At 34.8% G+C, this 144,179-nt stretch overlaps 2 protein-coding genes across 2 annotated transcripts; one reads left to right on the top strand and one right to left on the bottom strand.

The window, feature by feature from the left end:
* Window positions 1-55,913: 55,913 nt before the first annotated feature.
* Window positions 55,914-84,548, top strand: LOC148955897 (succinate dehydrogenase [ubiquinone] iron-sulfur subunit, mitochondrial-like). Its single transcript, XM_089086111.1, has 7 exons — window positions 55,914-56,066; window positions 65,033-65,181; window positions 66,622-66,765; window positions 70,609-70,804; window positions 73,909-74,010; window positions 78,172-78,294; window positions 84,242-84,548. The coding sequence occupies exons 1-7, from the start codon at window positions 56,019-56,021 to the stop codon at window positions 84,350-84,352; spliced, it is 873 nt and encodes a 290-aa protein (XP_088942237.1). The 5' UTR covers window positions 55,914-56,018; the 3' UTR covers window positions 84,353-84,548.
* A 3,218-nt stretch (window positions 84,549-87,766) lies between these two features.
* Window positions 87,767-139,374, bottom strand: LOC148955896 (protein RER1). Its single transcript, XM_089093010.1, has 5 exons — window positions 139,242-139,374; window positions 109,714-109,818; window positions 105,747-105,846; window positions 90,763-90,989; window positions 87,767-88,115 (listed from the first exon to the last, which is right to left on the bottom strand). The coding sequence occupies exons 1-5, from the start codon at window positions 139,320-139,322 to the stop codon at window positions 88,038-88,040; spliced, it is 591 nt and encodes a 196-aa protein (XP_088949136.1). The 5' UTR covers window positions 139,323-139,374; the 3' UTR covers window positions 87,767-88,037.
* Between the last annotated feature and the right edge of the window lie 4,805 nt (window positions 139,375-144,179).

Raw genomic sequence — 144,179 nt, 5'->3', positions numbered from 1 at the left:
TGACTTTTAAAAAGGGCACTACAATTTTAAATTTCCAATTGAATGAGCGTCTTCAAAATTTATGCGACCACCCTTCCATATGAAGTGCCTCTGGTAAAACAGAGAAAAAAGAATGCCACATAGAAGCCTTATGACCGTTTATTATTGGCAGTGGCGCTCCCTCTTTTGCACCCGGCACAAAATCTTGATTAGCACACCTCCCCCTGTCTCCCAAAAACTTTCAGGCTAAATTTTAACAAAATTATCATTTATTATCGGAACTTTTTATTTATTTAAAGCTGACTTTTCTTATGGGAAAAGATGGAGAAAATGAAAATTTGATATTCCATGTGCTTATAGTTACTGCTAACTACGCCCTCCAATTTATTTTCATAAAAAAACCTCAAAAGTGATAAAATGACTATAAAGGTTAGATTATTTATTTGAATTTTTGTAAACCTAGAATTTCTTCGACCGGGGTAAGTGACCCTCTGTCTCTTCCCTAAAATCACCTCTGACTATCTGCAACGCCAGTGCGTATGCTCTGATAAAAGAGTTCCTATAATAGAAACTTTTAATTTCCTGTAAGTTTTTGGAGCCTCGCTCCTCATATTAGGTGGTCAGGGGAATAAACAAGAAATATAAATGAGCATGGGAGCCAAGAACGTATCCAGAATTTTATTTGGGGGGGGGTCCAAAAAGCTTTAAAAAACACGTCAAAATTTGTTTATATTCATTTTTGTTACGTTTTAACGATTCAGACAGACATTTCAGCGAGGGGGGGGGGGGTCAAAACACTTACCTCCCTTGATACGGCCTCGATGGGAGGCCAATGTTTATTTGTTATACCAAGGCAATGTTAGTGGGTTATAAAGTCTTTATTACTTATAGAGTTTTTGCTGATATCTAGGCTCTCCGCGAGTCTCCTTAAAGGTCTCTCGGCATCTTTTTTCGTCTTTGGTTTATATTTCTGTAGGATTTTCTTTCAGTAGTTGTAGACTAATTGTGCAGTAATCCGATTACCATCATGGTTACTCTAACTGAAAGCAGCAACGAATTAGCTTTTTGTTTAATGGAATTTTCATGGTGTCTAGGCTACAATTCTCAAACAATTTAGATTTACATCTGTTGCAACTGAGAAGTCTACAATTTCAGGAATGGTCATATATAAGCCATGAAATGCATGACTTGATTAGTTACTTATATGTTTTAGTGTTGTCCATGAAAAAAAGGAATTTGACTAGCGAAAATGCAGTATCTACAAATTTTATTGCTCGACGTCTATGTTTTTTCCTTTATGAGTGTGGTCTTTACTAATATTCTTTTTTTGTTCGCCCTAAGGAATACTAAACTGAGAAAGACAGTTATAAATGATATTATGAAGGGAACCTGTGCAGTAAATCTTTTTGTAATTATTGGAATGGTTTTTGTTTGTAGTTACTGCCTAGTATTTGATGTGAATGTGATACATTGTCATATTTTCACTATTTTTGGTTTAGTATTTATTTATATTCCTTTATTTTGCCATTCTCTTTGCCTTGTAACTCGATTTGCTCTCTTGAAATTTACGAAAAGGATCCAACAATGGTCAGATAAAAAACTAATATCAACTGCTATGTTTACTAACTTTTTGCTTTTACTTCCTTACTTATTTTCTTTGAAATTCTACAAAAGTTATAAAATTTTTGAGATGTGCGTATGTATTTTAAACGAGGAGCTTGCTGTTTCAGAAAATATTGATCCATTGATATTTTTCTACACACCTCAGCTGATTCTGCTATTCCTCGCCGTTTTTCTGGCCAGAATCGAAGTACAGGTGAAAAATCAAGTGAATGTTCATATTGGATTAAGGCAACAAAATATTGTTACAGCAAAGGTTCAAGTTTTAAATGGAATTTCTCTTATACTGGTGAGCATTTTGAGTGCTGTAGTGCGTCATCTTATATGTGAAAAAATTGAGAATAAAATACAGATGCAGTGTCTAGCCTTTGCTGCTTACATTCCCCAGTACTTTGGCTGTTTTTTACCTCCTCTTACGTACGTAATTTTCAGTAAGACCATCCGCCTGTATTACAAAAACAAATTCAAATCAGTTTTTGAAAGTGGATATGGTCTTTAAACGTTTAACTCTAGGATTGTACTGTTTGGAGGTAGAGTTTCCAATTTCCTTGATAAACCAGTGTAAAATTCAAGTTTAACTTAAGACACAATTGAGACAGTCATTCGTTCTGACTTTCTTTTAATATGTATATATTTTTTGTTTTAGAATGTATTTTCTTTTTTTAGGTTTCACTTCAAAATCTTAGTTGCTTTTCTTGTTTTGTTTTTTTTTTAGCAGAGAAGACGGATTGTTGGAGGTCCTTGTCGAAATATCTCTCTTTGTCCTTTAGCTTTTGTTTTATTCCACTGGTTGGAAAATACCCTATTTCTCTTAGTTTTATTGGAAAATTACATTTACATTTTTTTTTCTAATCAAACGTCTGAGAACATAAGAGCGGTCTTCGAAAATATTTAGGTTGAAGTTTATTTGGATGCAAGCTGAATTTTGTGAACTTATGGAAAATTCTTTTGTACTAATAAAATTGTTTTATTGACTGAATAACAGATAATTAAGGCTAGGTTTGTAGGGAGGATATAGTCAGAGCTGTTCCTAGGGTTTGTGGCACCAGGGAGCTGATTTTCTTAAATTTTTATTGTCAGATAAAAAAAAGGGAACCACTATTATTGTTTAAACTTCTAAAAAAAATTTCGCTGACACAAGATGTATATCCTCCATGTTTACTATTCCTTTGTAAGGCTGTTATTGGAATATCCATGTCCGATCTGATATTCACTACTTTCAATTGAACATAGCAACACAATTGAGACGGTCCAAAAACAATCGAGGATCATTGACAAAGCAAATTTCCATACTTCTTCCTCCTTTAAGCCAGACACGTTACCACCTTAAAAGAAAGGAGGGATACAATTTTCTTGAAGTTTACTAAATACGCCACTTCCAGTCCCCGCACTGAGAAGTGAGGATATTACCGCTGAATTTCACAACCCCACCTGTTCCGCTTAGCCTCCACAACAATCCCAACTATCTCTCCAATCCATGCTGCTACCGACAGTGTTTTGGAGCACATTAATAATTCCTGATACAGTTCCTTAGACAAAATAAATTCCCTCGTCTCTTTATTAGCTGATGGTGTATTGCAACAAAAACTATTCCTCCTTTTTCTATTTCAATTTTTTTTCCCGTTTGTGATACTTCTTTAACCCCAGTTTTTTTGTGCGCTTGTTTTCATTTTTGAGCTCTATTTTTAATCTATCCGTTTACACAGTCCTTTTTAATTGTCAACATTTCTTATTGTTTCTCTTACACTTAATGATTTTGACTTGTATTATGTTTTTGATTCCAAATATTTTGGGTTTTCAATTGTTTAACTTGGAATGCAAATTTAGCTAATTTTTTTTTTTAGCTTATGATAGTCTTTTGTCAATAAAGTATGATTTTATATGCATTATCTTGTCTCTTTCTCCCCCCACCTCTTTCAGTTTTTTTGTCATCGTAAAAAGTTAATTAATAGTTTCTGGACATGAAACTTTTGAATTGTATATTTTATTAATTTGTGTTTATTTTTTATTGACCATTTTTATGTTTCATCAATCTCTTGTTTGAAAAAATTTAATATACGTCTTGCTGTCATGGTTGTTTCTGTTTTGTTTTCTTTTACTTTGACATGTTAGAGAATTTGACTTTGTTAAAGCTTGCGATAGTCTTTAGAAAATAAATATAATTTGTCTCTCTCTCTCTCTCTTATATTGTATGCTTAGTCCAAATATATTCCTTGAAGGCAGGACCCCTTGACCCACCTGAAGAAACCCCTGGACCCCTTCCAGGACAGTGGGTTTGCAGATAAGGAGTAGTGTAAATAATATAATGACGCCTCAAATGGATCTACTCAGGGGAATGAAGCTTAAACACAATCATCCGTAATAACTATTAACTTTATATGAAACTACATATATATTAAGGGCGATTATGCAACTACTCAGCATTATGGTTTATGAAACTGGGAGACTATATAAATAGTATTCCGGCTGTTTTAAACTATTTAGGTATCTGAAAAATATAAGTGAGATGTATTTTAGCCCTATTTGGACCAAAATACTTATTTTCGGCACCAAAGATACATGTTGAAACTTAGTCTTGGCAATATCTTTAGTTAATCAAACAGCACGCTTTAATTTTCAATTTCTGCTTGAATAGGTTGTCTAAAAAAAAATTTTCAGTTTTGTTAATAAAAGATTCACCATTTTTTCTATTGTATACAAAAAACGACCCAAGAAAAATATTTGAGCGGAAACTATTTTGATAACAACTAATAAATCAAAAGAATTGAATTTTTATGTTGATTATGAATATACAAAATTCATCAAGTTTAATGTTGCCATTCTAAAGCTACAAAGCTGAGAAAATTTGCATGGTTTACAAAAAGGGAACGCCCCAACCAGAAAAAAGTAAGATGTTCCTAATTAAAATAATACCTTCAGATTCAGCATATCAGAGAATCCTACTGTAGACGTTTCAAATTTCTATCTACAAAAATGTAGAATTTGATTTTTTTTTTTCCAGAAGAAAGATCACCGATGCGTGCTTATATATTTGTTGTTTTTTTTTTTCCGAGAGGCAATTTGTCGAACCAAAGGCTCTAAAAGATAAACAGAGGGCTAAGTTGGCTGGAAACTAAAAGTTTTAGTTCCCTATTTAAGTGACCAAAAAGATCATGCCACTGGAAAGTGATGTTTTCGGCCACTGAGCAACCAACCCTTCTCTCTTGCTCCTTTCAGATTACTGATTGAATACTGATCGAAGTTTTGAAATATTCATTTTGTTCAAAAAAGTCTAAGATCGAACAAATATTTCTCCGGGGATACCAAACCCCCAGGACAAGAGTTGTAAATTATTCAGTTTTTCTTTTGTTTAAATATCGAATTTATCATCGGGAAAGGGGGAATGTAGGATCCTTGATGTATCCAAAAAGGCTAAGTTATTAAGGTAAAAGGTTAAAGGCATGTTGAGGGGATGTTGGAAAGGGATTGGATGTCAAAAATTCCCTTTCCCTCAAACTTTTTAGATTCTCTACTCAACACTCATCAAAATTTCGAAATTTTAAGCGATCTTCTCAGATTCTTCTAAAGGCCCAGTAAATATACCTATGGGTGGACTTCATCCCCCCCCCCCGACCCACTCAGCAAGTGTTGTAAATTATGTAATTTCTTATTATATATTATTTATTATATATTATTTGTATTATTGATTTATCAGAAGCAACGCTGTAGCGTTGCCTATAGTAAGGCCATACGGCTTTTTTTGTGGCTATTTTTGTTCCTGAATGAGATTAAAAAGGCTAAGGGTGTCAAGGTAAAAATTCAAGGAATGTTAAGAGGAATGTTGACTTTAATCAACAGACACTATGTGCACCTAGATTATCAAAATGGCGTATATGCATTATATAAAGCATTAATAAACAAAGCCAGCATCAATAAAGTTATACAGCTGTTAAAATATCGTTCAATCTCTAGTTTCTTACCCATTTTATTATCAATCACGGGAGTGTTTGTCTTTTGCTACCGTAAGCAAGTAGGCCACACTTTCTTGGGCTCTGTGGCGATATATTTTTCTTATATTTAATGACATTGATTTTTTAACTTAAACCAATTTAAAGAAACAAATCTCATTTTTACTGTCCTTGGTACTTTACGAAATTTACAAGTTTCTGAATTGTGGGTGAGGATAGCTGATTTTGGTTCTTCAGAAAATCAGTCAGGTAATGTAGATGTCATGATAGTACCCAATGTCGGATACAGGCACCAGCAGCAAAATTATTTGCTATTATCAGTGCTCACAAAGATTAATACAGTAATCTGGAGGGGTTTTTCTGCTACCCAAACAAAAACTGTTAGCTAACAATTTTCCCAACAATAGTGTTTCTGCCGTCTAACTATAAACTGCGAGCTAGCATTGTTAGAGAATATATTTAACAAATCAAATACTTGTTGGATAATTTAAAGTGAAATATTTCTGTTAGCTAACAATTCTGTTTCCGCCGTTCAAACTAATACCTGTTTCTAACATTGTTCGCAAACAATTGGACGGCGGAAATACCCCTTAGATGATACGATGCCTCTTTTGTGTTTAGATTGCAGAAAAAGTGTATGTCAGAAACGAGTCAGAAACAAAGTTAACCATAAGCGTCGCAGTGACAAAAAAGCATATTATGCTTCTGCTTTTGATAGTAAAAGTAGTGATGCAAAAGGAGCCTGGCAACTAATAAATGAGGTTTTAAAAGGGAAGACTAATGATAATGATGGAGTAAAGAGTCTGATGGTGAATGGAAGTGAAATCACTGATAAACAGGAAATGGCTGATGAATTCGGAAAATATTTCACGAGCATAGGCGCGAGTATTAAAGAAGACGTAGCCAAAAAGTCTAGAAGACATCTGGTGAAGTCCTTTATTGATAATCGAGGCGAAGGGCGCATTTTTTCGTTCGAGAAGTGCACAACAAAGGAGATCGAGAGCACAGTGAAAGGACTGAAGTCCAACTCGGCTGGAATAGATCGACTGAATCTTAGAGCTGTAAATGCTATCCTAGTTTATATATTACCTTGTCTAACTGATTTAATAAATCTATCACTCCAGACTGGCGAATTCCCTAGTGGTCTTAAACTTGCAAAGGTAATACCATTGTATAAAGGGGGGAAGAAACAAGAACTATCGAATTGGTGACCGATTTCGTTATTATCTATTTTTTCTAAAATCTATGAAAAGATAATTCACAGGAGACTTTATGAATATTTGGATAAACTAGGAATATTGTGTGACAGCCAATTTGGATTCCGCAGTAAACATTCTACTAGCCGTGCTGTTCATCATCTTCTGGATGTAATCAATGGAGCTCTAGAAAAAGGTCTTATTCCTTTAACGATCTTTGTTGACTTCAAAAAAGCCTTCGACACTGTGGATTTTGAGTTGCTGCTGTGTCGCCTATCTAGTCTGGGGATAAAAGATGTTTGCTCGGATTGGTTTAAATCATACTTATATGGAAGGTCAACTAAAGTAATGATAGATGACATCGTTAGCGGAGTCTATCCTGTAAAATATGGAGTTCCTCAGGGCTCAGTCCTTGGTCCATTACTCTTCCTCGTATACATAGATACTCTGAGGTTCTACATGCCTGAAGCAACTGTTACAGCATTTGCAGATGATACTGCTTTGACGATTTCTACACAGTCACTGGAAGAACTAGTGGATAAACCAAACCGAACGCTGAAAAACCTTTTGGTGTTTACCTCCTTGAGTTACCTTGCTGTTAATACTTCTAAGACAAATTATATGATTTTTAGTAGGGGTAGGAAAAATTGTAAATAGTGCTTCCGTAGTATTTGAAAATTTGTCGCTTTCACAGGTTTTTGAAAATAAATATTTAGGATTTTATGTTGATAATAATTTGAGTTGGAAGAAACACATAAATATGATTTCTTCTAAGCTTGCACGAGGTCTTGGAGTGATAAGGCGTTTGAAACACGTGTTACCCTTAAGTGTTTTAAGAAATTTATATTATACTGTTTTTCATCCTTTTATTGTTTATGGTTGCTGTACTTATGCATCTAATTTTACTTCAAATATTAAAAGACTGCAGATTCTTCAGAATAAGGCACTTCGAGTACTGGGTGAGTTTGTTCAGTATGAGCATACACGTGAATCTTTTATTAGTTTTAGAATTTTAAATATTCATCAGATCAGGGACCATCAGGCGGGAGTTTTTACTTACCAGATGCTTAATAGATTATCTCCAGAATATTTTAGAGATTTTTTTAAGTTTAATTCTGATTATCATCATCATAGGACTAGAGGTCGTGGAAGCTTAGTCTCAGAAGTAAGGAGTACGAGTCGATCTAGTTTTGTAATTAGAAATTATGCAGTTAATTTGTGGAATGGTTTCCCGGAGAGCATTAGGAGTCAGAAAACCAGTTTCAGTTTAAAATTAGATTAAAAAAGTTTTTGTTGGGTGGGAATTAAATTTTTTTTTTTTTTTAGATTTATTTATTTTAAAAAAATGTTAAATTGTAATTAAGTTGTAAAACAAAAAGTTAAAAAAATTTAAATTGAGTTAATTTGTATTGAATGGTATGAAAAGAGTAGAAAGAGTGAATGAGTTTTGGTTTATGATAAAAAATTGTGTGACGCTGCTCAAGTCACAATAGTGGCTTAATAAAACGTCACACGTTCTTACCATTTCTACGTTTGTTGATAATGTTATTAAAAAAAGTGTTGTAAGTGCCAGTTAAGTATGATGTATTAGTTGAAAATAAAAGTCAAGTCAAGTCAATTTATAGTCGTGTTTTCAGACTCCTGGATTGAAGCGTGTTCAACAAAAATCGTTTTAACGTTCTTCGTGCTCAGCCCAGCAAAACTTTAAAGCGTTTTCATCTTACGGGTTCTAAGCGTGTTGGACACTGGTTCGTCAAAATTGCATCGTGCCAGAATAGCATAGTTGAACACGGGTTCTGAGAAGACATTCTCCCGTTTTGAACACGGCACTCGAAACGGTAATCTCCACAACCCTTGTCAAACTCCGTGTTGGATATGGGGGGCCTGAAAACAAGGCTTATGTGTTGACACACTACCTCTACTCTTCCACCCAAGATTCAAAGCCTAAAGTCATATGAGCTGAAAACAAAGGGAATGAGGGAAGGTGAAGTGGGATTAAGGTATTTCGGGTGAGCATAAATCTTTAGTTTATCATTATCCTCTAGCTATTTAAAACACATAATCGGCACAGATAATAAATGCAAAATACAAATAAAAAAAATAATATTAGTAGCTTTTGACTTCAAACTTTTGCGCACAAAGGAAAACCGGATTATTATCTGATTCGATACTAAATTATAAAAATTTAGAATCAATAATCCTACTGCTGCTTATTATGCAGGGAGATGCAATCACACCATCTATTTTATTTAATTTTGTCTTCGGTACCAGAATTAGCACACTACTTTGGGCATCACATTTAGCAGTAATTTAACTGCTAAATTATACACTGCCTTAGGAAAACCTATACGATATTAGGAAAGCTTATTGGGCCATGCATTTATCATTTTATTTTTGTAATATAGCCGACTAGAACTAGGAAACTACTATCCTGACTTCAGAAGTCTTTAGTTTATGAAGCTGGTAATAATCAAATTTTAATTATACAAAAGGAGATACACTTTTTTTAGGTACTTGAATTAACAAGCTACTATTTCGACTTTTGATTCTCTGGGGGTCTTAGAATTTACAACGATTTATCATCTATTTTGTGCAAAGGGAGACGTCACCTGTTTTATTTTTTTAGTTTCCATGGGTAACGTGGTAAGCAAGCTACTACCCTGACTTAAGAAACAACTGTCCCGATTTTTAGATAAAGCGTTGCCTCTGATAGACCACCGATCCAGGTAACAGAGGCCCGATTTTAGTTAGAGCTATTTTCCTTTCTACACGCTTTGTAAGTTTAAGCGAATTAGGAGGTAAAATTTTGTCAGCCCTCTTTCAGATGTGATACATTGACAAACCGATCTTATTTTAGGAGAATTCGATACCTTAAACATCATTTTGTGAGCCTCAAAGTTGGCTGACTGTCTCAAAGACAAAGGTTCCATTAGCGAATACTCCCAGGGGACTAGTTATCACTGGAACAGAAAGATTGGTAGGCTTACGGTTACTTTTTGACATCATCTCCAAAAAGATTGAGACTTTTGTTGTATCTGTGGACAAGCTTTTCAATACCTTGTTAAGAAAATGCTGCCACCAATGAATTCAAATGATCCTAGACCTTGGTTTGAAGGTTCTTTTCGGCTTGAAAGGGCTTTTCTCTAAGGCATGACTTCAGTTTAGGAGAAAAGAGGAAAGTCGCTGGGTACTAAGTCAGGACTTTGCGGTGGATGATCAAAAATATCCCGTTAAAATTGCTCTAGCGGTCAGATTTCCTATTCGTTTGCTGTGACAGGCCGTAGGCAAAAGACTTAAAGTTAAACAGCTGCAGTGATTCTATTTCCGGGCTCCATGAACTCCACAAGCAACACACGTTATTGTTTCCAAAACACAGTAGCCATGATCTTTCTATTGTTGAAGGTTTGTTTGAATTTTTTTGGCTTGTTTGGCGAATTTGGATGCATCCCTTGTTGTGATTGTCATTTTGTTTTTGCTGCATCGTATTGAATCCAGGTTGTATCTCCAGTTAAGATTGATTTCAAAAAGTTCTGTTCTTAGTGGTGATATAAAGCTCAAGGAAATCCAAAGCTGACATCATTCAACGGGTTTTGTGGCCTCTGCAACATTTTTGGAACCCAACATACACAAAGTTTTTTGTAACCCAACCATTCTGTGACAACACAGTACAAAATATACCTTCATACTTCCGAAAGTTTCTTAGGCAAAGTAGTTATGGTGAATATGCAGTTTTCTTTAACCATTTCATCAACTCTTTCAGCCAGGTCATCTGAAAAAACAGAATATAAATAAAAAAACGATCAAAAATATTTTTTTTTTTTTTTAAGCCAAGCGAAAGTACTGAAAAAACAAAGCGAATATTTTGAAAGGACAACCTCCTCTCTTCTGTGCGAACAAAAAAAAATATTTAAGGAAAATGTCAAAAAATACAAAGGAAACCAAAAACAAATGCGGAGACTCAATGTGAAAAACTAACCAATTAAAACCATTGAAAACCCAAAATTAAAAGATGAATAAAGTTCAATAAAAGCCAAAATTAGAAGAATTAAACCCAAATACCTAACGAAATCCCATACTTGTTAGTTTTTCTTTATATTATGGTAGGCCAGTGTGGTTTAAGAAATTATCTTTGAAACAACAGAATTACGTCCTTGGTCTCCTTCATCATGCACATCGTTTCGGCCATCTTTAAATTTTCGACACCGTTCATGCACAACACTATCAATCAGGAAGATTTCCCTACACAACTACTCCTCCGATGGATTTGCGCAGCAGTATGGCCTTCTGCATGTAGAAAACGAATTAAACTTCGCAATTCACACTTGGTGGGAGAATCAATAATGGCGGACAGGTTCTATAGAAGGTTCTTCATCTTTCTCTTCCCGCGGCTACAGATTAATTGTTCAGTAACCCGATACACCTCATGGTTACCAAATACTCAAACAGTGACAAACAAATTTTTTGTTTCATATTATTGCCATGGTGTCTAGGCTAAAAATTAAAAAAATTTAAACTCTACTTACAAAATTTCGTTTGTTACTAGTGCAGTTTTGTTTATGTCCGTATGAAAAGGAATTGACTAGCAAAAATGCAATATCTATAAGTTTTATTTTTGTCCTATGTTTTAGTTTTTATTTTTGTCCTGCGTCTATTTTTGCCCTTTATGACCGTGATTTTCACAAACGTTCTTTTTTGTTTGCCCTACGGAATATTACATTGAGAAAAACAATTATAAATTGATTTTATGAAGGCAACTTGTGCACTAGATCTTTGAGCAATAACTGGAATGATTTTATTTGCAGCTACCGCCTAATATTTGCTGTAAATATGACACATTGCCGTGTTTTTCCCATTTCTGGTTTATTCTTCATTTACATTCCCTTATCTCTTTCTCTCATGACTCAATTTGCTCTTTTGAAATTTACTAAAAGGACACAACGATGGTCAGATAAAAACTAGTATCAACTGCTATATTTATCAGCTTTTTGCTTTTACTCCCTTACTTATTTTCTTTGAGATACCACAAGAATTCTAAAATTTTCAAGATATGTATTTAGATTTTAAACGAGGAGCTTTTCTTCGAAAAAAGCATTGATCGACTGATATTTTTTTTTGCTCCTCAGTTCATCCTACTTTTTCTTGCTATTTTTCTGGCAAGAATTGAAGTAAAACTAAAACATTAGGTGAATTTTCATATTGGATTAAGGCAACAAAATATTGTCACAGGAAAGGTTCAAGTTATCAATGGAATTTCTCTGTTACTGGTGAGTACCTCGAGTGCTGCAGTACGTCACCTTGTTTGTACCACTATCGAGAAAGAGATTCAAATACAGTTGTCTAGCCTTTGTTGCTTACATTCCACAATACTTCAGCTTTTTTTACCTCCTCTGACATATGTCAATTTCAGTCTGTATTACAAAAACAAGTTCAAATCATTCTTTGAAGTGTAAATGATCTTTAAAATTTTGAATCTTTGACACTGTAAGATAGATAAATATGCTGAAAGTTAAGGTTCTCATTAAAGTGAGCCCAAGGCTCACAAAGCTATCCTCTTCTTAGAATAGTGTTTTCGGGACAAACATTGCACACTGACTGTATACTAAACTGGACATGCGTAGCTCGACCCAAAATTGAAGCTTACTCTGGCAGTCTATTGAAAAAAGTTTTACACAATGCGCAGAATCCTAGTTGTTCGTGCCAGAGAATTGTAAGTCTCTTTTAAAAGGTCCATAGGATTAAAGGATTGAAAACAATCAGTGCCATTAACAGTGACCCAGTATCCAGCACAAGCAGAAAAATTATAAATGAGCCTGGATTTTAGTTAATTGAATCTAGTTAATTGATCTAAATTACATCACTCAGCTTATTTGGATCCAATCTGAAATTTTCTCAAAGTCGGGAAATTCTTTTGCTCTTAAAAAAACTATTTTGTTTTACACTACAAAATAGTTAAAGCCAAACTTGCATTCAGAACATAAGCCAGCTGAAGCTAAAATACGAACAATAAACGTCCTACTGGTGAAAGTTGTTGTTTTCTCTCTGGTCCAGTGTAAAGCAAAATAAAAACAAGTTATAAAAAATACTCGTTTTTATATTTCTGCATTAACTTATTTTCATGCATATGTTAAGGTAGCAAAATTATTTTCTATGCGTCAAACTTAAGGTTCCTTTTTTATAAGGGACCCTTATTTTTAGGTCCGCGGCATTAGAAGTTTATAATGGCAATGACTGAGGATTCATTTCATCCATACAAAGCATAATAAATCATAGGCAGCGCAATAGCGCTGCCTAAGTAAAGAACGATGTTGGCACAATGTATTATTTTTTTAGACCAGGGCCCTTCGTATCGAAGGAGTTGTCGCAAAAACTTCGAAAAGAGCTCATCCGATTGGAAATTGGAATGGCTAGTGCTCTTTTAATAGTCGAAAGTTATTGGAAGGCAACTAACATCCCTTCCACGCCCAACATTTCCCCAAACACATCCAATCAAAATTTTGAGATAACCATTTTGTTCATCGTAGTTGATTTACAAATGGAAATTATTTTTTTAAGGAGGATACTCCCCCCACAGCCCTCAGAGCAAGGGTTGTAAGTTATGCCCTGGGGCCATACAAGGTTTTTTTAGAAGGCTTTGTCGTAGAAACTTCAAAAAGGGCTAATTCAATTGAGAATTCAAAGGGCTATTGCCCTTTTTAATACTCGAAAGTGGTTGGACGGCAATTAACCCCCCTCTCACGCCCACCTTTTCCCCAAACACATACAATCAAAATTTTGAGATAGCCATTTGTTCAACGGAAGTTGAAAGTTCTGGAAGTGTGGTCTTTGAGGATGACAGTCCCCTCAGAGCCCTCAGGGCAGGGGTTTGTAAGTTATGCCCTGGGGGAATATAAGGTTTTTTATAGAAAGTGTTACCGTAGAAACTTCAGAAAGGGCTCATTTAATTGGAAATTGAAATGGCTAGTGCCCCTTTTAATAATAAAAAGTGATTGGAAGGCAACTAATGTCCCTTCCACGCCCACCATTTATCGCAACACATCCAATTCAAAATTTTGAGATAGCCATTTTGTTCAACGCAGTTGACAGTTCTGGAAATTATATCTTTGAGCAGGACATTCCCTCCACAGTCTTCAGGGCAAGGATTATAAGTTATGCCCTGTGGGCATATAAGGTTTTTATTAAAAGCTTTGTCGTAGAAACTTGAAAAAGGGGCTCATTCGATTGGAAATTCAAAGGGCTAGTGCCCTTTTTAATAGTTGAAAGTGATTGAAGGGCAGCTATTCCCCTCTCATTCCCAGCTTTTCCCCAAACACATCCAATCAAAATTTTTAAATAGTTCAAAGTTTTGGAAGTTAGGTCTTTAAGGATGACACCCCCGCCCCACAGTCTTCAGGGCAATGGTTGTAAGGTATCCCCTGGGGGCATATAAGGTGTTTATAGAAAGCGTTGTCATCAAAACTTCAAAAAGGGTTCATTCGATTGGAAATTGAAATGACTAGTGCCCTTTTTAGTTGTTGAAAATGATTGGAGGGCAACTAACCCCCTCTCACGCCCACCATTTCCCCAAACACATACTATCAAAATTTCGAGATTAGCAATTTTTTCAACGTAGTTGAAAGTTCTGGAAATTATGTCTTTGAGGATGACAACCCCGCCCCCACAGCCCTCAGGGCAAGGGTTGTCAGTTATGCCCTGGGGGTATGAAAGGCTTTTTATAGAAAGTGATGTTGTAGAAGCTTCAAAAAGGGCGCATTCGATTGGAAATTGAAAGGGCTAGTGCCCTTTTAAATAGTCAAAAGTGATTGAAGGGCATCTAGCCCCCCTCTCACGCCCACCATTTCCCCAAACATATTCATTTAAAATTTTGAGATATCCATTTTGTTCAACGCAGTTGAAAGTTTTGGAAATTAGGTCTTTGAGGATGATAACCCCGTCAGAGCCCTCAGGGCAAGGGCTGTAAGTTATGCCCTGGGGGCATATAAGGTTTTTATAAAAAGTTTTGTCGTAGAAACTTCAAAAAAGGGCTCATTTTATTGGAAATTGAAAAGGCTAGTGCCCTTTTTAATTGTCGAAAGTAAATGGAGAGCAACTAACCCCCCACTCATGCTTACCATTTCCCCAAACACATTCAATCAAAGTTTTGAGATTGCCCTTTTGCTCAATGTAGTTGAAAGTTCGGAAATTTATGTATTTGAGGATGACAAACCCTCCAGAGCCCCCAGGGAAAAGGTTGTAAGTTATGCCTTGGGGGCATATAATGTTCTTATAGATACTGTTGTCGTAGAAACTTGAAAATAGGGCTCATTCAATTGGAAATTGAGAGGGCTAGTGCCCTGTTTAATAGTCGAAAGTGATTGGAGAGTAATTAACCCCCCTCTCACGCTCACTATTTCCTCAAACACATCCAATCAAAATTTTGAGATAACCATTTTGTTGAGCGTAGTTGAAAGTACTGGAAATAAGGTCTTTCAGGATGACACTCCACCCAAAGCCCTGAGGGCTAAGGTTTTAAGTTATGCCCTGGGGGCATATAAGGTTTTTACTGAAAGCTTTGTTGTAGTAACTTGAAAAAAGGCACATTCGATTGTAAATCCCAAGGGCTATGGCCCAATATAATAGTCAAAAATGATTGGATGGTAACTAACCCCCCTCTCACGCCCACCTTTTCCCAAAACAAATTCAATCAAAATTTTAATATAGCCATTTTTTTCAATATAGTTGATAGTTCTGGGAATTAGGTCTTTGACGATGACGACCCCCCCCCCCAGCCCTCAGAGCAAAGGTTGTAAGTTGTGCTCTGGGGGAATATAAAGTTTTTATAGAAAGTGTTGTCGTAAAAACTTCAATAAGGGCTCATTCTATTGGAAATTGAAATGGCTAGTGCCCTTTTTAATAGTCGAAAGTGATTTAAAGGCTACTAACACCTCTTACAAGCCCATCGTTTCCTCAAACACATCCAATAAAAGTTTTGAGATAGCCATTTTGTTCAACATACTTGAAAGTTCTGGAAATTGTGTCTTTGAGCAGGACACTCCCGCCACAGTCTTCAGGGCAAGTGTTATAAGGTCTTTTAAATGTTTTCACTTTTCTAACTTTAAGACATCAAAATTCAATTAAGATTTTAAGGAATAAATAGCAGCATTTGTATATTAAACTGACAATGCAAATTTTCTTCAGTAAATTCATTTGAATTTTTTTGCAGTAAAGTACAAATTATATTCTGGCTTTTAGAAAGCTTGGGGCTTAGAACCCTGCTCATTTTAATTTTTGTTCATTTTGAATTTGACTCTTATTTATTTTCGTATCAGTTTCTTTTGGGTTTTATTTATTTATTGATACTGATTTGTGGTAGTTCTATTCTTGGTAGATTATTTGATTCTATTTTTGTTCATTTTGGTTTAATGGAGTTCTTTTTTTTTTAAAAACTTATTTTGTCGAAAAAGTTTTTTTTATTTAATCATGAAACATGATGGAAACAAAGGCTGCTGAATGACAAAGCAGAGACAACGGCATTAAATGGAAAATTTCTGTAAACTTAACTCAAGAAAGTGGGTAGAAAGTACTGCGGTAAGTGTGTAATAGTGTGGTAAGCAGGTAAGAATTAAGGCTGGCGGTTGAAAAGTACTACCAATACCATTAAGCTCTTTTTAGAGGCTTGGCGGTGCCATAACGATTTTCAGCTTGAAAACATTTTTAAGGCCATAATTTTTCCTCTGGATCCATTCGTGAAAGTTTCATTTCTTCAATCTTCCAAGATCGTAAAAAGCCAGTAATCTGGAATCTTATTTGAAATGGTTTTGAAGCCCCCCGCCCAAAATTTCAAAATTCCTAGACATATTAAGTTTCTTAAATAGTCTTTCTCTCTTTCGTCATTTCTATAATTTCCCATTACTTGTTAATTACTCTAGACTTGTATTTTCAAACAATTGGAAACGCGGAAGAGAGTTAAGAGGTTAGTAGTGAGAGGGTTCCAGTTTCAAACGCAGCCCTATCCCTTTTCCCATGACAGCCCTCTGACGTCACAACACCCCTATCAAAATTCCCATGACAACCCTGGCAAAAGTTCTATGGCATGTCCTCCTTTTTTCCAATGACATGCCCTCCATTTTTTCATGACATTCCCTCCCCTATTCCTGTGAAATGCCTCCCTTTTCCCATAAAATTTCTGTGAAATGCCTTCTGAGGTCACGCGACACACCCTCACACGTGTTTCTAGGCAAGATTTCTAGGAAACCCTCTGACGTCACGGCAGTCATAGGGAAGTAGTATTGGATTTCAAGCGCAGCCCTGTTAGGCACGGTACACACCCCTTTTCCGAGCACGCCTTGTTTCTAGGCATGATTTCAAGTGTTTGTTACACCATGCCACACACCCATGTGCCTTAAAGGTTAGATAAATGGAGCTACCAACCCCTCAAGCCGTCACACCTACGCAGGACTCCGTGACACACCCCTCTGGACTCCAATGACGTCGCGACACACCCCGTTTCAAACGGACAGTTCTAATATGCTTGAACATAATTGGGTCAGGAACCCATGGGGTATCTCCGATTGTAACATAACGACAGCCCACACCTAACGTAATGATTATGCAACGCTGTCACCTAATAATTTTTTTTCGCCCGATACCCCCAAAGCGTGTTTTTCATTAACTTTAATGGCAGAATACACTTTATGTAAGGTGGGCGCTTCTTACGCATGGACGGTGCATCCATCACTGCCAGATAATACCATTTTGACATTTTTTGCCCAAAAGCGTTAAAACATTTTCTTTTTTTGGATTTTCATTTTTCGCTCGAAACACCCTTTATATTTTTTTTTCTTTTTCTATAGTTCCTGACTCCACTAGGACCCGAAAGATCATTTCCCTCCAATGGCATTGTGTCTTAACTGTAAGGACTAAACTGTTATTCACAGTATTTTGTATCTGAAACCATATTCTAAATAACCATATTGCATGACAGCTAAGATTCCCCATTTCTGTCAAACGCTAGAATGGCGTATTACTCTCCCAAATTGTTACAATCCAGGAGACAACCGCTGTCAAAGTATCAAAAGCAAGACAGTCTACGGAGTGGTTTAATTAAGTAATCTCCTGAATCGTTCAAAATAATACATCTTAAAAACGCAAACATAGTAAATAAAATGTTTTATTATTTCAGACAAATTGACAAGCAATAAAACATAGAAAAAATACAGTTAAAAAAACACGACAAAAAATAAAAGGTGAAAACTCCATATCATAATATACGCAAAAAAAGCACCGTGTATTATAGGAAATCGGGGGTCCTAGCTTGCACCCCAGGGGGGTAGGAGGTAGGGGGAGTGACATTAGAGATGGATTTAAACTGTTTTAAGAGTTTTTAAAGATATACCCTTTTTTCATTTAGATAAATTTACGGATATTTAAAAATATCCTAACAATAGTTTCCACTTTGCACTTTAAAGAAGAAAATTTGAACTTTACTGAAAAAAATATAAACGTTTTTACTTTTATAACTTTAATAAATCAAATGATTTTAACATTTTGATTACTAATATCAGTATATATATATATATTAAACTGACAATGCACATTCATTTGTATTTTTTCAGTAAAGTGCAAATTTTGTTCTGGCCTTGGGAAGGCATAGGGTTGTTGCGCCCAACTTATGTTAATTTCTGCTCGTTTTGAGTTTGACTCGGGTATTTATTGTAATTTCTGTTCGTTTTTGGTTTCATTTGTTTATCGATGCTGATTTGTGGTAGTTTCTATCTTGGTAGATTATTTGATTTTATTTTTGCTCATTCTTTATTTAATGGAATTTCTTTACTTTTCTTTGAAAAACTTATTTTGTGGAAGTTTTTTTTAATTAATTTTTGTTCATTTTACATTGACATATCCTTTTCAGGGAAACAGAAAATAATGCTTTAAATCTTTTTGTTTTTTAAGACTTTATAGTTTTGCCTGCTATTTGTATGCTGGAGAAAAATTTTCAGCAATTTTTAACAGCATACGCCCTTATAAAAATCTGGACACAAATAGTACTTTTTAACTTAGTTTCAAACCTCCTCTAGTTGACCTGAAATGGAAAACTTGATACCATTGGCAAAAAAATCTGTTTACTTTCTTTGATAGCTTTGATGCACTTACACTATTTTGATTTGGTTAAATTTTAAGAGCAGAAGTAGCCTCGAAAGTTTGAACATAATACCCTCAGTCGTTCTTGGGCTACTGCTGAGATGCCTTATTGGGAATTAGCATTATCACAGTGCAATTTGATTTAATCTTAATGCAAAATTCAGTTTTTAAACATACTGGGCCTATGGGAGGCTGGGAGTGGAAAGGGTATTAGTTGCCCTCCAATCACTTTCGACTATTAAAAATGGCTTCAACCCTTTCTATTTTCAATCGAATGAGCCCCTTTCGAAGTTCCCACGACAACTCCTTCGATACGAAGTGCCCTGGTCACAAGCAACAACAAAAACAAAAAATATTGCTAATCACTCTCGACTGTTAAAAAGGGCACTATCCTTTGAATTTCCAATCTAATTAGCCTTTTTTGAAGTTTCTACGACAGCGCCTTCTATAAAAACCTTATATGCGCCCAGGGCATAACTGAAAATCCTTGCCCTGAGAGTTGTGGGGGAGTGTCCTTCTCAAAAACATATTTTATATCTGGAAATCAACTGGCCTACGCTAAACAAAATGGCTACTTTAAAATTTTGATTGGATGTGTTTGGGTGAATGATGGACGTAAGGGGGGGGGGCTACTTACCCTCCAATCAGTTTCTACTATCAAATAGGGAACTAGCCTTTTGAATTTCCAGTCAAATGAGCCCCTTTTGAAGTTTCTATGACAACGCCTCTTATAAAAACCTTATATAACCCAGGACATAACTTAAAACCCTTGCCCTTAAGGTTTTTGGGGAGTGTCCTCCTAAAAAACATATTTTCTACCTGGAAATCAACTATGCTGAACAAAATGGCTATCTCAAAATTTTAATTGGATGTGTTTGGGGGACTGATGGGCGTGGGGGAGGGGTTAGTTCCCCTCCAATCAGTTTCAACTATTAAGAAGGGAACTAGCCCTTTGAATTTCCAATCGAATGAGACTATTTTGAAGTTTCCACGACAACACCTTCTATAAAACCGTATATGCCCTCGGGGCATAACTTAAAACCCTTGCTCTGAGGGTTGTGGGGGAGTGTCCTCCAAAAAACAAATTTTCTATTTGAAAATCAACTACGCTAAACAAATGGTTATCTGAAAATTTTTATTGGATGTGTTTGGGGGAATGATGGACGTGGGGGGGGGGCTAGTTGCCCTCTAATCACTTTCGACTATTTTGCACTAGAACTCTTGATTTCTAATCGAATGAGCCCCTTTTGAAGTCTCTACAACGACCCCTTCTATATGAAGTGCCCTGCTTTAAAGAAGAAAAATAATAAACTGTACATTGTCAACATTGATCTTATATGCCATCAGGGCATAACTTAAAACACTTGCCCTGAGGGTTGTGGGGGAGTGTCCTCCTCAAAAAGATATTTTCTAACTGGAAATCAACTACGCTGAACAAAATGGCTATCTCAAAATTTTGATTGGATGTGTTTGGGGGAATGACGGGCGTGGGGGGGGCTAGTTGCCCTCCAATCACTTTCGACTATTAGAAAGGGCACTAGCCACTCCCATTTCCAATTGAACGAGCTGTTTTCAAAGTTTCTACGACAACTCCTTCAATACGAAGTGCCCGGTTATGGAGGAAAAAAAACAACACATTTTGACCACATCGTTCTTTACTTAGGCAGCGCTAGCGCGCTGCCTATGATTCACGCCACAGAACCACACTATTACTACCCGAACAACACCCCTCTGGCATCGCCCCATCTCCACCAAAACATTTTCAGAGATTTCTTGTTAAATGTATTACTTCAAGTAATTCATTCGGGTTTTCTTAAGCAATCCACGCCACAGTACCACGCTATAACTGCACTTAAAACACCCCTATGTCATCGCCCCGTCTCCCACAAAACACTTCTGAGACATTTCTTGTTAAAAGTTTTTCTTCAAGCCAATCATTCAAGTTTTCACAAACATTTCACGCCACTGTACCACAATATAGCTGCTCTATGACACCACTCTGTCATCGCCCCAACTCCTCAAAAACACTTTTCAGACATTTCTTGTTAAAAGTTTTACTTCAACTCGTTCATTCAGGTTTTCGCAAGCAATTCACGCTACAGTACAACACTGTAACTACTTTCTAGCACCCCTATGACGCCCATCATCATCATTGTAAGCGTCTTCAGACATTTGAAACACACAAACACACGCACAAAAACAAAAACACACACACACTTTCTTAGAAGTAACAATTTTTGGTTTATGATAACAAGCTTCATGTCAGAAGTAGCAAGTTTTCCTAAACACTAACAAAGTTTCTCATCGAAGTAACATCTGTTTCCTCAATATTAACAAACGTTTACTTAACACTATTAAATTTCTCTGAGAAGTAACAGGTTTTTCTTAACAGTAACAATTTTTTTCTAATTGCACCAATTTTCCCGTCAAAGATAGCAAATACCTCATAGAAGTAACAATTTTTGTCAACGATAACAATTTTTCCGTTAGAAATAGCAAGTTTTCTGTTAAAGATAACAAATTTTTCTTTGAAGTAACAATTTTTTGTTTATTATAACAAGTTTTCTGCCAGAACTAGCAAATTATCCTTAACGCTAACAAATCTTCTCATCGAAGTAAAAACTCTATTCCTTAATACTAACAAACTTTTACTTAACACTATTAAATTTGTCTTTGAAGTATCACGATTTTCTTAACAGTAACAAATTTTTTCTAATAGCACCATGTTTTCAGTCAAAAATAACAAATTTCTCATAGAAATAACAATTTTTGTCAATGATTACAATTTTTCCGTTAAAAATAGCAAGTTTTTTGTCAAAGATAACAAATTTTCTTAGAAGTAACATTTTTTCTGTCAGAGATGCTAAATTTCTCTTAAAAGTAATAGTTTTTCGTTATGATAACAAGATTTCTACCAGAAGTAGCAAGTTTTCCTTATGACTAACAAATTTTCTCTTCGAAGTAACAACTTTTTATCCTTAATACTAACAAACTTTTACCTAACACTATCAAATTTCTCTTAGAAGTAATAATTTTTCGCCAGTGATAACACAATTTCTGCTAGAACTAGCAAGCTGCTCAGCAAAGATAACAAATTTTGAAGTAACAATTTTTTCGTTTATTATAACAAGTTTTCTTCCAGAGCTAGTAAGTTTTCCTTAACATTAAATAATTTTCACATCGAAGTAACAACTTTTTCCTTAATACTAAAAAATTTTACCTAACACTATCAAATTTCTCTTAGAGGTAACATTTTTTGCCAGTGATAACACGATTTCTGCTAGAAATAGCAAGTTGCCCAGCAAAATTAACATACTTTTCTTTGAAGTAACAATTTTATCGTTTATGATAACAACTTTTCTGCCAGAAGTACCAACTTATTCTAACACTAAAAAATTTTCTCAACGAAGTAACAACTTTTTCCTTAATACTAACAAACTTCTACTTAACACACTCAAATTTCTCTTAGAAGAAACAGTTTTTTTTCTTAGCAGTAACAAATTTCTTCTAATAGCACCAAGTTTTCCGCCAAAGATAAGAAATTTCTCATAGAAGTAACAATTTTTCATCAGTGATAACAAGTTATCTGTTAGAAGTAACAATTTTTCTGTCAAATACACCAAATTTTTCTTAGAAGTAACAACTTTATCGTTATGATAACAAGATTTCTCCTAGAAGTAGAAAATTTTCCTTATCACTAACAAATTTTTCTCTTCGAAGTAGCAACTTTTTCCCTTAATAATAACAAACCTTTACCTAAAACTATCAAATTGCCCTTAGAAGTAACAATTTTTCGTTTATGATAACAAGTTTTCTGTCAGAAGTAGCAGGTTATCCTTAACACTATTAAATTTTTTCATCGAAGTAAAAACTTTTTATTAAAATTAACAAACTTTTACCGAACACTATCAAATTTCTATTAGAAGTAACAGGGTTTTTCCTAACAGTAACAAATTTTTTCTAATAACAGAAGCTTTTCCGTTAAAGATAACAAATTTCTCTTAGAAGTAACAATTTTTTGTCAATGAAAACAAGTTTTCTGTTAGAATTAGAAAGTTTTCTGTCGAAGTTAGATTTCTCTACGTTTAAGGTAGGTTCATCTAACTTAGGTTAACATGAGCACTCATATTACCCTAAGTTAGATTAACCTAACTTGAACGTAGAGAAATAGAACTTGATGCTATTAGAAAAAATTTGTTACTGCTAAGAAAAAACTGTTACTTCGTAGAGAAATTTGACTGTGTTAAGTAGAAATTTGTTAGTATGAGGGAAAAAGTTGTTACTTCGATGAGAAAACTTCGATGAGAGCCTTTTTTAGTGTAAAGGATAACTTGCTACTTCTGACAGAAAACTTGTTTTCATAAACGGCATACTATCATAACTTGTTATCATAACTAAAAATTGTTGCTTTTAAGAAAAATTTGGTATCTTTGCTGGACAACTTGCTAGTTCAAGCAGAAAACGTGTCATCACTGGTAAAAATATGTTAAAATCCATCTATATATCTCCCAAGATGAGCTATTTATCTTCAAACCTACCCCATTAGGTGTCATTGCTTAAGATGAGCACTGCCGTTATTACGCAGCACCCATTTGTGTGTACCGTACTCGGAGGAATCCCCCAAGGGGTCTTTTATTCTAGCTTGTGAGTTAAAATGGGGTCGTTCATATTAGACCTGGTCACAGAAATCCTGGGATTCTTCCAGAAAAAAATATGCCAAAAATGGATGGGAATCTTGGCAATACAGAAGAAATAATAGAACGCCTGGAATCCCGAGTGGGCTGCCAGGGGTGTGAATCTTGCCAGGTGAGTGCTAGAAAAAGGGATGATGTGATGTCAGAGGTGGGCTTGTCCTAGATATTATATGGTAATTTTCCTATTATTACTACTTTTTAATTTATGTCGAGCAAGACCGTTTTTTAACCTCCTTTATCACCTAGCCAAAGTCCAGATTCCGTCCCCGGAATGAGTGGACAGTGATAAAACTCCTCCGCAGTACGTATGATAGGTGGGAACAAGAATTTATCAAAATAGAATTTTCCCACCTTTGCGTGTTTTGCTATTTTTGTAGAAGAATGTCCCCTGGGTTGCATGAGGGCTGAAACAAAGGGAGGCTATGCAAAAATCGGAGATTCTGTTGAACATGGATTTAGTTAAACTGAATTCAGATAGACGGTTATAAAATTCTGTCTCATTTACATCTACATGAGAATGGTGGGGTTAAACAGAGGTTTAAGTGAATCGGGGTTAAGTTAAATGGGTTATGTTGTAGTAGAGTTGATACACTGGTGGGTATAAATGCGACATGCCTCTCCTTTGGATTTATTGCGAGTCCAAGCAAAAAGTTAAATATTCTTAGAATTTCTGAGAATCTAAGGGAACATTGGATCTCCTGTTTCAGAGGCGAGAATGGCGCATGAGGCACGTTCGTTTCTAAAGGGTACTGCTAATGCTATGAAATAAACTGAGAACATATAAATTTATTTTAGCCAAAAAGACTGTGTCTCTTCAGTACAGGGGTTTTCAAGCGAATCGTGACATAAGAGTATCATTCTAGCCAACGCAATGCCGAAAAGCTGAAAGTTAAATATTTTAGAATTACGATAAATCTATACAGACATTAAATCTCCTGTTTCAGAGATTGGAATGCCGTATGAGGCACGTTTGTTTCTAAAAGGTACAGCTAATGCTATGAAATATACTGAAAACATAGACATTTATTTTAGCAAAAACAAAATACTGTGTCTTTTCAGTACAGGGGTTTTCAAGTAAATCGTGACATAAAAGTATCATTCCAGCCCACAGAGTTCCGAACAGCTAAAATTTAAATTTTTTAGAACTAGCATCAATCTATACTGATATTGAATCTCCTGTTTCAGAGGTGGAAATGCAATCAATCAATAATCTATGCAAGTCCGGTGACGCTCCCCTTCTCCTGGAGTCTTTTCCCCTCGTCTTTCCTTAAATTACGCATGTTATTGCTTATATTTTATCCATTTATAAGCCACAATAATGCCTCAAAATTGCATTTATTATCAAGGTGCCCTCTAATAATGAATGCTAGGTGGGGGAGGGGATGGAACCTATTGTTAGGGTATTTTTAAATTTCCATAAATTTATCTCAATGAAAAAAAGGTATTTCCTTAACTCCCGATTTTCTATAATACATGGGTTTTTTTGCGTATATTATGATATGGCTTTATCACCTTTTATTTATTGTCGTGTTGTTTTAGCTGTCTTTTCTGTATGTTTTATTGCTTGTTAATTTGTTTGAAATAATAAAACCTTTTATTGACAATGTCAGTGTTTTTAAGATGTATTGTTTTGAACGATTAAGGAGATTACTTAATTAAACCACTCCTTAGTCTATATTCCTATATATACCTTGACGCCAATTGTCTTCTGGATTGTATCAAATTTGGAGAGTAATACGTCATTCTAGCGTTTGACAGAAATGGGGAATCTTAGCTGTCATGCAATAGGCTAATTTTAGAATAAGGTTCCAGATGCAAAATACTGTGAATAGCAGTTTAGTCCTTCCAGTTAAGGCACAATGCAAATGGAGGGGAATGATCTTTTTAGTCCTGGCGGGGTCAAGAACTATAGAAAAAGAAAAAAATGAAAGGTGTTTCGAGAAAAAAGAAACTGTCTTGAGGCTTTTGGGCAAAAATGTCAAAATGGTATTATCTGGCAATGATGGATGCGCCGTCAATGTGTAAGATGTGTTGACCTTACATAAAGTGTATTCCGTCATTAAGTTAATGAAAAAAACGCTTTGGGGGTTTCGGGAGAAAAAAAGTATTACGTGACAGTGTTGCATAATCATTACGTAAGGTGTGAGCTGTCTTTTACGTTACTAGTGGGGATTCCCCCATGGGTTCCTGACGCAGGGTTACATAAAATAACGTCAAGTATATTAGACCTGTCCGTTTGAAACGGGGTGTGTCATGACGTCATTGGAGTCCAGAGGGGTGTGTCAAGGAGTCATGCGTAGGTGTGACGGATTGAGGAGCTGGTAGCTCCACTTATCTAACCTTTAAAGCACATGGGTGTGTGGCGTGATGTAACTTGCGCTTTAAATCATGCCTAGAAACAAGGCGTACTCAGAAAAGGGGTGTTTACCGTGACGTAACAGGGCTTCGCTTGAAATTCAATATTATTTCTCTATGACTGCCGTTACGTCAGACCGTAATCCTAGAAATCGTGCATAGGAACACGTGTGGGTTGTGTCGCGTGACCTTAGAGGGCCTATCACAGAAATTCTATGGGAAAAGGGAGGGCATATCACAGGAATTGGGGAGGGTATGTCATAGGAAAAAGGTAGGGCCTGTCATGGGAATTTTGCCAGGGCTGTCATGGAAATTTTAATAGCGGTGTTGTGATGTCAGAGGGCTTTCATGGGAAAAGGGGTGGGGCTGCATTTGAAATTAGAGCCCCCTCACTACTGAACATCACATTCTGTATTCATCTCTAGGTAAAATTCGGTTAATCTACTCATCCTGACAAGATCTTCTCAAGTTCACCTAGGCTTATTTTTTGTACATTGAAATTTGAGTTAGAACAATTTAGAAAACGAAAGAGCTCCGATTGGATTGCAGATTCAAACTCTCAATTTTTCAATTCCCCTTTATCTATTTTGTTTCTGAACACGCAACAAGCTACAGCAAATTCGGCACTCTAACTGGCTAAGCGGTTGGCGTGCTGGGCAGGGTATCCTTTGTTCGAGGGGTATGGGTTTGACTCCTGGCGTTGCTGGTGATTTGGTTTGGGACAGGGGTTAGTGGCGTTACTTTGTAAGCTTGGCTAGAGTTGACCCAGTTCTAAATGGGCACCTGGAGAAATCTGCTGAAGGTAAGCAGGAAGGGTGTGCGAAAACACAGGATGGCTGGCCCCAGCCCCCCCCCCCCATTGCAGTTCCTGGTTTAAGGCCCACGAAACAAAGATAAACACCGCCAGTTTGGACCTTGGGGGTCTAGTGCCACCATACTTACTTACTTACTAAAAGTGGCATTCCTGTTTTTTTATTTTTCTGTTTAATTTTTTATTTTTTGGCTATCTTTTGCCTTTGTGTTTGTTCTTTTGTTTGGTTCCGTTGTTGAAAATATACCTCTCAGGAATACATATTATTTTTCCATTACGATACCCAAGAATTATGACATTAGATATTATTACAAATTACGAATTATGTACACAAATTACGTTCACACAATTAATCTGTTTATCCTTTTGCAAAACATTAGAACATTTACATTATGTGACTACAGATAGGCCTATGTATCAGCTGTAAATTTTTGTTGGTGATTAGTTTTGAAGCCCTGACCGAGTCTCAGAAACAAAATTGATTAACATGTTTGATAAAATTTGATGAAAGTTTAAAAACTTAACTTTTTTAGAGTGAAAAATTTAAAAACTGAAAATTTAATAGAAGTTTTGATTGTCTTGTCAAATTTATAATGCTTGTTTAATTTTTTTTCAAAAAATCAAATATGAGTTTAAATCCATGTTGAACCAAATTTATATTGAAGTTTAAATAATTCATGTCGTGGTTGTTGTAATTACAGAGTTAAAACATTGTCATAAATATTTTTAAACACTTTTAACTGTAGTTTCATTGTCCAATAATAATCGTCTACCTGAGATTACTGTTGCCGTCACTTGTCGTGCCTCACCTATCGTAGTCAAATCAATCAGTACCGGTAGTAGGTTGCCAAATCTAGTTGGTGTACCAATGTTATCTGTAGATTTTTTAGTCATTATACTATCATTGGGAACATGTGTTACTACTAGACCGATACTCTCATTACTGGAACTATGTCTTCAGATGACCGTGACCAGACAATCAAACTCTACAAATGTTGTTGTAACCATCTTGACGGAAGAACACCAGTAAAAAAGACCTTAAATACCCAGTTTAGTACGCTTAGCTAGTAAGAACACGCTTAAAGCCCCTAGAAAAATTTTGCAAGATCAAACAGTTCGTGCTATCCAACTGTAAGGAATAAGCTACTCGGTCCAATAGTAACCGAAAATTTACCTAATTTTCAAAAAAGGAGAAACACCCGTAAAAAGTCAAGTAAGCCTAGTCAAAATTAAACCATTAGATTCAGCATATCAGGGAACTCTTCAGTAGAGGTTTCAAGCTCCTATCTACACAAATATGGAGATTCGTATTTCCTGGCAGAAAAAAGATCACGGAAGTAGAGTAGTAAGTTATACTTCTATGGAAGCTATGGGAATTACCATGCTATTCTATAGAAGCTATAGGAAAACATTTCTATAGAAGCTCTACACCTTTTCACGTGCACATTGCAAAAAAGCATGCAAAACCTATAAAGTGATTAAACACGTTTTGAAACTATAGTCAATATTTTGCTATTGATATCAATTGCACAAGGAATTTCACAAGAATATACAGTGTGGCTACACGTGGACATTTCAAAAAGCTGGCAACCTATAGAGTGGATCAACACGTTTTGAGTGTATAGTCATGGTAGTAAAAGACAACCAGACTGGCTTTTTTTTATTGATATAAACTATACAAGAATGTGCAGCGTAGCTTCACGTGGACATTTAAAAAAAACACATTTTGAAACTACATGCTATTTGCTTGCCTTTCCTTGGTACCTTTACAAACGAGGGGGGATTCCCCACTGATTCCTACACATTGCAAAAAAGTGAGCAGTAAGAACGGGGATTCCCCACACAAGTTTGCTTCAACTCCAAGTTTTTCAACCAGACTGGTTTTTGAGACAACATCCGTTTTTTAGGGGCCAATCAGAGACAGCGGATGTTGCTCAATATACGATAACTTGATTGGTGATTGGTTACAAATAAGGGATTCGCGAATTGGAAAAAACATCAATCAATGAAAATGGCTAACGATGACAGAATGAAATTGTGAGTTGACCTAGCTTTACCTCTCAGATGTGGTCTGTATAATACAGAAGTGATGTTTGAACAGTGTTGTCAATTTAAAATAGGGTCTAACGTTTTAGTATACTAAAAAGTTGATACTAAGAGATATGTAGATGGTAAGAAAAGAATTTTAATAAAGAAATTCAGAACAAACCTTAGAAATCCTTGCAAATCAAGAAGTAAGGTGTATGTGAGTACAAACCATCAATGATCATAAGCACCACCGACCCTAACCAGCAAAGACATCAACTCCCCAAAGGTCCCTTATCCCCAAATTCGAAGGACACCCCCTTCCTCCAACTTTTTGGCCCCCTCCTACCATTTTTTTGGAATTTTTTTTCCATTTTTTTTAATTTTTTTTATTATTTTTTTTAACATTATATATTTTTTCAACTTTTTTTTTACATGTCTTCGAATGAGATGAAATATACTTAAAACAAAACAAAAAATCATAGTTACATTCTCTTGATTTTTCAAAGTTCATTTTGGATTTATTTCGTTGAAATGCAAGAGTTGGAATTTTTCAATAGTATTTTGTCGTGGCTTACCTTGTCACACTTACATTCTCATGATTTTTCAAAGTTCATTTTGGATTTCTTTCGTTGAAATGCAAGAGTTGGATATTTCAGTAGTGTTTTGTCGTGGTTTACCTTGTCACACTTAAATTCTCAAGATTTTTCAAAGTTCATTTCGGATTTCTATCGTTGAAATGCAAGAGTTGGAATATTTCAGTAATGTTTTGATATGGTTTACCTTGTCACAGTTACATTCTCTTCATTTTGCAAAGTTCATTTTGGATTTCTTTCATTGAAATGCAAGAGTTTGAATATTTCAGTAGTGTTTTGTTATGGTTTATATTGTCACAGTTACATTCTATTGATTTTTCAAAGTTCATTTTTGAATTTCTTTTCTTTCGTTGAAATGCAAGACTTGGAATATTTCAATAGTGTTTTGTTATGGTTTATCTTGTCACAGTTACATTCTCTTGATTTTTCAAAGTTCATTTTGGATTTCTTTCGTTGAAATGCAAGAGTTTGAATATTTCAGTAGTGTTTTGTTATGGTTTACATTGTCACAGAGGCTCATAGGTGAAACTTAAGTCCAGTTTTGGATCGAAAATTAAACTATTTCTGCAAAATCTGAGCTAATAAGGGTTATTGACCGTAAACTCTAGTTTTTTGTAGGAAAATTATGGAAAATACAATTTTCTGGTTCAAATGTGAAACTTAAGTCCATTTTTTGGATCGAAAAATAAACTATTTCCGTAAAATCTGAGTTAATAAGGCTTTTTGACCGTAAACTCTATTTTTTTTTGTAAGAAAATTATGGAAAATACAATTGGTTGGTTCATAGGTGAAACTTAAGTCCATTTTTGGATAGAAAAATAAAATTATTTGCGTAAAATCTGAGCTAATAAGGGGTTTTGACCGTAAACTCTAGTTTTTTGTAAGAAAATTAAGGAAAATACAATTCCCTGGTTCAAATGTGAAACTTAAGTCCATTTTTGGATCGAAAAAATAAAACAATTTCTGTAAAATCTGAGCTAACAACGGTTTTTGACCGTAAAATCTAGTTTTTTTGTAGGAAAATTATGGAAAATACAATTCGTTGGCTCATAGGTGAAACTTAAGTTCAGTCTTGGATCAAAAAATAAACTATTTCCGCAAAATTTGAGCTAATAAGGGTTTTTGACCGTAAACTCTAGTTTTTTGTCAGAAAATTGTGGAAAATACAATTCTCTGGTTCAAATGTGAAACTTTAGTCCAATTTTTGGATCGAAAAATAAAACTATTTCCGTAAAATCTGAGCTAATAAGGGTTTTTGACCATAAAATCTAGTTTTTTGTAAGAAAATTATTGAAAATACAATTCTCTGGTTCAAATGTGAAACTTAAGTCCATTTTTCGTTAAGTGTCAGATTGAATAAATTCATTATCAACATCCTTTGTCAGATATATCAAATAAAATTGAAAAAATCTAAATTTCAGAATGAATAAATGCTTTAACAATATCCTTTATCGGATATGTAGGATAAAATTGACAAAATCTAAGTATCAGAGTGACTAAATTATTTATCACCATCCTTTGCCAAATACATCGAATAAAATTGATAAAATATAAGTGTTAGAGTGATTACCTTTGTTTTATCAACATCCTTTGTCAGATACATCAAATAAAACTGACAAAATCTAAATTTCAGAAGGAATAAATTCATTATCAACATCCTCTGTCGGATATGTCGGATAAAATTGATAAAATATAAGTGTAAGAGTGAATAAATTTTTCTATCAACATCCTTTTGTCAGATACATCAAATAAAATTGACAAAATCTAAATTTCAGAATGAATAAATGCTTTAACAACATCCTTTATAGGATATGTCGGATAAAATTGACAAAATCTAAGTATCAGAGTGATTAAATTCTATATCAACATCCTTTTCTCGGATAGATAGGATAAAATTGACAGAATCTAAGTGTCAGTGTGAACAATTTTTTTTTATCAACATCCTTTGTCAGATACATCAAATAAAAATGACAAAAACTAAAGTTCAGAATGAATAAATTCATTATCAACATCCTTTTGTCGGATATGTCGGATAAAATTGACAAAATCTAAGTATCAGAGTGAATACTTTGTTTTATCAACATCCTTTGCCAGATACATCGAATAAAATTGATAAAATATAAGTGTCAGAGTAAATAAATTTTTTTTATCAACATCCTTTGTCAGATACATCAAATAAAATTGACAAAATCTAAATTTTAGAATGAATAAATTCATTATCAACATCTTTTGTCGGATATGTCGGATAAAATTGACAAAACCTAAGTATCAGAGTGAATGAATTCTATATCAACATCCTTTTCTATGATACATAGGATAAAATTGACAGAATCTAAGTGTCAGTGTGAACAAATTTTTTAGCAACATCCTTTGTCAGATACATCAAATAAAATTGACAAAATCAAAATTTCAGAATGAATAAATTCATTATCAACATCCTTTTGTCGGTTATGTCGGATAAAATTGACAAAATCTAAGTATCAGAGTGAATAATTTTTGTATCAACACTCTTTGCCAGATACATCGAATCAAATTGATAAAATATAAGTACCAGTGTGAATAAATTTTTTTTATCAACATTCATTCTCAGATACAGCAAATGAAATTTACAAAATCTAGTTTTCAGAGTGAATAAATTCATTATGAACATCCTTTAGTAGATATGTTGGATAAATTTAACAAAATCTAAGTGACAGAGTGAATAAAATCTTTATTATCAATATCCTTTTCTCAGATACATAGGATAAAATTGACAAATTCTAAGTGTCAGTGTGAATAACTTTTTTTATCAATATTCTTTGTCAGATACATCAAATAAAATTGACAAAATCTAAATTTCAGAATGAATAAATTCATTATCAACATCCTTTGTAGGATATGTCGGATAAAATTGACAAAATATAAGTTTCAGAGTGAATAATTTTTTTTATCAACATCCTTTGTCGGATATGTCGGATAAAATTGAAAGAATCTAAGTGTCAGTGTGAACAAATTTTTTTATAAACATCCTTTGTCAGATACATCAAATAAAATTAACAAAATCTAAATTTCAGAATAAATAAATTCACTATCAACATCCTTTTGTCGGATATGTCGGATAAAATTGACAAAATCTAAGTATCAGAGTGAATAATTTTTGTATCAACATTCTTGGCCAGATACATCGAGTGAAATTGACAAAATATAAGTGTCAGAGTGAACAAATTTTTTGTACCAACATCCTTTGTCAGATACATCAAATAAAATTGACAAAATCTAAATTTCAAAATGAATAAATTCATTATCAACATCGTTTGTCGGATATGTCAGATAAAATTGACAAAATCTAAGTATCAGAGTGAATAATTTTTTTATCAACATCCTTTGCCAGATACATCGAGTAAAATTGATAAAATATGTGTCAGAGTGAATAATTTTTTTTTATCAACATCCTTTGTCAGATACATCAAATAAAATTGACAAAATCTAAATTTCAGAATGAATAAATTCATTATCAACATCCTTTGTTGGATTTGTCGGATGAAATTGACAAAGTATAAGTGTCAGAGTGAATAATTCTTATATATCAACATCCTTTTCTCGGATACATAGGATAAAATTGACAAAATCTAAGCGTCAGTGTGAATAATTTTTTTATCAGCATCCTCTTTCAGATACATTCAAATAAAAATGACAAAATCTAAATTTGAGAATGAGTAAATTCATTGTCAACATCCTTTTGTCGGATTTTTCGGATAAAATTGACAAAATCTAAGTATCTGAGTGAATATTTTTTTTATCAACATCCTTTGCCAGATACATCGAATAAAATTGATAAAATATAATCGTCAGAGTGAATAATTTTTTTTTATCAACATTCTTTGTCAGATACATCAAATAAAATTGACAAAATCTAAATTTCAGAATGAAGAAATTCATTATCAACATCCTTTGTCGGATATGTCGGATAAAATTGACAAAATCTAAGTTTCAGAGTGAATAAATTTTTTATTATCAACATCCTTTTCTCGGATACATAAGATAAAATTGACAGAATCTAAATGTCAGTGTGAATAATTTTTTTTATCAACATTCTTTGTCAGATACATCAAATAAAATTGACAAGGTCTAAATTTCAGAATGAATAAATTCATTATCAACATCCTTTGTTGGATATGTCGGATAAAATTGACAAAATATAAGTTTCAGAGTGAATAATTTTTTTATCAACATCCTTTGTCGGATATGTCGGATAAAATTGACAGAATCTAAGTTTCAGTGTGAACAAATTTTTTTATCAACATCCTTTGTCAGATACATCAAATAAAATTGACAAAATCTAAATTTCAGAATGAATAAATTCATTATCAACATCCTTTTGTCGGATATGTCGGATAAAATTGACAAAATCTAAGTATCAGAGTGAATAATTTTTGTATCAACATTCTTTGCCAGCTTTATGGAGTAAATTGACAAAATATAAGTGTCAGAGTGAATAAATTAGAGTGACAAAATCTAAGTATCAGAGTGAATAATTTTTTTATCAACATTCTTGGCCAGATACATCGAGTGAAATTGAAAAAATATAAGTGTAAGAGTGAATAATTTTTGTTTTATCAACATCAATTTGTAAGATGCATCAAATAAAATTGACGAAATCTAAATTTCAGAATGAATAAATTCATTATCAATATCCTTTGTCGGATATGTCGGATAAAATTGACAAAATCTAAGTATCAGAGTGAATATTTTTTTTATCAACATCCTTTGCCAGATACATCGAATAAAATTGATAAAATATGTGTCAGAGTGAATAATTTTTTTTATCAACATCCTTTGTCAGATACATCAAATAAAATTGACAAAACCTAAATTTCAGAATGAATAAATTCATTATCAACATCTTTTGTCGGATATGTCGGATAAAAGTGACAAAATATAAGTGTCAGAGTGAATAATTTTTTTTTATCAACATCTTTTGTCGGATATGTCGATAAAATTGACAGAATCTAAGTGTCAGTGTGAACGAATTTTTTTTATCAACATCCTTTGTCAGATACATCAAATAAAATTGACAAAATCTAAATTTCAGAATGAATAAATTCATTATCAACATCCTTTTGTCGGATATGTCGGATAAAATTGACAAAAACTAAGTATCAGAGTGAATAATTTTTTTATCAGCATCCTTTGCCAGATACATCGAGTAAAATTGATAAAATATGTTTCAGAGTGAATATTTTTTTTTATCAACATCCTTTGTCAGATACATCAAATAAAATTGACAAAATCTGAATTTCAGAATGAATAAATTCATTATCAAAATCCTTTGTCTTATATGTCGGATAAAATTGACAAAATCTAAATTTCAGAATGAATAAATGCTATAACAATATACTTAATCGGATATGTCGGATAAAATTGACAAAATCTAAGTATCAGAGTGACTAAATTCTATATCAACATCCTTTTCTCGGATACATAGGATAAAATTAACAAATTCTAAGTGTTAGAGTGAATAAATTTTTTTATCAACATCCTTTGCCAGATACATCGGATAAAATTGACAAAATCTAAGTATCAGAGTGAATAAATTCATTATCAACTTCCTTTGTCGGATATGTCGGATAAAATTGACAAAATATAAGTATCAGAGCGAATAATTTTTTTTTATCAACATCCATTGCCAGACACATCGAAAAAAATTGACAGAATCTAAGTGTCAGAGTGAATAATTTTTTTTTATCAACATTCTTTGTCAGATACATCGAATAAAAATTTACAAAATCTAAGTATCAGAATGAATAAATGCTTTAACAACATCCTTTATCGGATATGTCGGATAAAATTGACAAAATCTAAGTATCAGAGTGACTAAATTCTATATCAACATCCTTTTCTCGGATAATAGGATAAAACTGACAGAATCTAAGTGTGAGAGTGAATAATTTTTTTTATCAACATCCTTTTCTCGGATACTTTTAATTTTTTAAGGTTAATTTAGACGAGGTTACGTGCGCGCACGTAACCTCGTCTAAATTAACCTTAAAAAATGAAATAAAGCTATGTCGACTTTGCATGTCTCTCTCACTATGTATGCGCCGTCGTGGTGTACACTCCGTGTCTTTCTTGTCAATTTTATCCGATATAGCCGACAAATGATGTTGATAATGCATTTAAAGGATGTTGATAAAGCATTTATTCACTCTGATACTTAGATTTTGTCAATTTTATTCCATGTATCCAAGAAAATGATGTTGATATGGAATTTAATCACTCTGATACTTAGATTTTGTCAATTTTATCCGACATATCTGACAAAGGATGTTGATAATGAATTTATTCACTCTGACACTTAGATTTTGTCAATTTTATCGGATGTAACTGGCATAGGATGTTGATAAAAAAAACATATTCACTCTAACACTTAGATTCTGTCAATTTTATCCTATGTATCCGAGAAAAGGATGTTGATGTAGAATTTAATCACTCTGATACTTAGATTATGCCAATTTTATCCGACAAACCCGATGAAGGATGTTGTTAAAGAATTTATTCATTGTGATATTTAAATGTGGTCAATTTTTATTCGATGTGTTTGACAAAAAATGTTGCTAAAAAAAATTTATACACTTTGAAACTTAGATTCTGTCAATTTTTTTCTATATAACTGTCAAAGGATGTTGATAAAAAAAAATTATTCACTCTGATACTTAGATTTTGTCAATTTTATCCAACATATCCGACAAAGGATGCTTATAATGAATTTATTCACTCTGGTACTTAGATTTTGTCAATTTTGTCTGATGTATCTGGCAAAGGATGTTGATAAAAAAAAATTATTAACTCTAACACTTAGACTTTGTCAATTTTATCCTATGTATCCGAGAAAAGGATGTTGATATAGAATTTGGTCACTCTGATACTTAGATTTTGTCAATTTAATCCGACATATCCGATTAAGGATATTGTTACAGCATTTATTCATTCTGAAATTTAGATTTTGTCAATTTTATCTGACATATCCGACAAAGGATGTTGATAATGAATTTATTCATCTGAAATTCAGATTTTGTCAATTTTATCCTATGTATCCGAGAAAAGGATGTTGATATAGAATTTAGTCACTCTGATACTTAGATTTTGTCAATTTTATCCGACATATCCTATAAATGATGCTGTTAAAGCATTTATTTATTCTGATATTTAAACTTTGTCAATTTTTATTCGATGCATCTGACAAAGGATGTTGATAAAAAAAAATATTCACTCTGACACTTAGATTCTGTCAATTTTATTCGATGTATCTGGCAAATGATGTTGATAAAAAAAAATATTCACTCTGATACTTATATTCTGTCAATTTCATCCGACATATCCGACAAAGGATGCTGATAATGAATTTATTCACTCTGGTACTTAGATTTTGTCAATTTTATCTGATTTATCTGGCAAAGGATGTTGATAAAGAAAAATTATTCACTCTAACACTTAGAATTTGTCAATTTTATCCTATGTATCCGAGAAAAGGACATTGATAGAGAATTTAGTCACTCTGATACTTAGATTTTGTCAATTTTATCCGATATATCCGATAAAGAATATTGTTATAGCATTTATTCATTCTGAAATTTAGATTTTGTCAATTTTATCCGACATATCCGACAAAGGATGTTGATAAAAAAATTTATTCACTCTGACACTTAGATTCTGTCAATTTTATCCGACATATCCGATAAAGGATGTTGATAGTGAATTTATTCACTTTGACACTTAACGAAAAATGGACCTAAGTTTCACATTTGAACCAGAGAATTGTATTTTCCATAATTTTCTTACAAAAAACTAGAGTTTACGGTCAAAAACCCTTATAAGCTCAGATTTTACGGAAATAGCTTTATTTTTCGATCCAAAAATTGGACTGAAGTTTCACCTATGAGCCAATGAATTGTATTTTCCATAATTTTCTTACAAAAAAAACTAGATTTTACGGTCAAAAACCCTTATTAACTCAGATTTTACGGAAATAGTTTATTTTTCGATCCAAAAAATGGACTTAAGTTTCACATTTGAACCAGAGAATTGTATTTTCAATAAATTTCGTACAAAAAACTAGAGTTTACGGTCAAAAACCCTTATTAGCTCAGATTTTACAGAAATAGTTTATTTTTCGATCCAAAACTGGACTTAAGTTTCACCTATGAGCCTCTGTGACAATATAAACCATAACAAAACACTACTGAAATATTCCACCTCTTATATTTCAACGACAGAAATCAAAAATGAACTTTGAAAAATCAAGAGAATGTAACTGTGACTAGGTAAAACATGACGAATCACTACTGAAGTATTCCAACTCTTGCATTTCAACGACAGAAACTCAAAAATGAACTTTGAAAAATCAAGAGAATGTATGTGTGAGAAGGTCAACCACGACAAAACATTACTGAAATATTCCAACTCTTCCATTTCAACGAAAAAATCCAAAATAAACTGTGAAAAATCAAGAGAATGTAACTGTGACAAGGTAAACCATAACAAAACACTACTGAAATATTCCAACTCTCGCCTTTCAACGAAAGAAATTCAAAAAATGAACTTTGAAAAATGAATAGAATGTAACTTTGACAATGTAAACCTTAACAAAACCCTACTGAAATATTCCAACTCTTGCATTTCAACAAAAGAAATACAAAATGAACTTTGAAAAATCAGGATAATCTAACTGTGACAAGTTAAACCATAACAAAACACTAGTGAAATATTCCAACGCTTGCATTTCAACGACAGAAATCCAAAATGAACTTTGAAAAATCAAAGAGAATGTAAGTGTGATAAGTTAAACTACGACAAAACACTACTGAAATATTCCAACTCTTGCATTTCAACGAAAGAAATCCAATATGAACTTTAAAAAATCAATAGAATGTAAATAAGATTTTTTTGTTTTGTTTTAAGTGTGTTTCATCTCTCTCGAAGACATGTAAAAAAAAGTTGAAAAAATATATAATGTTAAAAAAAATAATAAAAAAATAAATAAAAGAATTAAAAAAAATCCAAAAAAAATGGGGGGGGCCAAAAAGTTGGAGGGAGGGGGTGTCCTTAAATTTTGGGGATAAGGGACCTTTGGGGAGTTGATGTCTCTGCTGGTTAGGGTCGTTGGTGCTTATGATCCTTGATGGTTCATACTCACATACACCTTACTACTTGATTTGCAAGGATTTCTAAGGTTTGTTCTGAATTTCTTTATTAAAATTCTTTTCTTACCATCTACATATCTCTTAGTATCAACTTTTTAGTATACTAAAACGTTAGACCCTATTTTAAATTGACAACACTGTTCAAACATCACTTGTGTATTATGCATACCACATCGGAGAGGTAAAGCTAGGTCAACTCACAATGTCATTCTATCATCGTTAGCCATTTTCATAGATTGATGTTGTTTCAAATTTATAACAAATTACCTGAGGTAACCCCTTCGGGTGAGGTAACCCCTTCGGGGTTACCTTAACTGATAATCAGTTTAATCCTTTTTTTCTCCACCTTCATACAATCTAATTCGCAAATACTACCTAGCTCTGTTTTTTCTTCTCTCTATTATTCAATTAATATCGTTTGTATAGCCCAATTCGCGAATCCCTTATTTGTAACCAATCACCAATCAAGTTATCGTATATTGAGCAACCACCGCTGTCTCTGATTGGCCCCTAAAAACGGATGTTGTCTCAAAAACCAGTCTGGTTTAAAAACTTGGAGTTGAAACAAACATGTGTGGGGAATCCCCGTTCGTACTGTTCACTTTTTTGCAATGTGTAGGAACCAGTGGGGAATCCCCGCTCGTTTGGAAAGGTACCAAGGAAAGGCAAGCAAATAGCATGTAGTTTCAAAACATGTTTTTTTAAAATGTCCAAAGTGAAGCTACGCTGCACATTCTTGTATAGTTGATATCAATAACATAAAAAGCCAGTCTGGTTGTGTTATACTACCTTGACTATACTCTCAAAACGGGTTTGGCCACTCTATAAGTTGCCAGCTTTTTAAAATGTCCGCGTGTAACCACACTGTATATTCTTGTGAAATTCCTTGTGCAATTGATATCAATAGCAAAAAAAAACAGTCTAATTCTCTTATACAACCGTGACTATAGTTTCAAAACGTGTTTAATCACTTTATAGGTTTTGTATGCTTTTTTGTAATCTTCACGTGAAAAGGTGTAGAGCTTCTATAGAAATGTTTTCCTATAGCTTCTATAGAATAGCATGGTAATTCCTATAGCTTCTATAGAAGTATAACTTACTACTCTACTCACGGATGGGTGTTTATTTGTTTGTTTTTTGTGGGGGGGGGGGTCGTATAAAACTAATGGTCCTAAGAGATCAGTGGCGAACTCTCCTCTGTCTCTAATTGCAAAAGAAATGTTGAATTTATAGGTGTAAATTTGATTAGTCTCATCCACAGTTTTTATAATTATCCAGTATGATCTTTCCCTATCTCACCCATTATAAAAACCCGGACCGAGGTGCGAGTGCTCCAGAGAACGTTTTTGCAGATATAAACATAAGCGGCATTAGATCTTTTCACAGGTAGACAAAGAATAATCACCTACAGAACAAGTACTGACAAAACCACCTGGCCGGCTCAACCAACAAGTGGACAATAAGTGCAGAAATAAGTGGGAGGAGCTTTTTGTTCGCACCGAGAATGAAAAGCCAGAAATCATCTGCGGTAAATTTACTGGTATATTATATAAACTGTGGTCTCATCTCTCCATATATACGATGCATTTTTGACATAATACCTTAAACTAAGTATCCTTTCCCTAGACCACCTTGTCTTTCTATAAAGAACAAATAAACATTCAAAGGGGGATAAGTTAAATTCTTTAGACAGTAAAAACAGGTACAAAACTTTAAATATTTCGATCACATACATAGCGATCGTCATCAATGGAAATACCGAAGTATCAAAAAATAAATACTAAATTGGAAATTCATTTTACATTTAGGCAAGATTAAAGAAGAAAATTTATATCTCAAGACTTAGAATGAACCCTATTTATTGAACCCTCTCAGAAAAAAATCTAGTGAATGAACCGGAAGTTATTATTTTGTTTTGTATAAATATGTTAGTTTTAATGTTAATAGTTCAGTTTTTCTACTGATGATGATCGCTGTATATGTGATCGTAGTAACTAGACTATTGTACCTATTTTCACTGCCTAAATAAATGGACTTATCCCCATTTGAACGCTTGTTTGTTCGTCATAGATAGGCAGTGAGGTCTAGGAAAAGGTTTTAGATCAGTGAGGAAAACTTAGTTTTAGATCAGTGGGACTTCATTCGAACAGAAGTCAAAAGTTTTAGTGCCCTTCTTAAGTAACCCAAAAGATTGAAGGGCAACTACCCCCTCTCTCATGCCCGTTTATTCCCAAAGACACCCAATCAAAATTTTAAGATATTAATTCAGCACAGTTGAGTGGTCCAATAACAAATTGTTTTGTGATGACATGAGCATCCATAGTCCCCGGGGAAAAGGTTGTAACGCAATTTGTCCATGTTATTCACATATAGTATTTGTTATTGGGAAATATGTGGACATTTTTTGGGGGGGAACTTTCTGCAAGGGATTTTCCATGAGTAAAATTGTCAGTAGAGAGAAAAGGTTCCGCGTCAAATTTTTAGTGAAATTTTACTCGGAGGGGGGGGGGGGGAAGTTCCTGGTATGATTCAGGTAACCATCAGAAATTAAATAAATAAGAAACAAGTTTTTGCAACTGAAAATAAAGGGCAACATTAAAACTTAAAACAAACTGAAATTATTCTATATATGAAGAGGGCTACCCCTTCCTCAACCGTCGGTCTTTACGCTAAAGTTTTGCTTTTGTCCCGATTCTTGAGGAAAGGCTACACAAGGGTCGTTGATTTTAAACCAGAAGTATTTTAAAAGGGCTTTAAGACTTTGGCGTAAACAGCGAGGGTTGAGAAAGGGGTACTTTCAGTTGATTTTTTTTCAACTGATTTAAAACATAAGTCCGCTATATATCTGTCTATTCTATTTAAGTGAGCAATAATTGTATATGCGAGAATTTTTTCTTATGGCTCAATAATTTTTTCTGAAAATTGGCACACTAACATTTTCTGGCCTGAAAATACAACATACTACTACAACTACTACTAACAGCTCACTGCAGCACAAAGCCACGTGAGGCCAACATAGCTACCCAAGCTCCTCTTCCATCCCAATCTTTTTAAAGCCTCCCTCTTTACAACCTCCCAGGAAGGTACTATTTGAAAGAACTTAAGCCGAACTGGCCAGCCATGACAAAAAAAAACAACAGAGAGAAAAATCTCAATAGAAAAAAAAAACAAACGAGACTGCGGTCAGTGGAGAGAAAAGACGAAAAATGTAAAACAACGCGAATGTTTCGCCCGTATCAAAACAAGGTGTCTTCAGCACGAGAGAAATACAAGAAGAGCAAGATAAAAAAAAAACTAAAACTAAAAACAAATAAAACCACCACCGAAAAAAATATGCAATTGGTGCAAACCACGTAGGGAAAAAAAATGCTATTAGAGTTACTTCAGTGAGAACACCAGAGTAACTGAGGTAAAATAAAAATAATTAGAAATTACGTTAGTTATTCTATTGCGAAATACTTCTCTTGTTGGCTATTACTGAAGAAAATCGTTTTGGTCTAGTAGGTAAAACAGTCCCCTTGTAATTATTTAAGATCTTAATTCCCTTATTGACTGTTGATTCACTTTTAGAAGATTATCATAAATTGAGTCAATATTTAAATTACCTCTGTCCCTATTTATCGAAAGGTTAGCAAACATATGTTATTGAATTTCTATGGCTTCTCTCGTCCATTGAGTGTACCCCTTATCACTTGAAATAGCTAAGCCTTCATCAAATTTTACAAAGTGATCGGTTTGAAACCAAATGTGTTCTGCTAAGGCTGAAGCAAAAGTTTCCGGAGACTTTCTTAATTGTAGGGTTTTGTCTATTGAATTTCGTTGTTCAATAAATCTTTTCAACAAATTGTTGGTGCGTCCTACCCAGGGGCGGATCCAGGATATTTTTTAGGGGGAGGGGGCAAAATAGGCTGATCCGAAAAAAATAACTATAGGAGGGGCCGCAAAATAGGTTGATCCGATAAACTTGCTTTATCAGCAAGTTTAATTAGCGCAAACTTGAGTTAATTAAGTAAATTACACTACTTTAGACTACGCTAGGGGGGCAAACCCCTCGCCCCCCGCCTCTGGATCCGCCACTGGTCCTACCAATATAGAACTTCCCACAAGAACACGGAATCTTATACACCCACTTACTAAATTTCCCAAGGTCAAATCCTTTCCAGAACTAAAGAAACTACCCATTGGCCTCAACGATTGGAAACATGTATCGATGTTAAATTTACGCAAAATCCGTGAAAGCTTCTCCCCCAAACCAAGTACATGTGGCAATGAAGTGAAACTTTTTGATACATTTAAATCTGAAGACTGAGAAACCCCAATAACCCTATTATCTTGTTTAACACGTCTATTTCCAATTGTTTTGTCAATGAACTTAATTGGGTAATTATTACAAAACAAAATATCCCTCAAGTATAACAATTCCAAATCCAGAAATTCCCGGGAACAAATTCTAAAGGCTCTATTCACTAGTGAAATCACAACCCCCCGTTTCACCGACATAGGCTGGCACGAATGAAAATTCAAATACCTATCATTTTGCGTAGGTTTTCTATAATTCGAGAAAAGTAAGTGGAGATCCCTTTTAATTAATAAAATATCCAGAAAAGTTATTTTTTATTTTCCTCAAACTCAACTGTAAATTTAATATTATTATCACAACTATTTAAATGCTTACAAAATAGGTCTAAGGAGTCCAACCCATGTGTCCAAACGCAAACCGCATCATCCATGAGCCTACCCCAGAAGCAAGGGGAGATTCTAAAACTGTGTATAGCGGAGGTTTTAATAGAATCAATGAAAAGGCTTGCCAATAAAGGAGAGAGAAACCCCCATAGGTTACCCAAAAACCTGTCTATAAAACTCCCTTCTAAAACCGAAATAAAAGGAAAATTCATTTACTAGGATGATTAGTTTCATAATGACTTCAACATCCAAACTGGCTAAAGTCAAGTCTTCTATTAAATCAAAGTGTTTTTCTAATTTACTCTTTAAAATGTCCCTCGTACCTTTTTAAATCACAATTTGAATACATGGACACAACGTCAAAACTACAAAGAACTTAACTCTCCTCCAACTTGAAATTTCTCAATTTATTGGTAAGATCAATCGAATTTTTTACATATGATCTTTGTGTTCCCAAAAGAGGACGCAGTGCTCCCGACAACAATTTTCCTAATTTTGAAACCGGTGACGGAAAGGTTAACACAATGGGACGGAGGGGGGCTCCAGTCTTATGAATCTTAGGTAGAACATAGATAGTGGGTGCCGAACAACCCCTAGTATAATATTTGTTATAAAACTGTGGGGTAATTTGAAAATTGTTTTTTAATGAATCATATTCCTTTCTTGTAGATTATACAAATTTATCTGTAGGATCAAAATCAAGTTTTTGTGTGTAATAGTGTCAGAAATAATGGTTTTCATTTGCTTATTATAGTCATCAGTGTTCATTATTACAATCATGTTTCCTTTATCGACTCTGGTGATAGTAAGGAATCTAATCATTTTCAGATCTGAAAGTATTTCAATTTCATTTTTATGTAATTTTTTTGTGAGATGTCTTTTTCGGTTATGCTCATATTAAAGGTGTTTATTTTTCTTGCGATCTCGGCACTAAGTTCTTGAGGAGTTTCAACTTCATCTATAGAAGCCATAATTCCTGACTCCACCTTTGAAATTATTTTTGAATAGGAGATTGGAATTGGAAAACAGAACATAGAATCCTTCGACAAAACCACTTACTGTTGACTATTAAGTGGTTTACAAGACAAATTCTTAATTGGTGGACCTAGACAAAATCCAGGAAAAAAAAACATAATTCATTAAAAGGGTTTCAACAGAATTGAAGTCCTTGGACAATGTAAAACGTCTCTGTTTTTGTTCAGAAACTACGTGATTTAAAGCCATTAGGCTTAATTTGGTTTTTAATTTTGACTCATTTTCAATTCCAAAATGGGTATATTTTTAAAAGATTTCGGAATTACTGATTCGTTCTTGCAATTTTCCAAGAAAATTTGTTGATTTAACAAATTTGCATGTTTTTTAACCAAAGAAAATTAATAATTGACAGAAGCGGCTAATTGCTGCCCGTAAAATTGACGAATTAAAGATCTTAAGCCGAACTGGCCAGCCATGACAAAAAACCAACAGAGAGAAAAATGTCAATAGAAAAAAAAAAAAAAAAACGAGACTGCGGCCAGTGGAGAGAAAAGACGAAGAATGTAAAACAACGCGGATATTTTGCCTGTATCAAAACAAGGCGACTTCACCACGAGAGAAATACACGAAGAACAAGATAAAAACCCAAACTAAAAATAAATAAAACCACCACCAAAAAAAATATACAATTTGCACAAACTAATCCACGTAGGAAAAGATACTATTAGTGTTACTTCAGTGAAAACACCAGAGCAACTGAGGAAAAATAAAAAAATAAACTGGAAATTACGGTAATTATTATGTTGCGAAATAATCCTCTTGTTGGCTATTACTGAAGCAAATCGTTTTGGTCTAGCAGGTTAAATAGTCCCTTGGTAATTATTTAAGAATTTAAACTAATTATACAATGTTAAAACTCCAAATTTTTCTTAGCAACTAAAGTTTTAGTTATTGGAGTCAGTATTCCTTTCGTCAATATAACCTAGATTATGGGCTATTGAGAAGGAAACAGTGTTAAAAAAAAAAGTACTCTATGATATGCAGAATAATTGTAGGTGAAACATTCTGACTGTAGCTCAGCTAAACTTTACCCCCAACCTCCCTCCCCCCAAATATGCTAATATATTGCCCAAACTATATATTTCCCATACGTTTCTCCGTTTATTGATTTCGTTACAGTTGACTCAATTTATGGGTACACGGTTTGAAACAAGAGGACTGTTCTTGTTTAGATTTTGTGGCATGGCAAAATATATGAGAAATATATCATTTTGGGGCTATATATATTTGTAAATTGCGCAAGGAAGGGGGGCCCATGGGTGCCCATAGGCTGAATTTTAGTGGGGTGGGGGCTTACCTGGTCTGATCAGCAATTTCAATGCTGTATAGTTGAAAGCTCAATACAAAATATCATAGGCAGCGTGATAGCGCTGCCTATGATAGCGCTCTCTAAGTAAAGAACAATGTGGGCACAATATATTGTCTTGTTTTTTTTTTAGACCAGGGCACTTCTTATAGAAAGAAATGTCATAGGAACTTCAAGGAGAGCTGATGGAGGGCAACCGAATCCCCTCCCCTCCCCCCCCCCCCCCCCGTCAATCACTTCCCCAAACACATCCGATCAAAATTTTGAGATAGCCATTTTTTTCAGCGTAGTTTAAAGGTCCAAAAATTATAATTTTGAGAAAGACAACACAACGCCCCTCCCCACAACCCTCAGAGCAAGGGTTTTAAGCTATAAAGCCCACAGAGCGGGGAGTAAAAGGTTTTTATAGAAAGTGTGGTCATATAAACTTCAGAGGGGGCTCATTTGATTGGTAATCAGAAGTTCTACTGGCCTTTTTAACAAAAAGGCCAGCTCCAATCATTTTTGACTCCAATCATTTCTCCAAACACATTTAATCATAAATATTAGATAGCCATAACTCCCAACCCCTCCCCCCACATTGCCCTCAGGACAAGGGTTGAAAGTTACGCCCTGGCGGCACATAAGGTTTTTATAGAAATGGTGGTCACATAAACTTCAAAGAGAGGTCATTGGATTGGTAATCAGAAGTTATAGTGCTCTTTCTAAGAGTCAAAGTGACTCTCAAGAGTCAGAAGGCAAATACCCCTCCACACACACACACACACACACACGTCGTATTTTCCCGAAATGTATCTGATAGAAATTTTAAGATGACCATTTGTTGTCGTAGAAACTTTGGAAAGGGCTCGGTCAGTTATTAATTGAAAGGACCAGTGCCCTCTTTAATAGTCAAAAGTAATCGGAGGGCAACAAGATTTCTAGACAGTTATTTTGTTTGACGTAGTTTAAAAGTCAAGAAATTATGTCTTTGAGGATAAGAGCCCCCTCACAGTCCTCAGGGCAAGGGTTGTAAGGTATGCCCCGAGGGCATTTAAGGTTTTATGGAAACGGTGTATCATATACACTTTTGAGGGGCTCATTCGACCAAAAATCAGAAGTTGACGAGCCATTTTGAAGAATCAAAGTTATCGGAGGGCAGCTATACCCTTCCACGTCATATATTCCCCAATGCATCCAAGAGAAATTTTTAGTTAGTCATTTTTTCGAAAATACTCAAAAGATCTCATAACATTGCTTTTGGGGGTGACACAACCCCCCGGAGTATGGGAGTAAGGGTTTTAAGTTATGTCCCAGGGGGATGTAAGGTTTTCATGAAGAGATGGTCTTGTGAGCTTTAGAGAAGGCTCATTTGATTGGAAAATGCATAGTTCTAGTTCCATTTTAAGAGTCAAGCTTGATGGAGAGAAAATAGCCCCCTCCCTGATATCCTCTTTTCCCCAAACACGGTCGATCGTAATTGTGAGATAGTCATTTTGTAACCAATAGTCCAGAGAGAATATAACAATGACTTCAGTAATCAAATATTATAAATTTTTGGGCGTACGTTGAACTAAGTCAAAACAAACTATGAGCATGTGGACTTTTAAAAAGGTGACAAAGCAATATCTCAAGAACAACTTATATTATTAAGTTAGATCTTTATGAGTTAGTTGTGGGGGATTTTTAACTAGCCAGAAAGCACTATGTGTATACTTTTAGTTCTACAACTACAGTTACTGTGCATCTAATGACGCTAAGAGTATTAAGGTGAAACGTCTCGGAAGTGTTTAGGGGGCGTTCCAATTAAACGAAAAAACTGTATAGACGCAGATTTTCAAAAAGGCATATAAGCAATATCATGGGCAGCACCACTCATGTAATAGCTAGAAATATCATTGAAACATTTAAAGAAGCTAATTCGATTCAAAATTAGAAGTTCTAGGGTCCTTTCTAAGAGTTAAAAGAGATTGGAGGGCAATCAGCCCGTCCCTCAAGTCGATTTATTTCCAAAACACATCTAGTCAAAATTTTTAGACAACTATTTTGTTCAGCATAGAATTTACCATCAAATATACTCAGTAGACTACAGGACAGGAAAACAGACTCCAAAAAAATCCTATAGTCAAGAAGAAGTGACTGACTTACCTCCACTAAAGAAACGAAAGGGACCGTTTCACTAAGAGTGGAGCTGCAAGGGAAGCTGCCCTTGAAGAAGAGCTTCGTTGCTAGGTCAACAGTGAAGAACCTGTACCTCCGACGATCTTTTTAAGAAAGATGGCTCATATTCTCTCTGGAACTGACTGTGATAGTTTGGTCTACAGCTTTCGTCTTGCCAAGGATTTACTAGTCAGTGGTTATGATGAACGAGCGGTTGTGTCGAATTCAAACGCAGATCGAAGCGAATGACATTGAAAAATATGTTTTCAGGAAGGAAAAAGCTGCAAATATGGCTGAGAAGCTATCCGTGGTAATATGGTCAACCCAGATCTAATCTTCCAACGTCTAGTCGTAGTAGCTAGCACCAGTGGTTCTGACTTGAACAAGGCTCTGTCTTTGGAGCTCTGTTCTTCTCCACCATGGCCCTTTAGTTAGTTTAAGGTGATTAGGACAGCTGATAAAGCCATCTCTAACAAATTCACTGATGAAATTTGAGGGGATCGATTGTCCAGTGACATTGCCAACCTCCAAAAGAGTTTTGGACGGTGGATTGTGATTTCACAAAATCCCTTGGACAACTAGATCCGTGTGCCCAAAGGTGAACATCTTCTTCCGTCTAACAAAGACTCCGCTAATGCCTCCCTCACTAGCCTATGCTTTTCCATACTTACCCCTCTTTCTCAATATTTCACCATTTTTGACAGCCTCCTACTTCTGAACGACATAATTCCCGAATCACCTTTGATAACTAAGCTATTAAACCTCTCTATAACTAAGCTATTAAACTTAGCATCCTTTTATAATATTTTCACTGTAATCTTTCTAATATATCACCCTTATGAAAACCCCCAAATTTCTGCTCCTTTCTCCAATAACGACCTTATCTCAAACACCCGCTTCTATAACTTAATATCCTCAAGACCTACTGACCTGAAGAGACCTGACTTAAACTATTCCTATTACTCTATTCTCCTTTTTTCAGATAATTCGGCATGCTTTCCCCACTTACCCTCCTTTTTTAACCTACAACCTAAGTTAATAAACTCATCCACAACAGTTAAACTTTCCGTTACAAGCCTAATATTCTCTTTCTCTCCCTTTTCACCTCCCCATAAAACCAAAATCGTTGGTAAATTTTCCGTTACAATCTCCTCTTTCTCTCCCCTTTTCACCTCCCCATAAAACCAAAATCATTGATTTACTAATATTAAATACTAACTTTTCTCTCGTGGATATCCCTCTAAAATGTCCAAAAGCCCCTGCAGGTTTCTGCTGAGTCAGCCAACAGGACAACGTCATCAGCAAACATTAGAGCAAAAAGCCACGCCAAATTTAGCTGTACCACTGGCACCTGGTTTTGCTCAAACTAATACTTTAAATCATTCAGATACAGTAAAAACAATCTTGAAGAAACCAGTCAGCCTTGCTTTACTCTAAATCTACTTACCACAATTCTAGGGACAGATCTCCCAACTCTTAACTACCATGTTAACTAACAAGCAAAAATGAACTAGTATTTCTACAAAACCTGTTGGTAGGCTTATATCAAATAGACATCCCTTCTTAATAGATCCCTTCTAATCTCATCAAATGCTCCCATAAGATGTAAAAACACAGACCATAATATGCCACCATTACTTCTAGTGTACTTTCCTTCGATGGAACCTTCCCTTCATTATTTGTGAGTCTAACTACTTGTTTTGCAACATTTTCAGTCTAATAAATATGCTCTGAAGACAGACCAAACTGCCACACTGGACAAGCATACTCCAGTGTTGGTTGGATAAAAGAACAATAAAGTTGGAGAGGATCCTTAAGTGGGCAAGAAAATTTAATTAGTAGTTTTAACAGGGAAACCTAAGGGGATGCTAGTTTGAAGATGATTACAACATGGGCATCCCACTTCAAATCAGCAGTAATTGTTGCCCCAAGTAGTTTAATGCATATGACAGAAATTTTGGATGAAATGGGGCTTATGAAAGAAGGGGGTAAATTTAAAAATTTAACTCTCATTACATGACGATTTATTAGCGGTAATTTTCATCTTCGACAAAGATGCTGCATGTGTGACATCATCAAGTAATGTCATAATTGATTTTCTAATATTTCGTCGACAAACCTCAAGTGCAGACAGGTAGTCCACTTACTTCCATTGATTTGTGTGGTCAGTCATGAGGCAGGGGCGTCATTTGAGAGGGGCAAGGGGGGACAGTTGCCACTCCCAGTAATGTGGAAAAAGTTATTATATCGCCCTTCTCCTTAAATATCCGAAAGTAGAACCCTCTTGCCCCCCCCCCCCCAATGAAAATGTTGTAGATTCGCCCCTGTCATGAGGCTATTAATTGTTATAAGGAATAATTTGGGACCCATCAGAGTTCACCGGGGGACCCCACAAAAGATAGGAAGAGGATCGGAATGAACCTTTTTAAGTTTAAGCAATTGAGAACAATTTGTTAAAAAAAGAGGCAACAATTTTAACTTAAAAAGGACTCACTTGAAACTCCGTCAGCAGTTTATTTACATGGATTAATTAAAAAACTTTTTCCACGAAATAAGTTTTTCAAAGAAAAGTAAAGAACTCCATTAAACCAAAAACAAGCGGAAATAAAATCAAATAATCTACCAAGCGTGAAACTACCACAAAATCAGCATCGATAAATAAATGCAACCCAAAACGAACAGAAATTACAATAAATAACCGAGTCTCACTCAGAACGAGCAGGAATTAACATGAGTAGGGCTCATAAATTATTTTACTTTTATAACTTTAATAAATAAAATAATATTAACATTTGGATTACTAAATATCAGTATCTGTATATTAAACTGACAATACACACTCAGTTGTTTGGGGAGATGGTGGGCGTGAGAGGGGCGTTAGTTGCTCTCCAATCACTTTCAACTATTAAAAAAGACACAAGCCCTTTCAATTTCAAATCGAATGAGCCATTTTGAATTTTCTACGACAACACTTTCAATAAAAACCTTACATACCCCCAGGGCATAACTTACAACCCTTGCCCGGGGGGGGTGTCATACTCAAAGACCTAATTTCCGGTACTTTCAACCAGGTTGAAGAAAACTGCTATCTCAAAATTTTAATTGGATATGTTTGGGGAAATGGTGGGCGTGACACGGGGGTTAGTAGCCCTCCAATCACTTCCGACTATGTAAAAGAGCACTAGTCCTTTCAATTTCCAATCGAATGAGCCCTTTTTGAAGTTTCTACTACAACGTTTTCTATATAAACTTATATGCCTCAGGGCATAACTTACAACCCTTGACGTGAGGGCTCTGAGGGGGTTGTCATCCACAAATACATAATTTCCGCACCTTCACACTACGTTGAACAAAATGCCTATCTAAAAATTTTGATTGGATGTGTTTGGGGAAATGGTTTGCTTGAGAGGGGGATTACTTGCCATCCAATCACTGTCGACTATTAAAAAGGGCACTAGCCGTTTCAATTTCCAATCCAATGATTCCTTTTTGAAGTTTCTACCGACGGATCAACACTTTCGATAGAATTATGCATCAAGTCATAAAAGATACCTATTGAATTTTTTTATCGTCATGGAAAGCGTGGTCTCCGGGGCATAAATTATAACCCTTGCCATGAGGGCTGTGGGGGGGAGTGTCATCCTCAAAAACATAATTTCCAGAATTTTTAACTACGTCGAACAAAATGGCCATCTCAACATTTTTATTGGATGTGTTTGGGGAAATGGTGGGTGTGAGAAGGATGTTAGTTATCCCCCAATCACTTTCGACTATTAAAAAGGGCACAAGCCCTAGTGGTTTCCAATCGAATGAGCCCTGTTTGAAGTTTCTATAACATTGCTATCTATAAAAACTTTATATGCCCCAAGGGTATAACTTACAACCCTTGTCTTGAGAGCTCTGAGGGGATTATTATCCTCAAAAACCTAGTTTCTAAAACTTATAACTACGTTGAACAAAATGGCTATCTAAAAATTTTGATTGGATTTGTTTGGGGAAAAGTTGGGCGTGAGAGGGAGGTTAGTTGCCCTCATATTACTTTTGACTATTAAAAAGGGGTACTGGCCCTTTGAATTTCCAATCGAATGAGCCCTTTTTCAAGTTTCTACGACAAAGCTTTCAATAAAAACCTTATATGCCCCTAGGGTATAACTTATAACCTTTGCCCTGAAAGCTGTGGGAGAATTTCCCCCTCAAAAACATAATTTCTATTTGGAAATTAACTGCGATGAACAAAATGGCTATCTCAAAATTTTGATTGGAAGTGTTTGGGGAAATTGTGGGCGTGGAAGGGATGTTAGTTGCCTTCCAATCACTTTCTACTATTAAAAAGGGCACAAGGTCGAAAAGGGCACTTTCGACTATCCAATTTCCAATCGAAGGAGCCCTTTTCGAAGTTTCTACGACAACTCCTTTGATACGAAGTGCCCTGGTCTAAGACCAAGAAAAAAAAATACATTTTGCCAACATTGTTCTTTACTTAGGCAGCACTATTGTGCTGCCTATGATATTGTGGTCAATGAGGTTAAACGCTTTCTGGAGATCAATTAATAAACGACTCAACCATGTATCTGAGTTTTCATGGTTTCTAAGAATGGTGTCAAGAAGACAAACAAGGTAATGTGAAGTAGATGGCAACTGGCTACTACTACTTAAGGTTTCCAAACTGTTTTATGTCAGTAGGTTCAATAATCTCTGCCTTTAACCAATTAGGTAACAAACCCTCGTACATTTTCGAAAAACTGAGGTCAAGGTGATTGGTTTTACTCCACTAAAATTGTTGAGGCATCCCTTCTTTAGGATTAGGGTAATATAGCCAAGCCTCCAGCATGATGGGCAAAATCGAGAATTACAAATATCATTAAAAATACTGATAAGGGGTGTTGATAGTTCATCAGGGATTACTTTTATTAGATCGATTGGAATATCAATGGGACATAAACCATTTTTTTTTTCAGTTTCTGTATTTGTTTCATTATTTCCTTTGCTGAAATTTTCGGAATTTTATCTTTCGGAGTTTCGGGTATTGGGAGGTTTTCTGAGAGAGGGGGGAATGTTAAAACCATATTAGCGAGATGTTTATTAAGCTCATTGGCTGTCAGTTTAGGTGGTTCATCCAGTAGAAAATCAAGGTTCTTACGCGAACGACCCCCTATTTCATTCAATTTCTTAAACCATTGGTGTGGTTTGCTCTACTTTAAGCAATTTAATTTTTTCTTACCAAAACAAGAAACAGCACAACGTGTTTCTTTCTTTATTTGTTTACAGAGGGCTAGGGCATCATCATTATTTCCAAGGTGGAAAAGTTTTAGTCTCAAATTGATTAGCCAGCATTTGGGTATTTTGTCGTCTGAAAATGAGGACTTGCTTGTAGCCTATCACGAAAATTACGACAGGAACAAGCATTTTGTCTGGGTGAATAATAAAATGAGCAAATGATTAAGTTTTTACAAGACCGATGCAGGCGTTTGGGCTTAATAGATATCCAGATGATTTCATTGTAATCACCTAGTCCTAGCACATGAAAAAGAGTAGGAGATAGAAAATCCTTTGCCAAAATCATTACTTTTCCTCCTTTTTTTCCCAGTTGGTAGTCAGCTGGGTGTAGCTTTAAAAAAATCCTGAAACCCAGTCATTTTAAGGAGATCTGGATTTTGTGCTTCGATTTCAGTAACTACAATTACATTCATACGGTTCACTTTTGCTGTAGCTTCTAAATCAACTAACTTTTCAAAATTCAAACTTCCAGCGTTCGTAAGGAGGAAAAGGGGGAAATGATAGCATTTTTAGAACAAACTTTTTAACAACAGATTTCTTCAAAAAAGCTTTATTTTGAGGAAATTTTGGCGGGGTGTAAGCATAAAGGTTAGTGTTGGAAGTAGGGAGAACATCACCTAAAATTGAAAAAAAAAACATTCGAAGCAGGGGCTTAGCTTCATCGTTTTTATTGAGGGGGAAGGGGTCCAGCTCCAGATCGTCAATGAGCATGGGTTATCCTTCAGGGGAAAGCAGTGGCGGTTCTAGCCACTTCAATTTGCTTATGCTCACAGTAAGTATTATTATATAAGTATTACAGTAAGTAACTAACTTGCTACCAACTACGGCCTTTACTTTACCTTAATAAAGAAAAATCTTACGAACTACAAAATGATTATAAATTTTAGATTATTTATTTAAAATTATTGCCCCTAAAATTTCTGTGCCTGGGGCAAGTTCTCCCTCAACCCTTTTCCTCTAAAATCACCTGTGGGGAAAGGCGTGTAAAAAAATTGCGAAAAATACAAGCCTAAATGTGCTTTAAAGACATCCACAAATTCTGATGATTCTCTTCCGAAATTTCACCCGTTAGTCCAAGGGAAAATCAAGTCTCTTTGTTGAGAGGGCCATCACAAATATGTGCCAAAGCTGGGGGTAGACAATTAATTGGATCCTGTTTCTTAATTAATTGAGTGAAAGTTGAGCAGCTTTCACTGTTAGGATTGTTTTCACTTTCTGTTCTTTTGTTACTATAAGAAGGCGCAAATGGGAATCAAATCCGTTTTCAATACCTTCTTCTTTTTGTTCCACTTTCCGTTGCTTTTTTAAAGTTGGTTTTGAGCCAAAGAAAGAAAGTGAGGAGCTATATTCCATGGTGATTTCACTAGTCTGTTATAACCAATTGAAATATTTAATATTTTTATAACGTTATAAAACACATCAAAATTGAGAGCTGGACAAAGCCGGCTTTTATGGAACTGGTTACGGAGCCGAAAGTTTGGTTATCTTGCATTGCTGAAGCTAAGGATATGTTTATTCTGAATTTACATTTTGCAGAATATTTAGTAGCCTAGCTATCCCGATCCTGGTACCACATGAGAACTCTTCCACCTAATGGGGGGGGGGTGTACCAAGTGGTTAAAAAATAAAAAAAGCCCGTTCCTTCATTAAGTCTTTAATAGAACATTTTTCTTCAAGCAATAACAAAGAAAAGTTACTATTTAGGAAAGACGATACTCGGTTAAATTCAAAAATATTACAGAATACAAACAATCCACACAAATCAAACAAACATAAATAAAGTAATAGACTTAGCTTTTACTAATGCTGCACTCTTCGGAAACTTGGTATCATCATTCGGTACTTTACAAGGATCATGCTTGCAGCTCGTTATTCCCTCATAACTTTAAATGAAGAAGAGAAAATCTTAGCTGCCAGAAAGACCATTCCTCTGATCCAAAACAGTCCAACGACGCTTAGAGATTGTTTACGATTTACCTTAGGCGAATTACCTTAGGGAACATAAAAAAAAGATTGATTTAGCACCAGACATTGAGTCAATAACCACCTTGGAATATAATGCGACCATGAGACATCACTTATTTCCACAGTCTATCGTTTTTCGGAAGCTCGGTACCATCATTCGGTACTTTACAAAGATATTGCTTGTAGCTCGTTATTCTCTTAAAACTTCAAATGAAGAAGAGAAAATCCTAGCTGCCAGAAAGACTATTCCTCTGACTCACAACAGTCCCATCACAATAAAGAGAAGATCCACAGAAGGCTAATTTAGCTACAGATTTTCAGTCAATAGCCTCCTTGGTTATACCCAGAGAAAGAGAGAGAGTATGTATTCATTGACAGATCTAGAGTATACTGGAACCCTGGGATATTGGCTAATATCCCAATGGGCCTTTTAGGCCCGTTTTTTAGCACTAATATCTTACATCTTTCTGCAAATATTATCGTTTTTTAACTCATTTTTGTTTTAGGATCTTACAGCTCACTGATGTCAGCAAAAAGTGCAAAGACCGCCACTGTTCTGCCACATAAAAAAGTTATGAGAGAACTTTAATTATGTACTCATCATTGTTCTCAGATCGCTGATCAGAGCAGAATGATGAAAGACGTTTGCATAAACGACAAAAGATGTAAGATCTTAGTTCAAATATTTCACTTTTAAGCGTTTTCTGACAAAAGATGTAAGGTCTTAGCACACTGATGAGTGAAAAAACGGCTCTAAAGTGAGATACTGAAAGAATATCCATAGGACAATAAAGTTTGAAGAAGAAGAGCTCGTGCACTATGGAATAGGAAAATTCTAATGAATAGACTTCAAGATACTTCTCTTAGAATGTATATTTTGTGATTTAACTTAATTATAGAAAAACCTATAGTCTTTACACAAATGAGAAGCTAAATAGTCAAATCATAACCGTACATGACAGGATCACTCTTCGTTATGATTTTTCAAAATAGATGGCAATCTTCAAAAAAATTATTGTTATGTAAAAGAATCTAAGAGAATTTTATTTCACATTTTGGGTTTTAATACATAATTGTCTTTGGTGAGAGAAACAATGAGTAGCAAAGCAATCTCTTCAATCCCAAAATTAGTTCAATCCACAGTAAGTTGAATCCCACTTTTATTATTAACATTAGAAGAATCCAGCTTGGTGCTTTTAATTGAATTAGCCTAGGCTATTTTGTACAGGCTTAGGCTAGTCCAAGTTTGAGTTGATTGTTTAAAAGATGAGAACAACCAGCCCAACGTGATATTGCGGGCATATTCTCAGCCTAGGTATTGAACATCATAATTTCTGCCAGATTAAGCATTGGATAGCCCATACCTATAGGCTAATGTGTTATGTAACAATTGGATGTAATAAGTAGGCCTAGGCTACCTTTGCTATCAGAATTTGGCAAGTTCTTGTGACAAGGTCTAGCACATAGAGTAACAAATAGGCCTATGCTAATGTTATATTTGGGGTGTCTACTAAGCCAAGGTGTTTAAACTTCACATTTTAAATAGCCTAGAATCAGCAGTATCAATTAGGGCAGGGTGATGTCCCGTAGATCCCCCCATGGATTTTGACAATGCCAGTTTAGAGGGGAGGGGGTAAGTGCCTGTTGCATCCAAAAATCCCTCTTTGGTATTTCCATAAAAAAGGTTACCCTCTTGTTCCTATAAAAGATATCTTAGTCCCTCTCCTAAACTCCTGAATTGGCATTACTGATTAGAATATGCACATGTTTGGATTGTCAGGGGAAACAGATATGGAGATGGGACACCCCACCTCCTGCCAATGTTTTTATCTAGGCTAGGCTAGTTAATTAAAAAGTTGAGTTGGTGAAATAGTGATATAAAGGGCTGATATTTTAATTGCTTAATTTTTTATTTGGTAAATGGGTGGTAGAAATATATTCTACAAAATTCACAAAAGATGATAAGTCTTTGTCAGTAAAAAAAGAAGAAAAAAACAGCCTAATTCAATAGCCTAGCAATTTTACCCCAAATTAGTTAGTAAAAATGACCATCCATTTTGTTAAGTCCATCCCCCCCCAATCATTTGGCTTGCTGCCTGTAAGACTAGCCTGTTACTTCTAAGGGTAATCTGTTATGTAACATTTAGAGTATGATCAACCTGCTTTAAAAAAAATTATCATCCAATAGTTAGCTAACAGTTTTGTTCAGAAATAGAATTGTTAGCTAGCAGTTTTATGAAACATAGGCTAATAATAAAAGAAGTAAACAAATACTTGGAATTCTCTGGTCCAAGAGAGAATACTACTGAAGTGGCTGATTACTTCTAAAAGAAACAAGGCTAGTAAAATAAAATTAGTCTCATTATATTCCTTATTTTATGCTCTTTCCAAATATCATGGTTTCTTTTCTGGCAATGTCCCTCTCCCCTCTCAATAGTCTTAGATATACTCCTATGATCAGTGGCACGATCCAGGGGGGCAAGGCCCCCCACCCCAGCATAGTCTAAAGTAGTGTAATTTACTTAATTAGCTCAATTTTGCATCAATTACACTTGCTCCCAATGCAAGTTTATTGGATCAGCCTATTTTGTGCCCCCCCACCCTAATTTTTTTTATCAGATCAACCTATATTGCCCCCCCCCAACAAAAAAAATGCTGGATCCACCACTGCCCATCATATGCAAAAAGTGAAAAACTGGACAATGAAACCTTAGCTTTTTAATATACAGAAGTCTCTATCAATCAGATATTGTGGTCATTTTCATTGCTATCCATATTAGCAATAGAAATCAAACATTATCAATTCACTGTATTTTAAATACCATAGTTAACTTAAATAACCCATAACTCTTAAAAATTCAGTCAGATCAAAACAAGAAGTGCGTTATTAGAACTGCCTTGTCCAGAACCCCTATATAGGAAACTTACCATCCCTTGGCTTGAACAACAACAAAAATATATTGGATTGAAAATGGGAAAATCTTTTTCATTCAAATAAATATAACTTTCAATATATGCTGAATATTGGTCTAATGACAATTAAGATAGGAAAACAGAAATAACTGGAAGTATTTTTGACCTGACATTTGAACAACCAGGACATTCTAAGGTACTAAAAATAAATAAAATATATATATGATAAATGGTACTCTATGCTTTTATCTTTAAGCAAGAAAAAGAGAAAGTAAGCTATGCACAAATGAGGGTAAGAGGTTGGATTTTTAGCCTTAAGAGGCTCATGATCCCTCCAACAAAATTGGATTTCATTGATTCAACATTGCTTGTTGTTTTGCTTTGTTGGAAAAGTGGTAATGATATTTTAAAAGAGTATAAAGTCACAAATCTAATGAGATAGCTTTTATTTCATTGGCATCTTTCCTTTGGAAGCGGTCAACTATTAAAGTAGTACCCAAGAGAGACCTAATATGTTAAAAAAAAATTTTTATGTTAGGTGAACAAACCCCACCAAAAATGAACTGAAATATTTCTTATTTTGGCTTGATGCTTTTTTCCATAATTCACTAGCCAAAGAGGTCTAAATGCAGCCAATTGAAACCATTAGCTGTCTTCAAACGTTTTTTCAATTGTTACAACATATTTTGTGAGAATCATTCACAAAATTAGTAACAAGCTTTCCCAAAGTCTTGAAAGATCAAATGCTGCAGGAAACTTTTTAACACTTTTACTTGTTCATCCTCTAAAAACAAAAATCTGTGCTACCCTACTTGGAAAATTTTTTCATTAGAATCATGGATTACTCTTAGGGTAGTTTTAAGAATTCAAACTTTTGGAGGATGGCTATGTTATTGTTTGAATTTCCTCAATTTATTCCCAGGGCTGGATTAAATAAGTGCAGGGCCTGATTGAAATTTTTTGTTGGGCCCCTCTGTATATTAAATTTTTAAATAAAATACAAATCCATCAAACATATATATATATTTCTTATGACATCACGTAAGCATTTTTTTGTATGATGTCATGCATGGCATAAATAAGATTGTTGATTTTCCAACACATAAACTATTTATATAATATAATGTCTGTTGGAAGGCCCAAAAAACGAAAATTTGCAGTTACAGTTACTATAATTCACTTCAATGGTTTTATTTACAAAGACAAAAAGAAAATGCACATAATACAAAATACTCAGTCAATTTCTGGACACCATGAACCACTCTTACTCCCAGAGGCAACATTATCTCTCATTAATTAAAAAAACAAATAACCATTACCTTCCTCCTCCTTTCCCCAGGGGAAGCCACCCCATCATAAATAATAGAAAAAAAATCATACTTTAGATGTTTATATTTTATTCTTAAACTTTTTATTTATCATACTTTACATTATTTATTGCACTCTACTTTAATTTTTTCTTTTGCAATGCCAATAAGTGATTTTTTACTCTTTTTTTTAAATGACCCAAGGGAGCTCCTACTTCTCAGCTCTTCCAGGATCAGATTCCGCATCTTTGCACATGTTATATTTGGAGCAAAATCTGATTGTATAGTTGGGGTGAAGGGTATGTGCAAGTGTGATGATGATCGAGTAGGCAACTTATGATGGTCCAAGATAGGCCAGAATAATGTTTTAAATGAAAATGGCAGCTCACCAGCCAGAAACTCAAACACAAAGGTCAAATATGACAGTTGATGTAGTGACTCTAGTGACAAGTACTCTTAATTTTTTCCAATGAATATGAGACATTGTCCATGAATAGAATTCAGTTTTTGCAGATGAGATTTGAAATCTGACTGCCAGATCTTTGCACAGTACTGTAAATGGGGCTTTGTGAGAGCATTGTACAGAGGAACAAGTGTGTTCTGTGGCAAGCTGTGCTTCAATTATTTTAATATTCCAAGATTCCAGGATAACTTCAGCTCTACTGCTTGGATGTGATACAGAAACGACAGATTCTCATCAAGTAGGATTTCCAGGAATTTTGTGAAGCGCTTTTCTGGCCAGCTAATCAGACCTCTGGAAGTTTGGATACCACATATCTCCAGATGGATACCTCTGACCCAGGGAAAAAAATAAAACGCAAGATTGATCAATGTTAATGAATAGTCAGTTAGCACCCATTCAGAGATATCTCTCCTCCAGAACATCCCTCAGCTTATATATGAGCATTGTCTTATCCTTTTCACAATGACCAAGCGTCAAATCATTGGCAAAGGCCACAAGCTCATTGTAATCATCTTTGGACTGAAAATAATCTCCATCATGGCATAGGTTACAGCAGAAAGATTAGTGCATGCAGGGTTCAGCACTCGACTTAGATCGTTAACGTGGATCAGGAATAGTAACGGGCCTAATATTGAAACATGGGGGGGGCACCACAGTTGATGAGTACAGTGTTCCTTGGATCTTCTCCCATATAAATCCTGCGGTCCCTAAGATAAGATCCGAACCAATCCAGAGCTTCGCCTCGTATTCCTACGTGTTCCAGTTTCCCGAGGAGAATTGAGTGGTACATACTATCAAATTCTTTTCTGATAGAACCAACACCAGAACTATCAAGCATAATAAGATGTGAAAATTGACAACCTGGACCATCAATGGCAACAACATCAATACGGGCAGCTAAAGCAAAGACGATTGCTAAATTGTCTGAAGTAGCCAAAATCCAAAAACATGTCAAAAATGAAGAGCAAAGATATGGGCAGTCACACTTGTTACACTTCTGTGGAAAAATTGAAGATTTTCATGGACAGAAAAGTTTATATTAAATTGCTTAAAGAGCAAAAAAGCTGCAAAATTATTTCTATGTTTTCATCTATGGGAGAAGTCAATATTAAATTGCTTAAAGAGCAAAAAACTGGTAATTGCAAAAATATTTGCATATATTTTGACAAGGGATTACAACAGTTCAAAAGCCTTAATAAAGAAAACCAAAAGTTTGATCAATTATATCATTCCCTCCCCCCACCACAAGAGTAAATGTTAAGCTCAGTTCAGAATTTCTGAAGTTATTATGTAAACTGCAAAAAAATTGGTGTCTGAGCAATAATTTTAATGTTTTAATTCGAAATAGTAAAATACCTGACAATTTTGAAATTAGTTTGTTGTTTTGTTTGATTAAAACAACTTGATATATGAATAGGGCATACAGGTTTGAACGTAACCAGGTATATAATGCCTTTAGGAAGGCCTAAAAAACGAAAATTTGCACCATCAATTGCAACAACAGCTTTTACGGAATGCTAAAGCAAAGGCCCTTGCTAAATTTTCTGAAGTAATCAAAATCCAAAATGTGTCAAAAATGAAAAGCAAAGACATGGGTGGTTAGAAAATATGCGAAAACGGCAATTATAGCGTGTCAAAAATGAAAATGAAGAGCAAATACACATGTGGCGGCAGCTTGCCAAAAAGTAAAATAAAGAGCAAAGACGGATGCGGTTAGAAGACATGCAACACCAGGCATGTGAGTAAGTCATAAATGAAAATGAAGAGCAAAGACTCACCCAGTTAGAAGACATGTAACACAGAGCATGTGAGCAATTTAAAACTGAAAACAAAGACCAACTTGGACAACAAGAATCAAAACATGACAAAATTGAAAATGATAGCAATGATGATTGGGTTTGTCATTTTGAAATGGATAATGTTATCAATGCCTCCTATACCTTTGTTTAAAGAAAAACAAAGGTTTTGTGATATGTATTTCATAATGACGAAAGACAAGCGGAGGTCAAAGGAACCAAACAAATTGAAAATGAAGAACAATTAAAAGAAACAAAGGTCTGGCAATAAAAGACAAGGGTCCATTTGAATGGCATGTCATCAAGAAAAGGCTCAAATTGTCTGTTTTTTAGAAGACAAGCAACAATGAGCTTCCATATATAGAAGCCTGCCAAGTGCCAAGATATATATATATATATATATATATATATATACATATAAGGTGTGGCGGCGGCTTGCCAAAAAGTAAAATGAAGAGCAGACACACGTGGTTAGAAGACATGCAACACTGAGCATGTGACCAATTCAAAAAATGAAAATGAAGACCAACCTGGACAACAAAAATCAAAACGTGAAAAAATGGAAAATGATAGCGATGATGATTGGGTTTGGGATTTTGACATGGATAAGGTCATCAATGGCTACCAACCTTTGTTTAAAAAAAAAAACGAAGGTACAGTGATATGTGTTTCGTAATGACGAAAGACAAGCAGAGGTCAAAAGGAACCAAACAAATTGAAAATGATGAACAATTAAAAAAAAAAACAAGGTCTGGCAATAAAAGACAAGGCTTCATTTGGACAGCATGTCATCAAGTAAAGGCTCAAATTGTCATCCATATATAGAAGTCTGCCAAGTGCCAAGGCCCAGGAAGCTGCCGGGAGCACTGGCCGACGCGTGACGTTCCAATCACCACCTGAGCACTCAATAGGTAGTATTGGTGATTGGGGTCTTGCCAAAGCATCGCACCCCATGGCAGTCACTTCTGGACAGTGAGAGAGTGAGGATCGATAGTTTTGCAAAGTGTGTTTTTTCATTTTAGTCATGGGGTAAAAATTAAAAAATGGAGCTGACAACAGAGTGGCACTACGCCATCAAATTCTGCTTTCTCTTGGGCAAAACGGCTTCAGAGACCCTTGCCTTGATTGAGCAGGCTTATGGAGACCATGCCATGTCAAAAGCCCAGGTTTTGTGCTGGCACAAGGACTTAAAAAATGGGCGGGAGACAGTTCAGGACAATGATCGTTCTCTTTGACTCTTTGACTCCAACCGTTGCTTGAGTCTGTAATTCGTAGCGGAAGAACTTAAAATGTTCAAGTTGATGGTACCCAACATTGTAACCAAGAATCTCAAACTGAGAAAAGTTTGTGTAAAATTGGGGCCAAAAGTGCTGAGTGATGAACAGAAACAACGGCGAGTTGACCTGTGCTGTGAAATAGTGGAAGGTGAAGCAGACTTAGATGCCGTATTAACAGGCGACGAAACATGGGCTTTCCAATACGACCCTGAGACCAAATGCCAGAGTTCCGAGTGGCACACAAAGGGGTCTCCGCGCCCCAAGAAGGCAAGAATGGCGAAGTCAAAGGTAAAGACCATGTTCATTGTCTTTTTGACATCTGTGGAGTGGTACACAGCGAGTTGGTGCCTCAAAGACAAACTGTCAACGCTGCTTTCTACAAAGACATCCTTGCGTGACTGCACTGAAATATAAAGAGGAGACGACCAGAGATTGCCGATTGACGGAAGCTCCACCACGACAACGCTCCAAGCCACACCGCCTTCCATGTGACATCGTACCTGGCCCGCATAAGGGTTTCAAATTTACCACAGCCTCCGTATAGCCCTGATTTACGCCCGGCAGACATTTGCACCGACAGACGGTACCACCATCCAGAAGGCTGTAACCAACTCTTCAAATTGGATTTCGGAAGCTTGCTTTGAGGGAGCCTATGAATTGTGGAAATCGCGCTGGCAACAGTGCATCGACGCCCAAGGGTACTATTTTGATGAATTTTGAGGTGTTATTAAAATCGGAAGAATAAATTCCTCTTTATAGAGTAAGTCTCATTACTTTTTGGACGCACCCTATATATATATATATATATATATATATATATATATATATATATATATATATATATATATATATATATATATATATATATATCTATATATATATATATATACATATATATATATATATATTATATATATATATATATATATATATATATATATATATATATATATATATATATATATATATATATATATATATATATATATATCTATATATATATCTATATATATATATATATATATATATATATATATATATATATATATATATATATATATATATATATATATGCACTGCATTTTCTTGCAACCTTTAGCATAGCTGTGTGTGTTTGACAATATCTTTTCCAAGAGATCTGTTGGGTCACAACTGATCTAATAATTTAAAAGATGTGAAAGGTGTTCTTTAACATCTCCATTGGGGTCTCTTAAGTACATTTGATCATATGACTATTGTTCAAAATTACCTTCAGGCGTGTATGGTGGGCGTGTTGTTAAATTAATTTTGTGATAAATTTGTCCAGTTGTTTTGAAGCTTTAAACATGAAGTTTTTAACAGCACAGTTTTTTGACACGTTCTTATTCTTACTGTTGCTTGTAATTCTTGCTGCTGATTATCTTCTAACGGCAAATTACTTTGTTCTTGTGGTTGTATATTTTCTAACTATACATTCCTCTGTTCTTCATTTTAATTTGTCCTGATCCTCATTGTCATATGTCTTGTAACCACCTATTTTTGCTGCCATTTATCTTTCAACTGCATGTTTCTATGATCTTCAATTTCGTTTTTGACTTGTTCTAATTGTCGGTTTCGCTAACATTCTAAATATATATATCTCTTTGATCTTTATTTTTGTTTATCATTCTTTTGGACATTTTTCAGTGTCTTTTGCCTCAGCTGCTTGGATTGGTCTTGTCACTTTTGATAGTCTAGGTTGTTTATTATCACCCATTGTACATTTAAATTTGTCAGGCTGTTCTCTGGATCTTGTCTCAATTGATGGTCCAGTTTCCTCATTTTAAGCTTACAGTTTTGTCCTCTATTCTTCTTTTTTGTGTTTACCTTAATTTATGTTTCTGTCCCCTAGATATTAAGAAATTGCTTTTGAAATGTACATAACTGAATATGGGCACGTGAATGTACATATTTCTAAATTTTTGCTCTGCAAATGCTTCTAAAGTAGTTTTAAAATTTATTTTCGTTGCATCTTCACTTTTAATCAACATAATTGCTTAACTATTTAGTCTATCCTGATTTTTGTTGACATCAGGTAGTTTTTTTTATTGGTTTTAGCCTGGAAAATGCTCTCTCCAGAAGCAACGCTTACTGGAATTGTTAAGAATATTTCACAATTCCGGAAATTGATTGTTCATTTTGATGGCAAAATGAAGCGTGGGGCCTGATTGGGCCCAATCACACTTTATCCAGCCTTGTTTATTGCATGGTTTGTTCTTAAATTAGCATCTAAATTGTCATGACAAGTGAATATCAATTCGGTTTTAAACTAGAATTAGTTGATTATTTTTCTTCAGTTATTTATTTATTAATTTATATAGCTTTTTTCTTCAGGCAAAGTATGCAGCTGCAGCAGCTCTACCAAAAGCTGATGCCCCACCTAAAAAGGAAGCAAAAATCAAGAAGTTCAACATTTACAGGTGGGACCCTGATAAGAACGGTGATAAGCCACACTTGCAAACATATGAAGTTGATCTCAACACGTAAGTTTTCTGTATTTGTTTACAATTTATTTTAGTGAGTAAGTGCAATCTGCGTTTTAGCTTTTTACCAAGTCTAATGTTACTTTCATGTACCTTTGCAAAAATGATCTTAAAAAGCCAGGACAAAATACAGGGACTTGTGCATGGGACAAAAAGGCTAAGTACTTCTCATGGAATTCTAGATTTTCTTGAATCTCTGGGCACTTTCTATTGAAAATGTATATATTTTGTATATTGGCTCCCATCCTCACTTCCCCCCCCCACCCAAAAAAAAGTTGCTACACATGTCTGATGAAATACAAAAATCACAAGAAATGGATTTATTCGTCAAATATTTGGTTTGTAATTATAAACCTTTAGAACCACATTCATTCTGAGATGTTTTTTTTTTTATTCCTATATTCTTGGCGCCAGGTACTTAAAGGTATGCCGCTACTGAAATACCTCATTCCAAAACATTGAGGTTTTAAATGTATGTTGAACCTTCTCTTGAAGGAACCAACAGAAGCATTTGCAGGAAGGATATCCGCAGGAAGTTTGTTCAACCTTGACACTGTAAGATCAACAGAAACACCAGAAACCCTTTTTTCATCAATTAGTTAAACTGGTCTTAAAATGGTTTAGTTTTTCCAATTTTGCTTATAGTTTGTCTTTGCAGTCCATTGTTAATTCCTGGCCATTAACAATGGCTCATGTTAGCCATATTTTGACTTATTTATTTGAAATCAAAATTATACTGCTCTCTCCCTTCGCCCAAGAGATATCTAAGTATGCTACATTGTTTCACTAGATTGTTTCTATTGTTTTTTATCATTGTTCACCCTCGCCTATAAAACGTTTGTAAACTACTTCTTCCATTGGAAATAATGGACTTTTCAGTCAAGACTATTTAGCCCCCATCCCTTTTCTCCATCTATATGAATGGTCTTTAACTTTTACAGGTTGCTGCGACTTAACGTGCTGTAGTAGCTCCTTCGATTCCAGGAACTAGATAATCCCCTCAATTATTCGAACTAATTTGAGTTACATTTAACTATCTATTCCCCATCCTTAATAAAACAATTTGACAAGTGTTGTATGCAAATAAGGAAAAGCAGTTGATGCAATTTAAAATTTCTTCAAAAATTTCAGTCTTTACTGAATACCCCCAAGCATTAGGTATAAGTTGTTAATATAAATGAAAAATAAACCAAGTCTTAGGGAGGATCCCTGAAGAATTATGAAATTGACTCAGGTAAATTTTGATGTTGAATTCTCAGTTTCATCATTCATATGTGAAAATTTTCGATAGTTTGAAGCTTCTATGGGGGGGGGGGGAGATGTCCTCTTTTCTTGCAGCCTCTTTGTACCATAGTGGACAAGTTTGTTTTAATTTCTGTTTATCTTAATTTTATTTATCTTTTGTTATGCTCTTTTTTAATTTCTTTTTTTCTCGTGAAGGTGCGGTCCTATGGTCCTTGACGCCCTAATCAAGATCAAGAATGACCTCGATTCAACTCTAACCTTCCGTCGATCTTGCCGCGAAGGTATTTGTGGCTCATGTGCTATGAACATCAATGGCGTGAATACTTTAGCTTGCATCAGGTGAGTCTATTAAAGTAAACTTTTTTCTTGTGAGGTACTGATTTCCTGACTCTTTTCCTTTGGTTTGGAGTGCAGTGCGTGGTTGAGCGAAATCATTTGATATCAGGAATCAGCTTGCATCAGGTGAGTCTATTAAAGTAAACTTTTTTCTTGTGAGGTACTGATTTCCTGACTCTTTTCCTTTGGTTTGGAGTGCAGTGCGTGGTTGAGCGAAATCATTTGATATCAGGAATCAGCTTGCATCAGGTGAGTCTATTAAAGCAAACTTTTTTCTTGTGAGGTACTGATTTCCTGACTCTTTTCCTTTGGTTTGGAGTGCAGTGCGTGGTTGAGCGAAATCATTTGATACTTCATGTGTTTTTCCCCAGGTATTTGCAGGTACTTGTGGAGCTGGATCGACTCTTGTGGAGCTTACAGAATCACACTGCGGACCCCTATCTCAAACCAAATAATCACCAACACCAGGACTTCATTACCTGCCCCAAAGAATACAGATTTCATTCAACCATTTGGCTAGGAAGGCTCGTCCTAGCCACTCTTATCGGCTTGGCTAGGATGAGAGTCTACGTACAGAATGCTTTCCACCTGTCTGTTTTTATTAAAAAAAAAACTAGCAACCCTGTCTGGTTTCTCTATATCTTCTTCTTAAGAAAAACACCTGGAATCCTAAACACGCTCCTTTTGGCTTCTAACCATACTTTTCACATTGATAATTCATTGCAAAAAATGTATAATTCAAATACAATTCAAGACATAATACACAGAATTTGACTGACTTATGGAAAGTGCAAGTACTCGAGCTACCTATTCCCCGCAGTTTAAGGCCTATAGGACGGCTCTTCCTGCTTGCTCAAGCTCTCTTCTGCACAAGTTTATAATAGACACAATAAACAAAAATTAAATCCCTAAAAACACATCTAAATTTGTTAACATATCAAATGCCTGTAAAACATCTTTTCAATGGAAGCTGGTAAAGAAATATCCATAATCAGGTTAATATATAGTGAAAGTTACAATAGAACTTGTGGTTTAAAAATGTACCTCTTTATATTTATAATGTCTTTCTCCCAGGAAAGTCTTGAACTTCATCCCATAATAGTCTGACACGTATGGTTAAAATAAACAATAATGCTCTATTTTCTGCCCCTATTTTCTTCCAAAAGAGGTTCCATTCGGCCAATAATACTTGTAATAAAGAAGAACAACTACTTAGGGTAACTCATAAGGGTGTTTGGATTTTCTGACATTTCTTAACTCAAACTCAGCATACCTAACTGCAAGTAGAAAAAGATAATAGGTTTGACTGCAGATTTAACTGCTATTTTTCTACCCTACTCTCCCTTCTTTCAAAACATGGCATAAAGATGTGAGGAAATTCGTGTACAATATTGCAACTAAGAATCTACAAAAAGACGAATTATATAGCCTTGTTACACAGCAGATGCTGGCAAAGTTCTTCCTTACTGTTTGAGTGTGTAGCTTATAGGGTAATTTTACGGAACATCTTTTGAGCATATATCACCTCTTGAGCATATAATTGCTAAATAAAACCTGTGTTTTGCTTAATCAGCATACCCAGAAACTCTACTGTCATTTATACCATTGTTTACCCTGTCTTCGATATGTAAGTGTTCCCTATCGCTGCGTTGTGCTTCACCGTAGTTTATCTTACCTAAACATCCATTGATTGCTGCACTAAAATCTAATGAACGCTCAACGCTATGTTATTCTTCAACAATACGTTATGTCTCGACTCTACGCTATTCTTCACGGCAGTTTATCTTACATAAGAGTTCATTGATGGCCGCACAGAAATCCAATAAAGACTCAACGCTATATTGTTCCTCAACTAATTCTCGACGATACGTTATTCTTCACGGATGTTTATCTTACGTAAACGTTCATTGATGGCCATACAAGAATCTAATCAACGTTCAGCACTATATTATTCCTCAACATTAGGTAATTAATCGATTCTGTGTTATTCTTGACGGCAGTTTATCTTACGTAAACGTTCATCGATGGTCAAACAAAAATATTATCAACGTTCAACGCTAAGTTATTCCTCAAAGACAAGTAATTAATAAATCGACTCTACGTTACTCTTGATGGCACTTTATCTTACGTAAACATTCATTGATGCCACACAAAAATATTACCAATGTTCAACGCTAAGTTATTCCTCAAAGACAGGTAATTAATCGACTATACGTTATTCTTGACGGCAGTTTATCTTACGTAAACGTTCATAGATGGCCACACAAAAATACCATCAACGCTATGTTATTCCTCCACAATATGTGATTAATCGTCTCTACGTTATTCTTGACGGCAATTTATCATACGTAAACGTTCATTGATGGCCGCATAAAAATATTATTTTTTTTGTTTTTATCACTTAGGAATTTTATCCCAGTTTATGATCCTTTTCCTCTTTCTTTGAAACTGTATTTGGAAGTCATCTTTACTTTAAACTATTGTAAAAAAATTTCTATGATTTTCTATGACCGAAGTTTCGGTCTTTTCTGTTTTCTCAAATTTTTTCTTCTCTTCTCTTTATTAGTGTTTTATTATTCTCTTCTTCACTTTATTCATTTTCTTCTCTTCCTTTTATTGGGTAGTGCCTCAGGAGACTGGTATATCTGAAGGAAACACTATAATGACAAAATAAGAGCCCCATTTGATTCTCAATTTAATGCTCTTTCCAAATATCGTATTCGTTGTCCTGATCAAAGCCATCCCCCCCTCCATGGACATAGACATGGCCCTAGGTTATATAGAAAACTGAAAGAAAACATTTGCTAATGAAATTCTCACTTGTCATGTAAGAATTTTCATCCATTTTTAAAACCACTGTTTAATAATATAATTTTGTTTCAATTTACAAGGGGCTTGTTGATAATATATCAAAAATTACGGAACATACGATACTTTCTCTAGCTATATTTACTTTAATTATTATTTTTTCAGCCGATGCGCAAAGGATTTTGCATTTTGGAACGATGGTAAATATAAATATTAAACATATTGCATATTCCACCTATATCGATATATTAATATCGATATATGCATATCGATATTAATAATTAATGTTAAAAATTTGTCAATGAGATATTTATGAATTCGAATAAAATTTTATTATCAAAAAATGATTTAAAAATAGGAAGTAATATGAAAATATGATTCATGTAAACTTTACATATCATCAAGTAAAATTTTCATTATTAGTGTTTTGTATCGTATATTGCTTAGGGCCATCTTTGGAACCACTAGGGTTGGGGGAGGGGGTGTATTGTCAGAGCGATGGATAGTAAAATTGAAAAGAGTATCAATTTGAGAATAGAGGCAAAATTGGAAACTGAAATTTTTTCCAGTATGAATAAATGATTTGTGATAAACTGATAGACCAATATTGTATTTTCGTGAATTGGGACTTCAAATCTTCAGTAAGATCTCTAAGTTGAATTTGACATTGCAGTTATCGTCAGGGTTCAGCCCTACTTAGATGAAGAACACCCCTGCGAGGTGTAGGTTCACCCCTTCATCTAAGTAGGGTTCACCCTTACTTAGATGAAGAACACCCCTACGAGGTGTTCTTCATCTTGTTTAAAAATTTTATTTTGAACAAGAAGTATTCAATGGTTGAAAGTATTCAAGGGTTGTTAGTCAACCTCTTTTTTTTACCAAGTAATTCAAAGTTTATTGTGTGACCTTTTGTTTCTGGTATTAAAATACATCCAAGTCGTTCTTATTTGATTCGTTAGGATGCTCCTTAATTTATTTTCTTGAAATTTGTTTTATTTGTTTAGTTTTCAATCTAGACTCCTCATTTCTATATTATAGCAAAATTGATTCGACTTCAAGCAAGGCAACAAAGATTTACCCATTGCCTCACATGTACGTAATCAAAGACCTTGTTCCCGATATGAACAACTTTTATGAGCAATATAGATCCATCCAGCCTTGGCTTCAAAGGGAGGATGAAGCTCAAATGGGCAAACAGCAATTGCTGCAATCTGTTGAAGATAGAAAGAAACTGGTTGGTACAACAGCTTTTCTTTACATTTGTAGCATAAGTGAGAACCCGATTGTTCTTAATTACATGTCATAGCCTGCCCAAAGTCATGAATTTCGAGAATTTGTTATCAATTCGTTTTATGGTTGCATAGGGGGATACCCGTTTTATTTTTTTATAAAAAGTAAAGAAATGAAGAGCGTGAATAGGGTTTTATTAGACCAACGAAAGGGCTGGACGAATATATTTTTTTTGGGGGGGGGGCAGCCGCGTCCAATCTTCAGTCCTATAAGGTAAATTAGAAGCAAATGCAAAATTTTGAATGAAACAGCTAGGATACTGATAAAACCATAACAACGCAGGAAATTAGTTGAAAAAGCAAAACAAATATAAACAAAAATTGAAAGAATTAAAAATCTAAAAACCAAGCAACACGGAGAAAAAAAGAAGAAAAACTAAAAAAAGAAACAGAATTAGCAAAATTAAAAATTCTAAAGCCAAAAATCTAACCTCAGAGGGAGCTTTTTATCAAAATCTACGATTAGTAAAATCCAAGGCTACTCCCCAGTTCTAGCAAGTGACTACAATTGGTGAAAACCCTTTCATTAGCCATAGCGCGCATTCCATTCATTTTGCCATAGTATTTTTTTAAAGCGCTAAAAAAGGAAGTTGGTTGTCCTCCTGAAATATTCGCTTTGCTCGTCCAATATTGCCGCTAGCCTTAAAAACTCCATTCTTGATCTTTATTTTTTAAATTTTGGTTTTGTTATTGCATGCCAATCCGGCTTGAGAAATGATCTAAGTTTCATTCTTCTTTCTTATAAGAATGGAAGGACTAAAGGTGGCTATACGGACTGTGTATGGGACCATACTTGAGACTTCGGAAGGATCCTAACGACAAATAGTTAATGATCATAAATTTCAAACGACTTCGAGACCCATCCTAAACCATGTCGCATCCATGCATGGAGGGGTTGGTCCAAAGGTCCTCCTTTAGAAAACAAATTTAAATGCAGAGGTCCAAAGTGTAATTCAGGAGCTTTTCATTGTCATACCCTCTCTAAAAAAAATCTTTTCCACTTCTTAAGGTTTAGATGCCTTTGCACTTAAGTAGTTAATTGAATCATAGGCATTCTAGTTGCCCACAATTATTATAACAACGATAATTATTGTAACGAATCTCCTTGCTTGATGGAAATTGTTTTTCCATATGCACAAACACCAATAACTTCAAAGACCCTGCTCAAGAAGTTACTGACCAGGTAATGCCTGTTAAATAAAACCTGCTTTAGGGAACCATAGTTACAATTGTCAGCGTTATTATTCAAAATGTACTTGTAAATAAAGAGGAAAGGGTATGCCATGCTGCCTTTCAAGAAATCCTTTCCTTTTAAAATCCTCTGATACCCCTCCCCCACCACAGACTTTGACCTGTTTGGACCTACAGCTTGCATGAAATAAAAGCTTCTCGCACTATCTATAATTGATGTTACTAAAACGATTGTTATCACTAGTATTACATATGTTACTACAGTGGATTATAGGAATACCAGCGAGCAGTCACGTACTCCTCCCTGAGAAAGCCTTTAAACAAAGCAAATTCAAATATTTTTGCTAATTCCACACTTCAAAACTCAAGGCCGTCCTCACATGAACGAATCAGATCTTCTGGGCGATGCGTACTGACTGGTGTGTGAAAAACGCATACGAAATCACTGAAATAATGAATGAATAAAAATTGATTAACTGACCAACATTCTCCTGAAAATGCTAAATTTCGTATTCTGATGTATGGGGTCATTCAGTGTACAGCTCTTGGATAAGGTTTTTAACATAAGACTAGGCTTTCAAACCTCTTAAATTTGATAATTCGGGGACAGTTTTCGGAATATTACCGTCCAGAAATGTATGTGTCCTTAGAAAGAAGCCTTAGAATTAGAAAAGTCTTAGAATAGCCTTAGAAAGAAGAAAATTGCAAGATATTTCCAAAGCCTTATCTAATAAAAGTGTTTTAAGCCTTTGTCCAAAATATTTAATGTTAAAAGACATAATTTGATCTACTATTTTTGCAGCAGCCCTGACAATAGTTATCATATCAGGGTAATTTATCAAGAAAACAAAAACTATTGTCATGACTGATACCAGACTAAATTCAATCGTTTTTGACAAGGAAAAGAAGAATCGAACAATAAAATGAAAACTTTGACAAGCTGTCATGAAAATTTATTCTGCATTTGGGGGGGGGGGCACTAGTTGATTTCAGGCAAAGAGCTCGCGGTAGCTAAATGTTTCAGTCACTGTCGTCATGTTAGGAGTAATACAAATTGAGCTTTGAATGCTATCTGGTGGCTCATGAGTTTAAATTTCCTCTTTTTTAAGAACGTAGATGGCACTAATGTAAAGTATAATTAATTTAGATCATATTACAGCTTTCTTGTTCTCTATTGTTATGTTAAGGAGCATGCGAAAACGTGGACAGTTCAATTTTGATAACTTACATCATCGTAGTAGAGAAAAATTTCTAAAATCACAAATAAAGCCAAATAGGAATGAAGCTCTTTGGCAGCTATTGTGGCGATGACTGTGCCTTCCCTAATCCCTTGATGTGAAACTATGATCAACAAGATCTAATGGACAACTTGTAAGAAAAAAAAATTGTGACTTAATAATTCTTCAATAATGGAACTAGCTAAAAAATATCACATTGGTATGGATCAGTTTTAGAAGGCCAGACAATTAGTTCTATTCTAGGATTAAAACAGATAGCTAATAGTTTTCTTGTCTGATATGCATTCCATAATTGGTTCAGATGCTCGGATCTTTTTAATTATTGGAATTTTCCCTCTTATTTAGTGTTTTTTGAACAATTCGTCTTGTGATTTAAAGTTTTCTTCGGCCGGTAATGATCTTAAAGAATATAATACATAATTCCTTGGATTGTCCATACCAGGCATATTAGCTGTTCTACAGACAACCCTTACGAGGTGAAAGGACCTACAAGATGATATGTATACCTTGCTTCATGGGAGAACAAGCATATCGTAGAAAAAATAGTCAAATGTGATAGTCACAACACCTATATGTGACTATAATGAGCCTTAATTTTACCTCTTGTTTCTCTTTTTTAGGACGGTCTTTATGAATGCATTTTATGTGCTTGTTGCAGTACAGCGTGCCCATCCTACTGGTGGAACGGAGATAAGTATCTTGGACCAGCAGTTTTGATGCAGGTAATATTTAATTATTATTTTATCATAATAATCAGCAAATTTGGCTGAACAGTATAGAGGGATAGCCTAGTTTTTCATCGTACAAGTTAAGATTTTTCTTGGTAAAATACTAAGTTTAACTTATTTGAAAAATCCTCAAACACTTTGCTTAAATAACTCTTGCTGGGAGTCAGACGATGTACTTTCATGTCTAAAACTAAAGGGCCATTGTAACTTATAGAGGGGGGGAATAACTGGATCGAAGTTCAGATCTTAAAAACCCTTTGTTTCTTCATCCCGGGTGGATGAGCTTACAGTCACGCCACTGATCCCTACGCCAAAGTCAGGACTTGGGTCTTGGGATACTGGGATTTGAACCCGTATCCCGAGGATTGCTAGTCTTGTGTGCCATCTACATAGCTAGGGTGTGTCTAAAGAACATTGGAATGACTCTTGACGACTATTTTGTTTGATCAGCTGCATCTTCTCCAGTGATCTTTGTCCAGTATTTGTTCCATCTTCAACCATGTCCCCGGAATCTCTTTCCTGGCTGTAGATCTTTTTATCCTCCAGAATATTTCCTTCGTAAATATATCCATGATTATCCTAAGAATTGTTTTCTTATCCAGTCAAGTTCAATCTTTTATTCATCATCATTCAATGAATAATTATAATAAAACCAAACAGAAGGGAGATGCAGAATGGGGTGTGTGAATGGGTGTGAAACAAGCTTCTCTGAAAGCACTTTCACAATGTCATTTCAAAAAATTTGGAGGCATAAAAATGAAAATTGCAGCGCTTCATGGCTTACTGAAAACTCTTCATTTTAAAGTACATACGATTAAGTGAGTACTTCATTAGTATATTTAAAATGATATTGATATATTAGAAAATTTATTTATTTATATATAAGCAAATTTGTACATTAATATATAAACAAATTTTCATGTTAATAATAAATTTTAATATATTTAATTGGTTTTTTACTTTTGTATTTTATTTAGTTATTCATTTAATACAAGTTTAGATATAAATATTTTTTAAAGCAGATAAGATTAAATGATTACTTCATTAGTATATATTCAAAATCAAAATTATAATTAGTATATACATTTGATTTGACAAATTAGGGGGAGAATTTTTTAGTATCTTTCTTCAATTGTACATTCTATTGATGACTCAAGTTGAAGAATTGCCAACTAAACATTATGAATCCTAAATGCTTTCTGTTGATGCGTTCATTAAAATGATCATAAGACGATTGTGTGTTTTCCTGAAATGCCCTATTCACGTTTTGGAGAGCCGTTGAAGGGTCAATCTACCGGTGTTTACGAAATCGACAAAGAGTCAAGAATTGTTACAGGGATAGAAAAGGGAGTACATACAAGTTATTCTTACGCTAACAAAATAATGTATCCCAAAGAGACTTGCCATTCATATGTAGAAAGAATAATAATTAATATTTCATAATTATTAAATATTTACTCAAACGAAATTTCAGATTCATTAAGAGGTTCCTGAATTCTGATCCTCTTCCTATGCCCAACGTATTTAAAAGAGTTTGATTTCATTGGCTAAGATATTAATTTTACTTTGTAATTGACAATGTTGGAAACATGAACAATAGGATTAGCAGCAAGGTTGATAAAGCGTGAAAACAAGAGTTTAAAAAGGAACGAAGGTTATGAAAAGAAATGAAATTAAACATTAAAGTGGACTGCAGATTAAAAAGTCCTATGACTGATTTATTTTCCAAAAAAATGATTATCGTGAGAGATATGGAAAGTAGGAATGGCTGACGAATCGACGATTCATTTTTTTTTTGGGGGGGGGGGGAAGGGGCGGGGCAAAGCTTTGAAATCGCATCAAAAATGTGTGTATATGCATTTTTTTTACGTTTTTTAAGTCCGACAAAAAATTCGGGACCTGGTTTAACTAGGTCCCGAATTTAGAAATTCGGGACTATATATCTTACCTATATTAATTCCAATCATTGCTTACTCATGTTAATCTTAATCAGAATAATTGCAATCATTAATAGTTGCAATAGTTAATCTTAAATCATCCCAAAATTGCCCTAAGCGAAGTTTATCTTTAGGATGAGTGGGGTGGGGAGGCATAAAATATACTTATTGACAATCTAATGACAACTATCATTCTCGGTTTTATTTGATATACTTAAATATATTCTGTATATACTTTGTTCTCATTTCCCATTACGCTATTTCGCATTATTTCATTTAATAATATACTATGTTTTCGTTTCCTAGTATGCAAATGAAATTAATGATTATAAGACGGTTCTAAAGTAGGTATGGTGTGCATCCAAATCTTTCCCGTCTCACTTAAATAAAGTACTGCTAATGATGACAAGCGTGATTCAATGAGAGCCGGGCAGCCTTTAGAATACTAACGTCGTCCTTGAACAGTTATAATTTGTACCGTAACTGAATAAATTTATTTTTATGATTTGCTATGCGCTTACAAAAAATGCTATATACTATACGTATTCTTGTACTATATACTTTCATTTTAGAACTGTTTTCTACATTTTTGTGCATTTGAAAATAGATCGATTTTGTTTCAGCTTTAAATTCATTTTTTTAAGATCCAGGTTTTAAAATAGGAGACCTAACTCCTTGCCATTATTATGAGAGCAGCATATATATATATATATATATATATATATATATATATATATATATATATACGTGTGTATATATATGTAATATACTCAAACACTTCCGTCCAGTAAGTTAATTTTATGCATTATTGCTGGTTTTTTAAGTTATTTTTAGCATTAGTGTTAAATTAAATAATAATTAACCTTAATTCTCTTCAGTACCATCATAATGATTGAAGTTATAATACTCTTCTTCAATTGTATTCTTCACGATATTAAGGGTAAATTTTGTATGTAAAAACTATTCATTCATTTTTTTTTTCATCAAAATTATTTTTCTTCCTGCAATTTGTTAGTTTTTTCAAATTTAGTTTCACGAAATTCTACAATTCTGGATGATGAAAGTCAACTACTCCTTTCGGTGACCAAACTTGTAATAGATTCCTCCCTTGTCCCTTTAAGTTTACAAATAAAATTTAATTTTTTTAAACAAATTTTGAGCTTACTATGGATATTCTTTTCATGCTTAGGGCCATATAGGTAATGTTGCCTAAGTTTTCTAAATAGATGGCAAGAAAATAGAAATTAATTTATGGTCTAATAATCGCCCAGATATTTTATTTATATATATATATATATATATATATATATATATATATATATATATATATATATATATATATATATATTTTTGTACACTAGATTACTCTTGTTGAAGGAACTTGGGCCTCTAAGTTTCAAATTGATGAAGAATAAAAAGTTTGTTGGTTCATATATATATATATATATATATATATATATATATATATATATATATATATATATATATATTATTGTTATTAAATTATATATTTGGAATATGTAAATTACATATGTTATATAATGTATATAAAAATTATTTCTTGGACTGTGTATATTTTCTGGTAATATATGCCCAAAAAAGCTGGAGTTTGAATAGAAGGGTTGAAAGGTTTGAAGGCTAGAGTTTGAACAAAATCTTGGACGCTTTAACATGGACGTAATAGAACTATTTTAGCCAGCGATTGTGCAGCATAGCGTTGTAGAAATAGACAACTAAAAAAATCTGTTAATTTTGTATCCTTTAAGTTTTGTTAAAATGCTTTTAAAGTAGATGCAAAATTTCTGTGTATCTATCTAGAATTTTTCTGTAAAAATTGTCTTCCTTTATTTCTGGATTTTAAAATTGGATTGCTACATGAAAAAAAAAAAGAAAAAAAACGTACACTCAAGACCGATTTTGTCAGTGGTAACACTTGATCTTGTATATTTAATGTAGTTTAAAGCATAGTTTAAAAAGATTAATAAATTAGAAAAAAACTCATACTTTGTTTATGAGTTTTTAGGTAATGTTAGATGACGTTATTTTAGTTTTTATTTATTGGAGGCGACTGATTTGTCTTACAAATTTCCAATGTAATGGTGCCCTTGTAATAAACTAATAATATATTATGTATATTAGTTTTATTTATTATGTGTATTTGTATTATTAGTTTATATATTAGTTTTAGTATTCTTGAACGGAAAGTTTGCAATTACAGGCTTATAGATGGATTATTGACTCCCGTGACGAAAAATCTGCCGAACGTCTTGAGAGACTCCGAGACCCCTTCTCAGTCTACAGATGTCACACCATTATGAACTGCACAAAAACGTGCCCCAAAGTAAGTCCATATCCCAAAATTAAGTCCAGAATAAGTCCTTTTTATGAACTGCAAAAAAAAACGCACCCCAAAGTAAGTCCATATCCGAGAAACGGAGTTGATATTTTGTATGGAGGTGTTTATCAGAATCAATAACCGTTTTTTTTTTTTTTAGAACTGATGGAATTTACAGACTTCCCGATTCTTTAAACAATTCTATATTAAGGCTCTGTTTACAATAAAAGTGATATTATGAAGTACAAAAGGCAGTGTTTGAAATCCATCATTGAAATCAATTCATCAATTGAAATCAAATCATTGAATCAATCCATCATGAAATCCATCATTGAAATCAATCATTGAAATCATCAATTGAAATCTATTGTGTAAACTGATCAAGTGGTAGCTTTCAAATCTATATGCTTTTTGTCTGAAAAACTTCTCATATTATGTGTGTAAAAAATTATGGAAAATAGGGGATCCGATTTTTGATGAAAAAAAATCAATATGTAGTTGTGATGTTTTTGGTAATAGTGGGTGTCAAATAACAAAACATTTGTGAAAAATTAGGCTTACTGACTTACTAAAAATCTTTTGGTCATATCTTGACTGCCAAAAAAATTTGGACTATATATTTGCCCATTAGGAGGGGGGTGGAGGTAAAGTATAGCGGGTCTGCATGCCTAATGTGTTAGATGCAATTTTTGTCCATAATATGTAGTAAGAGTTGTTTTCAAGCTTCACACTGTCCAAATACTTTACCCTCCCCCATCCCATGCGCAAATACATAGCCCAAATTATATATTTTCCATCTATTCTGTCGCTTCACTTTGTCCTGTCATACGCTAAGCTGAAAAAGAATAACGAAAAAAAACGGTTGTATAATGCGTCAATGAATGAACAACTTGAGCGGTAGGGCGTTTATCATATAAGTACCAAATCCTACTTTGGGCAAACACATAATCCTTAGCAACAGTGAAAAAACGAAAACATCTATAGGTCCTTTTCTGGTCTTCTACAAAATTAACACAATGTAATGTAAGGTCTTTTGAGCTCCCACACAGGGTTGCCAAGTGGCGACGTCTAAAAAGAGCGCAAATCAAGGCCAAAAAAGTGATTAGCTAAAAACCTAAAAATGCATTGAACGAAAAATTTAATTTTTGTTTTCCTTTGAAGGTTTAGTTGTCTTTGGAAATCAACGAACTGGTAATATCTGAAATTTTTCGGACAAAAAGTATTTTCAAGTTTAACTAATTTGTTTTACTTATTTATTTTACTCTTCACCGTGACAACACTGCTAAATAGTGACACTTCCCTAAAAACTTCATAACATAAAAAGAACCAAAGGAGAAATTTTAAAAAAGTTTTTGTTTTGTTATCCTCGGTACTTAAACATTGTAACATGGGCTCTCAACTAACAGTAATTTTAAGAATACTTTGCAACACTCAGTAAAGAAACATTAGCAACCTTCATTTTTTGCGGGTTGGCGAAGACATGCGCATAGCACAGAGGGTGCAGGCTGTTTTGTATTTTATATTTTTCTTTTCTATTGTTCAACATTTTTTCAACTTGGCATTAGCAATGCTGAGAACATCATCAAAAGCTCCCCCGGACCCTACCCCGGTAACTCCGAAAATAATACAACAGTCCACAGTCAAATTATTCAGTAAGTACACTTGAAAAATCAACATTATTGGAAGTCACCATGATTGACTGGCCGGTTTGTAAAATTTACACACCCGCAAAATGTAAAATTTAATGTGACTATCAATGACAAAAACGACTTTCAAGAATCCCTTTCAAGGTGCTCCAAAAAAGAAAAAAAAATCTTTTCAATCAAAAATAACTTCACCCACCAATACCTCTCAACGGTTCTTTCTTTTTTCTTAAGAACATCGATGTACAATTCTGATCATCTTTACTATTTCTGTGATGACATATAAATTAAAGCACCAAGAACAGTGCAAAAAAAAATCTGCTTCCAAATTAAACAAAAAAATGTGGATAAAAAATCAGCAAAAAAATAAGGTAAAAACTTACGGCGCAAAATAGCTTAAGGTGTATCTCTCCTTTAAAGGTGTAGATGTCTCTGGAACCAATATAATTCTTTGTTGAATAGACCTTAGCAGGGATAGACCTAAGTGGAATAAGTTGGAAGAGACCTAAGCAGGGTTTATGTACTTCGTACTTTAAGAATGTATTTTTCTAAAGAAAATATACCCAATATTTGGATTTTTTGCTTTTTTTCAACTGAAGATAAATCAAGTGTATGTTACAATATTAATAATTGTCTCCTCTTGACGGAGGTCAACACTGTTTAAATTGTTGTAGTTTTGTTATTGTTTAAATTGTTATTGTTTATTGTTTTGTTATTTGTTTATTGTTTTGTTATTGTTTGTTATTGTTTTGTTTTTTGTTATTGTTCAAAATTGTTATTGCATTATTACATTTTTTGTCTGTATTTAATATAATATTACTATAATAATTTTATACAATTCTTAAACTTTTGCATTGAAAATAATTATTTATTGTGTATTTCATTTAATCTGGAATGTGAAATTTATGATTTCTGTTAACATTGAAGACTAAATTAATATTCTAGTCGGCAATTTTTTTGCAGTTTTTTTTTAAATAGTAAAGAACATAGAATAATAATTAATTGATTTATTTAATATTCATTAAATAATAATTAATTATTTTTTTTAAACATTTCGAAATTCATTTTTAAAAATGTTCTTTCAGGCATGAACAGTAGACAATTTTCAAAGGATCTTAACTCTTTTTTGTTTAGTATGCTGCTGGTTCAAAAATATGCATGATGGCTAACTTGATGCATTTATTGATGTACTTTGATAGATTGATATAATTAATATATTTATTTTTAGGATTCCAAAGTTCACTAGCTTTTTATAACTGTGGGTTTTCCACTTTTCCTGTCTTTTTTGTTATCTTACTCTAAGGTCAACTTCTATGCCTTTAAATTTGACTGTTGTGTGTTCTTTCTCACTTTGAAAATCTATTTCTGCAAATGTGTTCTTTTTATGTTTTTTTTTTTCTAGTCTTTTGATTTCTTTTTCACTGTTATATCTGATTGTTGTCTCTTTGTTAGTTTTTTTTACTCCATTGCTATCTTTTTTAATTCTGTATCTTTCTTCTATATCTCTCTTTCTTGTAATTTCTGTATTTGGTTCTGACATTTGAATTACGCTTCGCCAGTTGGAGTTGCCTCTTGGGAAAAGAGGAATCGTGGCTTTATCAAGTATTGCGTCACTTCTGTTTCAATTCAGAATTAGTCGATTCAGAATTTCCGGTTGCAGTAGCATTAAATGATATATTATGACTTACCTAAACACAAGGAGAGGAAAAAGCGTTAGAATTTTGATTTATCTTCTTCAGGTAAAGTTTGAAAAAGATTTTATATTTGGGCCTAACAATAAAATTCTTGAAGTATGTTGAATCACGCTTCGCCAGTTGGAGTTGCCTCTTGGGAAGAGGAATCGTGGCTTTATCAAGTATTGCGTCACTTCTGTTTCGATTTAGAATTGATCGATTCAGAATTTCGGGTTGCAGTAGCATTAAATGATATATTATGGCTTACCTAAGCACAAGGAGAGGAAAAGCGATAGAATTTTGATTTATCTTCTTCAGGTAAAGTTTGAAAAAGATTTTATATTTGGGCCTAACAATAAAATTCTTGAAGTATGTTGAATCACGCTTCGCCAGTTGGAGTTGCCTCTTGGGAAAAGAGGAATCGTGGCTTTATCAAGTATTGCGTCACTTCTGTTTCGATTCAGAATTGATCGGTTCAGAATTTCGGGTTGCAGTAGCATTAAATGATATATTATGGCTTACCTAAGCACAAGGAGAGGAAAAGCGATAGAATTCTGATTTATCTTCTTCAGGTAAAGTTTGAAAAAGACTTTATATTTGGGCCTTACAATAAAATTCTTGAAGTATGTTGAATCACGCTTCGCCAGTTGGAGTTGCCTCTTGGGAAAAGAGGAATCGTGGCTTTATCAAGTATTGCGTCACTTCTGTATCGATTCAGAATTGATCGATTCAGAATTTCGGGTTGCAGTAGCATTAAATGATACATTATGACTTACCTAAACACGAGGAGAGGAAAAAGCGATAGAATTTTGATTTATCTTCTTCCAGTAAAATTTGAAAAACTTTATATTTGGGCCTAACAATAAAATTCTTGAAGTATGTTGAATCACGCTTCACCAGTTGGAGTTGCCTCTTGAGAAAAGAGGGGTCGTGGCTTTATCAAGTATTGCGTCAATTCTGTGTTCTATGAATACAAAACCTGGATTTTTTTCTCATTCCGATTTTTTCTTTCACATGGGCATCCTTTACAGTTATGTACACCACTTTTCTTTCTTTTATTTCTGAATTGAATAATTTAAAGTGATTACTGTTTTCGTTCATTTGTTATAGCAATAAATTTTTACCGTTAAGATTAATGCCGACTATGACTCTACCTTTATGCCGTTATGTATTCTTCTTTTTATGTTTTATTTCTAGTCTTTTGATTCTTTTTTCCTGTTATACCTGATCGCTGTCTCTTTGTTGGTTTTATTTTTGTTGTTACTCCATTACTATCTTTTTTTAATTCTGTATCTTTCTTCTATATCTCTTTCTTGTAATTTCCATATTTGCTTAAAGTTTGGTTCTGACAGATGAATTACACTTCGCCAGTCGGAGGTGCCTCTTGGGAAAAGAGGTAGTGGCTTTATCAAGTACTGCGTCACTTCTGTTTTCGATTGAGAATTGAAAATTTCTGTCTTGAAATAACAGTAACTTCTTTTTAAAGCTAATTTCTCAAATTTGAAAAAGTTTTCAATTCTTCGTGAAGAAATTTTTTAGAAATGTTTGGTTTTCATTGACAAAATGACCTTTTGAAGTGGCTGAGTAATAATGAAAAAGCCCTTATATAAATGTTTTCTAACACAAAAGCTCATCACAATTCTTTTAACAGATGTTGTTTGTAACCCCTATCCCAAAGAAAATGTATGATTAATTTTTCACAAGTGAACATATACTTTGCTCGACCTTCTGTTAGGTTCCTAATCTTATTCGCTAAATGTCCTGCTTTATGCTTATTACATTGAGAAGATTATATTAAATCCATTATTGCAAAAAATGGACTTTTTTTTATGACGCTGCAACCATGATTAGACAGTATATGCAGAACTGGCTTCCTCCTCCTAGGAGTTAGGTTTATTTTTAACCAATAATGTACGGAATATAACAACTTTTTTTCAAAATTTCAGTACAGTGAAAATTTGTCACTTTTTAAAAAAGGTTCAAATACATCCAAATATTAATGTAATGCCATTTCATCATAATGTCGTATTTCCAGTTTATGAAAAAGAATTAATTTGCATAGCCTAATTTGCATTCTCGCTTTTCCAAAAACAATCTGCAAAATTTTCACGCTTCTAGCTTGAATATTTTAGTCCCAAATCATTGGAAAGACATGAAGATACATAGACCAACAGAAACACACTGATTTTATATACCGTGTATATAGACTAGCTCAACTCCGCACAGATATACTGACTCTATTTTTTGAGAAGACTCGCGAATTTCACTTTGAATCAGATTTACGAGTCAGTGTTTTGCTTTTGACCAAACATACAAGCCGAAATTTCGCCTTTAATTGTTCATACTAGGAAGGATTTCACTTTTAGTCAGATTTTATAGCCAACATTACGCTTTTAGTTAGATCTACGAGCCAGAATTTTGTATGAACGTCGCTTGATCGTTCTCAAATTGATTCACCGCTTTCTATCAGAATCTATAGTTACCATTTTAAGGGTTCGACTGACCAGCTGGGTATGAAGACAAATTTACCGCCTTCTTTCTGAACTTTGCTATCCAAAAGTCTATAGGCTCAGTGTTCATCATTTTAAAGTTGGAAATTCAATATTACTATTACTGATTTTTTTTTTTCTTAATTAGGGTTTGAACCCAGGAAAAGCTATAGCCGAAGTGAAGAAGCTTCTTGCTGGTTTCGCAACAAAGAACAAATCCGAAATGGAATCCGATGCTCTCCAAAAAGCCGCCGCTTAAGAATATTTACTTTTCACAAGTGTTCGGATAGGCACAGTAGGCCTAAACTAGACGTTGAAATATTACTTTCTTATTCTTTAACCAGTCCAGTAGTAGTGACTTTTGTCTTTGAAATTTGATGTTAATAAAAAAAAACGGAGAGAGGGTATACAAATATTTTTGTTATCCATTAAAACGAATAAAAGTCTGTTTTAAATTCCCAGTCTTTGAGAAAACGAGGGTTTAATAAAATTTTTAAGGTATATCCTGGTCTAAAAGCATGTTCACATTTGGCGTTTTCAGGAAAAGTGGGCAGAATATCTTGGAATATCAACCAATCAAGATGCATCCGAGAAGGGTCGTTTACATCATACCCCATCAAGGAACGAATTGGTCCAGATTTCCGGTCAAATTTTTAGAAAACGCCAAATGTAGACAACTTCTAAGGATCCTATAGTCAGGAAGACAGGAATATGATAGATATTGTGAGGTTGTTGAAAGTAGTCTTATAGGGGCCGTAGGTGACCCAAGCCCATTAGGCCGTAGCCCTAAATTATAAGTCAAAATACTACAAAAGTTATTTCTTAATGGTCAGAAGAGACTTCAAGGGTAATGGCCAAAGAGTATGGTCCATTTACAAGAGTGTAAACTAGCGCCAGTGTCATTGAACATCCCCAGCGCCATCCGGCATTTGTTGTTTCTCGGTATTTTTTCAGTATAATAATAAAACAAAATTAGAGTAATTGGTAAAATTAGTTTAAGAAGCATTTCATCTCAATTTTACAATTTCATATACAAGCAGATGGCGAGGTGATTGATCTCATAGTACCGAGAATGGTAACTGACAGACATTGAGTTCTAATCCTGTCATTTGAGTTACTCGTAATAACTCATGCCATGAGCCTATATTTCGAAATTTATTTTCTGTGGATTTGGCCTATTTCAACATTCTGATTAGTGACCGTAGTTGTAGTTTGGTGTTCCATTGACAACATATTTTTTTCGTATCTGCTTTCTAGTACAACCATTGAATGATTGACCACTAGTGAATATAAAGTAGCGGTGAATAGACCGGAACACGATTATCAAATTTCTACCTCCTAGAAAATCTACGAAAGGAGTACAGCATCCTTGCAGTTGAAATAGGAAGTTTCCCCTAATTCCAAGGATCAGAGCACCTTTGGAGCCAGTCAAAATTTCAACTTCTTGGTCTTCTTCTTCGTTGGTACCTCATGCCCCATAATGCCAAGCAGAGATGAATCCACTGCACTACCCCCACCGTTAGAACTCTAGATTATTTCCGGGAGCTTAGTAGCTGGAATATGTTCTGTTTGGGCTAGAGACTGTTGGCCCAAACACTGTTGGATTTGTGCTTATTTGTGAATGCAGTGTATAATTTACAATGTTTCTGTTATTTTACAACAGGTTTCAGTTTGTTTTTCAATTCATTTCTAAGTGAAGCCCTTTTTATTAAGGATAAAAGTCGTTTCATACATGAATTTTCCATCAAAGTCCTATTCCAAGGAAGCGTAGACTTCGCTGATAAATATTGCCAACCATACTGAGAACGGAGTTTTTAAAATAAACAATCTTTTGGTCATATCTTGACTGCCAAAAAATTTTGGGCTATATATTTGCACATTAGGAGGGGGTGGAGGTAAAGTATAGCGGGTCTGCATGCCGAATATGTTAGATGCAATTTTTTTCCATAATATGTAGTAAGAATTGTTTTCAAGCTTCACACTGTCCAAATACTTTACCCCCCCCCCCCTCCCATGCGCAAATACATAGCCCAAATTATATATTTTCCATCTATTCTGTCACTTCTCATTGTCCTGTCATACGCTAAGCTGAAAAAGAATAAGGAAAAAAACGGTTGCATAATGCGTCAATGAATGAACAACTTGAGCGGTAGGGCGTTTATCATATAAGTACCAAATCCTACTTTGGGCAAACACATAATCCTTAGTAACAGTGAAAAAACGAAAACATCTATAGGTCCTTTTCTGGTCTTCTAAAAATTAACACAATGTAATATAAGGTCTTTTGAGCTCCCACACAGGGTTGCCAAGTGGCGACGTCTAAAAAGAGCGCAAATCAAGGCCAAAAAAGTGATTTTTGCTCAAAAAGAGTGCAATTTTCCCCTTCTGGCTCAGAAAAAGAGTGATTCAGAAGTGTGGCAACCCTGTTCCTTGGGTTAAATGCACTTTGACGAATATGTCAACTACTGACGTTTCAAGCAAATGAAAACTGACACTTCAAAAGTGTGATTTTCACTTTTCCGTATCCCCTCTGAGGTAAAAAAAGAGTACATTTCACATGAAAAGTGTTCAATTTGGCAACCCTGATCCCACAATCAAACTGTGGGGTTCTTTTTTTCTTATACGTGGTAGTCCTTTCCGAAAAATAAGAACAAATTATTAATAGTGAACCAACAAAAAATCATGAACGCCATCTAGCTTAGACTAGTGTTTCCTCTTATTTTCAGGCTTCTTAATTGTGTTTTTCTTATAAAGTGAGAACAGGCACTGGTACTTGTTAATTATTCAGAACACACCCAATAAGTGAAGCAAGGTTAATCTAAATGAACTTTACCAAAATATGATGAAAATACAATACTTTATTAACAAAATTATGGGAACTAAAGCAGAAAATGATGGAAAGCGGGCCACCCAAAACACATTATACTAAATACCTAATCTAATTAAAATATACCTACAACGTATTTTCCACTGAGCCTGAGCTAATTGTCTCCAAATACAGTATAGCGAAAACGCTTTTTGACCAGTACTGGTCATAAGGAGACATTTTAAGAAAACAATTCTTACTTCATCAAATATGTTTATTTTTCACAATATTGTTAAAAATAATGGTATTTTTTGCGTTATATGGGCCTTTACAAGGAAACTAGTCATGAAAAACCCGCCCGACGGGTTAACCGCTCTAGAGTAAAGCAATGCAAAGCATGGTTTTCATTGCGTTTACGATATTTAAACTGTTGTTTTTTGTAGTTTGGGGGGGAAAGGTACCTAGGTTATGTTAGGTTACGTATTTAATATATGCTATGATTCCCCCCCCCCCCTAATGTACAAATATATAGCCCAAATTTGTTTATAAACTATTACACATTCATCCGATCTTATTTTATTTCATTAGCATTAACCAAACTTGACTTTTTAGAAAGGCCCATATAATGCAACAGTACAAAAATAATTATACAACAGTGAAAATAGTGATGATAAAGGTGCTTCCCCTGGAAAATATGTTAACTAGGATCATTATGCATATTATGAAGCAAGAATTGTTTTCTTAACATGTCTCCTTATGACCAGTACTGTTCCTAAATTTACACCTATCATTGCACTGAAAAATACCAAGAAACCGCCATATACTAGATGGCACGTAGAAAAACTCGTCTTAAAAGTGCTGAAAAAATTGAGAATCAAATTTCATTTATTTCCTTATTCACAAAGAGGAACAATGTAAAAACACACCTTAAAATAACTTAAAGCACAATAAACTCCAATTTTCATACTCTTAGAGACTAAGGTAGGATGGGACGTTCACTCTGCAAAGTCAAACCAAATAAGTATCTATTGAATTCCTCCAACAGGACTAGAATCCTGAACCACATCCATCCTCTTTTCTCAAAAGCTATATTAATGTCTATACAATTAAAAAAATAGGTCTAAATTTCGGATTACACTTATTTCAACCCCCCAGAGGGTACGGTATACTTTGGCTTGCCAGTTGTGAACGGGATGTATCTGTACTTGATCATGTGCTGGAAGGAAAATAAAAATTATTTACTTATTATTAGCTATCATATTAAACACAGTAATTATAGTAAATAATAACAATAATTCATAGTAAATATAATTATATACAAGCAAAAATAGTAAATACTGTATATTTACCATTGTATAATTTATATAAAAACATAAAATTGTAAATATGATCAAAATAATACTAATAAATACTAGCTTTTCTAAACAGGAGTATTATAAGATACGACAACAGACGTTATTATTATTTTTGGAAAGCCCAGCTAATGTACACAATAGCGAGATATATCTGCTTAACAAAGGACTTGTTCTAAAAGCATGAATGTTCGTCAATTAGCTCTTTTATTATTGTTATTTTTTCTCAACATAATTTGTCTCCCGAATTGCTTTAAATGTTCACTTCTCAGTGACTGAAAAGAATGACTCTCAGATGAAGAGGCTCAATTTCAGCGGGTAACATCGTAGTGATTTGGCTGAGTAAGTCCCTATCTTCTGGGGAAAACTGAATAGGCTAAAATAGGCTCATATCCTATTTTTAAATAGGCTCATGGGCCTCTATTTTAAAGAAGAAGAAATCTCACAAGAAGATACCAAACTAGACAATGAGCCTATCCTGCGATAAGCATAAACACAAACCAGAGCTTGCGATCTTTTTTCTTGGGGGGGGGGGGAGTTTCACTGTTGCCCTCTGGAAATTTTTGATGCAACGCTGCAATAAACGCCTCAATGGTAATAAAAACTCTAAAAAAAAGAATTTTGATAACAATTATTACATCAAAAGATTGTTTTTTCTTATGCTGATTCTAAAAATATAAACTAACGAGCCTATGAAAACTTGCCTGGCTTTTAAAAGAGAGGAAACACCCCAAAAAGTCAAGCGAACCTAAATAAAAATAGCACATATCAAAATCAGCATACCAGATAACTCTACTGTAGCGATATAAGGCTCTTATCCACAACAATGTGGAATTTTGTTGTTTGTTTTTTGCTAGAAGAATGATAATCAATGTGTGTTTATTTGTTGTTTTTTCCCCCAGGGGGTGATCGTGTCGAACCAATGGTTGTGGAAGACCCAGAGGCGGTTCATTCGAAAGAAAATTGGAAGATCAAGTGCCCTTTTTAAGTGATCCGAAAGATTGGAAGGCAACTAGCCACCCTGTTACGCCTCCTTTTTTTCTCAGAGATATCCAATCAAGAGTTTGAGATAACCATTTGGCTCAGCACAGTTAAAAGGTCCAATAACTATACCTCTGGGAATGGCATGACCCCCTTTAGCCCCTGGGGATAGGGCTGTAAGTTGTGCAATTTGCCCATTTTTTACATGTAGTATTTGCTATTGGAAAATATACAGAAATTTTTCGGGTGGGAATTTTCTACGAAGGGGATTTTCACTGGGAAGGTAAGATTCCAGAGGAAGTTTTCCAAGAAAAATTATAAGGGGGGGTCCTCGCATCATTTGAAAAACGCTCCGAAATTAGATAACCAAAAAACAGGCATTTTCAACTGAAAGTAAGGAGCAACATTAAAACGAACAGAAATTTTTTTGTATATGAGGGGGGCTGCCCTTTCCTCATCCCTCGCTCTTTACGTTAAAGTTTAAATTTTTGACCTAATTCCTTAAAAACGACTCCTGAAACACAAGGACCGTTGAATTTTAATCAAAAGTATTTTAAAGAAATTTAAGACCTTAGTGTAAAGCGAGTGGCTTGAGGAAGGGGCAGTCTCCCATGATTTCTGTTCGTTATAAGTTTTAATGTTTCTCCTTACTTTCAGTTAAATTTTCAAAGAAAGTAATAAACGGATAAGCATGCAGTCTGGGTGATATATAGAATATCATGAGATTCTCAAATTGCAATATAATGATAAAAACATAATGTAAGTGTGTAAAACACAGCGACAGTGTCAAAAAAATGTTCAATTTTTAATAAAAACTATAGAAATAAAAATCACAATTTCAACTAGATTTCATAATCTGTGCATAATACTGATTTTCAGTTTCTTGTATAATTGGCTGGTAATTTTTCAACTCGTGTATTAGTTACTAATTGCTGATATAGCAGCTCCTTAGAATTGTCAGAAATGGGCAAATACCCGACTGATAGTTTGAGCCCGTTTATCCACCATCTTGAATATAAGCAGATTAATATATGTCTGTCTCTTCATTGTAAAACCAAGGGGCGATGTGACTATTACTAGCCTCTGAAAATGTAGCTCATAATGATCTTAATATAGTATTGAGGGCACAGACAAGTTTAAGGTGGGCTGCCAACCCTTTTAACAGTAATTCTCGAGATCGATATCCCCCCCCCCCCCAGAAAACAGAAAGTTGTACATGCTGAATATAAAAAAAAAAAACGTTAATTTCCAAAAACAAATTTTTGGTCACAATGTTCAAATTTATAATAGAAGGTTCTTTGGGCAAATTTTGAAGATCAAGGAATATTTCCTGAGGGGAGCGAAAAACCCAGAGATGAACTTCACGACCCAAATTGCCTAATGTTTTAGAAATATACCATCATCTGTCAGAACTAGGCTTTACACTTGCCTTTGAGAATTTTCACCTGAGGGGGGGGGGGGGTAGGACCATAACCTAATCTTAAAATACATATTTTAACTTTGTACATTTTAACAGATTTAGCATCTTACCTTTATCTGTCTCTTCATTGTTAACCCAAAAAGGGTTACAAAATACATCACTAGTATTGGCCAAAACACTGGGATGTTCAAAGCGTCGAAAAATGTACAAAAAATACCGATTAGAGTCGATCTCATGACGCCTAGCCAAAATTTAAACTCGGGCAGTCTTCGCATAAATGGTCTGAATTCATCCCGTCTTACATCTCTGGATGTACTTGGCAACCCAGGTGAATCATCTAAAAACATATATTGCTAATCACTATGCGTGAAGGCCCTATTCAGGCCAGAGGCCCTCCTACACCCACACCAACTTTTTAGCACAAAGGTTAGCCTAGTGTACCTATTTTGTACCTAGTTTGAACTGGAATCATGCAATAGCATTTCGTCTGCATGGAGGGCCAAAGTGGGTCCATGACTTCTCGCAAGGGCATAAACAGATGAAAAGAAACTAGAGAAGATACATTAAATATGGGTGAATAGCCATGGACTAAAATATACTTAGCTTCTATAATTATCTACAAGGTAGGTATAAATTGTTCTCAAACGGATATATAGTTATACATTTTCATTATTTAAGATTTTTTTTCCAATCTTAGGATTTTCCCAAGTAAACCTTGAGATATTGTTGAATTCCCAGTGACAGTTCTAATTATAGGTAATGACGTATAAAGGATGGGAGGAGAGTGGAATCTAATGGAAGTTAATCTGGAGGAGATGAAACAAATAATAGGATTGATGGTCGAATTCGTCTGGGAGCGATGGTCTGAATCTGCAAACATTTAAATTAGTAATGGTATATTTGTTGCTCTGACTTCTATATTTTATTAACTTATCACTGAAAAAGGGTGAGTTTCCTTCGCCATTAAAATAAGTCACGGCTACCTCTTTGCACAAAGGAGGATTGAAAACAGACCCTTCTAATTGGAGATTCATTTCGATGTTGTGTTTGTTTTCAAAACTATATGAAAAGGTTATGCATTGAAGATTGTACAATCACCCGAACTTATGTGGATTTCTTGTGGAAACACAGTTTGCATTCAGGAAAGATCATTCTACAATACATGCGGTGTCCACCCTCTCGCGTATTTTGTTAACTCTGCGCTTGAACGTGGTGATTTGGTGCTTTCAACTTTCATAGATTTTAGTAAAGCTTTTGATACTGTTGTTTTTAATATTTTATTCAACAGGCTACGTTGTTTAGGTGTTCACGATATATTTTAGTCTCATCTTACAGGGAGATAACTTAGAATGAATATTAGTGGTAGCAAATCAAGAAGTTATAGTATCCTTTGCGGAGTCCCACAGGGTTCGGTGCTTGGGCCCCTATTGTACCTTATTTACGTAGATATCATGCGACTTTATATACCAGGGAAATTAATCATGCTATTTGCAGATGACACTGTGTTTACATGAAAATTATATTGCGTGAATCTTTTCATTGAGAAGGCTAATCAGGCCCTAAATGAATTGATCTTCATGACATTTAGTAGAGTTGGTACTCCCACTCAGCAATGTGATGCAGTAGCACCAAAAGTGGCAAGAGGTTTGGGTCTTATAAGAAGGCTAGGGAATGGACTTCCACCAAAAATTCTAATGGTCCTCTATCATTCTCTTGATAACCCGTATCTGTCTTATGGTTATTTGCTATTGACTAGTTCTTTTGAGTCAAGTTTTAAGGGTTCAAATTTACAAAATAAAATTGTTCGAGCCTTAGGAGACTAAATAAAAAAACTTTTTTTTTTAAACTAAAAGTAAGGAGCAAGGTTAAAACTCAAAGCTAATAGAAATTATTATGTATATGAAAGGGTTGCCCCCTCCTCAATGCCTTAATCTTTACGCTAAAGCTTTTAGCACTTTTAAGACAGCTTCCTGTTCTAATTAAGCAGCCCATGTGTTTCAGGAGCCGTTTTTAAAAAATTGGGACAAACAATTAAACTTAAACAACAGGTAGAACAATAGGGAAATTTTTTACATAAGGCAAAGGAATGCAACTTTAAACGAATATTTCGACCCTATATCCAAGAGGCCGTCTTCAGCAAAACAAATGAAAAGAAAAAACGAAGAATATAGAGTCAACATTAAAATACAATCTTTAAAACTAAAACATTTTCTCAAAACAGTCCTAGCATCATTACTTGAGGACAGTGGAATTTTTTGACCCTTGGATATAGGATTTAAATATTTATTTAAATTTGCATTTTACTGTCTTATATAAAAATTTCCCTATTGTTCTACTTGTTGTTTATGATGGAAAGGCAGTGTGGTCTTCGTCGGTATTAACAGTTAAACTTCAGCGTAAAGAGCAAAATATTGAGGAGAAGCAACCTTTTCATATATGGAATAATTCCTGCTTATTTTGAGTTTTAACGCTGGTCTTTACTTTCAGTTGAAAAATTTATTTTTTATTTTATAGCTTTTCTTATTTAATTTCTGGTCGTTTTTCAAATAATGCCTGGTAAATCGGGCTCAACCTCCATGATAAATACACCCTCATGGGAAATTCCTCCGTGAAAATTTCCTCCCATGTGAAATACACCCCTCGTAAAATTCCCTCCAGACAGTTCCTTTCTTGCTGAAAATCCCCTCAAAAAACCAACAGAGATCAAAATCTCGATGAAAAAAAAAAAGAGACTGCGGCCAGTGGAGAGAAAAGACGAAAAAATGTAAAACAACGCGGATATTTCGCCTCTATCAAAAAAGGCGTCTGCAGCACGAGAGAAATACAAGAAGAACAAGATAAAAAACCAAACTAAAAACAAATAAAACCACCACAATATATATATATATATATATATATATATATATATATATATATATATATATATATATATATATATATATATATATATATATATATATATATATATATATATATATATATATATTCAACTGGCGCAAACTAATCCACGTAGGGAAAAGATGCTATTAGAGTTACTTCAGTGAGAACACCAGAGCAACTGAGGTTTCATTCGAAAATCCCCTCCTCCCATAAAAATTATTGCGGACGATTCAGCCTGAAAATTTCTCCTTAGCATACTTTCATTTGAAAAAGACTTTAATTTCTGTCACATCCCCCCAGTGTCATATTTTCCATAGAAAGTTCATCCCCAGGAAATGTCCCTCCTCTCAGAAAATCCTTCCTATGGAAACCCACACCAAGCACAAATATCCCCCCCCCGAAAAATGTCTGTATACTGCCCAATAACAAATAGTATACGCAAACAATGGGCAAATTCACGACTTACAGGCCTCTCCCCATGGAATTGAGGGGGTCATGTTACCTTTAAAGACATTTTTATTGGATCTTTCAACAATACTGAATAAAATGACACCTCACAATTTTTACCGGACGACTTTGGGGTAAAAAGGGGCGTGGGAGGGGGCTATTTGCCCTCCAATCTTTTTGGCAACTCAAAAAGAGCACTAGAACTTGTAGTTTTCGTTCAAATGTACCCTCTTCTGATCTTTTAGGACTATTATTTTGATACGATCACCCCTGAAAAAAAAACGGATACATGATCTTTCCTCTGGGGAAAAAAATAATAAAAAAAAATATGCAAATTTACACATTTTTGTTTATAGGACCTTGAAAATCCCACAGCAAGGTTCTCTGATACGCTGAATCTGACATTGTGATTTTTATTGAGATTCCTTGACTTTTAGGGGGGAAGGGTCTCCCTTTTCTAAAATCAAGAAAATTTTCTCAGGCTCCTTGATGGGTAACACTAAACTTGATGAATCTCATATATTTGCAATCAAACAGTTCGTGGTAACGAACTGTAAGTAAGGAGTGAACCGGCTCAATAGTAACCAAAACTTTAAAAAACGGAATTTTGATACCAGTAGATACATCAAAAGAATTGAATTTTTTTAATGCTGATCTTAAATATTTAAGGTTCATCAAGTTTATTCTTACCCATCAAAAGTTACGAGCCTGAAAAAATTGCCTTATTTTCAAAAAAAGGGGAAAACCCCCCTAGCAGTCATAGAATCTTAGTGAAAATCAAATCATCATATTCAGCGTATCAGAGAACCCTACTGTAGAGGTTTCAAGCTCCTATCTGCAAAACTGTGGAATTTTGCATTTTTTGCCAGAAGAAAGATCACGGATGCGTGTTAATTTGTTTGTATTTTTGTTTCTGTTTTTCCCAGGGATGATCGTATCGATCCAGTGGTCATAAAATATTCCGAAAGGGCTCATTCGAATGGATATTTAAAGTTCTAGTGTCCTTTCTAAGTGACCAAAAAATTGGAGGGCAACTAGGCCCCCTCCTACGCTCATTTTTTCCCAAAACCACTGGATCAAAATTTTGTGATAGCCATTTTGTTCAACATAGTCGAAAGCCTAAGAAATATGTCTTTGAGGATGACTTAATCCACCACACTCCCCGGGGGAAGGGCCGCAAGTTATGAAGTTTGCCCATTGTTTAGATATAGTGTTTGTTATTTGAAAGTATGCTGACGTTTTCAAGAAGGATTTTTTTCTAGTGGGGAGGGGGTCAGAGGAGTGGGCTACGTGGTAGGATCTTTCCATGGAGGATATTGTCATGGGTGAAGGGACATTGCTATGAGGAGGGCGCCGGATTTCTCAGCATTATTTTAAAAAACGATCAGAAATTAAACAAAAAAACAAGTTTTTTCAACTGAAAGAAAGGAGCAACATTAAAGCTTAAAACGAACAAAAATATTACGTATATGAGGGGTTCTCCCCCTAGTCAATACATCGCTCTTTACGCCAAAGTTTGTTTAATACCTTCAAAAAAGCTATCTATTCTAATTAAACGGTCTTTGTGATTCAGGGTCATTCTTAAAGAATTGGAACAAAATTCGAACTTTAGCGTAAAGAGCAAGGTATTGACTAGGGGGAGAACTCATTTACGTAATAAAAATATATGAATGTAGAAGTTCGTTACGTAAGTTATTTCATAAGTTACGTCGGATCAAAATTTCGAGAAAGCCATTTAGCCAAAAAAGTAAAATTAATATGCAAATTTCATTTTAATTATTCATGTACGTTGAGCCAAAATCAAAGCTGCATTAATTCAAAAACATTTAGGAATTAAATAAAAAAAAACAATTTATTTTAACTGAAAGTAAGGAGAGACATTAAAACTTAAAACGAACAGAAATTATTCTGTATATGAAAGGGTATTTCCCATCCTCAACGCCTCGCTCTTTACGCTAAAGTTTTTTTACTGTTTTAAAAATAAAGTTGTGAGACAGAGTCAAACTTTAGCGTAAAGAGCAAGGCGTTGAGTAGGGGACAGCCCCTTTCATATACGTAATAATTTCTGTTCGTTTTAAGTTTTAATGTTGCTCCTTACTTTCAATTGATAAAACTTGTTTTTTTATTTAATTTCTGACAATTTTTAATGCCATAAAATTTGAACCCAACCCAACCTTGGAGAAATACCCTCCCCACGGAAATATCCTCTAGAAAATTCAATCCCAGTGGAAATTTACCCAGCACAATTACCCTTAACAACTTCACGCGTAAAACTGAGACGGAAAAGAGAAAGCAAGACATAAAAATTCTTGCAAATTCCCCCAGATTGTAATTTCCCCTGACAACCCACCCCCAGGAAGCTTCCCTCCCCTTGGAATATTCCGCCGTGGAAAAAAATCCAGAAGAAAATTCACCCCCCCCCCCCATCCGAAAATGTATACATACCTCCCAATAGCCAATACTATGCGTAAATAAAAGGAAAATTTTATGACTTAAAGACCTTTCCCATAGTTATTGGGCCTTTCAAATATAAAGAACAAAAGGTCTATCTCAAATTTTGATCAGACGATTTTGGGAAAAAAGGGGCAGAAGAGGGAGCCTAGTTGCCCTTCAATCTTTTTGGTCACTTTAAAAGGTATCTAGAACTTTTAAATTCCGTTCGAATGAGCCCTCTCACGATATTCTAGGACCACTGCATCAATACGATCTCCCGTGAAAAAAAGAAAGAAGAAAAACGCATCCGTGCTATTTCTTTGGGCAAAAATACAAAATTCCACATTTCTGCAGATAGGAGCTTGAAACCTCTACAAACAGGTTTCTGATACACTGAATCTGATGGTGTGATTTTCATTAAGATTCTATCACTATTAAGAGGTTCTTTCCCTCTTTTTTGAAAATTTGGCAAATTTCTCAGGCTCGTAACCGTGAATGGGTAACACTAAACTTAATGAAACTTGTATGTCTGAAATCAGCATAATAAGCCAATCCTTTTGATATATCTATTGGCACCACAATTCCATTTTTTAGAGTTTTGGTTGCTATTGAGCGGGGTCGCTCCTTACTTACAAGTTCGTTACCACGAACTGTTTGATAAAGGAAGCAGATCATGTTAGCCAGCTCAAGAGCAGGTTGAAATGTTACCTCCTGGGAAATTGCGTAATGATTTAGAATTCTTTCCGTTTTGTGATTTTTGATTTGTAAGTGAAGTCTGAATATATACTAATAGATTATAAGGATGGAAACAACCATCATATACAGCCCAATGGATTCCCCAGATGATTGTTGAAAGATGACGTAAGCGTTATTTTTGCTAATAAATTTATTTGTTTCTCTCTCTCTAAAACACACCCCGACATTAGTAAGAAAGGCTCTTCAACAAAGTGGAAGCAGAAATAGGTCAGCCTTCTTTAAAATACCAAGCCCATAAAGGAACCAATCGCCAAATGGCTTTTTTAGGGGGGGGGGTTGCAACAGCTATGGATCTTTGTGGCCTGAGCTTCGTGAGTCCTCCCACAATAACAATAATGACATGCCAGAATGGTACTTGTGCATTATACCCACTCTTTTCAAATGAGACGCGGCAGTTACCTGGACAGATGCCGTAGAACAAACCCGTTTTACGGGATGATTCAACACACTGCTGTAGATTTATAGCGTGGTTTTAATTGCGTATACGATATTTAAATTATTGTTTTTTGGTTTTTTTTTTGGGGGGGGAGGAGGAAGGTACCTTGGTTAGGTCAGGTTACGTATTTAATATATGCTATACTTTACCCCAAACCCCTAATGTGCAAATACATATCCCAAATTTGTTTCTAAACTATTCTATATTCATCCTATTTTAGTTTATTTCATTACCATTAACCAAACTAGCAGTATGTAAAAGAGTGTGTATAATGCACAAGTACCGCCAGATTCCCGATGGGGCGTCACCAATTTGGGGCAGCCAAATATTTTCATGGCGCTTACATTATTTAGAAAACAACAATCATGAGGCACACTAATATCCATGAATGGGCGCCTGCTGACATTGCACGATAAGCTTATCTGAAATAAATTGCACCAAAATTGAAACAAGAGACGATGACAACTATAATCGTCTGGATAAATGGTAAATACGACGGAATATTGAAACAAAACGAAAGATTTACAAATGACTTTTGAGGATTTAGCTAAAACCATTCGCCGGCCGATTTACATATAAAATATTTCATAATTAATATGACTTTAAAATAATTCAACAGGCTAAAGATCTGTTAGACTACGGACAAAAAAAAGAACCGTATACACAATTGTTAAAAAAAAAGATATCATCTCTCCTTCCCCCAAACTCAGAATTCAAAGATTTATAATGCCCCTCGGTATTGGTGCATTATATAAAACACACCGCTATACACGAAAGAAGTCAAGTTTGGTTAATGTTAATGAAATAAAAATAAAATAGGATGAATGTATAATAGTTTAGAAACAAATTTGGGCTATATGTGTGTACATTAGGGGGGGGGGGGGGGGTAAAGCATAGCATATATTAAATACGTACCCTAACCTAGGCACTTACCCCCCCCCCCTAAACCCCAAAGAACAACAGTTTAAATATTGTAAACGGAATAAGCAATCACGCTTTGCAATCCATTTTTCTCTTGCAAATACCCGTTTGACGGGTTTCCATTTGTATTTCCTTGTACAGTCTGTAGCGTTGTGCTAGATATAATATACCAGTACCTGCCCCTTCCCCGAAAAAGATTACTCATGAAATTCGTACCCTTTTAACAAAACCAACTGAAAATATGGAAACTATCCGATAAAATATACTCACTTATCTTAAGGATTAAGGCATAAAAAAGAAGAAGAAAAACATAAACTCTTTTGCGAGCATCCGAAAATCCACTGACTTAAGGTTCCTTCCCATTGAATTTCGGCTTTCCGTTCTCCCCTTCACACTGAACTCCGTAAGCCTTCCGTAAGACTCATAACCCTCCGTAAGACCTTACGTTAACGTATCCGTAAGTCCAAACGCAATGCTAGAGGTCTGACGAAAGAAGTTGAAAGTATTTCAACTTCTTACGTTTACGTTTGAGCAAAATGGAACTTAGATGAGAAAATATTTGAGTTTGCAGAAGCTGGAAAAGATTATATAGCTCAAAGTACCCTGTTTTCAAGGACAAGCAATTTAAACTAAATTCTTTGGAAAGTCTGAGCCAAGTTTTTCATCAGCAGGAAAGAAAGTAGTAAGTATAGACTGTCTTGATTTGTGGGCCTAGCTAGGATAGGCTATACTTTGATAAATATTGCTAGTTTTTTTTTTAATTCTTTTTGGGTTTGAGGTTAAAATAAAACCTTTTGTGGTACAGTTAATCATTTAAATGATATTTAGGAGATTAGTTTTGTAACTTAACTCAGGATTTAAAATGTTCTTTATGAGGTTGAAGCAAGAATAAATTTAGATTAGGATCTAACCTACTTTGGTACATTTAAATGGATAGTTTGATCTAGCTTCTCCACATCCTCTATAATGAAAAAGATTTAGGATCATTGAGAAAAAATAAAGACTAAGTTAATTTCTTTGGCAATTTAGAAGTTTTATATAGGCTATCTTAGGGATATATCCAGGACCATTAGGGAAGATAAGGTGCACTGTCAGAAACACATGTGATAAAGGAAAAGAGCATAAAACAAGGAATCTAATGGTATATTTTTAAGTTTATTAAGCCATTTTCTCCTACAAAGCTGCTGATCTGTAATGCTACCTTGCATTGTATTGCCATTCCCCATGATTGGATTCACTATGGGCTATTTAAGGCTATTTGTTTTTTCTCAAAATAATAAAACTACAATATTACCTAAGTTTTGATTGGAATAAGTCCAAAAATATTACAAGCATCAATGATTTGCAAACTTTTGTTTATAACATAGGCAATAGGCTATATATTTTAAATTATTTTTTTACACCAACGCTTTATTTACATTTCCAGCATGTGAATATTATATTTATGGAATTCACTACAAACAGCATACTCACAGTAGGCAAGAACAATATTTAATGTTGTGTTGAAATATATTTTTATGGATTTATTAGCACTGGTAGACATATCAGCTAACAAACGTTGTTAAAAATTTAAATGAAGTATTACACCATTTAGCAAAAAGATTTGAATGACATAGTTGAAAGTAATGTTTGGTCATTATATCCATGTAATGTGTAATCTTTAAGAAGTTTGTCAGAAAGGAAGGAAAATATCATAGAAAAACATGAGCTTTGAAATAAAGAAAAAAAAAGAGAATAGTAAATAAAATGTCATCATTTTCCCAAACACTTGAGTATGGATTTTGTCTTCAAGTAAAAGTTATTTTTGAATAACATTAGTTGTTCCGAAATAAACATTAAAATTTGATACAAACACAATAAATTGTGTTTTATTTTAAACCTTCCAATCAGGACACTGAATATGCTTGGTATTTTGGCACATCACCAGCATGTTTTAAGCGACACACAACTTTGATAAGCAAGTGGACATACAGTAGAGTCTATTGAGCCTTTGTGTATTGAGGTATTATAGTAGTAAAGAAATGATATTAATTCAGTTAGTACCCTAACAAATGTTGTATAATTGGGTGTAGGCAAAGTACTTGTTTCAATAGATTTGATTTAAGGCACAGTAAATTTTACTTCTTGTCTAAGTGATCCTTGACTTTCTGTGGCTCAAAAATTCTTTTTTTGTTGCTCCATAGAATTAATTAGCTATGGAGTTCTTGCTATTGAGGAGAAAAATTAACTAAATCTCCACAATATATTTTATGAATAAGCTGCAATAAAAATTGGGCTATAAAATGAGTATGTTTAAAGTTTAAAAATTGAAAAATTTAGTAATCATTGTTTTTTTTTCTAGTTAATGAGCTTATGGAAAGAAGGGAGCTTGAGAACCTGAGAGACCACTACGTCTACCTAAAGAAAAAAAGGGAGATCTACAAGTGGATCTGGTGCTAGTATAAGCTTAAAGCCAGAAGAACAAAATTGTGTACAAAGAATGAACTTACTTTCTGAACATATAATTGAAAGGAACCATAAGACAAAAGGGAACACTGTTCAAGATGAGAATATATCAGTGGACATTTATTCAGAGTGTGCAGGGGGTGCCCACAATATAACTATGTTGAAGTGAATGATGCTGATTTTATTACCCTTAGTGAAGAAATTCTCATTGACAATCAAACAGATATCCAAAGTTCCCAAGCTTCTAGTAGGCAACAAATATATGCATCAACAAGCCAAAATAAAACTCATAATAGAACAAAGACAGGGTCTAGAGATCAAACAGACCTGAAGGAACAGCAAGCAATTGAAAAAAAAACAGCAATGAACAGCATGATCTGGAGTGGTACTTTCTACAATCTCTGTTATCTAATCTGAATAAAGAACCGGATGACTCAAAATTAGAGTTGCAGATGGAGATCATGAAGGCAGTTAAAAAATACTTTAACCATTCAGTGTATTTTTAGTTTTATAGAAGAACTTAAATAAAGCTTTTTTTTCTACATTTAAGGTAAGCATTAAATTATATGAAAAAAATGTCTTGTAAGTCTAAAAAAAAATAAATATTCCAGTAATATGAATAATTAATAATAATAACACTAGTACCAGAGTAAAAACATGATATAAGAAAATACTTTTGACATTTCTATTGCTTTGTTTTGAAATGTAGTAACTGGTTCTAGATTTCTTTGAAAAAAAAATCTTACAGCTATAATTAGGTGTCTTAATTCTATGGAATATGGTGAAAAAAAATGAAGAGACGCTTTTTAACATAAATCCATTAAAAATGTGTAAGAAGACATGCCTGCCATGAAACTGAAACTAAAGAACAAAAATAAACAGATTTAGAGAAATTTGGAAACTGCCATGCTGTGTCCTTTCCCTTTGCCAGTGTTCACTTCAAGAGGTTAAAAAAAAAGCCTGAAGCCCCTCTAAAATGGCATCAGATCAAAATGAAAAGTATACTGATGGAGTTAGTATGGTCAAAAACCTAGAAAAAGGAAATCACAGCCCCCTTCCTTACACAACAAGGGAAACCACTTTTTTGCATGGGTAGCGCTAAAAATTGACGTTGCAGTGTGAAGGGAAGACTTTCGATGTGAAGGAACATAAACGTAAGACCCGTAAGATGAAACGTAACAACCTTAGGACTAAACGTAACGTAAAATCTTACGTTTTCAATGTGAAGGAACCTTTATTGTAAAAGCCCACCGGGTGAACCGATTCCTGTTACATAACATCACGAGATTAGGTGGATACCCACAGCATTCCATTACTGACTTAGGGACAAGGTGAGCACACTACTCCCATGCCTTTTTTATGCCCACTTTCAAAATATAATATTCAGTTCACCCGCAAGTGCAACAAACCCCACCCTACCTGACGTTCCCGTATATAATCCTAATGAATTAATTTATCTGGTGTTTTGCGTATGTCAATGGCTTGTTTTCTTCGTGACCGAATTCCATGACCCGTCGAAACCATTAGACCTATTTATCTGATTGCAAAAAAATTCGTATGTGTTGGATATCAAATTTTATCTAAAAATGACTTATGAATGCGGATAACAATGAAAGTAGACATGAAAATGTGATTAATAAAGACATATTGTATATTATTGCAAATATTTGTCGTTTGTGTTTTATGAGCCTTGAACAAACCTATAACCTAGGGCTACATATGGGACCACCAGGTGGAGGTGGGGGGGGCGAGGGGGTGTTCATTCGAAAATGGAGCGGTTATTATATTTAGAAAGAGCATACAATAGGTATCAAGTAGCACTTTCATCTTTTCCCTATGTAAGTAATCGAATCATGTGTATGCTTACCCGTGATTATATTTATATTAGTGATTGGCCGGGTGTTGCGAAAAAATTATCAATTGTATAAGTAAGAGTGAGTACCTGCTCGCATTACTTGATAAGCTTATGGGATTACAGATTCTTTCTAAACGTTTTTAACTATTTTTTGCCAGTTCTGGAAGAAATGAATATCCAACAAAACTGTGTTTAGGTTGTAATTAGTACAGCTAAGTTCTAACGAATACAGTAAATTTGGTCGAGCAAAACGACGAAATGACGTCTCAATCCGGCATCCAAGGCCGTAACTCAAATTTCTGTTCGGGGAGGGGGGGATACCAATAACACCAAAAATTTGTCTATATGCACTTTTGTTACGTTTTTATGAGTCGTACATATTCCAGGGGGGGGGGGTAAACCGCCTAAATACGGCCTTGCGGTATCTATATCGAATTAAAAACCAAATTCTGATCTTTCACGAAACTATACTTGTATAAAAAAGGGAAAATGTTATTTTAGACACATATCTGAAAGACGAAATTTAGCTCTTGTTGGGTTGTTTACGACTAACACATTTTCTACTCCAAATATTTTGACTAAGTGTCAGAGAAAAATTATTTCCAAATATGGATTAGAGTTGTCTAAAAATTACCGAAGTTAGCCGTTCTTGTCAGACCTAATGGCGATTTCAAACTACATCGTAAAACCTTTTATCCTAGCATAACTTAAGACTTTACGTTAGGAGATGCAATCTTCTGGAGCAAATTTTATGGACAAAATAGACGTTGCCAAGTAAACCCGAGATCTGCATAGAATTTTACGCTATGTAAGTTCACATTATGGCACGAAAAAGCCAACAAAGTAGGAACGAAACGGCCTCTGGATGAAAAATTAATAAATTTGGAAACTAATTAATAAACTTATCTTAGAAAGACTTTCACGCTTCATCAGAGCTTAAATCTCAAATCTACTTCTTAAATTTTTTAGTAGTTCGCTTATGTCGGTGTAATAATTTTAAACGATGAATATAGTTTTATATTTTTTAAGGGAGGTAAGGGTGGGTATGGGGAGGTTAAGTGGGGTTGGGATTGCAAGGTAGGGGAAGGGGGAGCTCAGTATTGATGACTGATGAAGAATTAAATTTGTATTCTTTTAATTTGTATTTTATAATAGTTATTATATTTTTGATTTGATTAAATTAAATAATTAATTTAATAGGTCAGTAGTTACATGATCTTTCGCACGACCGTAAGCCCTCGTAGGTCTTTCTTCAGTGCCAAAGTGGGGCTTATTTGATATAATTATTTCTAGTTGTTAAAAAATAAAAGCTGAAGTTGTTGTAACCAGTTGTATTAAAAAAGATTTACCTTACCTTTGGCCTTTTTTTAGGTCTACAGGTATTTTTAAAATTACAATGCTAACTTTTAAAAATCAACGAGTAAGTAGCATTAAAGTTAATTAATTCGATATATCTTTAAATATTCATGTCGCTGCACTGCTTACAAAAAGAGGTAAAGATAAAAATGTCCGAAGGTCTGACATATATTTTGAACTCTAAGTATGGAGCGACTCGGCCAAATAGTAACAAAAACTCTAGAAAACTGAATTTTGATAACAATAGATGCATAAAAAAAATGACTTTTTATCCTAATTCCAAATATATAAAATTCGTAAAGTTCAATATTACCCATCAAAAGCTACGAATTCAAGAAATTTTCCGTGATTTCGAAAAAGGTGAAAAACACCCCCAAAAAGTCAAGGTATGTCTGTAAAAGTCGTATCATCAGGTTCAGCGTATCAGAGAACCCCATTGTAGAAGTTTCAAACTCCCATCTACAATTTTGTAGCTTTTTTTGCCAGAAGAATGATTCAGATGTTTATTTGTTTGTTTTTTGTTTTGTTTCTTCCAAGGGGTTATCGCGTGGAACCAATGGTCCGGCAAGATTGGGAGAGGGCTCATTCGAACGGATACTGAAAGTTCTAGTACACTTTGAGCGACCAAAAAGCCTCCCTGACGCGCCTCTCCCCCAAAGTAATCAGATCATAATTTTGAGATATCCATTTTGTTCACAGAGTCGAAAGATCCAATAACTATCCTATGGGGATGACTTGAATCCCCCCCCCCCATCGACTGGGGAAAGGGCTGTAAGATATGAAATTTTCACATTGCTTACATATAGTATTTATTATTGGATTGTGTACATACGTTTTTGGGAGGGGGTGGTAATTTGTGCGTAGGGGGATTTTTCACGGGGAGAATTTCCGTGGGGAAGGGCAGTTTCTGGGGCTGAATTTTCCAAGCGAAATCTTAAATGGGCGGAATTTGCCTGAATTCCTATAGGAGATTCCTTTTATTTGTCTTAATTTCTCTTTGGGGACTCAATTTACACGTTGAGATGTTGCCGAGGAATTGTCCTGGGGAAATTTTCAGTGCAGTCGAAATTGTCTGTTTTTTCCGTGGGGAGGGATTTTCCGCTGGAGAAATTCTCTATGGGAGAATTTTCACAAGAGAACCTTTCTTATGCTACCTCAAAACTCAGGCAAGGAAAAACATATCTTTTTTATAATTGATATTAGCTTGGCTTGGATTACGACATACTAGTTTGTTTTAAAATAGAATTATTAGAGAAAAACTACTGGAAATTTTACAAACTTTGCTATTACTCCTCAGCCAAGTTTTGCGATTCTCACACCAAGTAAAAGTTTTAGTTTGCATCTTTCATCACTTCCAAGCCTCAGACCACTGACACAAAGAATTCCTTCCCACCCTTTTATTTACCAATACAGGCACAATTAAATTACAGGAAAAAACCAGTTACAATTACAAGGGAAAAACTCCTTCTGATACCTAACAAAGCATTCTACGTACGCTACTACTGAGGCTCTTTACTCTTTTCGATGATAATTTGGGATTATTTATAAGATTATGCAAAACTTACCAACAAATTCCTGAAATGCGGGATCAATCTTTGGTGACAAAAAGGCGATAAACAAGTTCAAGTGATAAATACCCAAGGCATAGGCTATAATGTACCATCCCTGAAAGGACAAATGCGAGATAAAAGTAAATAGTATAATATCCAAAATAACAATTAAGAAAATCATCGTAGAAAATAAGATTTTCTTTCAGATACTTCAAACATATGAAGTTTTTAGGGCAGTACCAAATTTTCGTCAGGTTCCCACGTTAACCCATAAAAACAAATAAACTAGTTAGTCAAATTTGACATTGCTTACCACCAACCACAGTTCAAATATTAACAATCTATTGATTCTTGAAATCCCAAAGGCAATTATACTTTCAAGAAAAGCTACATCTTCTTATGCTGCATGGTGCTGCGGTGCCGTCGTGGCACTTTTGGTTCTGAACATTTTTGCTTCAATACTTCATAAAACTTCTGTTATATTAATCAGTATCTTTTATTACTAATCTTCCAAGAGGCATCAATTTGCCCCTGTTATTATATTGCTAATAAAATAAGCTACATCTTCTTATGCTGCATGGTGCTGCGGTGAGGTCGTGGCACTTTTGGTTCTGAACATTTTTGCTACAATAGTTCATAAAACTTCTGATATATTAATCAGAATCTTTTATTACTATTCTTCTAAGAGGCAGCAATTTGCCCCTGTTATTATATTGCTAATAAAATAAGCTACATCTTCTTATGCTGCATGGTGCTGCGGTGAGGTCGTGGCACTTTTGGTTCTGAACATTTCTGCTACAATAGTTCATAAAACTCCTGCTATATTAATCAGTATCTTTTATTACTAATCTTCTAAGAGGCAGCAATTTGCCCCTGTTATTATATTGCTAATAAAATAAGCTACATCTTCTTATGCTGCATGGTGCTGCGGTGAGGTCGTGGCACTTTTGGTTCTGAACATTTCTGCTACAATAGTTCATAAAACTCCTGCTATATTAATCAGTATCTTTTATTACTAATCTTCTAAGAGGCAGCAATTTGCCCCTGTTATTATATTGCTAATAAAATAAGCTACATCTTCTTATGCTGCATGGTGCTGCGGTGAGGTCGTGGCACTTTTGGTTCTGAACATTTCTGCTACAATAGTTCATAAAACTCCTGCTATATTAATCAGTATCTTTTATTACTAATCTTCTAAGAGGCATCAATTTGCCCCTGTTATTATATTGCTAATAAAATAAGCTACATCTTCTTATGCTGCATGGTGCTGCGGTGAGGTCGTGGCACTTTTGGTTCTGAACATTTTTGCTTCAATACTTCATAAAACTTCTGTTATATTAATCAGCATCTTTTATTACTATTCTTCTAAGAGGCAGCAATTTGCCCCTGTTATTATATTGCTAATAAAATAAGCTACATCTTCTTATGCTGCATGGTGCTGCGGTGAGGTCGTGGCACTTTTGGTTCTGAACATTTCTGCTACAATAGTTCATAAAACTTCTGCTATATTAATCAGTATCTTTTATTACTAATCTTCTAAGAGGCAGCAATTTGCCCCTGTTATTATATTGCTAATAAAATAAGCTACATCTTCTTATGCTGCATGGTGCTGCGGTGAGGTCGTGGCACTTTTGGTTCTGAACATTTCTGCTACAATAGTTCATAAAACTCCTGCTATATTAATCAGTATCTTTTATTACTAATCTTCTAAGAGGCAGCAATTTGCCCCTGTTATTATATTGCTAATAAAATAAGCTACATCTTCTTATGCTGCATGGTGCTGCGGTGAGGTCGTGGCACTTTTGGTTCTGAACATTTCTGCTACAATAGTTCATAAAACTCCTGCTATATTAATCAGTATCTTTTATTACTAATCTTCTAAGAGGCAGCAATTTGCCCCTGTTATTATATTGCTAATAAAATAAGCTACATCTTCTTATGCTGCATGGTGCTGCGGTGAGGTCGTGGCACTTTTGGTTCTGAACATTTCTGCTACAATAGTTCATAAAACTCCTGCTATATTAATCAGTATCTTTTATTACTAATCTTCTAAGAGGCAGCAATTTGCCCCTGTTATTATATTGCTAATAAAATAAGCTACATCTTCTTATGCTGCATGGTGCTGCGGTGAGGTCGTGGCACTTTTGGTTCTGAACATTTCTGCTACAATAGTTCATAAAACTCCTGCTATATTAATCAGTATCTTTTATTACTAATCTTCTAAGAGGCAGCAATTTGCCCCTGTTATTATATTGCTAATAAAATAAGCTACATCTTCTTATGCTGCATGGTGCTGCGGTGAGGTCGTGGCACTTTTGGTTCTGAACATTTCTGCTACAATAGTTCATAAAACTCCTGCTATATTAATCAGTATCTTTTATTACTAATCTTCTAAGAGGCAGCAATTTGCCCCTGTTATTATATTGCTAATAAAATAAGCTACATCTTCTTATGCTGCATGGTGCTGCGGTGAGGTCGTGGCACTTTTGGTTCTGAACATTTCTGCTACAATAGTTCATAAAACTCCTGCTATATTAATCAGTATCTTTTATTACTAATCTTCTAAGAGGCAGCAATTTGCCCCTGTTATTATATTGCTAATAAAATAAGCTACATCTTCTTATGCTGCATGGTGCTGCGGTGAGGTCGTGGCACTTTTGGTTCTGAACATTTCTGCTACAATAGTTCATAAAACTCCTGCTATATTAATCAGTATCTTTTATTACTAATCTTCCAAGAGGCATCAATTTGCCCCTGTTATTATATTGCTAATAAAATAAGCTACATCTTCTTATGCTGCATGGTGCTGCGGTGAGGTCGTGGCACTTTTGGTTCTGAACAATTTTGCTTCAATATTTCGTAAAACTTCTGCTATATTAATCAGTATCTTTTATTACTAATCTTCTAAGAGGCAGCAATTTGCCCCTGTTATTATATTGCTAATAAAATAAGCTACATCTTCTTATGCTGCATGGTGCTGCGGTGAGGTCGTGGCACTTTTGGTTCTGAACATTTCTGCTACAATAGTTCATAAAACTCCTGCTATATTAATCAGTATCTTTTATTACTAATCTTCTAAGAGGCAGCAATTTGCCCCTGTTATTATATTGCTAATAAAATAAGCTACATCTTCTTATGCTGCATGGTGCTGCGGTGAGGTCGTGGCACTTTTGGTTCTGAACATTTCTGCTACAATAGTTCATAAAACTACTGCTATATTAATCAGTATCTTTTATTACTAATCTTCTAAGAGGCAGCAATTTGCCCCTGTTATTATATTGCTAATAAAATAAGCTACATCTTCTTATGCTGCATGGTGCTGCGGTGAGGTCGTGGCACTTTTGGTTCTGAACATTTCTGCTACAATAGTTCATAAAACTCCTGCTATATTAATCAGTATCTTTTATTACTAATCTTCTAAGAGGCAGCAATTTGCCCCTGTTATTATATTGCTAATAAAATAAGCTACATCTTCTTATGCTGCATGGTGCTGCGGTGAGGTCGTGGCACTTTTGGTTCTGAACATTTTTGCTTCAATATTTCATAAAACTCCTGCTATATTAATCAGTATCTTTTATTACTAATCTTCTAAGAGGCAGCAATTTGCCCCTGTTATTATATTGCTAATAAAATAAAACAGCATGCTCACTTAAAATAAAGTTACTTTGTTCAAACCTCTTTCCCATGTAACATTTTTTTTATGCTTAATTTTCAAATTTTTACATAAATAGATACACAGTTTTGGTTAAATAAACATAATAGTAAAACAAAGTGTGAAATTGGAACACAATCTCAATATTCAAACATAAAATTCTTGTCGGGCTCATTGCATAGCCGTGATTTTTGTTGGTATGATTTTTCTTTTTATCACTGCTTTTGTAACTTTGTTTTTCCGTTCCTTTTTTAATCTCGTTTTTTTTTATAATTTAACATAGTTCATAAAAATATAATTAATAATTACATAAAAAAAAAAAATTCTTACTTGAAGCCATATTATTCTACACATGAAGATCAAGGCTAAAACTGCGGCAGAAATCCATCTAAACACTGTATATGGTGTAGTTGCATCTAAGTACCTTTGGTAGTCCTAAAAAAGGAATAAACATCTCGAAAAATAGTACAAGAATAACCAGTAAAATAAAAAGGAAAAAAAAGTAAATAGTAATAGTAAAAATAATAATAAAAGAATAGCCAGTTCGATGAACGCATGCAGACGGAGACAGGAAAACGCAAAGATTAATGGCAACTGGTTAGGAAATGTGAACTTCCTGGGAGGATATAAAAAGGAAGGCTTATAATAGATTGGGATGGAGGAGCGTGCGTAGCTGTGTTGGCCTCAGGTGGCTTGGTCCTGCGGTGAGTTGTTAGTACTAGTAGGGTAAAAAATTTAAACTTGAAGGAGCTGGGAAACACTGAGACCCTTACAAACCCTGTGTACAAGAAATGAATTTAAGGGTAGACACAATATTTAGAAGGTGGAGAGGTTTGAGAAAATAAAAATACACAAGAAATTATTGAAAGAAACCCAGAAAAATTGAGATCTTTTAGCAGGAACGGACTGGTCAACAGGCCCTTACTAAACTTACATGACTGGCCCAAGGCCGTATTCAGGGGGGGGGGGGGTGACCCCCCCTGAAATACTTGTCCGACTCGTAAAACGTAACAAAAATGCATAAAACACATTTTTGATACTTTTAAAGTTTTTTGTAACCCCCCCCCTCCCAAAAGATAACCCCAACCTCAACAAAGATCCTGGATACGGCCTTGGCCTTGGCCACTATCATCTAGTAAGGCCATGGAAACAATATAGATAAGAGTAATTACCTTCAGAGTATAGAAGCTACATGATAGGAAACTACCCCTTTAATGCCGATCATTCTTTGCTTTGTTTTTATTAATTAAGAAAACAAAAAATTAAAGACAAACCTGTCAGCAGTTAAATTTTGATCCCAAAAGTCAAAAGAAAAGTTTGTAGGAAAAACTAACTGGTGGGAAACTGCTCTAGCCTTGCTTACACTCCACGGGGGACCGGCGGAGTAGCAGCCCCTCTCTAATATTCAGTGTGTCATACTCCATTTAGGTTTTCGTTGTTCTTCACTTAAGCATAAGAAACTAAAGTTTTTTTGTTCTTTAAAGTTTAAAGGTTTTGTTTAAAAAAATTAAATTGTGAGACAGAGTCAAACTTTAGCGTAAAGAGCGAGGCATTGAGGAGGGGACAGCCCCTTTCATATACGGAATAATTTCTGTTCGTTTTAAGTCTTAATGTCACTCATTACTTTCAGTTAAAGAAACTTGTTTTTTTTATACTTAATTTCTGAACGTATTTGAATTAATGCAGCTTTGATTTTGGTTCACCGTACATGAATAATTAAAAAAAAGCATAATAATGCGTGTTTATTTGTTGTTGTTTTTTTCCCCAGGGGTGATCGTATCGACCCAGTTGTCCTAGAATATCGTGGGAGGGCTCATTGGAACGAAAATTAAAAGTTCTAGTGCCCTTTTTAACTGACCAACAAAAATGGAGGGCACCTAGGCCCCCTCCCACGCTCATTTGTTCCCAAAATCACCCGATCATAATTTTTAGATAGCCATTTTGTTCAGCATGGTCAAAAATATGATAACTATGTCTTTTAGGATGACTTAATCCCCCAAAGTCCCGGGGGGAAGGCTGAAAGTAATGAACTTTACCCAATGTTAACATATAGCATTGGTTATTGGGAACTATACAGACGTTTTCAGAGGGATTTTTTCTGGTAGTGGGAGGGGGATGGGTCGGGGCCCGGGGGTTATGCGGGAGGATCTTTACATGGAGGAAGGGACATTGCTCTGAAGGGGGCACCGGATTTCCCATCATTATTTAAAAAAAGATCAGAAAGTATATTAAAAAAAAAATTTCAACTAAAAGTAAGGAGCAAAATAAAAACTTAAAATGAACAGAAAATGCTAAGTATGTGATTGGGTTCGACCCCTAGTCAATACCCCGCTCTTTATGCTAAAGAGTTTTTAATACTTTCATAAGAGCTATTTATTCTAATTAACGGCCTTTGTGATTAAGGGGTCACTTTTAAAGAATTAGAACAAAATTTGAACTTTAGCGTAAGGAGTGAGGTATTGACATGGAAGCGAACCCCCTAATATATATATTTTGAATATATGAATATAGAAATTCGTTACGTAAGTTAATTCGTAAGTAATATTTATTACTAATAAAAACATTCGTAAATAAAATTAAACAACGTACGAGAAAGCCATTTAACCAAATAAAAGTAAAATTAATATACAAATTTGGTTTTGCTTATTCAAAAGCGGTGAGCCAAAATCAAAACCTGCATTTATTCAAAAACATTCAAAAATTAAATAAAAAAAAGTTTTTTTTTTAACTGAAAGTAAGGACCGACGTTAAAACTTAAAACAAACAGAAATTATTCCTTATATGAAAGGGGCTGTCCCCTCCTCAACGCCTCGCTCTTTAGGCTAAAATTTGACTTTCCCAAAACTCTATTTTTTTAAACAATAAAAAACTTTAGCGTACAGAGCGAGGCATTGAGGCGGGGACAGCACCTTTCATATACGGAATAATTTCTGTTCTCTTTAAGTTTTAACGTCGGTCCTTACTTTCAGTTAAAAAAACTTGCTTTTTTTATTTAATTGCAGATAGGAGCTTGAAACCTCTACATTAGGGTTCTCTGATACGCTAAATGTGATGGTGTGGTTTTCATTAAAATTCTATGACTTTTAGGGGGTGTTTCCACCTTTTTCGAAAATAAGTCAAATTTTCTCAGGCGCGTAACTTTTGATGGGTAAGACTAAACTTGATGAAACTTATATATTTGAAATCAACATGAAAATATAATTCTTTTGATGTGTCTATTGGTATCGAAATTCCGTTTTTTAGAGTTATAGTTACTATTGAGCCGGGTCGCTAGTAGAATGTGCCTTCTGGATTCTACGAGACGTATAGCAAATACAATGTTATTCTAACAGACATATAGCAAACACCATGTTGTTCTAGCAGACATTTAGCAAATACCATGTAATATTGCGACGCCCCGGTACAAACAGGATTTTCTGATAATCCTATTCTGCAAGTCATTACACCTTTGCAGAGAGGAACAAGTATAACTTGATTGATGATTAGGATTTGAATAAAAGGAATAGTTTTCTGTACAATTCATATTAGTAAGAGAATTGAATTCAAAGAGAATAGTTTTTATTTGCAAGGATATTAGTGGAGAAAAAAAATGAGTGGTGCATTTACACTATTGGAGATTAATGATGGAACCAACAGCAGCAGCAGCAACGATATACGAGTACCCAATGTAGCTGTGGAAATAACTGCTGGCTGTAGACTATGTCTTGAATGGGACACTATGTATGCTAGATACGTGATATCATTAAGCAAATTTAAGCAGGAGGAGCAGCTGTGTTTTGCTGGAAAAGTAAATATTCTCCATATAAATAAACTTCAGTCAGCATTAGATGTCCTATCGAAATATATTGATGAGAACAAAATGCATCAGTGAATATCATTATTGTAATTATGATCAATAAAAATGTTTATAATTAAATGGTATTTTTTCTTTCTACATTAGACAATCGTGTTTCATCCAGAGTAGAAAAAAAAGAGATTATTTTTATTCGTTTTGGGAGCTGGGTAGAGTTGTGACTAAAAAAAAAAATGGAAGTATATGTGTCGTTGCTAAACATGTTTCCAATCTTTCTTATGTAAGATAGTATGATTAGATAAGATGATTTTCAACAGTTGTATAGTAAAAGGAGTATATTATATCGAGGAGTGATTGTTGATATAATGAAAACTGATTCTCCATCATTAGACTATTGTATGAAGCTTCTACGTTGTGGTCCCAATGCATTTACACAATTTATTGATATATTGATCACGACACGGCAAAATGATATTGTGGATATGCTTTTAAACATTAGTTTAGAAATTTAAGACTTTTTTCATAAGAAAGATGGTGCTCAAGGATGATTTACTCCTCTCTCTCTCTCAGACATTATTTTTTTGTTGCTAGCTCAGTTTCATTGTGGTAGTGAGAGTGTCAACACATGACAAAATGTTCCATACATGTCCGTTATGTATGTACTCACTGGGCAGCTGGTAATCATGTGAGAATTGCACAATGATTGAGGAATATGATGAAAAGTGTAGCTTATGCAAGCCATGTAAATTGCATAGAGAATATGCTGTGCAAATTAAAGGTTATAATTCCTGTGTTGAAAAGGTGTGTGACTCTCAGCCTAGAGGTCACCTATGCTCCAATTGTTATTATGATAAATGTAATCTGTGGGAGAGTACATATCACGGTATGATTGGAAAGAATCCTAACCGTGATTTTAGTTTATTGCTACGAGATTCGTATCGTCGTGGTTTTAGATTGTTCTGGGGGGGAGGAACCGGGTCAACGATTCAACTGTTGGAACAACAAAAGAATATGGTTTCTACGTCATCGTTGTGAAGACACCGGGTGTTATGATTACAAGCCCACTGATTTTTATTTGGCTGTGACGGAATGTGATTCGACACTTGAGGACACTGTTTGTGAAATTGCTTCAAATAAGCAAATTGAAACATGTGAATTCTATAGAATGAATGAGAATAGTATCATTGACTATACAAAGAGATATGACAAGAGTGAAGTCACACTCTACTGTAGAAAATGTGACCCTGACATTGCACTACATCAGGATCAGTACACTGTGAATTCAGATAATCTACCTGCACTAGTTGTTATCGACAAATACCCAGTAGTGGATGAAATCTAAAGAGCAGAAAAGTCGTTTTATAGTGTATATAATTTTTTTTTTATTAATAAACAATTTCACATACATCTTTAGAACATTTTATTATTAGGGCACTAAAATCAATATTAAATAAAATTTTAAGTATATTATACACTAGAAAGTCGTTCAATTGAGGTAAGTCAACGTAGATGTTGAGAAACTGCTTGTAGGTGTAGTCACGACATCTGAACATGAAAAAGAGTAGTGCATGAAAGCCACATGTATTAGTCGTTAAATCCTGTACACTTCGTTGATTTTGAATAATGGTTTTCCCACTGCTTTCAATAAAGTTGCTGATATATGGAGCGTAGAATTTATACGATAGGCCAAGAGGATCAAAAAATTCAATATTCTTCGCTGTTTGAAAGATGAATAGCCCATAACCGGTCGTCAAAGTCGATGGACTGCTTTTAACAATGATTAGGGTCTTGTTAACATTTGGAATTTTTTCAATGAAGTCCGATGGCCTGCAATAGGACTTGTGCTGGGACATGTATGGATCCATAGTAAATACGTTGATTATTTAGTTTGTGTTCATGGTGCTAGGTTTAGTAGAACACTGCCGTCAGGGGTGATATCCTAATAGGTTTCGAATTGACTCAGTGATATTAGCGTGATACTCTCAGTCAGAGCATTGGCAAATGTACACTCTAAACGTACATTCCCTGTTCGTACTATGGTCATATCTTGCGTGCCTGACAAATCCAAACAATTACGCCATGATTTTTTGAAAACATTGAATCGGTTATTCTATTTTCAAATAGTTGAGAGTCATGATCTAGGGACTACGTGGTCAACTCGTAAAGATTTCTATAGGATTTTTTGGCAAATGATGGAATGTACAGGGTAATACCATTCTTTTTGCACACAAGGCTAGATAGACCTAAAAAATTAAAATCATGGGGGGATTCAGTCCAGGATCCAACGGCTCTGCCACTCTTCACAAAGGCCAAAGCAAATTTTGATGGGATTTCTCCATTGATAAATGATGAATCGCTATAGCTAATAGAGCCGTTGGCAATGTGATGTTGATTGATGATTGTATGGGGGACAAGAAGTTTAATGTTGTTACCATTGGCTCTTAGCTTTTCTACTGCCAATGCAACAGAGCTCATAACTTGTTGTTTTCCAATGTGGAGAATTGCCGATGTGGTAACAACATTTGCATCGGGTGCTGCAGGAAGTATTTTTCTCAAAATGAAATTCGATGGGGCCATATGTAACTTTATGTCAATGTTGATATTGGGGGGTAGCCATTGGGATATATTGAATATCTCATGATTTAATTTACCAACTAGATGATACTCCTGGGTCACTGCAGTGGTCAACTCACCGTCAGTATCAACACCTGTTCGATATTCATAGTCCAATTATTGTCCTCTCCTCTCCTTGTAAGACTTTGGCGTTATCATCATAAATTGTATGTGGCTTGCATAGTTGGATAAATTATTGCTAGTGCTCCCCAAGGTTACATTAATAAATACATTAATTTGTTTGAATAGGTTGTGTAGAATACAGTTTTTATAGGAGAGACCATCGCCAGCATTTGGAGTTGTATTATCTGACTTTTTCTTCACCGCAACATTTAGATCAATAAATCTTGATGAAAAATCAATGAAATAGACTTCATTGGAGAATATTTGAAAGTGTATATTTTCCGAGAGGTGTTGTTGTGGGTGAAATTGTTCATAGTAGCCATACTTGACGCTGACATCAACATTTTCAGCATTGAATAGATTCAATAAGGAACTGATTGATGGATATGATTCCTTGTGGGGGAGATAAGTCCTCTTAAGAGAAGAAATCCTTCTTTGATCTAACAATCTTTTTCTTTTTCTTCTTCTGCTGCTTGTTGGCCTTCGTTCTTTTATTTCTCAAAGTCCTTGTTGATGTCCTTTGCTTCCTGCCTGGGTGGAGACTGATGAGTGAATGACGTGAACGCATCCTTTTCAGTCCCTCCCCATTTTGTCGAGATTTTAATTGCTCGCCTACGGCTCTTGCAGAAGATCTAACATTTTCCTTAACACTCTCCTTGAAATTTTTGCCCGGCCCCCAGTCCTGTAGTGTTGAGGCAGCAAAATTTGATGCACCAGGTACAAGATATTTTCTGGCAAGAGGTAGTGCAGAACGAAATAGTCTAGCAAACCAGGTACCAAGACCATAGCCAGACATTGTAGTACGCCCCTTGTAGTAGTCCAGTCCATTGCCTATTTGACGTGGACTCAAAGCACCAAGATAACAATCGATATTGGGACAGACAAATGGAATTCTTCTATTGTTCATTTTAGGTGATTGTACTGACGTTGACAATGGGTCGAAAATGACATGTAATCACTGCTAAGCATTTTGAAATTGCTAGAGAATCACCTAATTCAGTTCTTAGTGTTAACTGACAGAGTTCCAAATAGGAAGTGCTTACGGGAATATACTGAAGATTCTTTATATTGTGATGATGAACATGTTCTTGATTGGTTTTTCGTTCACGAACTCGTAGGAGGAGAACATTTGAATTACCAACCCGAAATGTTTCCACGAATGAAGCGTAGAGAAATATACAAGTGTCCATGGAAAAGCTAGGTGGGTAGTCAGCAAAAATGAAATGAGTGTTTCCAGCACTTCTAACATTGATTATATTGAGCTTAAAGCCAAGAACATTCTTTAAGTTATCATTGAGAATAATCTTTTCATTGGCAATTGGTGAACTAATATAGATCTTGCCCTCCTCCTTTGAATAGTTGAAATGAAAAGCTCCTTTTTTACGAGCATAAATTCTTTTATTAATAGCACTACATAAATCATTCATGCAGGTGAGCTCCTCGTATTGTAATTCAATATATGGATAATCAATCCAATTGATTTTTTGAATTTGTTCTTTATCACCTGGTGGTGGTGTCAAATAATAGGGTCTAATTTTTATATACTATATACGATCCTTTCTCATGATGTCATAGGTATTTTTTAGGATACGGTAGACAATATCCACTTCATATGCACTGTCAAATTGGATTGCAGATGAGAGTTTTGTACAAAAATCACTTGTCATATTCAAGTCATTGTAGAGAGGATCGGAAACGCTGGACATGAAAGTTACATAGAAATCATGGGGCATTGTCAATATCTTCAACACCGATCCCAGAATCAAAATCAGAGTTGTATCCTAGCCACCGAACAAGTAACTGTTTCTTACACCCGCGAGAACGCGTCTTTAATATCTTTTCAATTTGATAGATTTCACTGGCATTTTTAACATTTTGAAATTCATAGTCATAAAAGCCACCGAGAATCTCTTCATCCTTGGCATCATGAAAACGATAAGTTATGAGTTTAGTGTCTAGGATTTTTGCCACTTTAAAAAGTTCAGTGGACCACAAGTAAGTCCCCTTTTCAAAAACATTAGTTGTTCTATTAATTCGAACTGTATCACCAACATTGAATTTATTTTTCTTCTTCTTGACTTTTGATTAATTGGAATATTGTTTAAGAAAGGTGTCAATTGTATTATGATCCGAATGATGAACTTCCGTTGGTGTAGAGTTGGACAATGATCAATGAGGTCGTTGATTATAAATCAACATGATTTTATCTAGATCATGAATAAAATCCGGCGTATTTTTCAATGTACAATATCTTGAAATTAAAAGTCGAATAGTTCTTATCAATCGTTCGGCTAATGCGGCCTTTATACGGCTGCGACTATGATAGAGCAGCACACTATATTTATCTAGTGCTTTTGCAACATGAGGATAAACAAATTCACTACCCTGATCCTTTTGAATTTTTTATATCAGTCCTGCCCGAGAATACTTTCAATGGCCTGAGCAAATTCAACACCTCTCTTTGATCGCAATGGAATTGCATATGCATAGCGACTAAAAACACTGATTTCAAGTAGGATGTACTTGTACGGTGTATTGTGACGTCTTTGAAGCTCATCTAGTGTCAGGAGATCTGCTTGCATTATATGCAATGGGTAAAAGGCTTTAGTTTTTCGATATTGATTGGCACGAAGTCTATGATTTCAATGCAGAGTGTAACTTGATTCATTTTGTAGATAGTCTTTTACACTTTTAGTGCGAACACCCGTGACTTTGGAAGGAGTTGTGGGGGACCTTAAACTCCCCGCCTCACCAATATTTTCATAAACACTTTTCAGAACTTCAACCATTTTGAACGTAAACACGTTGTGTAATGTCTGCTAACCTTTTGTATACTGGCTGCTGCTGGTGGTGACGTTGACTTGATACGTCTTCGCTTTTGTCTAGCTATCAGTGGTGTGCTAGTATTTTCCAAAATTGATTTAAAATCTTTTTCCGAAATTGATTTAAAATCTTCTTCTTTTTCAAGTTCATCTTTTAATGTTGATGATGATGCACGTTCATTTAATTTTTTTAGAATTTCTCTATTGCCAATAAGACTTATGGGGAAGTTTAATGTATTTAGAAAGTTGTATAGACGAGTGTCAAATGATAATAGTCCTTTACGATTTGTAACCATGTCATACATTAAATCAAGTAGATTATAGCTCTTGCCTTGAATTATAATCCTGTCCCCATTGCTCTCAACTTGAATTTGACCACTTTCCTAGAGATAGATTAGGAGTCGCGTAAGTTTTTAAAAAAATTAGAGGGGACTTATATTTACAAATTTAAATAAAAACTAATACAATTAATCCGTCTTTAATTGTGTTACAGAAGCGGGAAATGATTGAGGAGATGATTCGTTTTTAGAATCAGCAGCAGTAGTCTTTGAAGGATAGTGTTTGCCCATTCCGCGAAGTGTATCTTAAAGTAAAATCAGTTTTTTATCATCCTCAATAGCTTCATTGTCGTGGAATTTACTCAGATTGTCCTCTAAGTTTTCCACGGGTGAGAGAGCGAGTTCTCTTGGAGTCAATTTATAGGGTTTCTCCATTCTCACTAGAGAAAACTGTTTACAAGTCCTACAATTATTGGCAGTAAAAGTGTGAAAAAGCTACCGCCTGTCTGAAGAAGTCGTTTACTTTTAAAATTATTTACTTTATTTTTAGATGCCAAATCACATACAAAGGAAAAATTTTTCTTTGCCAGTTTCTTAAATAAATATGGCATTTTAAAAATAACCACGGTCAAAATTAAAAAAATTTCATATATTATATTAATTAAATAATTGTCAATACAATATTTGAGCATTGCTCTTCCAAGCTGAGGTCTTGAAGTACTTAGATCTGAAAACAAATGTCTATTTTCATGTAGATTCTTCAGTGTCAGGATAGCGACTAATCGGTCTTTTTAGCGTTCACAGGGAGATATACTGTAATTTCATTGTCGAAAATATCTGTGACTACACGCAGATCCTCGGGTGTATTTTGATTAAGATCCAATAGGATATAACCGTGGGGTTTATTAGTTGCCTGATTGTATGCTGAGAGCAGAAATTTAGGGGCTCCTGGATAGATTTGTTTATTGAGGGTTATTAGCGAGCTAGAATCACGAACAGCTCTGTAGATGATATAGTATGTGCAGTTCAAAGCAAGTTTTCGCATACATTTGCTCTGATGAAAGAGATTGTGTAGAATCAGAGTAACGGAAATCTTTTCATGATGAGAGCGAAAAGTGAACAATTGCAGCAATGTCTGGGACCATTGTTCAATTGATTCAGCCAGATCGTCAATAATCAGCAAAGAGTTTGGTTCAATAATGTTGAAAACATGAAGTACCTGTATGAACTGTATATGCACCAATCCCTGGGTGGTGGCAGCAATCGCTTTTATTTTGTTGTATGATTCCCGTCAAATACTATAGCACTAGTAGATTTTTTTCGGCTTTTCCACAAATATTTTATCACAATATTTAATTATTTTAGTTAAAAGCGTTGTTTTGCCCGACATTGAGGGCCCACACAGAAACGATCTGAATGGTGTTTTAAATTGATGCATGTTCCTTTCAGCAGTTCACTTGGACAACTAACTATAGACTATAATTGTCTAATGACTAAATAATTTCCCTACAACTACTACTACTACTACTCTGTTCTTCAAGAAGACAAAGACAGAGACGAATACAGAATCATATTTTTTCTTTTATTATATGCACATAAAAAATTAACAATACATTGAAAAAAAAAATACACTTTTTTTAAATTTATTTATAATAAGAAATACAATATTTACATTTGGATACAGAGAAAAAACACTTTTTTTTTGTTTATTTATAGAGAAAAAAAATACAACATTAAATTAGAGAGAGAGAGAGCACTTGAAAAAATACACTTTTTTAAATTTATTTATAATAAAAAAAAATATAGCATTTACATAGGTACACACACAGAGAGAAAAAACCCTTTTTTTTTGTTTATTTATAGAGAAGAAAAAAAAACATTAAATTAGAGAGAGATGGCACTTGAAAAAAAAATCTGCTCTAAGTCCAAAAAAAAAAAGATAACTTTGGTGACGGTGCGCCCCCCGCGCTGGGGGCGGCCGCCCCCCCCCCCCCGGGCCGCGAGGCCCCCCCCCAAAGGTTTTTTTTAGGAAATAATTTACAGGACTTTATTTAAACCGAGACTTTCCCTGTGGGCAATACATTCGATCCGCTCTGAAGTTAAATAGTGACCAAGGGGGAGGGTGGTCACACCATCTTGACAAACATAGACCTTGTCGGAAATGGTACTCATGGCTATTTTTTCTACATTTACAGTAAAGTTCCTGTAGTTCAATGAACGAATTGCCAACAATTTGGCTCGTGGAATTGCATTTTCAACAATACAATTCCTATAAATGTTCATTTCGAAATTCTTGTCCACATAGCGCGTGGGCACTCCTTTGCGTTGTTTCTTGATTTACTTATCGTATGTTCGTTTAAATTACACCTTTAGACTTACAATCATACAACGAGAACTCCCATCGCGTACTGGGTAAGATTTAAAAAATAAAAGCAGATTGGGCGCCCCACGTTTAAAAAGCACAGGGTAAAGAACACCACTCCAAATGGTGTAGTCCAAACCTGAGCTGATAATTTAACCGTGCGCCAAATCAAAAATTAGATTTGGTGTTTTTACTTTGAGCAGTAGAGAATCCGTGTCACCGTAGCAGACCTCTACTTGCCCCTTTTCCGGCCACCGTACCCTAGCCACATTGTAGTAGAATTCCAACATGAGCTTTTTTGAGATCTCCAAGATAGCACTGCCTGCAGCAATATTTTTATTCAAGACAATGCGTCTTTTTTTCCTATTCAAAAGTAACATGTCCGAGCCAATGATTGTGAAGGAAGTGTAATTTTGATCAGCAATAATTCAAGCACATTGTTCTGGATCGGTCCAAACGTCACAACGATTCCTATTACAAACACTCTCACACATTTTGCCGAAAGCCGAATTTAAAATGAGTTTATAGATTTCTTTTTCGGCTTTCGTCTGTGCTGCAGAACGTTTGCTGTGATTTTTGGACAAAACTCTCACCCGCCATCAAATTTGACGGTGCATATGAAGTGGCTCTTGTCGACTGTATTCTCAAAAATACTTATGACATCCTGAGAAAGGATTGTAAATATGAAATAAAAATTAGACCCTATGATTGGCCGCCACCACCAGGTGATCAAGAACAAATTCAAAAAATCAATTGGATGGATTATCCACATATTGAATTACCCTACGAGGAGCTCACCTGCATGAATGATTTATGTCGTACTATCAATAAAAGAATTTCTGCTCGTAAAAAAGGAGCTTTTCATTTCAACTATTCAAAGGAGGAGGGCAAGATCTACATTAGTTCACCAATTGCCAATGAGAAGATTATTCTCACTGAAAACTTAAAGGACGTTCTTGGCTTTAAGCTCAATATAATCAATGGTAGAAGTGCTGGGAACACTAATTTCATTTTTGCTGACTACCCACCTGCCTTCTCCACGGACACTTGTATATTTCCCTACGCTTCATTTGTGGAAACATCTCGGGTTGGTAATTCAAATGTTCCCCTCCTACGAGTTCTTGAACGAAAAACCAATCAAGAACATGTTCATCACTACAATATAAAGCATCTTAATTATATTCCCGTAAACACTTCCTATTTGGAACTCTGTCAGTTAACCCTAAGAACCGAATTAGGTGATTCTCTAGCAATTTAAAAAGGTTTAGAAGTTATTACATGTCATTTTTAACCCATTTTCAATGACAGTACAATAACCTAAAAAATGAACAATAGAAGAATTCCATTTGTCTGTCCCGATATCGATTGTTATGTTGATGCTTTGAGTCCACGTCAAATAGGCAATGGATTCGACTACTACAAGGGTCGTACTACAATGTCTGGCTATGGTCTTGGTAGCTGGTTTGCTAGGCTATTTCGTTCTGCACTACCCCTTGCCAGAAAATATCTTGTACCTGCTGCATCAAATTTTGCTGCCTCCACACTACAGGACTGGGGGTCGGGCAAGGATTTCAAGGAGAGTGTTAAGGAAAATATTAGATCTTCAGCAAGAGCCGTTGGTGAGCAACTAAAATCTCGAAAAAATGGGGAGGGATTGAAAAGGATGCGTTCGCGTCATTCACTCATCAGTCTCCAGCCAGGCAGGAAGCAAAGGACATTAACAAGGACTTTGAGAAATAAAACAACGAAGGCCAATAAGCAGCAGAAGAAGAAAAAGAAAAAGATTGTTAGATCAAAGAAGGATTTCTTCTCTTAAGATGACTTATCTCCCCCACAAGGAATCACATCCATCAATCAGTTCCTCATTGAATTTATTCAATGCTGAAAATGTTGATGTCAGCTTCAAGTATGGCTACTATGAACAATTTCACCCTCAACAGCCCCTCTCAGAAAATATACAATTTCAAATATTTTCCAATGAAGACTGTTACATTTACTTGTCGTCAACATTTATTAATTAAAATGTCACGGCGAAGAAAAAGAATGATAATGCAAGTTCACATCCTGGTAAGGCTCTCTAGTATGAAACTGTATGTTACACAGTGTATTCAGGCCAATTACTGTATTTATTAATGGAACATTGGTGAGCACTAGCAATAATTTATCAAACTATGCAAGCTACATACAATTTATGATGATGGCGCCAAAGGCGTACAAGGAGTTGAGAGGACAATCATTAGGCTATGAATATCGAACAGGTGTTGATACTGACTGTGAGTTGACTACTTCAGTGACCCAGGAGTATCATCTAGTTGGAAAATTAAATTATGAGATATTCAATATATCCCAATGGTTAACCACGAATGTAAAGATTGACAAAAAGTTACAGATGGCCCCATCAAATTTCATTTTGAGAAAAACACTTCCTGCCGCACCCGATGCAAATGTCATTATCACATCGGCAATTCTCCACGTCCGAAAACAACAAGTTATGAGCTCTGTTGCATTGGCAGTAGAGAAGCTAAGAGCCAACGGCAACAATATTAAACTTCTTGTCCCTCATACGATTACCACCCAACGTCAAATTGCCATCGGCTCTCGTAACTAAAGTGGTTAATCATTTATCAATGGAGAAATATCATCAAAATTGGCTCTGGGCTTTGTGAAGAGTAGCAGTGCAGTTAGATCCTTGACTGAATCCCCCCACGATTTTAATTTTTTCGGTCTATCTAGCCATGTGTGAAAAGTGAATGTTATTATACGGTACACTCTATCATTTGACAAACAATCCTTTAGAATTCTTTACGAGTTGAATATTCAATCCCTAGATCATGACTCTCAACTATTTGAAAATGGAATAACCGTTTCAATGTTTTCAAAAAATCAAGGGGTTATTGTTTTGGACTTGACAGGCACGCAAGATATGACCATAGTACGAACAGGGAATGTACGTTTAGGGTGTACATTTGCCAATGCTCTGACTGAGAGTATCACGCTAATATCACTGAGTCAATTTGAAACCTATTGGGAAATCACGTCCAAGGGCAGTTTTCTACTAGACCTAGCACCATGAACACAAACTAAATAATCAACGTATTTAGTATGGATCCATACATGTCCCAGCACAAGTCCTAGTGCATACCCTCGGACTTCATTGAAAAAATTCCAAATGTTAACAAGACCCTAATCATTGTTAAAAGCAGTCCATCGACTTTGAAGACCGGTTATGGGCTTGCATCTTTCAAACAGCGAAGAACATTGAATTTTTTTATCCTCTTGGCCTATCGTATAAATTCTACGCTCCATATATCAGCGACTTTATTGAAAGCAGGGGGAAAACCATTATTCAAAATCAACGAAGAGTACAAGATTTAACGACTAAGACATGTGGCTTTCATGCACTACTCTTTTTCATGTTCAGATGTCGTGGCTACACCTACAAGCAGTTTCTCAACATCTACGTTGATTTACCTCAATTGAAAGAATTCCTTGTGGAGAAAATAATTACAAGTTTTTTTAATATTGATTTTAGTGCCAAAAGAATAAAATGTAATAAATATGTATTTTAAATTGCTTATTAATAAAAAAAAGATATATATACATGATAAAAACGAATTTTATGCTATTTAGATTTCATCCACTACTAGGTTTTTGTCAACAACGACTAGTGTGGGTAGATTATCTGAATTCACAGTGTACTGATCCTGATGTAGTCCAATGTCAGGGTCACATTTTCTACAGTAGAGTGTGACTTCACTCTTGTCATATATCTTTGTATAGTCAATGATACTATTCTCATTCATTCTATTGAATTCACATGTTTCAATTTGCATATTTGAATCAATTTCACAAACAGTGTCCTCAAGTGTCGAATCACATCCCGTCACAGCCAAATAAAAAACAGTAGGTTTATAATCATAACACCCAGTGTCTTCACAACGATGACGTAGAAAACATATTCTTTTGTTGTTCCAGCAGTTGAATCGTTGACCCGGTTCCTCCTCCCAGAACAATCTAAAACCACGACGATACCAATCTCGTAGCAATAAACTAAAATCATGGTTAGGATTCTTTCCAATCTTACCGGGATATGTACTCTCCCACTGATTACATTTATCATAATGCCAATTGGAGCATAGGTGAACTCTAGGATGAGAGTCACACACCTTTTCAAGACAGGAATTACAACCTTTAATTTGCACAGTATATTCTCTATGCAATTTACACGGGTTGCATAAGCTACACTTTTCATCATATTCCTCAATCATTGTGCAATTCTCACATGATGATCAGCTGCCCAGTGAGTACATACATAACGGAAATGTATGGAACATTTTGTCATGTGTTGACACTCTCACTACCACAATGAAACTGAGCTAGCAACAAAAAAAATTGTCTGAGAGAGAGAGAGGAGTAAATCATCCTTGAGCACCATCTTTCTTATGAAAAGTCCTAAATTTCTAAACTAATGTTTAAAAATATATCCACAATATCATTTTGTCGTGTTGTAATCAATATATCAATAAATTGTGTAAATGCATTTGGATCACGATGTAGAAGCTTCATACAATAGTCTAATGATGTATAATCATTACATCAACAAGCATTCCTCGAGAAAATATCTTCATTTGAATAGACAACTCTAGAAAATCATCGTCTAGAATTAAACGTTTTTCCATAAGAACTAGATTCCTCATGATTAGATCTTTCTCGAATCTATCCATTTTTTTTTTTTTAGTCCTAACTCTCTTACGATCAACTTCAGACTAAACAGAATTTCTTTTTTCTACTCTAGAAAATATATGCTAGTCTACTATAGACAGAAAAAATACCATTGATTTAGAAACAGTTTTATAGATCATAATTACAATAATAACATTCACTGATGCATTTTGTTCTCATCAATATATTTCCATAGGACATCTAATGCTGTCCGAAGTTTATTTATATGGAGAATATTTACTTTTCCAGCAAAACATTGCTGCTCCTCCTGCTTAAATTCGATTAATTATATCACATATCTAGCATACATAGTGTCCCATTCAAGACATAGTCTACAGCCAGCAGTTATTTCCACAGCTACATTAGATACTCGTATATCGTTGCTGCTGCTGCTGCTGTCGGTTCCATCATTAATCTCCAATAGTGTAAATGCACCACTCATTTTTTTTTAACCACTAATATCCTTGCAAATAAAAACTATTCTCTTTGAATTCAATTCTCTTGCTAATATGAATTGTAAAGAAAACTATTCCTTTTATTCAAATCCTAATCACCAATCAAGTTATACTTGTTCCTCTCGGCAAAGGTGTAATGACTAGCAGAATAGGATTACCAGAAAAACCTGTTTGTAGCGGGGCGTTGTAGTATAACATGATATTTCCTATATGTCTGTTAGAATAACATGGTATTTGCTATATGTCTGTTAGAATAACATGGTATTTGCTATATGTCTGGGAGAATCCAGAAGGCGCATTCTACTAGCGACCCGGCTCAATAGTAACTATAACTCTAAAAAACGGAATTTCGATACCAATAGACACATCAAAAGAATTATATTTTCATGTTGATTTCAAATACATAAGTTTCATCAAGTTTAGTCTTACCCATCAAAAGTTAAGCGCCTGAGAAAATTTGCCTTATTTTCGAAAAAGGTGGAAACACCCCCTAAAAGTCATAGAATTTTAATGAAAATCACACCATCACATTGAGCGTATCAGAGAACCCTAATGTAGAAGTTTCAAGCTCCTGTATGAAATTAAATATAAAAAAAACAAGTTTCTTTTAACTGAAAGTAAGGACCAACGTTAAAACTTAAAACGAACAGAAATTATTCCGTATATGAAAGGGGCTGTCCCCGCCACAATGCCTCGCTCTGTACGCTAAAGTTTTTTATTGTTTAAAAAAATAGAGTTTTGGGAAAGTCAAATTTTAGCCTAAAGAGCGAGGCGTTGAAGAGGGGACAGCCCCTTACATATAAGGAATAATTTCTGTTTGTTTTAAGTTTTAACGTCGGTCCTTACTTTCAGTTAAAAAAAAAAACTTTTTTTTATTTAATTTTTGAATGTTTTTGAATAAATGCAGGTTTTGATTTTGGCTCACCGCTTTTGAATAAGCAAAACCAAATTTGTATATTAATTTTACTTTTATTTGGTTAAATGGCTTTCTCGTACGTTGTTTAATTTTATTTACGAATGTTTTTATTAGTAATAAATATTACTTACGAATTAACTTACGTAACGAATTTTGAAGAGAATAACGAATTTCTGTCGCTCCTTTGAAGAGAATAGAACCCTTCACGCGTTAGTGCGATCTAAAAAAAATACAAGGGAAATTCACCCTGAAAATCACCCCTCTCTTCTACGTAATTAATACGGTATTGAATAACAAGTTAAGTCCCCCTGTGCAGTGCATTAATAATGTCTTAATTTTTAAACTGAAAGTATTTGAAAATTTTCCACCCAGCAACCCCCCCCCCCTCCATGGAGGTTCCTTTTTATTAGGAAATTTAATTCAGAATCTATAACCATGAACATCAATTATTTTCAAATATCATGCTTTCTGCAAAGGAGTTAATCCCACACTAAATAAAGTTGTTCTTTGCCCTATATTCAAATAAATTACCTAATTAATTTATTTTTATTACATACGCAAAGAGTCAGAAAAAGATAATGAAATAGTTTGTTTTAATGTGGAAATCCCTCCACCAGGAAAAAATTTCCCCACGTGTAAAATAACAATAGTATTTTATAATTTAAGTCTTTGAAAAATTAGGTTAAATGTCAAATTAACAACATTGATCAATGCCAAATTCAGAAAATTTATTGACAAAGAAACTTCAAAATTTCAAAAGTGTGTTATATGACAGAGGAACTATCAAGTATTAATGTTGAAAGGTCTATACTTTCAGTCAGCACAAAAAGTATTAAGAGGGACATCAGGGGGGGGGGGGTATTTATAGCTGAAACCTTTACACGTCAAACTCAAAGCTTTTATCCACTTTACTTTTATTTACTTTTATCCAGTTTGTTTCATTCACATTTTTGTTCACAAACCATATACATGTTTCCTTAAAATATGTTCCTATTCCGCTGAAGAAGGAAAGTGGCCCTCTTTGGTGGTTGTTCCTATCAAACAGTTCGTGGTAACGAAGTGTAAGTAAGGAGCAACCCGGCTCAATAGTAACCGAAACTCTAAAAACGGGATTTTGATACCAATACATCAAAAGAATCAGATTTTAATACTGATTTCAAATATTTAAGTTTCATCAAGTTTAATCTAACCCTTCAAAATTTACACGCCTGAGAAAATTTGGCTGATTTTCGAAAAAAGAGGGAAAGACCCCCTAAAAGCAATAGAACCTTAATAAAAATCATACTATCAGATTGTTATCTGGGAGAATCTTTCCATGGAGGAAGTTTTCATGGGGGAAGGGACATTGCTATGAAGGGGGCGCCGGATTTCCCAGCATTATTTAAAAAAAACGATCAGAAATTAAATAAAAAAAAACAAGTTTTTCAACTGAAAGTAAGGAGCAACATCAAAACTTATACCGAACCGAAATCATTAAGTATATGATTGGGTTTGCCCCCAAGTCAATACCTCGCTCTTTAAGCCAAATATTTTTTAGTACTTTCATAAAAGTACTTTAATAATTTATTCTAATTAACGGCCTTTGTGATTAAGGGGTCATTTTTAAAGAATTGGAACAAAATTCGAACTTTAGCGTAAAGAGCAAGGTATTGACTAGGGAGCGAACCCCCTAATATACGTATTTAAAATATATGGATATAGAAGTTCGTTACGTAAGTAACGAACGTAAGTATATTTATTACTAATAAAAACGTTCGCAAATAGAATTATATAAATCTCCAGAAAGCCATTTAACCAAATAAAAGTAAAATTAATATGGAAATTTTTTTTTAATTATTCATGCACGGTGAGCCAAAACCAAAGCGTCCATTAATTCAAAAACGTTCAAGAATTAAATAAAAAAAACAAGTTTTTCTAGCTGAAAGTAAGGAACAACGTTAAAACTTAAAACGAACAGAAATTATTCCGTATATGAAGAGGGCTGTCGCCTCCTCAACGCCTCGCTCTATACGCTAAAGTTTGACTTTCTCACGCCTCTATTTTTTTTTCAACAATGAAAAACTTTAGCGTAAAGAGCGAGGCGTTGAGGAGGGGACAGCCCCTTTCATTTAAATAAAATAAACAAGTTTTTTTTAACTGAAAGTAAGGAGCGACTTTAAAACTTAAAACGAACAGGAATTATTCCGTATATGAAAGGGGCTGTTCCCTACTCAACGCCTCGCTCTTTATACTAAATTTCTTATTGCTTTAAAAAATAGAGTTGTGAAAAAGAGTCTAACTTTAGCGTAAAGAGCGAGGCGTTGAGGAGGGGACAGCCCGAGGCGTTGAGGAGGGGACAACACTATTCATATACCGAATAATTTCTGTTCGTTTTAAGTTTTAATGTTGCTCCTTAGCCTACTTTCAGTTAAAAAAACTTGTTTTTTTATTTAATTCTTTAAAAAGAATCCATAGAACACAGTGATCTATATGTATATTATCAAATGTATGTATCTTTCCTGTATGTGTTACTACACTGGTGAGAAGGGGTTTTGAGCCCTTCTCATGTTAATTTCTGCTCATTCTGAGTTTGACTCGGTTATTTATTGTAATTTCTGTTCGTTTTGGGTTTCATTTATTTATCGATGCTGATTTGTGGTAGTTTCACGCTTGGTAGAATATTTTTTTTTTCTTTTTGCTCATTTTTGGTCTAATGGAGTTCTTTACTTTTCTTTGAAAAACTTATTTTGTAGAAAAAGTATTTTTTAATTAATTTCTGTTCGTTTTATATTTAGATTGTCTTTTCAGGGAAAAAGAAAATAATTCTTTAAATCTTTTTGTTTTTTTAAGACTTTATAGTTTGGCCTGCTATTTGTATGCTGAAAAAAAATTTTCAGTAATTTTTAACAACATACACCCTTTTAAAAATCCGGACACAAATAGTAGTTTTAATTTAATTTCATACCTCTTCTACTTGACCTGAAATAGAAAACTTGATACCATTCGCAAAAAAAATCTGTTTACTTTCTTTGATAGCTTGGGTACACTTACGCTATTTTAATTTGGTTAAATTTTAAGAGCAGAAGTAGCCCCGAAAGTTTGAACATAATACCCTCGGTTGCTCTTGGTATATTGCTGAGATGCCTTATTGGGAATTAGCATTAACACAGTGCATTTTGATTTAATCTTAAGGCAACGTTTAGTTTTTAAACATAATGGGCAAATAGGAGGGTGGGCATGGGAGGGGGACTAGTTGCCCTCCAATCACTTTCGACTATTAAAAAGGGCATTAGCCCTTTCTATTTTCAATCGAATGAGCCCTTTTCCAAGTTCCAAAGACAAGTCCTTCGATACAAAGTGCCCTGGTCTAAACAAAAAAAATAATAATAATAATAATAATACATTGTGCCCACATCAATTTTTACTATAAAAATGCCAAGCCTTCCAATCTCTTTCGACTATTAAAAAGTGTGCTAGCCTTTTTAATTTTCAATTGAATGAGCTCTTTTTGAGTTTCTACGACAACCCTTTCTATAAACACCTTATATGACCCGAGGGCATAACTTACAACCCTTGCTCTGAGGGCTTTGGGGGAAGTGTCATCCTTAAAGACATAATTTCCGGACTTTTCAACTACATTGAACAAAATGGCTAGAAATTCAAAATTTTGATTTTTCAAAATTCAAAATTTTGATTGGATATGTTTGGGGAAATGGTTGGCGTGAGAGGTGGGTTGGATGCCCTAAAATCACTTTTGACTATTAAAAAAGGCACTAACCCTTCCAATTTCCAATTGAATGAGCCCTTTTGAAGTTTCTACTACAACACTTTCTATAAAAACCTTATATGTCCCCAGGGCATAAATTACAAACCTTGTCCTGGAGGCTGTGGGGGGGGGGGGGGGTTGTCATCCTCAAAGACCTTATTTCCAGAACTTTCTGCTACGTTGAACAAAATGACTATTTTAAAATTTTGACTGGATGTGTTCCGGGAAATGGTGGGCGTGAGAGGGGGATAGTTGCCCTTCAATCACTTTTGACTATTAAAAAAATCTCTAGCCCTTTCAATTTCCAATCGAATGAGCCCTTATTCTAATTTCTATGACAAAGCTTTGAATAAACACCTTATATGCACCCAGGGCATGACTTACAACCTTAGCCCTAAGGGCTCTGGAGGGAGTGTCATCCTCAAAGACCTAATTTCCAGAAATTACAACTACGTTGAACAAAAAGCCTATCTGAAAATTTTAGTTGGATGTGTTTGGGGAAATGGTGGGCATGGAAGGGGTGTTAGTTGCCTTCCAATCACTTTCGACCATTAAAATGGACACTAGCCCTTCTAATTTCCAATTGAATGAGCCATTTTTGAGGTTTCTATGACAACGCTTTCTATAAAACCTTATATGCCCCCAGGGCATAACTTACAACCCTTGCCCCGAGAGCTATGGGGGGAGTGTCATCCTCAAAGACATAATTTCCGGACCTTTCAATTACGTTGAACAAAAAACCCATTTCAAAATTTTCATTGGACGCGCTTGGGGAAATGGTGGGCTTGAAAGGGGGTTAGTTGCTCTCCAATCACTTTCGACTATTAAAAAGGGCACTATCCCTTTCAATTTCTTATCGAATGAGCCATTTTTGAAGTTTCTACAACAACACTTTCTATAAGAACCTTATATGCCATCAGGGCATAACTTACAACCCTTGCCCTGAGGGCTGTGAGGGGGTTTTCATCCTCAAAGACCTAATTTCCGAAACTTTCAACAACATTGAACAGAAAAGCTATCTCAAAATTTTGACTGGACGTGTTTGGGGAAATGGTGGGCATGAGAGGGGGGTAAGTTGCCCTCCAATCAATTTCGACCTTTAAAAAGCGCACTAGCCCTTTCAATTTCCAATCGAATGAGCCCTCTTTGAAGTTCCTACGACAACGCTTTCTATAAAAAAAATTTATGCCCTCAAGGCTTAACTTACATCCCTTGCCCTGAGGGCTGTGGGGGAGTGTCATCCTCAAAGACATAATTTCCGGACCACTTAACTACGCTGAACAAAATGGCTATCTCAAAATTTTGACTGGATGTGTTTGGGGAAAGGTGGGCATGGAAGGGGTGTTAGTTGCTCTCCGATCACTTTCGACTATTAAAAAGGGTACTAGCTCTTTTGATTTCCAATCAAATGAGCCCTTTTTGAAGTTTCTACGACAACGCTTTCTATAAAAACCTTATATGCCCCCAGGGTATAACTTACAACCCATGCCCTGAGGGCTGTGGGGGGGGGGGGGCTATCATCCTCAAAGACCTAATATCCAGAGCTTTCAATTACGTTGAACGAGATGGCTGTATCAAAATTTTCATTGGATGTGTTTGGGGGAAAGGTGGGCGTGAAGGGGGTTAGTTGCCCTTCAATCACTTTCGACTATTAAAAAGGGCACTAGCCCTTTGAATTTCCAATCAAAAGAGCCCTTTTTGAAGTTTCTACGACAAAGCTTTCTATTAAAACCTTATATGCCCTCAGGACACAACTTACAACCCTTGCCCTGAGAACTGTGGGAGAGCATCCTCCTCAAAAACATAATTTATATCTGAAAATCATCTATGCTGAACAAAATAGCTATCTCAAAACTTTGATTAGATGTGTTTGGGGAAATGGTGGGCGTGGAAAGGGTGTTAGTTGCCTTCCAATCACTTTTGGCTGTTAAAAAAGGCACAAGCCACTCCAATTTTCAATCAATTGAGCCCTTTTCGAAGTTTCTATGACAACTCCTTCAATATGAAGTGCCCTGGTCAAAGACCAAGAAACCAAAAAAAAAACAAATACTAGTTTGTACCAAAATCGTTCTTTACTTAGGCAGCGCTATTGCGCTGTCTATGATGGGCTGTGAAGCGATAATTTTTGTTTGTTTTAAGTTTCAACTTTGCTCTTTACTTCCCTTGGAAAAACTTTGTTTTTTTTTTAAATTAATCTATGCTCATTTTTAATTAAAACTTAGTTTTAATCAAAAATGAGACAACACTGCCATGATCTTTTTAGTTTTACAGAATAGCTTCTGTTTGTTTTAACTTTTAATATTGCTCCTTAGTTTCAGTTCAAAACTCTTTGACCTGTCCCTAAATAGAAAAGCCATTCATCACTTACAAATAAATCGAAATTTCAAGAAAAAATATTTCTTGTGTAGGTACAATAAATGGTAATATAAGCTAAGTGTATTTTTATTTCAAAAATTTTGGGAAGAATTACCTGAATTCTCCTACAGAACTGTTTTCATTTGTTTTTCTTCTCTTTGGATGCACAATCTTGCATATGGAGAGAATATTAGAGCGGAATTGTCAAGTAAATGATTTGAATAAGTAAGTATAACAATAAGTAATCCTTCTTTTAATATACAACTTTGAGTGGTTCCAGAAACACATGCCTACAATTTCCTATGGGAGAGAGGGAGCAACCGCCTCTCCCAGACCAGTTTTTCCCCAGACCCTAGGTGAAATTTAGTTCCTCCAAAAAGGTTGTCAATACTAAGATAAGCCTGCATAATTCAAGCATCCTCTGAAATGGTCAGTTATCTTCAGTACATCTTTACCTTTTTTATTACTATATGGCTCGTTTTTAAGTTTTTCTCTGTCATTTTCACTTGATTTGGTGAAATTGGCTCCAGATTTTACACCCCCCACCCCACACAGGATTTTGACAAAATTACGCCATACATTGGGGTATGGATTTAATGATCTACTAAGAATGTCGTTGCAAACCATGAACTGGATGACCTCTATTCCCTTTTGAATCAAAATACTAAAAACAGTGAAATTATCTGAAAATGATCATATCATTTTTCAAAACCATGATTGAAAAAAAAAAAAATTGGAATCAAACCCAAGACACTCTAACTTGAAGTCCAACGCTGAACTAACTGAATTACGCCTCTAATAATCTGATTTGATATATTGGTTTTTGTACCTTAATTGCGTAGCTTATTAAGGAGGCTTCGAGGAAGAACATACGGGAGGTGTTCTTTCAAATTTCCAGCTAAGGGTTTTGGACCATAATTATTACAATGATGATATCGTTTTATACTTCCAAGCTTTTCAAACAGTTCCTGGTAACGAACTGTAAGTAAGAGGCAACTCGGCTAAATAGTAGCCAAAACTCTAAAAAACGAAATTTTTATATCAATAGATACATCAAAAGAATCAGATTTTTATGCTAATTTTAGGTATATAAGTTTCATCAAGTATAGTCCTACCAATCGAAAGTTACGAGTTACGGAATATTGATACCAATAGATATATCAAAAGAGCTGTATTTTTATGCTGATTTTAAATATATAAGTTTTATTAAGTTTGGTCTTATCCATCAAAGGTTACTAGCTTGAGAAAATTTGCCTTATTTTTGAAAAAAGGGCGAAACACATCCTAAAAATCACAGAATCTTAGTGAAAATCACAACATCAGATTCAGTGTATCAGAGACCCTTACTGGAGAGGTTTCAAACTCCTATCTGCAAAAATGTGGAATTTTGTATTTTTGCCAGAAGAAAGATCACAGATGTGTGTTTTTTACTTTTTTTTCCCAGGGGTGATTGTATCAACCCAGGGGTCCTAGAATATCACGGGATAGCTCATTGGAACGGAAATTACAAGTTCTAGTGCCCTTTTTAAGTGACCAAAAAATCGAGGGCAACTAGGCCCCCTCCCTTGAAACTTGCTGATGGTATAATTTATAGGAAGAAAGAACGTATATATGAGCAATATCTTTTATATGAGGTACTAAAAATTTGTCTAAGATACAGGCGGTACCAAAACACCCAATAACAATACGCCCATACCGATACACGTAATATTGGTACGGCCAATGCCAATGCAGCGTACAGCCCTTTCTCCAAGAACTCTGGAGGGTCATATCATCACTAAAACCAAATATTGGACCTTTGAACTATGTTGAAGAAAATGGTTATCTCAAAATTTTGATTGGATAACATTGGGGGGAGGGGGCCTGTAGAGAGGGGGGAGGGGGCTGGCTGCTGGGGGGCTAGCTGCCCTCTAATCTTTTTGGTCACTTAAAGAGGGCACTTACAAATTTAATTCCCTTTTGAATGAGCTATTACACATCTCTCTAAGAGGCTCTGGCCACCCCCTAGCCCTGCTAGAAAAAAAAAGAAATAAAAAAGGGAGACAGATCAGTGCTACTGATGCAAAAAAGCGATTTTCTTTGTTGTTCAAGGAGGGGGAATATAATTTCCCTGTAAATGTTTTTGACCATACTGATTCCAATGGTACATTGTATCCTCACCAAAACCAAAGATATTTGACCTTTAAATTATGTTGAACAAAATGGCTATCTCAAAATTGTGATTGGATGACTTTGGGGGGAGGGGACCTTCAGGGAGGGGGAGCTAATTGCCCTCCAATCTTTTTGGTTACTTAAAAAGGACAATAGCAAATTTAATTTCCTTTGAATGATCTATTTTACATCTCTCTATGATGTTCTTGTCACCACCTAACCCTGCCAGAAAAAAGAAAAAAAAAGAAAGAAAAAAAACAGGAGACACATCAGTGCTACAACAAAGAAAAAGTCACTTTCTTTGTTGTTCAAGGAGGGAGACTGTAATTTCTCTGAACATGGTTTTCAACCATGGTGATTCCAATGGTACACTTTTCATTTTGATCTGACGCCATTTTTGAGGGGTTTCAGAAATTTCAGAAATCATAAATTTCTTATTGCAATAAACTTTTAATTTCAAGATGGACCAAAATAAAAGTAACAATTCCTCAATCAGTGTTAGATGACAATTTGTTTCCACCAGGGAATTTTTTCCTAAACATGATTTTTGACTTTTGGTTCTGACCATGTAAATGGTCAGATGTATGTGGTAAATGGTTCATAGTAAATTCTCTGAACAGACTAATGAGACTTACTAAGGGGGCTGGGAGGGAGAGTACATGGGAAGGGTCTCTTGTAAATTGTTAAGGGTTTTGGACCATAATTATTACAATGGTACCATTTTATCCTTCAAAGCTTTTCAACTTAAGAAGTGGCACATAAGGTGCCGTTTTTTGTGCTATTTGGAACTTAAGGATGGCAAAACTGATCAAAAGCACATAGATATGAGAACTAGTTTTTGAATCAGCCATTAAACATCTCTCTAAGAAGTTATGGCAGCCATCTAGTCCCTTGCTTTTCCACTTGAGACATGGCATTAATAGTGTCATTTGGCAGTCGCAGGTAGTGGAATTTATAAATAAAACATAGATATGAGAAATGGCTTTTATGTGAGCAATTATACATCTGTCTATGATGTTTTTGTAGCCTGCTAGCTCCACCCCTTGAGAAATGGCACACAACAGAATTGCCCCCCCCCCCCCTAGAGAAGAAGCTATGTATGTCCACGTATAGACCTGTGGTGTAGGTACATTTTTAAAACTTAGGAATCAGAAGAGGGTTAACATTGAAGCTTGGCAATTCCTTCTTTGAGTTTTTTTTTTTTTTTTTGGTCCTGGATTTTATTTTCCTAGCCTAACCCCTTTCCAAGATAGCAAAAAGTAGCTACACTAGAATTTTACCCATACTTTGGTCTGTAGACCCATCCCTGAAAGTTTCATTGGTAAATATTTATTAAATCATTATTTACTTATGAATAAAGTGAATATACCACTTGATGCCTTTTTTTTATGTTCTTTACAAATATAATACTGATTTTTGTCAGAAATGAATTTTACCCCCACCCCTATATACCACTTCAGAGTATATATTTGCACATTTGGGGGGTGGGGTAATTTTTAATCTTACCACCCATTTACATCAGAAATAAAATATACCCCCACCCCCCAAATGTGCAAATATATACCCTGAATTGACATATACAGGGGGGGGGTAAATTCATTTGACAAAAATGATTATTATATTTGTAAAGAGCACAAAAAAAGGCAACAAGTGGTATATTCACATTATTTGTAAGTCAATAATATGATTTGGTAAATATTTACTGTTTCATTTTACTTACCTAACTCCTTTCCAAGATAGCAAAAAGTAGCTAAACTAGAATTTTACCAAAACTTGTTGTAAATTAAAATTTTTTAAACACAACTAGGGTAGCCAAGGTTGTAAACATCACACAGAACATAAACACAAATACTAATGGTATTAGGCTAGGCCTATTCTGGTTGTTGTGTAGAGTTTCTGGTTTGTAGTTCATATTATTGACTTATGAATAAAGTAATCATACCACTTGATGCCTTGTTTTATGCTCTTTCTAAATATAATAATCATTTTAGCTACAAATGAATGTTACACCCAACCCTATATATACCAATTCAGGGTATATATTTGCACATTAGGACAGGGGTAAAGTTTAAATTTACCTTCCATTTGCACCAGAAATAAATTTTTGCCCCCACCCCCTTAACATGCAAATATATACCCTAGTATATATAGGGGTAGGGGTAAAATTTATTTGTGGCAAAAATGATTATTATATTTGGAAAGAGCATAAAAAAGGCATGATGTGGTATGTTTACTTTATTTGTAGGCTAAGTCAATAGCCTAATATGAACTGCAAAAAAATACCAAGTTTCATTTAAAAGAACAGCTTTCACCTGGTGGTACTATTAACTGGCACAATACATACATACTAAGTATAGCCTAAAATAAGGACTATAATGATACTAATCCTATTTTTGTAACATATTCCCATCAACAGTCACTAATAGACAATTACTAGATTTCTAGGCATTCAAATATTTATTTATTTATTGATACCAAAATACAGTAAGCTTTAACAAGCTTGTTGCTCTTAATAATTATAAAAACAAGTCTATAACAATGTTGATGACATAACAAAAACATACAGTGACTGAAAACATACACTCTGAAAACATAATAACTGAAACATACATTAGCATACCAAACAAACTGAAACATATCTATTAATAATTAAAATATGCCAAAAATTATTTAGCAGATTAGTCTTCAGTCAATATATACAAAATCATATTATTGAGTTAGGACTAAAGTGAATACACCATTTGATGCCTTTTTTTATGCTGATTACAAATACAATAAGCATTTCAATCGGAAATGAATTTCAGCCCCCCCCCCCTATATATGCCAATTCAGGGTTAGGTTAGGTAGAGCCTATATAAGGGAGGGGGGCTGAAATTCATTTCCAAGAGAAATGGTGATTATATTTGTAATAAGCATAAAAAAGGCATCAAATGGTGTATTCACTTTAGTCCTAACTCAATAATATGATATTGTATATATTGACCTAGTCTTCTTCTTATCTTCCAAATGATACTAGGCTACAGCCTACTTTAATTATTGATAAGTTAGACTAATCCCAGGAACCAGTAAATATTTACCAAATCATATTATTGACTTATGAATAAAGTGAATATACCACTTGATGACTTTTTTTATGCTCTTTCTAAATATAATAGGCTAGGCCTACTCATTTTTGTAGGAAATGAATTTTACCCCCACCCCTGTGTATTTACCCCACACCAATTCACAGTATATATTTGCACATTAGGGGGTTGGGGAGTTTAAACTTACCTCCCATTGACATCAGAAATCAAATTTACCCAACCACCCCCCTAATGTGCAAATATAGCCTACACCCTGAATTGGTATATATAGAGGTGGGGGTAAAATTCATTTCCGACAACAATGATTATTATATTTGAAAAGAGCTTAAAAGAAGGCATCGAACGGTATATTCACTTTATTCCTAAGTCAATAATAGCCTATGATTTGGTAAATATCTAGCCTACCCAGGAACCAATGCTAAACTAAGAAAATTAGTCACCTGTGTCAGTTTATGAAAGAACAACGAAACTCCTGAAACTTGGGACTCAGAAGAAGAGTCCCCAATTTGATCAGATATCATTGTTCTACTTTTTTTAACAAAAATCTAAAGAACTTTACAAAGCACTAATAAAAATGAAATGATTCTATTTCTTCAGTGATTGTTTGTACATAGTACGATAGAAATTATTCAGTGTTTTCATTGTTTCTGTAGAAGATTTTTTGGTTTTTGGTGGAATACGCTGAATTCGTTAGAATTTTCAGTGTGACTGTTTGTTTTGATAATGTTCTTGGAGAAGTTTGAAAGTTTGGGAACTAAGGCAAATACTGCTTGTTGACCTCATATTGGCGTCCAGGTTGACTTTTCACGAGTCTGCCAAACCAGTAACGTGACTGACAACGGTAGTACAAAGTGATTTTGAGGAGCAACGTCTCATGAGGCAATCAAGAGCAGCATCTCTTGAGGTCTCTTTGACTTATCGAGTTTTGTTCATTTTAGTGAGCTTTTTTGGCTATCAAATTTTGTTTCTTAGCTAAACTTTTTGTCGTAGGGCGTCCATATTAACAGTATTTTACAATCCGTTTCATTTTTCCAACTTTTTTTCCAGGCTACATCTTATCTCAGGGCTCTTGTGCAAATTTTCCCAAAAAATATTGAACAATAGATATTTGACATGAAGAAATGACCCACAGGTTAAAAAAACAACTGATGTACATGGAATCAGATGTATTCCCTCACGTCTCCAAACATTTTCAAAATTTGATTTTGATGCGTGCTTTTGTTATTTTTACTGAAGACTCTCCAGTTGTAGGGTTTAGCAATGAAAGAAAGAAGGGGTGGGGAGAGTCCATTACAAAACAAAATTAGACTTTTTTCTAGGAAAATTATAACTGAAGATAAAGGCATCACTATTTACTTTCTTTTGGGGAGGGGATATGGTGAGAATTATTTGGACACCTTCAAAATACAAACCTTCAACCCTCAAATTTATGAGGTTTCAAAGATCTACATATACGTTTCCTAAATCTAGAGAAAACTCATTGATATGGCTTTAAATTCCGCTCAAACAACAGCTATTGCATTTTCAGAACTAAAACCAGAGAAAAAGAAACTGATAACTGAAAATTAACGTAAAATATTGTTTCGTCAAAATTTCAATATGTAGACCCATGGGTATACAGAAGGGGGCCAGCCCCCCCCCTCCCCCAAGAACTCCAAATTTAGACTAGATATGGTTGAAAAAGCAGATGGTTGAAAAAAATGTAGATTGCTAAAAAAGCAGTTGATAAAAGGTAGATGATTGAAAAAGCTAGGATGACGGAATAAAAGTCAAACAAAAAGTAATTATCCATAATGTATTGGAAAGATTAAGCTCTAGTCCAGAAAGATTTATTAATGCTGAAGCTTATTGATGATTTACGATTTTTGGTGATTATTTATTAATAAATCTCATAGGTAAAATAGAACTTACTGGCAATGTAAGGTTTTGTGAACTACCAATATAATTTTAGCCCTGCCCTTCATCACAGAATTGGCTGCCCCCCCCCCCTAAAGAAGAAGATTTGTATGCCCATGTATAGACGTTTGATGTAGGTAAGTTTTTAAGACTTAGAAATCAGATGAGGGTTAACATTGAAGCTTGGCAATTCCTTCTTTGAGATTTTTTTTTGTCCTGGATCTCATTTTCCTAACCTAGCCCCTTTCCAAGATAGCAAAAAGTAGCTACACAGGAATTTTACCCATACTTTAGTCTGTAGACCCATCCCTGAAGGTTTCATTTTCCTAACCTAACTCCTTTCCAAGATGGCGAAAAGTAGCTAAATTAGAATTTCACCAAAACTTGTTGTAAATTAAAATTCTGTAAACACAACTAGGCTAGTCAAGGTGGTAAGCATCACACAAAACATAAATGTAAAAGCTAGTGGTATTAAGCTATACCTATTCTGGTTGTTGTGTAGATTTTCTGGTTTGCAGTTCATATTATTGACTTACAAATAAAGTAAGCATACCATTTGATGCCTTTTTTTATGCTCTTTCCAATAATAATCATTTTTGCTGCAAATGAACTTTACCCCCACCCCTATATATACCAATTCAGGGTATATATTTGCACATTAGGGGGGGAGGGGAAATTAGAGCTTACCTCTCATTTGCATCAGAAATAAACTTTATCTCCCCACCCCGACCATGCACATATAGACCCTGAATTATTCGGTGAGAATCATTTGGACACCTTCAAAATACAAACCGTCTAGATATTTTCTTTTAGCTAGCGAATCAAATTGTCCCACAGAACAGGGAAAATTGTAGTAAACTGTTAGTAAAAATTAAACTATTTTCGATTTTGGCAGGGGTGTTACTAGCCAAAATGTTTGAAGGGGGATGGAGCAAGAGATTTTACCGACTGGCTGGTCATTTTTACCGACTTTTTTTTCAATAATTAGCATAATGTTCGTTTCTAATACAATACGTAAATTCACTGCACGAGTCGGTAAAACCGCCGCATTTATCAACCGAGATTTAGACTTCGGTACATATCCTGTCACTATGTTAATGCTGTTTGTTTAATAAATTGGAAAATTGTGGCACCATTTGTAAAATCACAGCAGGAATCGGTAAAACTGCTGTGTCTACCAACCAAGCTAGAAATTCCTGTAAATGACATGTCAGTATTTTCGTTTCCTTTATTGAGCCGAACAAAGGACTATAGTGGCGTTGGAAAAATCTTGGCGTTACCAACCTATCTTCTTACCGAGTGACTAAAAATATTGGGGTCCCCCTCTCCCCCCATACGTGATGGCCCTGGGCTTTGATAAAAGTAACTTCTGTGTTACGAAGTGTCTAAGGTTAAGAAAAAAAAGAGTTTTGCGGGATGTCATTTTTCATAAAGATGAAAGCACAGACTTGTTTAACAAAAAGAGCCTGGTTTTAGTTGTTTGTCATCTTGCTCTGAATGGTTTTAATCGAGAAGACAGTTTTCTTGTAAGAGACTCCTTCTTGAGACTTATAAAAGTTCAGCAATATACAGCCGAAGATATTTACTGGGCCAAAACTGAACTACTTTTTCAAGAAATTGGAGCTCCAAAGACAAACCTAATAGGATTTGCCGCAGACAATGTATCGGTTATGATGGGGGAGCAAGGTGTTGGTTAGGCGTAGCTATCAGAAGACTGCTCAAGTTTTGTTTGTCCTTGGTTGTTCATGCCATTTAATTCACATATGTGCTAGTGCTGCCCGCAAACAATTGCCAAAAAATTGAAGATTTTTGTCAGGATGTATACGTTTATATTTGTCGCAGCCCAAAACGGGCCAGTAAGATTTTAGAATTGCAAAAGTAAACGGATTTTGAAAGAACATCGAAATCTGAGACATATAGCAACTCGATGGTTGTCTAGACAAGCCGTTGTAGCTCAATATTTGGAGCAGTGGGATTGCTTGACTTTATTCTTCCGTGCGGAAAGTCTTAAAGAGACCAACTAGCCGGGGAAGGCTACTGCCATACTAAGAAATCAATTGTCAGTGGTTTTCAAGGCTTACTTTGCCCTCCTGGTGTATATTTTGAAATATATCGAAGACCTAAACAAGCAATTTCATGCAGAAGACACCCAAATTCATCTTGTCTATAATTGTTTTTCTGAAGTGTACAAGACAATAGCATCCCACTTTTTGTTGCATAGTTTTACCAAAGAAAGGGATTCCCGCCTCATAAACTCAAATGAAATCAAATACTCCGTCGATGTCAAGGACGTAGAATGGTGGGGCCGAGTGGCAGTGATTTTTGCCAAAGAAAAGGTATATCTATCGGGTGCAGTTAAGTTTAAAAACGAGTGTAGGAAATTTTTGATTGTGCTCTGTGATGAGATGAGAAAGCGATTTTCAACTCCAGGTACTTATCGGTAAGAAACTTCGATAGGCTTCATCCACACTATACTTTGGAAGTAGAGTAAAATAAGCCAAACCTGGCACCCGTTATGGCTCAGTTTCTGAATTTACTGAGTGACAATGACCTGGAAGATATCGTCCAAGAGAGGAAGAGATTACCCGTTGCTCAGAGGTTGGTACTTTGATTGACTCAGATCCAGCCGTGTTTTGGACTCGGGTTTACAGGCAAAAAGATGTTAATGGGTCACAACTTTTCTACTGCTCGGGCGTTTCATTTAAAGTCTACTTGTTCTCCCTCACGCTTCCGCTGCTGCTGAGCAAACTTTCCAAGCTGTCAATTTGAACAAAATCAGCATTAGAAATCGTCTCGGTTTTATCACCTTGAACGGCTATTTCAGGGTAAAACGGATTGTCTCAAAGAATTGGAAACCACCCTTGAAAATGGTACTGCATCCAATGTGGAAAAACTGTGGAATGGGATATGAAGAAGCTGGGTTACAAAAAGAAACAGCGAAAGAAATGACCAACTAGCACAAATGTTCATTTTTTTTTTAATTTTACAGTTTTATTACCTTTTTACGGTTTAACCTGATTTCTTGTGCAATATAGTCAAAATACTTCTGTTAAATTAATTTAGTTCTGAATAGTATAAAGAACAACCAAGAACGTATATAGAATGACCAGTGAATTATGTGGTCAACGAGTAGCTCGCCGGTGGGTAGCCTTGTCCGTGGACCTATGGGAATCTGTGGTGATAGCCACTTTCATGGCGTTATTGCTGATATTTTTTTTGTGACTTCTGGCGCTTGTAACTCATCCTATAGGTGGATTATGGGTTGTTGACACTACGTTATTGGCTTTCTTAATTGATCAATTATTCGCCTTAGTGCCCAATATTTCGAAAGAACAGATTAATCCCAACAATCAGCTTCGAAAACGCTTTTAGAAAATTTTACTGAAACCTTCTTCTAAAATGCTTTTAGGGGCTTGGGACTGCTATTTTGTTAAGCTGAGTAAGTCTATAGAAGCAATCTTCATATTTCAAGCTATGAGGTT

The sequence above is a fragment of the Artemia sp. Qi Xiang Cuo genome, chromosome 1, assembly GCF_049724085.1.
Source record: "Artemia sp. Qi Xiang Cuo chromosome 1, ASM4972408v1, whole genome shotgun sequence".
Lineage (NCBI taxonomy): Eukaryota > Metazoa > Arthropoda > Branchiopoda > Anostraca > Artemiidae > Artemia > Artemia sp. Qi Xiang Cuo.
The sequence above is the reverse complement of the archived record's forward strand: the minus strand, read 5'-3'. Positions and strand labels throughout refer to the sequence as shown.

Bases quoted from the DNA above. Each gene is read 5' to 3' on its own strand.
- LOC148955897 (XM_089086111.1), top strand. From the start codon at position 56,019: ATGAGTAGCAAAGCAATCTCTTCAATCCCAAAATTAGTTCAATCCACA. The intron at 56,067-65,032 runs GTAAGTTGAATC...TTTTTTCTTCAG, and splicing joins CAAAATTAGTTCAATCCACA to GCAAAGTATGCAGCTGCAGC. The intron at 78,295-84,241 runs GTAAGTCCATAT...TTTCTTAATTAG, and splicing joins GCACAAAAACGTGCCCCAAA to GGTTTGAACCCAGGAAAAGC.
- LOC148955896 (XM_089093010.1), bottom strand. From the start codon at position 139,322: ATGATATCTGATCAAATTGGGGACTCTTCTTCTGAGTCCCAAGTTTCA. The intron at 109,819-139,241 runs GTGACTAATTTT...TTCCTTTTTTAG, and splicing joins TCTTTCATAAACTGACACAG to GACTACCAAAGGTACTTAGA. The intron at 90,990-105,746 runs GTAAGTTTTGCA...ATATGTTTTTAG, and splicing joins CGCATTTCAGGAATTTGTTG to ATGATTCACCTGGGTTGCCA.